Source organism: Panulirus ornatus, chromosome 34, assembly GCF_036320965.1.
Source record: "Panulirus ornatus isolate Po-2019 chromosome 34, ASM3632096v1, whole genome shotgun sequence".
In the NCBI taxonomy this organism is placed as follows: domain Eukaryota; kingdom Metazoa; phylum Arthropoda; class Malacostraca; order Decapoda; family Palinuridae; genus Panulirus; species Panulirus ornatus.
The window spans coordinates 17,701,604-17,833,593 of record NC_092257.1 but is presented as its reverse complement, the minus strand read 5'-3'; the positions used below and the strand labels follow the sequence as shown (position 1 = coordinate 17,833,593).

At 45.3% G+C, this 131,990-nt stretch overlaps 1 protein-coding gene across 1 annotated transcript; it reads right to left on the bottom strand.

The window, feature by feature from the left end:
• Positions 1 to 11,124: 11,124 nt before the first annotated feature.
• LOC139760005 (kinesin-2b-like) lies at positions 11,125 to 69,505 on the bottom strand. Its single transcript, XM_071682748.1, has 6 exons — positions 66,939 to 69,505; positions 34,332 to 34,553; positions 32,586 to 32,708; positions 26,003 to 26,117; positions 18,641 to 18,806; positions 11,125 to 11,247 (listed from the first exon to the last, which is right to left on the bottom strand). Exons 2-6 carry the CDS (start codon positions 34,498 to 34,500, stop codon positions 11,125 to 11,127), a joined length of 696 nt encoding a protein of 231 aa, XP_071538849.1. The 5' UTR covers positions 34,501 to 34,553; positions 66,939 to 69,505.
• Between the last annotated feature and the right edge of the window lie 62,485 nt (positions 69,506 to 131,990).

Here is a 131,990-nt window from a genome sequence, read left to right as displayed (position 1 = left end):
TCCATCTGTCCACCTCCAATTTGGTCTCCCACTTCTCGTTCCCTCCATCTCTGACATATATATCCTCTTGGTCAATCTTTCCTCACTCATTCTCTCCATGTGACCAAACCATTTCAAAACACCCTCTTCTGCTCTCTCAACCACGCTCTTCTTATTTCCACACATCTCTCTTACCCTATTATTACTTACTTGATCAAATCACCTCACAACACATATTGTCCCCAAGCATTTCATTTCCAACACATCCACCCTCCTCTGCACAACCCTATCTATAGCCCACGCCTCACAACCATATAACATTGTTGGAGCCATATTTTTTCAAACATACCCATTTTTGCTTTCCGAGATAATGTTCTCGACATCCAAACGTTCTTCAAAGCACCCACAACTTTCGCCCCCTCCCCCACCCTATGATTCACTTCCGCTTCCATGGTTCCATCCGCTGCCAGATCCACTCCCAGATATCTAAAACACTTTACTTCCTCCAGTTTTTCTCCATTCAAACTTAACTCCCAATTGACTTGACCCTCAACCCTACTGTACCTAATAACCTTGCTCTTATTCACATTTACTCTCACCTTTCTTCTTTCACACACTTTACCAAATTCAGTCACCAGCTTCTGCAGTTTCTCACTTGAATCAGCCACCAGCGCTGTATCATCAGCGAACAACAACTAGTTAGCTTCCCAAGCCCTCTCATCTACAACAGACTGCATACTTGCCCCTGGGGATAGGGGACAGGGGCGAAAGAATACTTCCCACGTATTCCCTGTGTGTTGTAGAAGGCGACTAAGGGGACAGGAGCGGGGGGGCTAGAAATCCTCCCTCCTTATATTTTAACGTTTCTAAACGGGAAACACCCCGGCACACATGAAATAACAATGCCCTCCCCCTGCATGTGCACAAGGTAGCGCTAGAAAAAGACAACAAAGGCCCCATTCGTTTACACTCAGTCTCTAGCTGTCATGTATAATGCACTGAAACCACAGCTCCCTTTCCAAATCCAGGCCCCACAGAACTTTCCATGGTTTACCCCAGATGCTTCACATGCCCTGGTTCAATCCATTGACAGCATGTCGACCCCGGTATACCACATCATTCCAATTCACTCTATTCCTTGCACGCCTTTCACCCTCCTGCATGTTCAGGCCCCGATCACTCAAAATCTTTTTCACTCCATCTTTCCACCTCCAATTTGGTCTCCCACTTCTCGTTCCCTCCACCTCCGACACATATATCCTCTTGGTCAATCTTCCTCACTCATTCTCTCCATGTGACCAAACCATTTCAAAACACCCTCTTCTGCTCTCTCAACCACGCTCTTCTTATTTCCACACATCTCTCTTACCCTATTATTACTTACTTGATCAAACCACCTCACACCACATATTGTCCTCAAACATCTCATTTTCAATAAAGTTTACTGATACCTTGCCTCACCACAACTCTTATTTTCCCTCTTTTCAATACCTGCACCTTCCTCTTGACCTCTCACTGATTTCTCTCATATGTCCTCCAATCATTTGCTTTTCAAAGTATTTCTCACATACATTCTTCAAAGCAAACACCTGATCCACACATCCTCTACAACTTCTGAAACCACACTGCTCTTCCCCAATCTGATGCTCTGTACATGCCTTCACCCTCTCAATCAATACCCTCCCATATAATTTACCAGGAATACTCAACAAACTTATACCTCTGTAATTTGAGCACTCACTCTTATCCCCTTTGCCTTTTTACAATGGCACTATGCACGCATTCCGCCAATCCTCAGGCACCTCACCATGAATCATACATACATTAAATAACCTTACCAACCAGTCAACAAGACAGTCACCCCCTTTTTTAATAAATTCCATTGCAATACCATCCAAACCTGCTGCCTTGCCGCTTTCATCTTCCGCAAAGCTTTTACTACCTCTTCTCTGTTTACCAAATCATTTTCCCTAACCCTCTCACTTTGCACACCACCTCGACCAAAACACCCTATATCTGCCTTCTATGACATAGTATACTTTTTCCCTAATCCATGGGAGAAACACCTACTAAACCTCTGCCTAATAGGGTGAAATTAGTGGATGAAATATACAACTGATTATTTTCTCTGATTATGTAAGGTTAAATACATTTCTTATACTTGAAAAACTTGACTTTTGATGGTTGGGAAATCATAATTAATAGTTATGAGATTTATCATTAAATTTTAGGGAGAATAAAAAGATGTTTTGGAAGGAGGTAAATAAAGTGCGTAAGACAAGGGAACAAATGGGAACTTCAGTGAAGGGGGCAAATGGGGAGGTGATAACAAGTAGTGGTGATGTGAGAAGGAGATGGAGTGAATATTTTGAAGGTTTGTTGAATGTGTTTGATGATAGAGTGGCAGATATAGGGTGTTTTGGTCAAGGTGGTGTGCAAATTGAGAGGGTTAGGGAGAATGATTTGGTAAACAGAGAGGAGGTAGTAAAAGCTTTGCGGAAGATGAAAGCCGGCAAGGCAGCAGGTTTGGATGGTATTGCAGTGGAATTTATTAAAAAAGGGGGTGACTGTATTGTTGACTGGTTGGTGAGGTTATTTAATGTATGTATGACTCATGGTGAGCTGCCTGAGGACTGGCAGAATGCTTGCATAGTGCCATTGTACAAAAACAAAGGGGATAAAAGTGAGTGCTCAAATTACAGAGGTATAAGTTTGTTGAGTATTTCTGGGAAATTATATAGGAGGGTATTGATTGAGAGGGTGAAGGCACGTACAGAGCATCAGATTGGGGAAGAGCAGTGTGGCTTCAGAAGTGGTAGAGGATGTGTGGATCAGGTGTTTGCTTTGAAGAATGTGTGAGAAATACTTTGAAAAGCAAATGGATTTGTATGTACCATTTATTGATCTGGAGAAGACATATGATAGAGTTGATAGAGATGTTCTGTGGAAGGTATTAAGAATATATGGTGTGGGAGGCAAGTTGTTAGAAGCAGTGAAAAGTTTTTATCGAGGATGAAAGGCATGTGTACGTGTAGGAAGAGAGGAAAGGGATTGGTTCTCAGTGAATGTAGGTTTGCGGCAGGGGTGTGTGATGTCTCCATGGTTGTTTAATTTGTTTATGGATGGGGTTGTTAGGGAGGTGAATGCAAGAGTTTTGGAAAGAGGGGCAAGTATGCAGTCTGTTGAGGATGAGAGAGCTTGGGAAGTGAGTCAGTTGTTGTTCACTGATGATACAGCACTGGTGGCTGATTCATGTAAGAAACTGCAGAAGCTGGTGACTGAGTTTGGTAAAGTGTGTGAAAGATGAAAAGTGAGAGTAAATGTGAATAAGAGCAAGGCTATTAGGTACAGTAGGGTTGAGGGACAAGCCAATTGGGAGGTAAGTCTGAATGGAGAAAAACTGGAGGAAGTAAAGTGTTTTAGATATCTGGGAGTGGATTTGGTAGTGGATGGAACAATGGAAATGAAAGTGAATCATAGGGTGGGGGAGGGGGCGAATGGGTATGTTTGAAGGAATTGTGGTTCCAACAATGTTATATGGTTGCAAGGCATGGGCTATGGATAGAGTTGTGCGGATGTGCTGGAAATGACATGTTTGAGGACAATAAGTGGTGTGAGGTGGTTTGATCGAATAAGTAATAACAGGGTAAGAGAGATGTGTGGTAATAAAAAGAGTGTGGTTGAGAGAGCAAAAGAGGGTGTTTTGAAATGGTTTGGTCACATGGAGAGAATAAGTGAGGAAAGATTGACAAAGAGGTGGAGGGAACTAGGAGAAGTGGGAGACCAAATTTGAGGTGGAAAGATGGAGTGAAAAAGATTTTGAGTGATTGGGGCCTGAACATGCAGGAGGGTGAAAGGCGTGCAAGGAATAGAGTGAATTGGAACGATGTGGTATACCGGGGTTGACGTGCTGTCAATGGATTGAACCAGGGCATGTGAAGTGTCTGGGGTAAACCATGGAAAGTTCTGTGCAGCCTGGATGTGGAAAGGGAGCTGTGGTTTCGATGCATTATTTCATGACAGCTAGAGACTGAGTGTGAACAAATGTGGCCTTTGTTCTTTTCCTAGCGCTACCTCGTGCACATGAGAGGGGAGGGGGTTGTAATTTTCATGAGTGGCGGGGTGGCGATAGGAATGAGTAAAGGCAGACAGTATGAATAATGTACATGTATATATATGTATATGTCTGTGTGTGTATATATATGCATACGTTGAGATGTATAGGTATGTAAATTTGCGTGTGTGGACGTGTATGTATATACATGTGTATGTGGGTGGGTTGGGCCATTCTTTCGTCTGTCTCCTTGCGCTACCTCGCTAACGCGGGAGACAGCGACAAAACAAAATATATATAAATGAATAAGTTATGAGGCTAACCTCACTAACTTATGTCTCATGAGGAAGTCTGTTCTAAATGTTTTGGAAATGACTGAGAAGATACCAGATGTAGCTGAAGCAAGCATATATGATGCAGATTTGAAAAATGTGGTAAAGTAAAGATGTGATTCGCCACTGTTACAGTGAACTTTGTTATCTATGAAGAATGAAGGTTGCTGATAAAAAGCTGGCAGAATATTTGAAACTAGACTGATCTGAGGAACACTGATGTTTATGAAGAAGGAGGAAAAGGTTGATCCACCAATAATCACAAAAACAATGATGGATATAAGAGAATAGAGGAGAAAAGAACTGAAAGACAAGAGATTGAAGATATGAGATCTATACAACAGCCTATCAAAAGTTTCTGACAGATCAAAGGCCTTAGAAAGAATCTCACTAAAATCTCTTGACAGGATCATTTATTAATACAAGATGACAAGATATCATTAGTAAATCTCATCTTATGAAAACTGTTTTATCAATCTGAAAGAAAACTGAGATTAAAAAATCTAAGGAAGTGAGAGCTGAGGAGAAATTAAGAAACTCTGGATACACTCAATAGAAAAGCTGTAGAAAGAAAGTTGGAAAGATTATATTGGTGACCCTTCTTTGGGATGGGCTGTACCAATGCATTTTCACAAGGTGAAGGCAAAGTTGAGGCTTCTAGGAAAGTTATGTTCTGTTGTTGTGACTAAAGAGAGGCATATTTTTTTGACAGCATGAAAAAATATCACAAAGGAGTAAAGGATTAAAAAGAAGTCAAAAATGAATTTTTTTAAAATCCTCAAGAATTGAGGTTTATATTACAATCCCATTTGAAATTCACTTACTAAACGTACAATGCTGTGTGCTGCCTCTAAGCGACCTCTGGTTCTGTGGCCTCGCCTAACATGTTCACTGTGCCCTTTCGTATAAAAGTACTCCAACTGGTACAAAGAAAGATACACATAAGCATTATCTTAGGGCTTGCACTTGAAACACTGGGTGCTGAAATAGCATCATTAAGATATCAGTTCTAAAAGAGATATAAATCAAAGTATAGCAGGTAAAAAAAAAAAAAAACTGACTGAAAAGTTAGGTGTACACATATACTTATTACATGAGGATAAACACACATACTTACACAAAACATGAACAGAAAGATTCATCAAACACAACAAAGAAGTTCAATGCAGCAAAAAAGGGCCATTAAATGTAATTTGCTACATGTTTAACACTTCAACAATTCTGATGCCTTGAAGAGATTTAGGCATCACACACTACTACTCTACTGGAAAGTTAATAAGAGGAGTACGTTACTGCCACCAGAGGCATCCACCAAGGCAGGCAATCCAACTCACTTGTAAAAAGAGTGGCAATATCTCATATACTTACATTGTAATACTGAGTATATCAATAAACATTACAAATCAGTATCTTACTTCAGTACAAACATGTGCATAAAACTTAGATATTTAAACAGAAATTCTAGAATTATCTCTACTGTGCCATAGGTGAACTTATATATGGGGTTTGTTTTTTTTTTTTTCTTAACCACTATGAAAATCCACAATATCTTATATTTATTTCATTCATTTTACTTTGTCGCTGTCTCCTGCATTAGCGACGTAGTGCAAGGAAACAGACGAAAGAATGGCCAACCTACCCACATACAATGTATATACATACACGTCCACACACGCAAATATACATACCTATACATCTCAATGTACACATATATCTACACACACAGACATATACATATATACACATGCACACAATTCACACTGTCTGCCTTTATTCATTCCCATCGCCACCTCTCCACACATGGAAATAACATCCCCTCCCCCTCATGTGTGCGAGGTAGCGCTAGGAAAAGACAACAAAGGCCCCATTCGTTTACACTCAGTCTCTAGCTGTCATGCAATAATGCCCGAAACCACAGCTTCCTTTCCACATTCAGGCCCCACAGAACTTTCCATGGTTTACCCCAGATGCTTCACATGCCCTGATTCAATCCATTGACAGCACATCGACCCCAGTATACCACATCGATCCAATTCATTCTATTCCTTGCCCGCCTTTCACCCGCCTGCATGTTCAGGCCCCGATCACTCAAAATCTTTTTCACTCCATCTTTCCACCTTCAATTTGGTCTCCCACTTCTTCTCGTTCCCTCCACCTCCGACACATATATCCTCTTGGTCAATCTTTCCTCACTCATTCTCTCCATGTGCCCAAACCATTTCAAAACACCCTCTTCTGCTCTCTCAACCACGCTCTTCTTATTTCCACACATCTCTCTTACCCTATTATTACTTACTCGATCAAACCACCTCACACCACATATTGTCCTCAAACATCTCATTTCCAGCACATCCATCCTCCTGCGCACGACTCTATCCATAGCCCATGCCTCGCAACCATACAACATTTTTGGAACCACTATTCCTTCAAACATACCCTTTTTTGCTTTCGGAGATATTGTTCTCGACTTCCACACATTCCTCAAGGATCCCAGGATTTTCGCCCCCTCCCCCACCCTATGATTCACTTCCGCTTCCATGGTTCCATCCGCTGCCAGATCCACTCCCAGATATCTAAAACACTTCACTTCCTCCAGTTTTTCTCCATTTAAAATTACCTCCCAATTGACTTGACCCTCAACCCTACTGTACCTAATAACCTTGCTCTTATTCACATTTACTCTCACCTTTCGTCTTTCACACACTTTACCAAACTCAGTCACCAGCTTCTGCAGTTTCTCACTTGAATCAGCCACCAGCGCTGTATCATCAGCGAACAACAACTGACTCACTTCCCAAGCTCTCTCATCCCCAACAGACTGCATTCTTGCCACTCTTTCCAAAACTCTTGCATTCACCTCCCTAACAACCCCATCCATAAACAAATTAAACCACTATGGAGATATCACACACCCCTGCCACAAACCTACATTCACTTAGAACCAATCACTTTCCTCTCTTCCTACATGTACACATGCCTTACATCCTCGATAAAAACTTTTCACTGCTTCTAACAACTTGCCTCCCACACCATATATTTTTAGTACCTTCCACAGAGCATCTCTATCAACTCTACCATATGTCTTCTCCAGATCAATAAATGCTACTTACAAATCCATTTGCTTTTCAAAGTATTTCTCACATACATTCTTCAAAGCAAACACCTGATCCACACATCCTCTACAACTTCTGAAACCACACTGCTCTTCCCCAATCTGATGCTCTGTACATGCCTTCACCCTCTCAATCAATACCCTCCCATATAATTTACCAGGAATACTCAACAAACTTATACCTCTGTAATTTGAGCACTCACTCTTATCCCCTTTGCCATTTTACAATGGCACTATGCACGCATTCCGCCAATCCTCAGGCACCTCACCATGAATCATACATACATTAAATAACCTTACCAACCAGTCAACAAGACAGTCACCCCCTTTTTTAATAAATTCCATTGCAATACCATCCAAACCTGCTGCCTTGCCGGCTTTCATCTTCCGCAAAGCTTTTACTACCTCTTCTCTGTTTACCAAATCATTTTCCCTAACCCTCTCACTTTGCACACCACCTCGACCAAAACACCCTATATCTGCCTTCTATGACATAGTATACTTTTTCCCTAATCCATGGGAGAAACACCTACTAAACCTCTGCCTAATAGGGTGAAATTAGTGGATGAAATATACAACTGATTATTTTCTCTGATTATGTAAGGTTAAATACATTTCTTATACTTGAAAAACTTGACTTTTGATGGTTGGGAAATCATAATTAATAGTTATGAGATTTATCATTAAATTTTAGGGAGAATAAAAAGATGTTTTGGAAGGAGGTAAATAAAGTGCGTAAGACAAGGGAACAAATGGGAACTTCAGTGAAGGGGGCAAATGGGGAGGTGATAACAAGTAGTGGTGATGTGAGAAGGAGATGGAGTGAATATTTTGAAGGTTTGTTGAATGTGTTTGATGATAGAGTGGCAGATATAGGGTGTTTTGGTCAAGGTGGTGTGCAAATTGAGAGGGTTAGGGAGAATGATTTGGTAAACAGAGAGGAGGTAGTAAAAGCTTTGCGGAAGATGAAAGCCGGCAAGGCAGCAGGTTTGGATGGTATTGCAGTGGAATTTATTAAAAAAGGGGGTGACTGTATTGTTGACTGGTTGGTGAGGTTATTTAATGTATGTATGACTCATGGTGAGCTGCCTGAGGACTGGCAGAATGCTTGCATAGTGCCATTGTACAAAAACAAAGGGGATAAAAGTGAGTGCTCAAATTACAGAGGTATAAGTTTGTTGAGTATTTCTGGGAAATTATATAGGAGGGTATTGATTGAGAGGGTGAAGGCACGTACAGAGCATCAGATTGGGGAAGAGCAGTGTGGCTTCAGAAGTGGTAGAGGATGTGTGGATCAGGTGTTTGCTTTGAAGAATGTGTGAGAAATACTTTGAAAAGCAAATGGATTTGTATGTACCATTTATTGATCTGGAGAAGACATATGATAGAGTTGATAGAGATGTTCTGTGGAAGGTATTAAGAATATATGGTGTGGGAGGCAAGTTGTTAGAAGCAGTGAAAAGTTTTTATCGAGGATGAAAGGCATGTGTACGTGTAGGAAGAGAGGAAAGGGATTGGTTCTCAGTGAATGTAGGTTTGCGGCAGGGGTGTGTGATGTCTCCATGGTTGTTTAATTTGTTTATGGATGGGGTTGTTAGGGAGGTGAATGCAAGAGTTTTGGAAAGAGGGGCAAGTATGCAGTCTGTTGAGGATGAGAGAGCTTGGGAAGTGAGTCAGTTGTTGTTCACTGATGATACAGCACTGGTGGCTGATTCATGTAAGAAACTGCAGAAGCTGGTGACTGAGTTTGGTAAAGTGTGTGAAAGATGAAAAGTGAGAGTAAATGTGAATAAGAGCAAGGCTATTAGGTACAGTAGGGTTGAGGGACAAGCCAATTGGGAGGTAAGTCTGAATGGAGAAAAACTGGAGGAAGTAAAGTGTTTTAGATATCTGGGAGTGGATTTGGTAGTGGATGGAACAATGGAAATGAAAGTGAATCATAGGGTGGGGGAGGGGGCGAATGGGTATGTTTGAAGGAATTGTGGTTCCAACAATGTTATATGGTTGCAAGGCATGGGCTATGGATAGAGTTGTGCGGATGTGCTGGAAATGACATGTTTGAGGACAATAAGTGGTGTGAGGTGGTTTGATCGAATAAGTAATAACAGGGTAAGAGAGATGTGTGGTAATAAAAAGAGTGTGGTTGAGAGAGCAAAAGAGGGTGTTTTGAAATGGTTTGGTCACATGGAGAGAATAAGTGAGGAAAGATTGACAAAGAGGTGGAGGGAACTAGGAGAAGTGGGAGACCAAATTTGAGGTGGAAAGATGGAGTGAAAAAGATTTTGAGTGATTGGGGCCTGAACATGCAGGAGGGTGAAAGGCGTGCAAGGAATAGAGTGAATTGGAACGATGTGGTATACCGGGGTTGACGTGCTGTCAATGGATTGAACCAGGGCATGTGAAGTGTCTGGGGTAAACCATGGAAAGTTCTGTGCAGCCTGGATGTGGAAAGGGAGCTGTGGTTTCGATGCATTATTTCATGACAGCTAGAGACTGAGTGTGAACAAATGTGGCCTTTGTTCTTTTCCTAGCGCTACCTCGTGCACATGAGAGGGGAGGGGGTTGTAATTTTCATGAGTGGCGGGGTGGCGATAGGAATGAGTAAAGGCAGACAGTATGAATAATGTACATGTATATATATGTATATGTCTGTGTGTGTATATATATGCATACGTTGAGATGTATAGGTATGTAAATTTGCGTGTGTGGACGTGTATGTATATACATGTGTATGTGGGTGGGTTGGGCCATTCTTTCGTCTGTCTCCTTGCGCTACCTCGCTAACGCGGGAGACAGCGACAAAACAAAATATATATAAATGAATAAGTTATGAGGCTAACCTCACTAACTTATGTCTCATGAGGAAGTCTGTTCTAAATGTTTTGGAAATGACTGAGAAGATACCAGATGTAGCTGAAGCAAGCATATATGATGCAGATTTGAAAAATGTGGTAAAGTAAAGATGTGATTCGCCACTGTTACAGTGAACTTTGTTATCTATGAAGAATGAAGGTTGCTGATAAAAAGCTGGCAGAATATTTGAAACTAGACTGATCTGAGGAACACTGATGTTTATGAAGAAGGAGGAAAAGGTTGATCCACCAATAATCACAAAAACAATGATGGATATAAGAGAATAGAGGAGAAAAGAACTGAAAGACAAGAGATTGAAGATATGAGATCTATACAACAGCCTATCAAAAGTTTCTGACAGATCAAAGGCCTTAGAAAGAATCTCACTAAAATCTCTTGACAGGATCATTTATTAATACAAGATGACAAGATATCATTAGTAAATCTCATCTTATGAAAACTGTTTTATCAATCTGAAAGAAAACTGAGATTAAAAAATCTAAGGAAGTGAGAGCTGAGGAGAAATTAAGAAACTCTGGATACACTCAATAGAAAAGCTGTAGAAAGAAAGTTGGAAAGATTATATTGGTGACCCTTCTTTGGGATGGGCTGTACCAATGCATTTTCACAAGGTGAAGGCAAAGTTGAGGCTTCTAGGAAAGTTATGTTCTGTTGTTGTGACTAAAGAGAGGCATATTTTTTTGACAGCATGAAAAAATATCACAAAGGAGTAAAGGATTAAAAAGAAGTCAAAAATGAATTTTTTTTAAAATCCTCAAGAATTGAGGTTTATATTACAATCCCATTTGAAATTCACTTACTAAACGTACAATGCTGTGTGCTGCCTCTAAGCGACCTCTGGTTCTGTGGCCTCGCCTAACATGTTCACTGTGCCCTTTCGTATAAAAGTACTCCAACTGGTACAAAGAAAGATACACATAAGCATTATCTTAGGGCTGCACTTGAAACACTGGGTGCTGAAATAGCATCATTAAGATATCAGTTCTAAAAGAGATATAAATCAAAGTATAGCAGGTAAAAAAAAAAAAAACTGACTGAAAAGTTAGGTGTACACATATACTTATTACATGAGGATAAACACACATACTTACACAAAACATGAACAGAAAGATTCATCAAACACAACAAAGAAGTTCAATGCAGCAAAAAAGGGCCATTAAATGTAATTTGCTACATGTTTAACACTTCAACAATTCTGATGCCTTGAAGAGATTTAGGCATCACACACTACTACTCTACTGGAAAGTTAATAAGGAGGAGTACGTTACTGCCACTGGCATCCACCAAGGCAGGCAATCCAACTCACTTGTAAAAAGAGTGGCAATATCTCATATACTTACATTGTAATACTGAGTATATCAATAAACATTACAAATCAGTATCTTACTTCAGTACAAACATGTGCATAAAACTTAGATATTTAAACAGAAATTCTAGAATTATCTCTACTGTGCCATAGGTGAACTTATATATGTTGTTTTCTTACCAATATGAAATCCACAATATCTTATATTTATTTCATTCATTTTACTTTGTCGCTGTCTCCTGCATTAGCGACGTAGTGCAAGGAAACAGACGAAAGAATGGCCCAACCTACCCACATACACATGTATATACATACACGTCCACACACACAAATATACATACCTATACATCTCAACATATACATATATATACACACACAGACATATACATATATACACATGTACATAATTCATACTGTCTGCCTTTATTCATTCCCATCGCCACCCCGCCACACATGAAATAACAATGCCCTCCCCCTGCATGTGCACAAGGTAGCGCTAGAAAAAGACAACAAAGGCCACATTCGTTCACACTCAGTCTCTAGCTGTCATGTATAATGCACTGAAACCACAGCTCCCTTTCCACATCCAGGCCCCACACAACTTTCCATGGTTTTACCCCAGACGCTTCACATGCCCTGGTTCAATCCATTGACAGCATGTCGACCCCGGTATACCACATCATTCCAATTCACTCTATTCCTTGCACGCCTTTCACCCTCCTGCATGTTCAGGCCCTAATCACTCAAAATCTTTTTCACTCCATCTTTCCACCTCCAATTTGGTCTCCCACTTCTCGTTCCCTCCATCTCTGACATATATATCCTCTTGGTCAATCTTTCCTCACTCATTCTCTCCATGTGACCAAACCATTTCAAAACACCCTCTTCTGCACTCTCAAACGCACTCTTTTTATTACCACACATCTCACTTACCCTATTATTACTTACTTGATCAAACCACCTCACACCACATATTGTTCTCAAACATCTCATTTCCAAAACGTCCACCCTCCTCCGCAAAACTCTATCTATAGCCCACGCCTCACAACCATATAACATTGTTGGAAACACTATACCTTCAAACATACCCATTTTTGCTTTCCGAGATAATGTTCTCGACATCCAAACGTTCTTCAAAGCACCCACAACTTTCGCCCCCTCCCCCACCCTATGATTCACTTCCGCTTCCATGGTCCCATCTGTTACCAGACATCTAAAACACATCAATTCCTCCAGTTTTTCTCCATTCAAACTTAACTCCCAATTGACTTGACCCTCAACCCTACTGTGCCTAATAACCTTGCTCTTATTCATATTTACTCTCACCTTTCTTCTTTCACATGCTTTACCAAACTCAGTCACCAGCTTCTGCAGTTTCTCACACGAGTCAGCCACCAGCGCTGTATCATCAGCGAACAACAACTGACTCACTTCCCAAGCTCTCTCACCCACAACAGACTGCATACTGGCCCCTCTTTCCAAAACTCCTGCCTTCACCTCCCTAACAACCCCATCCATGAACAAATTAAACAACCATGGAGACATCACACACCCCTGCCACAAACCAACATTCACTGAGAACCAATCACTTTCCTCTCTTCATACACGTACACATGCCTTACATCCTCAATAAAAACTTTTCACTGCTTCTAACAACTTGCCTCCCACACCATATATTCTTAGTACCTTCCACAGAGCATCTCTATCAACTCTATCATATGCCTTCTCCAGATCTATAATGCTACATAAAAATTCATTTGCTTTTCAAAGTATTTCTCACATACATTCTTCAAAGCAAACACCTGACCCACATATCCTCTACCACTTCTGAAACCACAAACCACACTGCTCTTCCCCAATCTGATGCTCTGTACATGCCTTCATCCTCTCAATCAACACCCTCCCATATAATTTACCAGGAATACCCAACAAACTTATACTTCTGTAATTTGAGCACTCACTTTTATCCCCACTGTTTTTGTACAATGGCACTATGCAAGCATTCCGCCAATCCTCAGGCACCTCACCATGAGTCATATATACATTAAATAACCTCACCAACCAGTCAACAATATAGTCACCCCCTTTTTTAATAAATTCCACTGCAATAACATCCAAACCGCTGCCTTGCCAGCTTTTATCTTCCGCAAAGCTTTTACTACCTCCTCTCTGTTTACCAAATCATTCTCCCTAACCCTCTCACTTTGCACACCACCTCGACCAAAACACCCTATATCTGCCATTCTATCATCAAACACATTTAACAAACCTTCAAAATACTCACTCCATATCCTTCTCACATCACCACTACTTGTTATCACCTCCCCATTAGCCCCCTTCACTGATGTTCCCATTTGTTCCCTTGTCTTACGCACTTTATTTACCTCCTTCCAAAACATCTTTTTATTCTCCCTAAAATTTTTCACCTCTTGCACCTTTCTCTTGACCTCCTGCCTCTTTCTTTTATACATCTCCCACTCATTTGCATTATTTCCCTGCAAAAATCGTCCTATTGCCTCTCTCTTCTCTTTCACTAATAAACTTACTTCATCCCACCACTCACTACCATTTCTAATCTGCCTACCTCCCACGCTTCTCATGCCACAAGCATCTCTCGCGCAAGCCATCACTGATTCCCTAAATACATCCCATTCCTCCCCCACTCCCCTTACCTCCTTTGATCTCACCTTTTTCCATTCTGTAGACAGTCTCTCCTGGTATTTCCTCACACAAGTCTCCTTTCCAAGCTCACTTACTCTCACCACTCTTTTCACCACAACATTCTCTCTTCTTTTCAGAAAACCTCTACAAATCTTCACCTTCGCCTCCACAAGATAATGATCAGACATCCCTCCAGTTGCACCTCTCAGCACATTAACATCCAAAAGTCTCTCTTTCACGAGCCTATCAATTAACACATAATCCAATAACGCTCTCTGGCCATCTCTCCTACTTACATACGTATACTTATGTATATCTCTCTTTTTAAACCAGGTATTCCCAATGACCAGTCCTTTTTCAGCACATAAATTTCTAGAAGCTCTTCACCATTTCCATTTACAACACTGAACACCCCATGTACACCAATTATTCCCTCAACTGCCACATTACTCACCTTTGCATTCAAATCACCCATCACTATAACCCGGTCTCGTGCATCAAAACTAATAACACACTCACTCAGCTGCTCCCAAAACACTTGCCTCTCATGATCTTTCTTCTCATGCCCAGGTGCATATGCACCAATAATCACCCATCTCTCTCCATCCACTTTCAGTTTTACCCATATCAGTCTAGAGTTTACTTTCATACAATATCTATAGTTCACAAAAATAATTACCTGTTGTGCAAAATATCAACAGCTCATTTCATGGGTGAAGCTCATGGGAATGGCTGAGCTGGTAGTGGTAGAATATGATATTGAGGGAAAGCATTGGGTTGTGAGAGTAACCACCATCATTCATCCCTTCCTCCCAATCACTCATTACACCGCTACAGGCCCCACAACTGGTTTATTTGATTTGCTGTTTTGTATAAGTCTCTTCCCTTTTTAATTTACACTTAGCATCTGCACAAAACATCCTGTATTATTACTGTCCACCAAAAATATGGAAGGATTGATTTAATCAAAATATGAGGGAGGACCTCGACCAAACAACACGTTATGCCGACACATGACTTTTTTTTCAGTCTTTTTAATATATTTGACCACTGTTTTCCATGTCAGCATAGTAGCACCAGGAACAGACAAAGAAAGGCTGCATTCACTCACATTCATTCATTAGCAGTCATTGCACCACATCAAAACCACAGCCCCCTATCTACAACCAAGCCTCACAGACCTTTCCATGGTTTCCCCTAGCTGCTTCACACATCCTAGTTCAGTCCAGTGACAGCAAGTCAACCCCTGTATACCATTCTGCTTCAATTCACTCTATCTTGTGAATGCCTTTCACTACCCTGCCTATTTAGGCCCTGATCACTCTAAATCTCTTTTCACTCCATACTTTCATCTTTTTTTTCTTTTTTTTTTCCAAAAGAAGAAACAGCGTGGGGCCAGGTGAGGATATTCCAGAAAGGCCCAGTCCTCTGTTCTTAACGCTACCTCACTAATGTGGGAAATGGCAAATAGTTTAAAAGAAGAAAGACTTTCATCTCCAATTTGGTCTCCCCCTTCTTGTCCTCTCCGGTTCTGATAAGTATATCCCCTTTGTCAACGCCTCCTCACTCATTCTCTCCATATGTCCAAACCATTTCAGGAAAACTTCTTCAACTCTCTCAACCCCATTTTTTTATTACCACACCTCTCTCTTACCCTTTTATTACTTTCTAGATCAACCATCTCACACTGCATTTTGTCCTCAAGCATTTCATTTCCACCAATTCCATCCTCTTTCACACATCCTATTCTATAGCCTATACCTCATATCCATATAACATTATTGGAATACTATACCTTTAACCATAACCATTCTTGCACTTCCAGATAACGATCTCTCTTTCTACATATTCTTCAATGCTCCCAGAACCTTCACTCCCTCACCCACCCTATGGCTTACTTCCGCTTCCATGGTTCCACTTGTTGTTATGTCCACTAACAGGTATCTAAAACACTTCACTACATCTATATTTTCACCATTCAAACTCACATCTCAGCTTATCTGTACCCTTACCCTGCTAAACCAAATTAACCTTCCTTTTATTTACATTTACTCTAATTTCCTCATTTCACACACTATCCCATACTCAGTAACTAACTCCTACAGTCTCTCACTTAAATCTGCCACCAGTGCTGTATCATTGGCAAACAAGAACTAACTCAATTCCTAGGCCACCCTCAAGCCCTACAGACTGCATATTTTCCTCTCTCTAAGACTCTTGCATTTAACTTGTTCAATACCCCATCTACAAACAAATTACATAGCCATGGTGACATTGCACATCCCTCCCACAGACCAACCTTCACTTGGAACCACTCACTCTCCTCTTCATACTTGTACATATGCCTTACAAATTTGATACAAACTTCTCATTATTTCTAGCAGTTTTCCTTCCACACCACACATTCTCAAAAAATTTAAAAAATCTAGCAAGTCTAATGGCTCCCTCAGAAAATTTTTGGGGTTGATATTTATGAATTTAAGAGATTTCTAAGACTATCTTACAAATTACTTTGCACTATAACTAGAGTTCACTACCACCCTTCACCACCACATCCACCTATGCCTGCATGTTTGCTTCTACTAGTGAATGCTCTTTCTAGCTTCACTACAATTGTATGTAATGAGGTAAACTGTACATGAATTTGCCTGTTTGTTGTTATAAACAAGTTATAAAAATGGGTCTAAGGGTGCATGTGTTAAGATTCAGGAATGTATCCATATCTCTTGCTGTTATAGTGGCATACAATATAAAATGCTTTCTTTTTTGTACATTAATAATGTACTTGATCCACCTGACTGTTAGGGATTATCTTTTCAATGTAATTGATTACTTTTCTTCTATATTTGTTCGCTGTTTCCTGCAAAAGTGAAGTAGTGCCAAGAAAATATGAACAGGGTGATTTGTTCACATCCAATCTCAAGCTGTCACATGATTACTATTTGTGTGTTATGGGAGGAGAGTTTTCCATTTGTATTGCCCAGTTTCTTAATCCTGCTTCTAGGTAATGCTATGAAATTGTGTTATTCTGTGTATTGTTGAGTTGTATCATATTGTACAGACTCAGCACTGAGGATTAAGTACATGTCCATGGCTTTGATAGTGGACATTGAGAGGTTGGGCACACATGGGGAGTGTTCAGGTGACATCAGCATCTCATTTTCATAATCCTGTTTGTTAACCAATCAGAACTGACCCTGCATAATTAATGCCTCTAATAAATAACCCAAGGGTGTTTTGAGATTCCGATTCTTTCAAGCTGATGGTGCCCATTGAGTAGTGTCATATTCTCTTGTCCATAGTTCATAGCCACTGCACTGTATTGTAATCTGTGTGATATATATATTTTGCCCCTATAAAATGTATTAGAATTACCATTTTCATTATCACTGTGTTTTCGTAGAGGAGGAGATTTCTTGGTTTGAAAGCTTACTTGGAGTGTGATAACTAATTTTGTGCCCTGTAAATAATTATTTTTTTTTGTATTATTTGTTTCTTTAAATGTAAATAGCTTTTATCCCTGTGTTTAATTTCACCCCTTAACTTAGAGGAGCATTTCTCGTGTTGCGTAACAAGAGGCTGGTGATCATGAGTCAGGATTTTCTTACCCTACAGTCTCTTCCTAATTAGTTAATCATGTCATTGATCAGTGACGCTGATGTGGAAAATCTCTGTGGTCTAAGCCTTCTTGAAGTGATATTAAATCTTTAACAGTTTACGAGTTGAAGCTTGGTTCACATAGTTTAGGAATGGAGTATGAGTATGACCAGAATGCTTGTAAAGTTGGAGGCTTTGGTAAGAAACGAGTTAGTTGGTGAGAGGTTATGAGGTCCTGTGCCTGAGGTTGGAGATGAGGAAACTGAACCTGATATGAAAAAAGCGTTGACAATACCTTTCCACCATCAAGGTCGACAGAAGTTTTAGCACAAGCCTAGCTCCCTAATAGTTTTAAGGTTAATCCCGAACACCTGCAGTTCCAACTAGAAACTGCTACAATTAATGCACATGCACAGACTGAACTAGCTAGGATTAATTAAGGAGAGACCAAAGATCCTGGGAGCACTATGGAATATGTGGAAAGAAAGGTCACTATGGGAGTGGGCAGTGTCCCTTGAGCTGCAAATTACATGAATTAGTTTCTAGGAATTTTGATGACATATTACACTGCTGACTGCTAGGAAATAAGAAAATTACGTTTGAGCTGATTAATGAAAAAACTTTCTACGGCACATTTTTTCCAAGGTTTTTCTCATAAGTTTGAAGTACATACCACTCACCTAAATAATACACTGCAACTCCTACAGTGAATGAAAGTGATTTACCTGTTTCTCAGAAGAGATGACAGCTTCTTTAGCCCCTAACCATACCACATACCCAGAGGTATCTTCAGTTAATTGCAGACCTTGTTTTGGTACACTTGTGTCATTGCAAAGGTCTGTGACAAGCAAGTCCTCCACTTTTTCACGGTACACATCAACATATGACATCCTGTAAAGGGGACCCATGTTAGTTCCTGTCTCAAACACATATTCTATCTTTTTCATGTTGTATGCTCAGGCTGGGCCTTAACTGAAATATGGAAAGGATAGGGAAAAATGTGAGGAAAATATTCTGAAAGCTTTGAAGGATAGAGATATCTGCCATAAAATAAGCAAGGTCTAATTATTAGTTCAGACATGAGGAAGGTTAAGGGTTCCAAAGCTTTGCAGTGTTAAAAAAAATCAAACCATCCCATCCTTAACCTGCCACCAGCTCCACAGTGCTCTGTGAAGCACTAGTGTGCCAAGTATTACATGGTTTAGCTATTGGAAGTATCGAAGATAAAAGTTCCTTTTCAACTGCGTAATAGTTCTTCTGGGCTTGAATGAAATTCTTACTAAAATAGCTCACTGGATGACGATCATTTCTTTGTCCTCCTACATTACTCCTACATTACTGGCATCTACAGCTAATTTGAATGGCCCTTGAAAATCAGGAGCCAGCAAAATCAGACTATTACAACTGATGGTAGACTGTCTCACACTGCTCATTCCAAACATATTTTACATCTTTCTTTAATAAAGCTGTGAGAGGAGCTGCAATAGTGGCAAAGTTAACAGTGAACATTCTATAGTGTCCACCCATACCCATAAAACATCTTAGTTTTTTCTAGATTGAGAGGCACCTATCTGGGTTAAAGCCTGGGGGCTAGCTCACATTGGTCGATCACACAGCCAAAATACTGCACCTTAGCTTTTACAAGTTCACATTTGTCTCAGTTGAGAACAAGGTTAGATGACTGTCAGAAAGCTGTCAAGTCTTTTTAAATATTCGTCCTAACTCTAACTATGTATCACAATATCAACTACAAAACCATGCAAACCTATGATGAGAATGTAAGTTGATGAAATGTGGCAGGGGCATTTTTCATTCGTAAAGGAATCACTTTACACTTATGTGTTCATCCCAACAATACAAAAGCACTGATGTTTTGTGCTCTCTGTCAATTTAATTTGCCAGTACTCTTTTTTTGAAGTCGAGTTTTGTCAGATAGTGAGCACTGCCAACCTGATCCATGCAATCTTCCACACGTGGCAGGAGGTAAATGTCAGTCCTCATTATCTTGTTAACTCATCGGTAGTCAATACAAAACCGAGAGGTCCTGTCAGGCATGGGTACAAGGGTCATCAGATAGTGCTCCAGCACGTATTTTAGTTCTTTCTGAAGGATAATCACTCGTTCTGGACTTATTTGGTAAGAAGCTAGTTTAATAGGCCAGGCATCCCCTAAATCTACATCATGGCTTGTAACTGAGGTCTGTCCAGGTGTGCTTTGGAAGCCACTGGGTGTTTTGAGGGAAGAGCAGATATCTCCATCCACTGCTCCCCTGTCAGGTGCCAGAGTTTTGCCTTCCACTCCCTGTTCGTGCTTCCCTCAAGTCCCCATGTTTCCAGGGCACCTATAGCTGGATCATCCTTCTTGTCACACCTGGCTCCTACTGGACGTTCAATGATGCAGAATGGCACTCTGCCTGACAGGGGGAGAATCATGAATGAAATATGGTTTAAGCATGTTGATGTGGTATAATCTCCAGCCTCTACACCAGTAAGGAGTCAAGACAAGGTAATTTTGAGTTCCCTACCTTCCTGATAATGGTGTACAGACCCTGAAAACAGGCTGCCAGTGGTTGTCCTGGTTGAGGTAATAGAAGCAACATTTCATCACCCATCTCAAAACTCCTCAATCGAGACCGTTTGTCATACCAGCTCTTCATTCGTTCCTTGGTCTGTTAAATTTTCCCTAGCTGCTTCCTAACATTTCTATAGTCTCCCCTTTAACTTGCTGATGGAGTCTAGCAGTCCAACACTCTCACTCTTGTTCAGCCATACATCCTTCAATAACTTAAGAGGTCCTTGGACCTCGTGGGCAAACATCAGCTCGAAGGTGTAGAAACCTAGAGACTCATTCAGCACTTCTCTGGTGCCAAAAAAAAAAAGAGAAAGGGCAGTCCCTTATCCCAGTCTCAAGTGCAGCTGGAACAATACTTCTTCAGCATGGACTTAAATATGGAATGGTAGCATTCCAATGAGTCCTGACTCTGAGGGTGGCAAGCAGTAAAAGTAATCCTACCAACACCCAGCTCTTTTAGAGTTTGCTGAAAAGTCCTGGACATAAATTGGACCCCTGATCTGACTGCAACTCTTTGGGAAGCCCAAACTTCGTGAAGAAGCTAAGCAATTCCTTGCGCATCTCTCACCATCCTGTATGTTCAGGCCCCAATCATTAAAAATCTTTATCACTCCATTCTTCCATTTCCAATTTGGTCTCCTAGTTCTCCTCATTCCTTCTACCTCTGACACATATCCTCTTTGTCAATCTTTCCTCACTCATTTTCTCCATGTGACCAAACCATTTCAACACACCCTCTTCTGCTCTCTCAACCACACTCTTTTCATTACCACACATCTCTCTCTTACCCATTCATTACTTACTCGATCAAACCACCTCACACTACATACTGTCCTCAAACATTTCATTTCCAGCACATGCATCCTCCTCCACACAACCCTATCTATAGCCCATGCCTAACAACCATATAACATTGCTGGAACCACTATTCCTTCAAACATCCCGAATTTTGCTCTCCAAGATAACGTTCTTGCCTTCCAAACATTCTTCAATGCTCCCAAAACCTTCGCCCCCTCCCCACACTGTGACGCACTTCCACTTCCATGGTTCCATCCGATGCTAAATCCACTCCCAGATACCTAAAACACTTCACTTCCTCCAGTTTTTCTCCATTCAAACTTACCTCCCAATCAACTTGTCCATCAACCCTACTGAACCTAATAACCTTACTCTTATTCACATAGACTCTCAGCTTTCTTCTTTCACACACTTCCCGAACAGTCACCAACCTCTGCGGTTTCTCACTCAAATCAGCCACCAGCGCTGTACCATCAGCAAACAACAACTGACTCACTTCCCAAGCCCTCTCATCCACAACAGACTGCATACTTGCCCCTCTCCAAAACTCTTGCATTCACCTCCCTAACAACCCCATCCATAAACAAATTAAACAACCATGGAGACATCTTGCATCCCTGCCGCAAACCGACATTCACTAGGAACCAATCACTTTTTTCTCTTCCTACACACACATATGCCTTGCATCCTTGATAAAAACTTTTCACTGCTTCTAGCAACTTACCTCCCACACCATATACTCTTAATACCTTCCACAAAGCATCTCTATCAACTCTATCATAGCCTTCTCCAGATCCACAAATGCTACATACAAATCCATTTGTTTTTCTAAGTATTTCTCACAGACATTCTTCAAAACAAACACCTGATCCACACATCCTCTATCACTTCTGAAACCACACTGCTCTTCCCCAATTTGATGTTCTGTGCATGCCTTTACCCTCTCAATCAATACCCTCCCGTATAATTTCCCAGGAATACTCAGCAAACTTTTTTTTTTTTTTTTGTCGCTGTCTCCCGCGTTTGCGAGGTAGGGCAAGGAAACAGACGAAAGAAATGGCCCAACCCACCCCCATACACATGTATATACATACGTCCACACACGCAAATATACATACCTACACAGCTTTCCATGGTTTACCCCAGACGCTTCATATGCCCTGATTCAATCCACTGACAGCACGTCAACCCCGGTATACCACATCGATCCAATTCACTCTATTCCTTGCCCTCCTTTCACCCTCCTGCATGTTCAGGCCCCGATCACACAAAATCTTTTTCACTCCATCTTTCCACCTCCAATTTGGTCTCCCACTTCTCCTCGTTCCCTCCACCTCCGACACATATATCCTCTTGGTCAATCTTTCCTCCCTCATTCTCTCCATGTGCCCAAACCATTTCAAAACACCCTCTTCTGCTCTCTCAACCACGCTCTTTTTATTTCCACACATCTCTCTTACCCTTACGTTACTTACTCGATCAAACCACCTCACACCACACATTGTCCTCAAACATCTCATTTCCAGCACATCCATCCTCCTGCGCACAACTCTATCCATAGCCCACGCCTCGCAACCATACAACATTGTTGGAACCACTATTCCTTCAAACATACCCATTTTTGCTTTCCGAGATAATGTTCTCAACTTCCACACATTCTTCAAGGCTCCCAGAATTTTCGCCCCCTCCCCCACCCTATGATCCACTTCTGCTTCCATGGTTCCATCCGCTGCCAGATCCACTCCCAGATATCTAAAACACTTTACTTCCTCCAGTTTTTCTCCATTCAAATTTACCTCCCAATTGACTTGACCCTCAACCCTAGTCAATTGGGAGGTAAGTTCTAAGCAAACTTATACCTCTGTAATTTGAGCAGTCACCTTTATTCCCTTTGCATCATGCATGCATTATGCAATGGCATTATGCATGCATTCCGTTATTCCTCAGGCACTTCACCATGAACCATACATACACTGAATATCCTTACCAACCAGTCAACAGCACAGTCATCCCCCTTTTTAATAAATTCCAATGCAATAACATCCAAACCCGCCGCCTTGCTGGCTTTCATCTTCCGCAAAGCTTTCACTACCTCTTCTCTGTTTACCAAACCATTTTCCCTGACCCTCTCACTTTGCACACCATCTCGACCAAAACACCCTATATCTGCCACTCTATCAACAAACACACTTAACAAACCTTCAAAATACTCACTCCATCTCACTTCACCACTACTTGTCGTTACTTCCCCATTAACCCCCTTCACCGATGTTCCCATTTGTTCTCTTGTCTTACGCACTTTATTTACCTCCTCCCAAAACATCTATTTATTCTCCCTAAAATTTAATGATACGCTCTCAGGAGGGTGAAAGGCATGCAAGGAATAGAGTGAATTGGAACGATGTGGTATACCAGGGTTGATGTGCTGTCAATGGATTGAACCAGGGCATGTGAAGTGTCTGGGGTAAACCATGGAAAGTTTTGTGGGGTCTGGATGCGGAAAGGGAGCTGTCATTTTGGTGCATTACACATGACAGCTAGAGACTGAATGTCAACAAATGTGGCCTTTGTTGTCTTTTCCTAGCACTACCTCTCGCGTGCGCGAGGGGGGGTGCCATTTCATGTGTGGAGGGGTGGTGATGGGAATGGATGAAGGCAGCTAGTATGAATATGTACATGTGTATATATGTATAAATCTGTGCATGTATATAAAAGTATATGTTGAAATGTAGAGGTATGTACATGTGTGTGGGTGTGTATATATATACATGTGTATGTGGGTGGGTTGTGCCGTTCTTTCATCTGTTTCCTTGCACTACCTCGCTAACATGGGAGACAGCGACAAAGTATAATGAAAAAAAAAAGGGTCAGGGAGAATGGTTTGGTCAACAGAGAAGAGGTAGTGAAAGCTTTGCGGAAGGTGAAAGCTGGCAAGGCGGTGGATTTGGATGGTACTGCAGTGGAATTTATTAAAAAAGGGGGTGACTGTGTTGTTGACTGGTTGGTGAGAATATTCAATGTATGTATGGTCCATTGTGAAGTGCCTGAGGAATGGTGGAATGCATGTGTAGTGCCATTGTATAAAGGCAAAGGGGATAAAGGTGAGTGTCCAAATTACAGAGGTATAACTTTGTTGAGTATTCCTGGTAAATTCCACGAGAGAGTTTTGATTGAGAGGGTGAAGGCATGTACAGAGCATCAGACTGGGGAAGAGCAGTGTGGTTTCAGAAGTGGGAGAGGATGTGTGGATCAGGTGTTTGCTTTGAAGAATGTATGTGAGAAATACTTGGAAAAACAGATGGATCTGTATGTAGAATTTATGGATCTGGAGAAGACATATGATAGAATTGACAGAGATGCTCTGTAGAAGGTATTAAAAGTATATGGAGTGGGAGGTAAGTTGCTAGAAGCAGTAAAGTTTTTATCAGGGATGTAAGGCATGTGTATAAGCATGAATAGAGGAAAGTGATTGGTTCCCAGTGAATGTTGGTTTGCAGCAGGGGTGTGTGATGTCTCCATGGTTGTTTAATTTGTTTATGGATGTTAGGGAGGTAAATGCAAGAGTCTTGGAGAGAGGGGCATGTATGCAGTCTGTTGTGGATGAGAGGGCTTGGGAAGTGAGTCAGTTGTTGTTCGCTGATGATACAGTGCTGGTGGTTGATTTGGGTGAGAAACTGCATAAGCTGGTGACTGAGTTTGGTAAAGTGTGTGAAAGAAGAAAGCTGAGAGGAAATGAGAATAAGAGCAAGGTTATTAGGTTCAGTACGGTTGAGGGACAAGTCAATTTGGCAGTAAGTCTGAATGGAGAAAATCTGGAGGAAGTGAAGTGTTTTAGATATCTGGGAATGGATTTGGCAGTGGATGGAACCATGGAAGCGGAAGTGAGTCACAGGGTGGGGTAGGGGGTGAAGGTTCTGGGAGCATTGAAGAATGAGAGATGTGTGGTAATAAAAAGAGTGTGGTTGACAGAGCAGAAGAGGGTATACTGAAATGTTTTGGTCACATGGAGAGAATTAGTGAGGAAAGATTGACAAAGAGGATATATGTGTCAAAGGTGGAGGGAACAGGGAAAAGTGGGAGACCAAATTGGAGGTGGAAGGATGGAGTAAAAAAGTTTTGAGCAATCGGGGCCTGAACATACAGGTGGGTGAAAGATGTGCAAGGAATAGAGTGAAATGGAACGATGTGGTATATCGGGGTCAACATGCTGTCAATGGATTGAACTAGGGCATGTGAAGTGTCTTGGGTAAACCATGGAAAGTTTTCTGGGGTCTGGATGTGGAAAGGGAGCTGTGGTGTTGAGGCATTATACATGACTGCTAGAGACTGAGTGCAAATGAATGTGGCCTTCATTGTCTTTTCCTAATGCTACCTCGCACACGCAATGGGGAAGGGGGTGCCATTTCGTGTGGCTGGGTGGCGACAGGAATAGATGAAGGATGCAAGTATAAATATGTACATGTGTATATATGTATATGTCTGTGTATGTTTATGTATGTATACGTTGAAATGTATAGGTATGCATATGTGCGCGTGTGGGCATTTATGTATATACATGTGTATGCGAGTGGGTTGTGCCATTCTTTCGTCCGTTTCCTTGCGCTACCTTGCTAACGCGGGAGACAGCGACAATGTATAAATAAAATATATATGGTTCAAAGATACACTTTTTATAACATGAAAAAATTCATATTTTCAAAATAATTTTAACAGTTTACCTCAAAAGATGATAGGTATCTCCTGCATGTGCCATATAGTTGACAATATCAGTGAAAGCTGACTGAAGAAGGCCAATATCATGTTTCTGAGTATCTAGTAAGCATTCATTCTTACCTATTGAATAGATTTAAAAATGAAAAACAAGCATTGGAGATATCAGTACTTACATATATTCAAACAATATCATGCATATGGAGTTAAACATCATGATGTACAGTATCCAGATATCACTTTATGACCAGTAGCACCAAACATAAGGTCATCCCAGAGGAAATATCCCCATTATCAAATCTTTAACAGGCTTTATCATTTTTGTTGGTGTCCATCTGCATGAGTAAAAAATCTTTAATGAAAGAGTACGAAAAACTACCAGAAAATTATATAAATACCTCTGTGCTGGTCTAGTCCACTGCTAGATGAGGGGCAAAGTGGGATGTAGCTGTCATGTCTGATGAATCCCGATCAGAAAGGACATAAAAATGTTTCTTTCTTTCTATTCAAATTGTGTTTACACTGTCCAGTACTGACTTCATATACATGCAACAGTGGAGGTGGTAAAAATGAATATGTATAGAAATATTACATCAGACACTCTAAAAATATCTATGTATCTATCCATGTCTCTGATGCCTGTTCCTTTCTGAAACTCCCTCAAGGGTGTGGCCATAGCAATAGAGTCTCCCTAACTACTGAACTCCACTGTCACTTTTTAGCCTTTAGCGCCCCACCCTTAACAGGCCATCAGCAGAAGACAAGTTTGACTCAGTGCTCACAAAGGATCCTACCTAAATTCCTCACAACTAATTTTACCTAATGCTCCTACCAACTAATTCTACCTAATATTTCTACTTACTGCTCCTATGTACTACTTCCATCAATTGCTCCAACCATTTTGCTTAAAGGCAGGGCAGGCACATAGCACTCACCACAGGAGAATCTAAAGTTATGAAGAATGAACAGTGTGAGTTAGGTATTGTCAAGTGCTATGTGTGACAAGTAGAGATTGTATGTTTGTGGACAGAGTGCCCGTAGTCCATGTGTGGGTGAGGCAGAAAGAAAAGACAGCTACTTGGGTGAGAGAAGTGCAACTTGACAATCACTGAAGTGCTAGCTCACTACCCAACCGTCACTGACCTTTCTGTTACCCAGGCGGGTAATACTGGTAATATACATCCCTGGTTGTTGGCTGCCTACCAACTACTACCTACCTACTACTAATGTCAAGTACTGTAAAAATATATCCTGTAAAATTTGAAAAACATTTTCTCTCTGAGACAGTGTCCCACATGCATGAGAGAGTCTTTAGGATATTCTCAAGAGAAGGTTAGACCTTCAAAATCTCAATATATCTCGTGGGAGAATATTGGATATGCTCACCCATCCCCATCCTCCAAACTAGGCAGCAGCAGCAGCATGCTCATTTTGGACCTTCCTTTGGTCAGAGACCTTCACAGATATGACAGCACTGACCCATTCACTCCTGGCTGGTCAATGAGAGAGAGAGAGAGAGAGAGAGAGAGAGAGAGAGAGAGAGAGAGAGAGAGAGAGAGAGAGAGAGAGAGAGAGAGAGAGACACACACACACAGAGAGACACAGAGAGACACACACAGAGAGACTGAGAGACAGACGGAGAGGGAGAAGAGAGAGAGAGAGAGAGAGAGAGAGAGAGAGAGAGAGAGAGAGAGAGAGAGAGAGAGAGAGAGAGAGAGAGAGAGAGAGAAACAGACAAACAGAGGGAGGGAGGGAGGGAGGGAGGGAAGGAAGGAAGGAAGGAAGGAAAGGGGGGGGGGGGGGCAGAAGGCAGGCAGGGCAGGGCAAAGAAACCAGGGTAAAAATGGTTGCACAACTATACCTTGGAGAAAAAGGTTTTCCAATTTTCAGACACTACACTTCTCTCCTCTAAAGTCTCACCAAGATCTTTGCAGCACACTAGGAACTCCAAGTACATGTATCGGGGGGTCACCTCGCAAGGTAGAGGATCAAGACAAGAGCCATATCACAGAGGGGATAGACAAGACTCCTATGGCTAAACCTGGACTGAACAGCTAAGAAGTGTTTAACAGCCTGAGTTCCTGTCTCATATTTCCAAGACAAATGGAAAAAAAACCTGATTTGTACTTCAAGAAACACCATAAACAGAGAAACTGCAATCTAAGGTGACTTAGAAAAAATGTCTCTTTAAATCCTTTCTTAAAGAACTTTGGCCTTACAAGGCATTACCTCATATAGATCAAGATAAAAAACTCAAAAGATATCATGCACCAGTGAATCATCCCACCAACCAAGACTTCATCCACAAGTTGCTTCCAAGACCCTGGCTCTTTAGGAAAATATTAACACAAAATGTCATAAAACATGGAGGTATACCTTGTTCCTCACACTTAGATTGTGCACAGTGGAGAGCAGTAAGGTTTTCCTCACACTAACGGTTCTAATAGACTTAGCTCAAGGAACCTTCTGAATTGTCTCGTGGGAAGAAGGGAAGTTACAGCAGGTTAAAGCATGCTACAACCACAAATGCTCTTCATGTGTGTTGCTATCTCCTACTAACCTAGTTCCACTTCCTTGGTAGAGAAGGTGCTCAAGGGAAGTTTAGATCAAAGAACACAGTAAAGCATAAGCTTTATAATAATTCTTAGATAAACTTTTTTACAGCCTTTATGTCAGTTACTTTTTCTCTGTTTGTAAATCATACCCATGTCATACATCATTTGCTGCTATAGCTACTTCCTTAAATGGTACAGGTGGCACATAAAGGAAGACTTTTTCAAAGAAAGTTGTATTACAGAAGCATAAGCTTTATGATAATTCTCAGACAAACTTGTTTACTCTGCGTCAGTTACTCTATTCAGGGCAAAAGAGTCTTCACTTATCCCTGTCTTTACAAGCCTCCCTTGCAAACACCATTCCATGCATTCGTTCTCTTCATCCTCTGTTTCTCTCCTTCTAGTATTCCTCCAACCTATTTGCCCAATTCACAGGTGGTCTCCCACTCACACCAACCCCTTTAATTGTACTGCCTTACATTCTCCTTGTAAACTCCCAATTCTGCATTCTTTCCACATGCACAAACCACCTCAAAGCACTACATCTGACCCATTCTACCACTCCACAATTCATTCCCTCTGCATTCCTTGCCATATCACATCTCTCATACACCCTTTCATTTATTTCTTCATTGCATCTAGTCACACCACATGCTCTTCTCAAATAGCTAATTTCCACAGCCTGGATTTTTTACCTCTGTGGCTCATTCCATGTCCATGTTTTAGCTGCATAGGTCAGGGTTGGGAGGACTATGCGTTCCCTTAATCAGTAACTCTTTTTTTGTTCTGATATCCTGCCAGCAACATAAGTCATTTATCAGTACAAGATGAACTGCAATACATATCAACCAAAACAAGATTTCTGCGCTAATATTTTAAAAATCACGTACCCAGGTTAATAATATACTCACTCACTTCATCTCCTCCCATGCTATGTATCACTTACACCTCCTGCTCCACCCAGCTCCCCTGCTACACAGAGGTACTTGGCTAGATTGCCTCCAGATGCTCACTTCAACACTCCATCACAGGAAAACAAAGGAGGGTAATGGATATATCTTTTCTTTTCTCATACTTCTGGATGCATATCTTTAACTTTATAAAACAAGTCTTTAAGACGTTTTGAGCATTCTTTGAATGAATTGGTGGCCAAGTTTTCTCTGTCATATCCGATAATTACAAGTATTTTCATATATACATAACTTGAAAACCATTCCATGGACTTAGCATGTTTACAATGCTGTAAATATAGATGGACAAAAAGATATGCTGTGAGTAAGAGCCAGCAATATTTCCTATAAATAAACCACAAAATACCACAGGGTACATGCAAATATGCAAAGCAAATATGTAAAAAACCTATAACACTAACCAAAATACACACAATACACCATTCACTTAACAAAATAAGTCAATAAACATTAAAAAAGAGTAAAGATCTCTGAGGCGAAAAAGTTGGTCTCACAGTACATGCCCCATCATTGCATGATACTAAAAAATTCATAGCTGCCAGAGATGATAGGAGAGATTTTAATGGTGTCACTTCTGCAGTAGTTCCTAATTAGGTGAGGAAGAGCTTGAATTAAGTGAACTGCCAATGCCATGGATGAATGAACTGAGAAGAGTTGGGAAGGCCAGTGCTTCATTACTTAAAATGTCAAGGGTTGGAAGGTTCTAATCCTGAGTGCCCCAGAGAATATCCCAAGGAATCTTTCACGCTTGTGGGACAGAACAAAGATGTTTCTCCAAGATCTTCAATTAATGATAAAATGCCAGAGCATGTAAAACAAAGTTAGGGGATAATGAATGCCCTCTGCCATATTCATAAACAGTGATAAGGAACCAATTAAATTCCAAGCAGAGAAATTCCATTAAACCCCAAATTCAGTAAAAAAGAATTTCTTTACATCTGTGAATTTTCTGCCCATCATATAAACTACCAAGTTTAGTGGCTGACAAGTGTTATAACTTCAGGATATAAGGATTATTTATCATAATATCATAATTTGTCGCTGCCTCCTGCATTAGCGAGGTAGCATAACCCATCCACATACACATGTATATACACAACTATTCATATTATTATCATTATCATATTTTGTTGCTGTCTCCCGCGTTAGTGAGGTAACGCAAGGTAACAGACGAAAGAATGGCCCAACCCACCCACATGCACATGTATATCCATACACGTCCACACACGCACATATACATACCTATACATTTCAACATATGCATATAAATATATGCACATGTACTTAATTCATACTTGCTGCCATTATTCATTACCGTCGCCACCCCGCCAAACATGCAATGATACCCCCCTCCCCCCGCACGCGTGCGAGGTAGCACTAGGAAAAGACAACAAAGGCTACATTCGTTCACATTCAGTCTCTAGCTGTTATGTATAATGCACTGAAACCACAACTCCCTTTCCACATCCAGGCCCCACAAAACTTTCCATGGTATACCCCAGACGCTTCACATGCCCTGGTTCAATCCATTGACAGCACGTCAACCCCGGTATACCACATCGTTCCAATTCGCTCTATTCCTTGCACGCCTTTCACCCTCCTGCATGTTCAGGCCCCGATCAATCAGAATCTTTTTCACTCCATCTTTCCACCTCCAATCTGGTCTCCCACTTCCCCTCGTTCCCTCCACCTCTGACACATATATCCTCTTTGTCAATCTTTCCTCACTCCTCCTCTCCATGTGACCATACCATTTCAATACACCCTCTTCTGTTCTCTCAACCAAACTCTTTTTATTACGACACATCTCTCATACCCTTTCATTACTTACCTGATCAAACCACCTCACACCACACATTGTCCTCAAACATCTCATTTCCAACACATCCACCATCCTCCGCACAACCCACGCCTTGCAAGTGTATAACATTGTTGGAACCACTATTCCTTCAAACATACCCATTTTTGCTTTCTGAGATAATGTTCTTACCTTCCACACATTCTTCAACGCTCCTAGAACTTTCGCCCCCTACCCCACCCTGTGACTCACTTCCGCTTTCATGGTTCCATCCGTTGCCAAATCCATTCCCAGATATCTAAAACACTTCACTTCCTCTAGTTCTCCATTCAAACTTATCTCCCAAATGACTTGTCCCTTAGCCCTACTGTACCTAATAACCTTGCTCTTATTCACATTTACTATCAACTTTCTTCTTTCACACACTTTACCAAACTCAGTCACCAGCTTCTGCAGTTCCTCACCCGAATCAGCCACCAACACTGTATCATTAGCAAACAACAACTGACTCACTTCCCAAGCCCTCTCATCCACAACACACTGCATACTTGCCCCTCTCTCCAAAGCTCTTGCATTCACCTTCTTAACAACCCCATCCATAAACAAATCAGACAACCATGGAGACATAATGCACCCCTGTTGCAAACCGACATTCACTGGGAACCAGTTACTTTCCTCTCTTCCTACTCGTACACATGCCTTACATCCCCGATAAAAACTTTTCACTGTTTCTGGCAACTTGCCTCCCACACCATATACTCCTAATACCTTCCACAAAGCATCTCTATCAACTCTATCATATGCCTTCTCCTGGTCCATAAATGCTCCATACAAATCCATTGGTTTTTCAAAGCATTTCTCATATACATTCTTCAAAGCAAACATACACATCCTCTACCACTTCTGAAAGCCCACTGCTCTTCCCCTAACTGATGCTATGTATGTGCCTTCACCTTCTCAATCAATACCCTCCCATATAATTTCCCAGGAATACTCAACAAACTTATACCTCTGTAATCTGAACACTCACCTTTATCCCCTTTGCCTTTGTACAATGGCACTATGCGTGCATTCTGCCAATCCTCAGGCACTTCACTGTGAGTCATACAACTAATTATTCTTAAAAATTCTGCTTGTCATTCTGTTCATTAATTGCTATCTTTTATCAGGTTTGCATGAATAAAATTTTTCTTTCTTTCTTTATCATTGTAAGTTTCAAAAAAAAATTACTACAAACATTCAAAGTACATAGAAAAAATAAAATTACCTGTGTGAGAACAGCCATAAATGATAACTGCAGCACTCCGCTTCTTCTTGCAGAATTCTTTGATTAGTTCCTTCACTAAACAATCATATAAATATTTTGTTGACTCCCTTACAAAGACTTTGTCTGTAGAAAAAATAAAGTGATCATAAACACAGAAATAACATCTTAACCAACCCATCCACTTACATTCAATATGGTCTTCTGCTAACTAGTTAGATGGCACAGACTAGTATCCTTCTTCAACACAGCCCTTGCACAGCTCCAAACATTCCTCTAAGCATACATCCATCTCCACCACACATCCCCTCACTTTACCCATAAACCTCAAGCTTGATCTCCAATTCCTCATACACTCTTTCTTGAAAATCAATCTTATACCTATTCTTTCCTTACACCCACTCCCATTCATAAATCCATTCTTCAGTTTCAGAGGCACTCCTTCCTACATTTATTACTATTATCTACAATCTTTATCTCTCCCTTAACCCATTCTTCTCCATATGCTATTCATATATTATCATTATTGTATTCCCAAGCACTCCCTTCAACATTCCTTAGTATACCAGTATTCAAACTTTCTCATTTCTGCCTACATCATTTGGTCTTACTCAATATGTCAATCTACCTATCAATCTATTATTCAAAATACATTCCCAATTTAATGTGGTAAATCAGGTATACACAGCCACCACAATATCACACACACACACACACACACACCCTCAATTTGTGCCTGGTGTGCTGAGCAAAAACTTGGACTTCCACACTTATAAAAGTGGTTCTTACTTTTTCACTTTACATTAATAAGCAGATGAACAGATTATTCAACTGAGACCAGTCTTCATTCATATCATTTCCATACATAAAATGTTTCCATTGTAACAATACCCAAATTAATATTTCAATATGAATTATTTCTAGTAATAATCACTTCCCTCATTACAGTATATATATCCATCTTTTCAGTGGTGTAATTCCTTTCCCTGTACCTACCTTCAACTATACCACTTCATATCTTTTTGATTACTCTATCAAATGCCATACATTCTACATGATCACACCATCCCAAAACACTTTCAATTATACATCTTACTACCGACGTCTTTAACACCACATAACATTCTCATATTTTCACTCTGTCTATCCTTTGTATTGTAAACGTTTTGCAAATAATTTATCTTTAATGCCTTATTTTTCTGTAACTTAAACAATTTAAAATAAATTTTCCATGACATCCATTGACGTTGATACAAGTACTTCATCACAGCTTCGTGCACACTCTATGCTCCAATTCTTTCCATTCAAGAGAACTTCAGTGCACTCAGCTTTTCTGCCTTGCATGACTAGCTTTTAAATTCAGCCTCCCTACTGTCAACTTATAAAGAATCCACTCAAAGCATAAAAGTGTCAAATTTTGGTCTATGTGTTCATGGAATTATGCAAAAGTAGTAACAAGATTCAAAAGACTACAACAAAAAAAGATAATAGAAATGAGCAGAATCAGTTAAGATGCAAGGTGACAAGGCCTTGAACTGCCAATACTATAATTCTAGAAAGGAGGAGTGGAGAACCATCTGTAACTCCCTTTATGGCAACAAAAATGTTAACATTAAAGTTCTATCTTTTAACAGCATAAACTAATATGAAGCAGACAAGGAGAGCAAAGAAAGGTTAAGAGAAAGGACTCCAAAACTGTAAAGCTCCCTCCCACTGTCCACACACAGGTAATCACACACACATACCTACCAAATATGTATTCATCCCCAATAGGGGTTCCTGATGCAGGATCCAGCTGAGTGATGGCCTGGTCCCTGCTCACCTGCCAATTCTCTAACTTCGGGCCAGCAACCATACGTACACAGACCCTTGATCTGACAGGTGGGTAAAGCCTGCTCACATTAGCAGGTTCGACCATTCTGATATATATGATGCTTTTCTGGTCAGTCTTTTCTCTTGTGATGCTGTGCCCTGCAAAATATATCAAGATATCAAAATGTAAAGGCTAGACTTTTGAAAACTTGATTACAGTAATGTCTATAAAGCCAGCTATGACAACTTATTTTGTGAAGTCAGCTTTTCTATTAATTCTGTTTCCTGAAAAAGTGTTCTCATGGTTAGATTTTGAATATATCAAAGAAACGTATAGGATCAAGATGAGGTATGATAAGAATCTATATTACAATAACACAATCATAACCCTGGGTGTCTTTCTTACCTTCACTGAAGCCTCATTGTTGCCCTTCTTACCTATCCTTTTGCTATAAGCCCTTGCACTTGTATCATCTTCCTTCCATCCTCCATAACCATGCATGCAACAATTGCTGCCTCAACTTCTCCCACATTCAGTTCTTTAAAATACTCTTCCCATCCTTTCACTTCCTCCTTTTGCACAGGGAATGTGCAGTCTACTAATAACTAAATTCTTATTTCGTAAAACATGCACCATTGTTCTTCTATCCTATGGTTGGTGCTAAGCATTAGAAGTTCTAAGAGGAACACACTAAGACAGAGTAGTACCCATGTTCTAAGAGGAGTTGATGTCTCCATTAAATACAAATGGGTAAGTCTTAAATAGTTTCCGACACCTTTATCATTCCAAATTTGTTACTGTAACTCTGTACGGATGAAATATCTTTTTCAAAGGTTTAGAATTTAGAATGTCCATTAGGACTTGGAATATGTTTCCAGGGGAAAAAAGTTTAGATGATCATTTATTTATCAATATGATTTTTAATCATAAACAATTATAAGTATATATCAAATGATTTGGAGCATTTCACCAAGACAGACGTTTCTGAAGATTGCAGTTACACATACATCTGGAGTTGGTTTCCTTCTTTCTTGCACCTCAAGTCCTTGATATGACATTTTAGTGCCTTCACTCTAACAATGAAGTGAATTCAAAACATTAAATCTCCAATGTCACAAAACACGCATGTTCAAACAAGGCTGAAAACAAAGAATAGGGAAAATTACACGATTTTTTGCCCTTCGATACAAGATTCAGTCACCTGCACATCAATCCATAAAACAAATAAAACCCCCTAAAAACCTAAAAAGCAACATGTGGGTGTTGCATTTCAGCCATGTGCAGGAAGGTCATCTGTGAATGTTCTTGTGCAGATAGTAATGCAAAGCACCGTTACAATCCCACCTATTCTAGATGACATATTTTGATGAGAATGGTACTAAGTGATTCCTTATAATCTGAACAGAGAGTACACTGTGGATTTACTCCACAATTTTCACGAACACAAAGCCTTGCCCACTGTGAGGGCTTACCCCTCTTAGGATCTAAAGGTAAAAACCCACACTCTATAATAACTGCAGAGATTATAAGGAATCCACCAAAAAATAAATATTTACTTTCTGTTATACGGTTGCTAGCAAATTATTGTTTAACCCATCACTGCTGCCTATGAGGCAAAATAATTCAATGTGATGAGAAAATCTTGACATGAAGTAATTACAGTGCCCAACACACTGGTCCCAGTTCTTTTCAACAATCACCTGGATTTCATTCATACTCGTTCGAAATACACCAATTCCACTTGCCACCCTGCAGCCACATTAGATCCACGTGGAAGTAAAATCACAGTGAACACCAATATGAACAAACTTCCCACAACTGATAGCAAAGGACAACTATTAAAAAAGGTAAAAACTTATGTTGCTATGAGGTTAAGTGGTTTACATACTTTCTGTTGATTTCTTAGTTTCCCTTATTTTCATCATCACACTCACCCCGATTACTACAGCCCCCTTACTGTCATTACCTATCATCGTTGCAAAACAAAAAGGAATGTTCCAAATAATGTTTCCATTTTTACCAGAACCATGCATCATTTGTGTTGCACCTTAACATTTTTTTTTTCATACTATTCGCCATTTCCCGCGATAGTGAGGTAGCGTTAAGAACAGAGGACTGGGCCTTTGAGGGAATATCCTCACCTGGCCCCATTCTCTGTTCCTTCTTTTGGAGAAAAAAAAACAAAAAACAAAACGAAGGGAGGATTTCCAGCCCCCCCGCTCCCTTTCCTTTTAGTTGCCTTCTACGACATGCAGGGAATACGTGGGAAGTATTCTTTCTCCCCTAACTTATATATATATATATATATATATATATATATATATATATATATATATATATATATATATATATATATATATAACAAAAGTAAAAGTCAACGAAAAAGATATTTACATAAATTACACCACACTTGCTGGCCGACCTATACACCTAAATTGACGTCGGTGACTTGCCGCGACATGCTACCTGAAATGGCAGTGACAGAAAACGTGTACTTATCCTTCAAACTGTTCTTATGAATAACTTCTATAATTTAAGCACTCTTCCTCCCACATTCCCCCTCATTCATATCATCTTTTATTCAAAGTGACCCATATCCTGTGTGCTGTACATTGTAGGATACGAATCGTTGTTCCCGAATCTAGTTCCATAAAGAAAAGACACGCACACATCATGGACCTTTGTCTAGCTAGTCGTCTCATACAACAACTGTTTCTCAGCTACTCAAGGGTTGACGCTTAATGTGCCCGTTTCTCCCTTTCTACAACTAAAATGTTAAATCTAAATCTTAGGCTTTTTTTTTTTTTTTCCCGAACCCAAATGTCTGTCTTCCTTCAAGAAGCACTTCTTTCATTTGATGATGAACATAGGAAAGCTTTGTATATTTTTGAATCAGGTCCAACTGAAACATGGGCAGTGATGATGCTGTTTAATATCACTACTACTACTAACAATAATGATAATAATGAACAAATTATCAACTGCAACCAAATGATATAAAATGTACGAACTATACAGTAAGTATAGGCCAAGAAAAAGGGTGTCTAAACAAGCAATAAGATAGACTCCAATTTTTCTTCTTTAACATATGATTAATAAATTGTTTAGACTTATATAAGGTCACACTTTTCAGATTACTGGCGGCGTAGGTGTTTTGATGCAGTATGTAATAAAGTGACAAGATTTCCTTGAGCTAAAAGTGGGAAATCTCCTCAACAATAAAAGGAAAAAAAAAATGATCTCGCTTACATCTAACATCAGTATAACTCATACAGCATCTAACATCAGTATAACTCATACAGCATCTAACATCAGTATAACTCATACAGCATCTAACATCAGTATAAACTCATACAGGTTGTAAAGGTAACATCGACCAACCTCACACTGTACCCTACTGACCATTTCATTACCGTAGCTTTCACTGGGAATTATCTTCTTCAAGACAGTGGAGTGGCTATCTGAATAACGAAAACTTTCCCACAGGTTTGCTTGACATTATTCTCATTACTAGCAAAAGCCTTGAGGTTTCGCATACTAGGTGGTGATTTTTCACCCCCTAGAGGGCCAAACTTGTTGAATGCGACATGAATTTGAGAGAAAACACGATCAATAGATATAGTTTTGAAGATATATCAACTGAAATATTTCTGACTTGCACTGACTGCCGATATTTTTTTCCCCCTAAAATGGGTGAATGACGATATTTTAGATGCATTACATTCCGACGATACTTTACCATTACTTTTCACATAAAATAATATTTCGATCGTAGGTCACAGACTATAGGTGAAATACAGTTCCTTCAAGACATTTTGTAATCGGGGTGAAAAACGTAAAGAATGTGGGGGAAAAAAAGAAAGTACTCACTTGTGGCGGTAATCCTGGCACATCTTAGCACTGAAGACTCAAAAGCAAAAGGAATATTCTAGAAAGTCAATAATTCAATAGAGAGTTGTCCGTACTGTACTTTTAAAAATATGCAACTAATTTTCACCAAATTATTTGAAATATGTTACCGACAAGATTAAGTTTTAAGATACATAATGTATATCATGATAAGTTTATATCTCGAAAATAGGGAAAAAATATATAAAACAACAACAAAATCGACATTATTCAAAGCATGTTCTAATATAAACCAAATTAATCTTATATTATTGCTTTATGACAGTTTGAAAAGTGCATAACGGTATAGAGAAATGAGCAACAAAATGTACCAAATAAACATCAAAATGGTGACGGTGTGGCTGTTTTTTTTTTTTTTTTTGTCATTGTTAACAAATCATTTTCATAGTTCATATGTACATTCTTCTTAAGAATATCGGAATGAACTTAGGGATTTGAAAATCTATGTAAGAAAATGAAGGGTACTTTATGAGAGAAAAACTTGGACACAATATTCCTATTCTTACCTTAATCAGCAGAGATATATTCATCTCAAAATCATATCGTATCTTTTGACATTAACGACTACTTTCATTAAGGCAGCACATGGTTTATATATACAGCTGTAATTTTATTAAAGGTGTTTATCTTGCGTTCTCTAAAATCTTTAAGAGGACAGCGGGACAAATCAGCTCAAAAAGCAGGTCTGTCTCGCCGAAGAGTCAAGTATATATATATGTTACCTTCCTCCCCCACACATGCAACCACCTTTCAGGTAATCACTTTACAAAATTTCCAGGTAATCACATGATATTCAGGCACTGGATTATATTTTCAAGGAATATACTGCACGTACGACAGTTATCATCACTGCAGAACGATATTTTCACCATATTGTTCACGAAATACAATACACTGCGGTCATTTCCCTTTTTTCTTACCAAAACTGCTCATACCCACAACATTTTTCTGGGGTTCATTCTCACCTCCCAAAAAATTCTGTTTCAGATAATAAATTATTAATCATTTTTGTAGATGAAAGTCATATGAATAAAGCTGTAAGCGACAATATTCAGCGCTGGAAAAGCTAACATTCTCAAGACACAACAGATCCCTGACTTAAAGAGATTTGCATCACCACATCCTGACCCGGTCACGCCAGTCCACCAGCACTGACATCTTTATATACGTATATAATTTTGTATCACCTGAAATGTAACAATGTCAACAAGTTACACGATTTGATTTCCCCTTATCCAGAAAATAAATCACTTGCATTATGTTTTTCCCAATTATTTTTTTCTTTGCAATATTCTCGCTGCGGACCACTCCCTACTGCTTTTATGGCCACAATAACATTAACTTTTGTTTCATTAACATTATCGTCCACCTCCAGTTGGTCGCATCTTCTAGAAAATGTGCTAAGGTTAATCAATTTGATTTCAGTTATTCTGTCATTCATAAAAGTTCTACAGATTAATATGAGCACACATCAATCTACATTTCAGGGAGTACAGTAGGAATTTTTCTTCGCCGGTCAGCAATTAGCCTGAATAGATTAGGTGCCTTGTTTTACACACATACAAAAAAAAAAAAAAAAATCCAACAAATGTTAATAGATTCACTTATTACAATGTATCGTGACCGATAAAGAAACTAATTCAGGCTCCGCCGGATTTGACTCTTAAATGAGACTCAGTTATACGTTGGGAGAAAAAGGAGGTATCATAACAGCCAATCCTCGAGTAACCAGTCTACTGGCAGAAACTATAGGAAGCAGCATACTCGCAGAAAATTCAAAGAACAGTGATCAATGTATTATCTACAGTGAAGGGTGAAAAGAGACGATGCTAGGAGAATTGATGAGGCGGGAAGCTTTTGATTTGAGCTTAGTTAATTAATAGAGAAGGTAAGGATTTACTCACGTATCTTTTTGAGAATTAAAACCCAGTGTTTATTTTGGTTCACATTTCATCACTGATTTCATGCCAAAGACCCATGAAATATACACAACTACGATATCACCCATACCAACCCCTACCATGATTACCCTTATCACTTCCCCTATTGCTTTCCTACACTGCTACCCATGTCCTGATTTGGATTGGAGTTCAAGCCGCCCTGTGCTCTAATCTCCATCCACTGCAATGAGATAATGGATAGACTGTAGCTGCAAGAGTTGCCTGATTCCGTTTTCATGAAAATAACCTCTCTCTGCATCAGCATTTGGTTAACTAGTAGACATGACACCTGCTAGGCGCATTCTGAAAAGATCAGAAATTGGCTTGATCTCTCATTATCTAATTCATAAGATTTAATAACTCTGCAATTTATTATTTTTGCGGCGTGGCACTATGGCAGAGTTCAAATTCTTCCTGCTCGTCATCCGGACGTTGTATGTATCCCTGATATATGCGGGATACACCTTCCACCAATTCCTATATATGTAATGAGAGGATAGCCAGTTTGGGTGACAAAGGACACATCTGGCATATTCAGTACACAACAGATTAATGTTTGCCGATGTTCTGCATGCCTATGGAATCCATCCATAGTCGCTCAAATGACCTCTCTGATATACAGTATAAGATAAACGTTGACATGGAAAATTAAACCAAAAATCTTCTGTGATACCGAATAAGCAATGTGAAGCCGATTTTAAAACTTCTGAATACGACTGTATACTGAAAGCAGGAATTCCAGGTTATATTTCTCGTTTTTTTCATGTTATATTTCGTTTTTTTCACGTTACATTTCTCGTTTTTTTTTTTCTTTGACCACATCATGAATGATATATTCTCATTCCTCTTTGTCGCAAGATTATCGGTTGAGGGGAAATGAACCCACTACCCCTCCGCTGGTGCCTGAGGAAGCAAGCCCTGTTCCTGTGCCGCGGCCTTCACAGCCAGTTGATCTCATGTCAGTATTGTGATCGTGTCACCCACGGCTCCATTCATCATTTACAATCAAGATTATCGACCTTCTGTGTCATCTGGTCCACGCCTTGGATCGTGTGGTGGTAAATAAAGAGATGCAACTGAACCAGCAGTTATGATGGCTTCCCTTGGACACGTCTTAACGGCTAATGTAAAAAAAGAAGAGACTAGTCCCAATGTGGGATGGTGGGTTGCCCTGCGGGACTGAAAGCTGCCTCACTGTCATTAGGGCAGGGGTGGTGTAAGCCACTGAATCATTAGGGCCCCAGGAATAATGCGACTCAGTTAAGCAAGACACGGTCGCAGTGTCGGCCCGGCTTGTGTTACCACAGTGCGTCCCGCCTTAGCCGTGTAACCCCTCGTAACGCTGCTCTCTCTCAAATTTCACGCAACGTTCTCTTGGGGATATAGTTAGTTATTCATTTAATCTATATTCCTTAGACTTTCTATATTCGATCTTATCTATTAATAAGTGCTAATAGCTACTGTTATTAGAAATGAGTAGCGTCATTTTCCAGTGAAACTACACAAATGTACTGGATGGTCTCTGGCGGCGTCCTGAAGTTTATCTTTGGTCAATAGGTAAAGCGTGCGTCAACTACCTCTAACACTGAGCCGAGCAACCTACTGGCATCAGACGACCTCAAGAGCCCCTCAACATGTCTCGGCAATGCGACTCTTTGCTCATCACTCCTGTCTCCAGCAGACGACCCGTGGATGCTTCACCATCGGCCCTTTCCTTCAGCAGCGGTCTCAAATTACTGTGGTTTAAGCCTCCCCGAGAGACATCGCCAACGTCCGTCGTCTGCACAAGTTTCTGTGGGATCTCGGCTGAGCCTCTACCCTTGCAGTGCAAATACCGACCCAGCAACCGATGCGCACCACCTAAACTCCAGAATCACAATAAACTGCGTCCATCTTGGTGGACTGGCAGCAAAAACCACGGGATCTCGACACCTCCTCCTTCCTTCTGCTGCATAACCTCGGGTTCCTAGCGTACCACCTCTCCTGCAGCTGCACCACGAGACTCGGACAACGACGTACGTAGTTCTCCACGAGACACTTGCCTCAAAACACCTGGTTCTGCACCAGTGCCATGGAACTCCCGCCTCGCCTGTCTTTACATCTGCACCGTATCTCACCGCATTTCCTAAATGTGCACCATGAGCAACAGTTCACACTGAACTACATTACATATTTACATAAAGAAGCACTGTCTATCACCCACGTGTCCTGACCCCTCATCTCAGTCTAATTACAATCACGAAAGAGATCATACATTCAAGAATGCCTGCTAAAGTTTGTTATCCGGTTAGAGAAAACTGGCAGGAGTTGCGTCTGCAGATATAAACAGAGGGCCACAGCCACTGTCATAGCTGTCACCAGCTGGTGTGAGTTACGTTGGCAGATGTCAACACAAGAGTACAGATACTGTCACAGTGGGCACCAGCTGGCGTGAGTTACGTCAGCAGAGCGTGACTGGTGTGTACTATGTTCTAATGCAGGAGAAACGGAGGAGGTGCGTATATGTGTCGTGTGGTTCTGGGAGAGAGGGACAAGAACGTCTTAACACAGACGATTCAGATGGAGAGGAGCAGCGCCAACAGTATCTCTTTCTTCTCGAGGGCTTGCGAGGGGAAATGGACCCAGGTGGAGGGAATCATAAGGCGGAGTTTCCCTGTGAATGGCCATGTTGGTTGATAGCGACAATGAATGGTGTCAGGCGATATGCCTGGGTCACTGTCGGCCGAACTGAGGGAGGGACCACTAGGGGACAGGGCGTAGGGAAGTATAGGGAGAGGAAGGTTCTGGGGTGTAGGGATGAGGAGAGAGGATGTCGAGTGCTGGGTGTAAGAAGAGAGTAGGGAGAGCGTGGGACGCAAGGAAGAGGAGATGGAGATGGTAGAGGGACAGATCACAGGAGTCTTGATGGTACACATACATACCTACGAGTACCTACGACGATTCTATGCTAGCGGATAGTAACATTCTTAGTTCCTCATTCCTAAAGATAAAGATATAAAGACACGAGAGAAAAGCAGTAAACACTCCATTCCTTCCGTCACAACAGCCGACGGGAAAGTAGCCACAAGGGAGCACCATCTTGTTCGAAGATTCAACAGGAAATTGTAACTAGAAATAATACACAAGCAGGTGCTTGATCGGACATTCGTGCGAGGAATTTCAAATCCTATGAGAAACAAAATGAAGAATTTTAGGTTGACAAGATTTCAATTATGGTGTTCCATCCGGACCTGACGTAGTTACTGATAATACAAATTACTAAATTAATGGTCCTGTTGTAATTCTGGGGTGCGTCCGGTCCCTGCCCTTACAACATCTGTTGTTAGTATATTCCGATATTCTACAACTCTCCATCTAAAATGAATAAATACCGGTGCTATTATTCTTCCTCCTTCTGATGATGGATTAAAGGACATGCCCAACCCGTAATTCATACTTCTTTCTTCATCCCGGGAGATATGGGGTAAACCACCTCCCCGCGTATCTCCTGCCTGTTGCAGATGGTGACGAAGAGGGGTGGAGCGGGGCGATACGGGTCCTCCCATCTTGTATTATGGTTCACTTGTGTAGTTGCTCACCCGTCCAAAGTACCACATTTCATACTGATTGACCCATCTATGGCTGTACTCCTTGGCAGCATCTTCATTTGGGTGTCTTCAGCGTTTCGTATACACTGTCTTTCAGGGTCCCGAGACTCCAATTCCTCTGTTGTGCTGGTTTCTTCAGCCCCAGGATAAACCCTGGCAGTCACATTTAGTTTACCCATCTTCATTGCTCTCTGGCATTTCTCGTTTCTCCACAGAACGTCCTCTAGGTTCTTCACTTTGTCCTCATAAGCTTAAACTTACTAAACTTTGGGTGCTAGCGAGTGTCAGGCTCTCCAGCTTTTCCCCTAGACAAAAACTCCAAAAATCAATGTCTTTATTTTCCAGCTCATTTTCCCTTTTCTTCCCTCAGTCTGATATCATGATGGTCGTGTGTCCTGGGTGGAACCTGATAAAGGCCTTTGCCTAGCTTGGTGTGATGAACAGTTCTAATATACCCTACGTTGGTTTATGGTCCCCTATTTGCCTGGATTATGTAGGGCTAAAAGTCTTACTTCGTTCTTCTAGCTGCCTAAGAATACCCATTAGATAGCACGTTGTAGGCCACAAGAATTGCAGACTTCTCTCTGCTGACTGTACGCTGAGACACACATACTGCGAATTCAATCTGATTTGTCTCTGTCGTGCGAGTGCAGGTTGACCCATAAACTGCCGGCTGGTCTGTGCCTCAAGCCTGTGTCGACACAAGCCACAGACTGGTGGATCTGTTTACCATTGTCTACGAGTACTTAGCGAGCGATCAGCCTGAGCAAGAGCTTCAAAGTCTTGGTTAGTATGTGTGGTGTGGAGGATGTTTGTGTGGTGCGGAGGATGTTTGTGAATGGTGTCAGGTTCCGTTGGCAGTGTTTGTGGAGTCAACAGGCCAACCTATCACTCTGTCTACGGTGTCTTCCCACTTGCGCTGTGCAACATATACGGCCAGCATTCACAGTTACGCTCTCCTTAGTTTAGATCTCCTGCACATCTCTTGCCTTGTGCACCAAGCCTATCCACTGCACCAAGAGGAACATGTTTCTGCTGCTGCTCACGGCTGCTGCACTGGGTTATGACACCCACTGCTTATGTTACTGCTCATGGCTGCTGTACTAGTGTATGACAACTAGTGTCCTTGTTGCTGGTCATGGCTGCTGTACTGGGCTATAGCAATCAGTGTTCACGACACATGGCTATAGCTACAGTGTCGTTGCTCCCAGCACCAGAGTACGTAAGGTGTAAAGCACTGGCAACAAAGACCCGGGGGCACACGCACCGGACCCTCCTTGGTTAACTGTTACCATCTGATATTACTCAGATGAGAAGTGAGTATCCACCGTCTCATTTTACATGTTATTTCCGTTGCTGAGAGAGAGAGAGAGAGAGAGAGAGAGAGAGAGAGAGAGAGAGAGAGAGAGAGAGAGAGAGAGAGAGAGAGAGAGAGATTAATACAAAGACAGTGAACGTGGAAGTTAGGGAAACTTGAGAGAACTGGTATAGAGGCAGGAAGGGTGGTAGAGGGGTACCTGTCAGATGGTATGGAGAGGCAGAGAGAGGCTGGGGAGTAAGGGCATGTGGGAGAGTGGTATATACAAAGAGGCTGGGAGGATGGGAGTGAGAGGACATGGGAGAGCGGTAAAGAAAGTCAGGGGCAGGGAGTACATGGCAAGGTGAGACAAAAGAAAACCTGGTGAATATAACTGAGGACAGTAATGTTATCCTAAGTTCGTAATCTACACAGATGAAGAAGGGACAGCAATACTGACGGCTCTTCTCACTCACCACTCCCTCCCCTCCGGTATATCAGCCGGCAAGAGTATAACTAAAGACGGAGCAACATACGGTATGGAGAGATTATACTGACCAGAAGATTTTCTTGGAGAGCGTCAATGGAAATGTATTCTAATTCAGAGTCGGATAAGGTGCGAGAGGTTCAAATACGTGCACAGAATACTGCCATTCCTGAACAGGTTTCTCTAGTATCATTAACGTGTTTGTCTAGCCGTGATGTAAGGGTACTGAGAAACTTTACCGATAAACTTTGTTTAATGGTGACTGATAGGTGCAAAAAAAGTCCGTGGTCATCTTGGGTAAAAGAAAAGGAGAAAAAGAATGCAGATATTAATCAGGGCTGTTTACACACCTGACTTAAAACAGAAATTTATATAGGAAGAGGGAAAAAAGAAGAGGAAAATTCTACTACGCAGCCGTTCGAGGGAAGAAGGAGGTATACATAACGGTCAATCCTCGAGTGGCTGCCTGGTCTCCATACAAAAACTGTGGGAAGCAGCAGTCAGATGCGTGCTTCCACCCCAAGCTTAGGTGATAGGGGACATACGTAGTCTTAGGTGGTAGGGACATATTTTCTCTGGTTAACGTACTCTAAGTTTGAATACAAAACAATCTGGCCTCAATGATTTCCTGATAACAGTGACTAGTAAAAGTTTCTGTGGATGTTACTTACGCTGTCACAGTGGTAGGTTGAGCTTTTGTTAGCACGAGGTCGTTCTGTTCTCGTGGATGATATATATATTGCGAGCACATATTTCCCATTCCAGCAATGTAAATGATACCTGAGCTTTAAAGTGAGTACGAACCAAGGGTTTTATAAATTCATCGCTGAGGAAAGTCTCCTAAACCGTTCACATTCGGGCAGCAACAATATGTGCAGTCAAGAATCACCCCGGCGTAACCGTGGCAACACTCCGCTGGTGGGGAAAGCTCTACGCCTGCACATGTTTTCTTTCACACAACTCAGTCACAGACGAGTTCCATGCGGCTGGTCACAACCCAAACACGTACACCATCTCATAACAACAGTTCGTATGCACGTGGCATTTACGCTGTATTTTTAGTATTCGTGAAAGGCCAATTGAAACTGTCTGCCTAGTATAAAGCAGTGATGTCATGCAACGGGCCGAGGAAGAGTTTGCTGGAATGTTATTGGTTCCTTCTCGATGACGTCACAGCAGTACAATGGGCGGGGCTAAGGTGCCGTATGTGTCGTGTCGGGCTCGTGGAAAATGTACGATGATTTGTAGGAGACAAATTATTCACCTTTGACACTACTGGCTCTCTGGGACTAATAATACTAAGCGTTAAAATGTCAAGTCTTCAGGGTCGTTTTTAATGAATGAATGGTAGCCCTGTAGTAAACATGGACTTCAAGAGAGGCTGCTGTCATTTTCCGCTAGTATTGATCATTTGTCAGAGATATACAATTATGAAAAATGGATGAGGGATTTGACATTTCTCATGAAACTGTGAATTTATTAGATTTCATAATTGCTAAAAATTATATAGGAAGTTGTGAATGGTGAACGGTGAACGCCCGGAAACTGCACGCACAAATTTACTATTTGGTATCTCTCAGACTGGGTGTTGTTGCTCCAAGCCCCAGTTCACATGACGGCAGTGTGAGAGGAAGGTTGTGTGTTGGGTGCTGGCTGTATTTTGTGCGTTTACACGTTTCCTCGTCTTGTTTTCTTACAAACGGTGATGTTGAGTACAGTGAAAATTTAGCATATTGTGTGTCTGTGTTACGACACCAGTCCAGCGACAATATGTAAATTTACAGTGTGAAAGTCTGAAACTTGCAAGCCTGATCGAATTTCATTCTGTTAACAGAGATAGTCCATTCCACTAGTATTAAGTTTTATTAATACATGCTCGCTTGAGTGATATGTAGAGTACATGGGCCCATAGTACGCTCAGCGGTGTGGGCAATCGTATTTCAAGTTCAGTGTTCTCATTTATGGTGTGCGGAGAAATGAAAGATGTTATTACTGATGTAAACGAAAGAAGAATTTCCCGAAAGGATCCAGTGTGCAGCATGAACTGACAAGAAGGCAGAAGCATCTCACATCACCATGGATACCGTCAGACACTCGCCACGACGTAAACAGTAAGTCCAACCTCAATCTTATGTGACACTTTCAGCTCTCAAGGATGCATGAATTATATATCATTCGGCATTTGATTGTAACTGCTTGTACTTTTGTATTCTTAGGTGTTTACCTTAAAGGTACGATGGTCATGGAGATGGGCTGGGGTGATTGGTTGTGATGTATGGATAACACGTGTTGGGCGCGCGAGAGGGCGGCCTCGCCCACCCTTGGCACGTGTTGACAACCTGAACCCTTGAGAACCGTCGTGGCGTTTCCAGTTTTCTTGGTGGTCCCCAGTCGTTATTTTCATTACAGTGTTAGAATGATTATTTTAAGCCTATCGTTGAACAAATGTGATTACTTAACTATCACATATTGATGTGGTTAAACCGATTTCCATAGTTTGAACAGGAGCTTTGTGTTATTAGTATTTCTGAACTATTTAAATGTGAAATGAACAAGAAATTGTCAACCCATATTGTAGAATTAATGTTTTTTATATCTGAAATATCTTTTTCACATGGTAGCTGTTATTGTCATTTCAAAATATAGCTGCAGGAGCTTTGTGAATATTCACTTGTCGGTTTACAATCATTCCAGGATCTTTTGGTGTTAACATTCCTGGACTTGGCACACCGCTCAGCCTACGAGGGACATTACGTTCAAACAATATATTACCCGGAGCTGGTTCGATGTTGTTTCCTTGTGCAGTAAAACAATAGTAGAATTACTTTCAGATAGACGGAGTAGCAATTCGTGAGCTCATTTTGTTACAGATGTGTACACTATCTTGCTTGTTTGAATAACGCACGTACAGGATAAACACAAACCACAGTCAAATAACTGCAACTCTGATGAGTTTGCGTAGAAGGAAAAGCACTTGTAGTTTTTTCTTCTTCTTTTTTACACTTTCCGAGGTCAGCACAAGCTGTTACATGATGCTTACATAACTCGAGGATGAGAGTCCCATTTGCGCATTTTGTTGCATTCCAAACAGCTCGTGTTTACTCCTAACCATTATTTTCATGTCTCAATGTATACATTCAATATGTTCAAAACGTTTATTTTTTTTTGTTGTGGGAAAACAAAGAGACGACGACGCTCCTCCAGATGCTAATACCCTTATAAATAGAATTGCTGTGTGATAACATTTCCTTGCGAGTCCGACGAAGCTGCAGCCGGAAGACGTCTAAAGATCCTTTTCAGCCCATGTTGACGCGAAGGCGTTGAACTTTTGGCAAAGACTGTAATCACTGAATTGTATTTACTCTTTGGAACGCAAACGGGAGAGGTATATTATTCATGCTTAGAAAATCATTGAAGCCGTGACCTCAAACCCACACTCAGAAATTATTTACTCTTGGTTCGACATATCATGAATGAAAGACTTAAACATTACTCCGAAGTTCAGAAGGTGCGACAAATATAAAATGGGGAAATCTCTTGAAATATCTGGGACCCAAGACTGTTCAACACACAGCCTACGGATATCAGGAACACTATAGGGTGCACGCTTGAGAAATTAAGGAAGGTTGTGGATAAGTACTTACAAGGTGTACGTACCAGACCAGCCAGGCTACATTGGTCTGATCGCACCGCGGCTTCCACCACCACCCTGGTCGACTAAGGTCTCAGCTCAGTAGGTTGGCTTACACCAGGTATACGCCTGATATACCCAACAAGATTTAGGGTACAACACAATTCTGGAATGACCCTTCCAACCTTTTAGTAGCATCATATGAGAGAGAGAGAGAGAGAGAGAGAGAGAGAGAGAGAGAGAGAGAGAGAGAGAGAGAGAGAGAGAGTGTCTATGTGTTTAATTAATTAACGGAATATTTTAGGAGTACCCTGGGGAGACCACTGCGCTTCTAAAACAACAGAACAGCCTCCTCCAAGGTGTATCTAACCAGCCAGGTTGTTCAAGTAATTATTTTACACGAGCAACGTCACATAGCCTGATGTACCAGGTCCTCACTAAGAAAGCCTGGTGGACCAGGTCCTCACTAAGAAAGCCTGGTGGACTAGGTCCTCAGCAGGGGAGCCTGGTGGACTAGGTCCTCAGCAGAGGAGCCTGGTGGACTAGGTCCTCAGCAGGGGAGCCTGGTGGACTAGGTCCTCAGCAGGGGAGCCTGGTGGACTAGGTCCTCAGCAGGGGAGCCTGGTGGACTAGGTCCTCAGCAGGGGAGCCTGGTGGACTAGGTCCTCAGCAGGGGAGCCTGGTGGGCCAGGACCCCACCAGGTTGGCCCGGTCATGGACCGAGTTGTGGGCATAGAAGGAACGAATCGGTTAACGTTACAATATGTGGAACGTTATCATTCTGCTTCGTTTAGCTTAGGGTTAGGGTAGCAAAAAACACATCTCATTTGAGAACGTTACGATATGGAAACCTGAACGTCATGGGTAGTTTAGATGACGATAGATTAGTCTGGGCACGAGTGGGTTAGATTAGGCAAAAAAAAAAAAAAAAATCAATTAATATGACAATAATCTTAGGTAATCCTCGGCTATAGAAATCCCCTGAACTTAAGTGAGGTGTACATAGGAAGGTAAGACGCTTACACATTTACCCATTGGCTGGCCCGAGGCGAGCTAGAGCCTGGGACGATCTCTAGACCCGAATGTTAACACTAATTTTCTAGTTGCTGTTGTGGCACTCTTATTTTCCAGTATATATATGAAGGTTTTCCATGTAATATGTAAAGCGAGGGCGTAACACCTTGTAGTTCATGAAATATTAATTACCGAGATATGGAGATGAATTTACTTTCAATGATCCCAAGAGTCCATAGGTATATACGAATTTCACTACTTCTGGTCTGATATATCGGAAGACTGATATGCCTGATTTGTCACACTTTGGCAGTGTCAGATGACTGCTCTGATTATCCATATGTGGACTCTTGAGAATAAATAAATATATATATATATATATATATATATATATATATATATATATATATATATATTTTTCTTTCTTCTTTCGTACTATTCGCCATTTCCCGCATTAGCGAGGTAGCGTTAAGAACAGAGGACTGGGCCTTAGAGGGAATATCCTCACCTGGCCCCCTTCTCTGTTCCTTCTTTTGGAAAATTAAAAAAAAAAAAAGAGAGAGAGAGGGGAGATTTCCGGCCACCCGCTCCCTCCCCTTTTAGTCGCCTTCAACGACATGCAGGGAATACGTGGGAAGTATTCTTCCTCCCCTATCCCCTGGGATAATATATATGTGTGTGTGTATATATAGGGGACAAAGAATACTTCCCACGTATTCCCTGCGTGTCGTAAAAGGCGACTAAAAGGGGAGGGAGCGGGGGGGCTGGAAATCCTCCCCTCTCGTTTTTTTTTTTTTTTTTAATTTTCCAAAAGAAGGAACAGAGAATTGGGCCAGGTGAGGGTATTCCCTCAAAGGCCCAGTCCTCTGTTCTTAACGCTACCTCGCTAATGCGGGAAATGGCGAACAGTTTGAAAGAAAAGAATATATATATATATATATATATATATATATATATATATATATATATATATATATATATATATATATACTTTTGATTTATACTTCGTTGTCCATCCACTGGCCCGCGGCAGTGGACACAAGTAGTCTTAAATTCTCTCAGGTAAATATGAGGTATCAGAATGGTTAGCAGCACGGCTCAAATGCAGCCATGTCGGGGGAAGGGGAAGGCTACAGTAGGTACGGTGTATGATGTACGATACTTACCAGGCTGTCTTGAAGGTTTACACCCTTGTAAGATAACCAAACTTTCAGGGTGGTCCAACCACAGGCACCCCCTATGGAGAGAGAGAGAGAGAGAGAGAGAGAGACGGTGGATGTTCGGTGTCTGACTTATATACAAGCTGCCATAAGAGGTTTTACGATAAATAAACTTGAAGATTGTGATCATCAGAAGCGTCGAAATATAATCTAATACTGTACTTATGACTGGTGTGACTAGTGTGTGACTGCGAGGTGTTCTTTGATTTTGTCGAATCCTTTTTGACTTACTGCAGTGATGGTACAAGACTGCACATTCATTATCAAGGACAAAAGCTGAAGAATACTGGGCTTTTACATGGAGACCAATTTCTTTTCGTTACAAAGTAGAGGAACAACTAAGTTGTATTGAAAGTTCTTGTCCGTGTATTACAAGCTTTCGACTTCGGTGCTAAGCGATATTAAAACACACTATAAGCCAAGTATATGACGCACGGATAGAGTAATCCCCGACTGACTTTTCATAGAGAACTTGAAAAGTAAATTCAAGTGCAAATTTAAAAGGTAGTACTCCACTTTTTGGCCTGCTTATTATCATCATTATTATTTGTATTATTCTCAGTGAGACATTTACTCGGGCGAAACATGATCCGATCAAAGGCCATCTTGGGTGAAAAGAATAAAGAAAAACGAATGTAGACACTGTACCTAACGCTTGCTAACATTAATATCCGGAGTTGCTATATTATACTTTAACCACGACCGCTATAAAGCAGGAGAAATGACGCCAAGGAGAATCATCGTAGGCGAAACAAAGTTCGGTAGAATATGAAATGAAGAGAAGAGAATGTGTATGTACATCACTGTGAAATATAAACAAGTGAAGATGGTTGGGACATCTTGAGAGAATGGACGAAGGAAGAATTCCAAAAAAAATTGCACTTCACCATGTGGGGGTATGGACTGGGAGAAGAGCAGCAGGCAGACGGAGAGAATGCAAGAAATATGAACGAAATGAAGAACCGCAAAACTGGGTAGACTCCGAGAATATGGAGTGTTTTTCAAGATTGCGGAAGCCGTGCTGCTCACCGACAGGGTGGAAACTTATCTGAAGGCAGAGGTAAGGTATCTTCATTTACGTCGCCTCTGAGGTCATGTTGAGGCACACCAAAGTAGAAGGGCCTGGAAGGTGTACCCTTCGTTCCGGGGTTGGGTAAGGTTGATGGGGTTTGACTATTTCAACTCGACACTTTTCCAGGACTTGAAGGATGACGAGGATGCGAGTTCTCCAGAGACCTGGCTGGACCTACAGTAATTATAGAGTTGATCTTTTGTGTCATCAGAACTGACATTTGTGTGAATCTCGGATGTATTTTGCTTTTGTATGGGGAAGTCGATAAATCCAACGATAAAATGAATTAAGATGAAATAATTTCAGGCGGAAAAAATAACGATTTTTAATTATAAAGTCTCCATTAGGTTGGTTATTAAAACATGTGTATCAAGTTTTTTTTTCTAAACGTAGTTTGTAAGTGATGCCGAATGTGATATGATAAAAGGTAATCTCAGTATCAAAACAATTATTACGTTTGGTATGATTTCGTTTTTAAACTACAGGCATGAATCATACCGGCATTGTTTTGCACTGTTTCATCTTAATGTTCTTACGTCGACGACTCCAGCACAAGACAAAAGTTCTGGTCCTGGCCAGGCCTTGAATGAAGGATGGAGAGTGGCCAAAGAAACAAGAGAGAAAAAGAATGAAAGAGGGCGAATGATCTAAGAGTTTTTGACATGGAAAACCTGCCTTTTATGTTGGTCCCAACTGGTACTGCACGAGGAGAAACAATGGGATTTAGAGTTCCAAGCTTACGGTGTAAGGAACAGAGATGTGGCAACGGCCCGTCCATGTGCTGCCAGTATTTATAAACACGGTAATCTTGAGAAGCAGTAGCTCGCCGAGAATTCCCTTTCATGTTTACATCAGTCATTTTATCTAACGATGGAATGCCACTGTACAGTACCTTTGGTGTAACCGTGCTATTAATGACCATCTGGATAAATCTAATCCTTCAAAAGTCATATAGGTTTTGTTTTTGATGGCTACTGATAATACTGATACAAAGTTGTAAGTGGTACAGATAGTATTCATACGAAGTATAAGTGCTACATATAGTATTCATACTAAGAAGCAAGTGAAATATATACAAGGAGTCAGTTGTGTTCAAGATTTTGGTTTTTAAAACCGCACACGAGTTGTGTTAGTCTGTACACACTGACCCGGTAATATCGAGGGAGGTAAAATGGAAATGTTCACGAACGTCCCACGGTAGTTTTCGCTGGCTGGCTCGGAAGGTGGAATAAGCTTGTTATCGTTATAATAATATTGATGACTATGTTGCTTCGGTCCATTTCCTTTGCTGGTTTGTTTATGCTTGGTTTGGCCAACTGATGGCTGACTTGTTTTTATTTCTTTCCTTTTGATCTAATGACACATCAGCTCGAGATGCGAGCTCCATTTTACCACTTCCTTCTAACGTAGGTTTTCACCATGTTGGTTATACACTCACGCACCTCACTCTGTCCATCAGATGACAGAAAGCAGTACTCGAGGTGTGGGAGTGGCCGAGGGTGGCCTACCCGGAATATCTGCTCACATTGGTGATGATGACACACAGAGCTACTGTTCTCGTAATCTGCTCCCATGGTTGTGGTGGTCCATAGTCTACAACCATGGTTGGTAGTAAGAACTGTACCCTAAGTGCTACCTCATCGCTAATGCCCGTCTTCAACCGCAGTTTCTGTAGGATATCGGCCATGCCTCTCGCCTCCGCAACAGCCGCCTGTTACCTGCTGCAGAGGTCAGCAAAGAGACTAGACTTGGGTTTGTCATTTTCAGCTGCTGCTGCTTAACTCTGGGACCTTAACATGCCACATCTCTTGTAGCTGCACCGTGGCACCTCTGCATCGTAACACTTCCACCTCCTCCTTCGGCAGGACTCATTTGGTACATCGCCACCGCCCGCCAAGAGAAGCTTGAACCACGAGATGCACGGCCACACCCTTCTGCCGCACAAAACTTAAAGGCAACCGCCCACTAACTCAGGACATCGGCTTGCCTCTTCTCCTGCAGAAGCTTCACGAGACCTGGCAGCCATGCGCCTGCCTTACCTTCTGTACTTACGTTAGCACCACGGAACTCCTGCCAAGCCTTCCTCCAACATATCACTTGAACTTACCTTCGTACCTAAGTTCTGTACCTCATGAAACAACCTCCCGTAGACTGTATGATCAATGTATGTTAACCAATAAATCACTGTGTTGTTATTGTCACTCATGTTTCCATACCCCTCTCATTCCAATACACAGAAAAGACCCCTAAGATAAATAAGGATAATGGAAAGCGTTTAGAGAAGGAGTGGGTGATTGGATGGCTACGTAATGAGAATGGGAGTGTGTGAGGAGGAATTGCCCCGTAGGGGCCTTCAGACCCAGTCCAATTTTTATTCTTATGTTTGTATGTGTCAGAACTGGTGACGCGCTGGAAATGGATCATTACAGGATCATCAGACGCCAATAATTGCCTGAGTGAGTCTTGCTTTATGTAACCCGCCTGAGCAAGTCTTGCTGTGATTGTAACCTGCCTGAGCGAGTGTTGCTGAGCTTGTAACATGCGGCTTGACGCCTCACTGCTGCCACTGCTGCTTCCGGCCGGAAGTTAATTTTGAAGACTTGCAGGAAGCGGCAACAGGTGTGTGTGTGTGTGTGTGTGTGTGAGGAGGGTGCTTTTGGCGGCATCCGTGTGAGGGCAGCCGTGATGGGCGAGGCAGGAGGCTGGTGCCGCCATACCGGTCAACCAATGGCTGCACAAGCTGAGTGGAGGAGCAGGACACGTCTTTGGTGTTCGATTAACAAAAAGATAGTTCTTTAGCAAGATACTGACGGCGAGTTGTCAAGAAAACTTAGAAATAATGCTTAACGCAAGAGCTGGGAGATAAGCTTGGGAAAATGGAAGCATACAGGGAGATGTGGCTTAGAAAAAAATAATGAACGGTCGTACCTGATAAGCTTAGATTAAGAGGAGATTCTGATATAAAAACTCAACTATTTCTGGGTATAGATGAGATGGGTTGAGAAATATATAATTTACAAACAGAAGAGGTAGGGATGAATGAAGATGTGGCTGTAGTTGAGGAAACCGGAATCACTTTTGATAAACCTAGCACAGAGATTCACTATGACCAGGGCTATAGTGAGTATTGTTATATTGGAGATGAAGGATGAGAGGAGACAATGGCTTCACAGTACTGGAGTTCTGCGCTCATGGGTGGCTGTATTGAACGTGCGTGAGTCTGGCAATGTTTTGGCGGTGTCGAGGTATGGAGAGGGAAGGCACGGGCGGTACTGTGCCAACCATCCCCCATCCCTCGCCTAGTCCCTCCATCTCCACTGTGTATGGCTGTGCCTCCTTGTTGGCTGGTCATTCTCAGTGGGTCGGCCCGTTTCATGAGATTTCATGACGTCCCAGAAGACTGCAGGTAGGAACGGAAGGAAGACGTGTAACAAGGTAACCCCTCAGAGTTGTGTAGGTGTGGGATCAATAAGGTTAAGCACGCGAGGCGCTACTGCTGCAGTCTGAGGCCAGCCAGGATCCATCTGGAGGCAGTACCTGCAGTCTGAGGCAAGCCAGGATCCATCTGGAGGCAGTACCTGCAGTCTGAGGCCAGCCATGATCCATCTGGAGGCAGCACTTGCAGTCTGAGGCCAGCCAGGATCCATCTGAAGGCAGCACCTGCAGTCTGAGGCCAGCCAGGATCCATCTGGAGGCAGCACCTGCAGTCTGAGGCAAGCCAGGATCCATCTGGAGGCAGCACCTGCAGTCTGAGGCCAGCCAGGATCCATCTGGAGGCAGCACCTGCAGTCTCAGGTCAGCCAGGATCCATCTAGGGGCAGCACCTACAGTCTGAGGTCAGCTAAAGAAGAGATAAACATGCTGGGGAAGAGGCCAGACTTTAAAGGTACAGATGTAATAAACGAAGTATTCTGCAGTTTAGGGTGGGGGAACACCTGCTGGGTTGATGATGAGGTGATGATGTACGGCCGGGGTGGAGGAAGGCAGGGCAGTAGTGGTCTGCTGATGTGAAGACTGAAAGACAAATCTGAAAGGCATGAGAGTAAACCTAGTCATGGTAAAAGAAGGGGGGGGGGGGGGCTAAATGGCCAGTTTAGAGTGCCAAGGAAGAAATGGAGTGAAGCTGAAAGGAAGATTTAATGGCGAATTCAATGGCTTATGCATATTCATAAAGAAATAAGGATTAAATGACCCGTTTAGTGCAGGAGGGTTAGTGGAATCCTGCATTTAACTTTGTGTTGGGGACTAGCCAAAGTTTGGGCATGAATTAGGAGTTTTTGTTCTAAATTCCTTATTTATAACGATTTTTTTTTGTTTCGACAGCGTCAGGGGGGTGGAAAAGTGAACTTTGCGAAGTTACGATACGCTCTAAAACTGTGCAGGATGTGAAATTCCTAGCATGATAATGACTTGGAAGATGATGATGTTATGGTTCTTAACTTCCGATGCTGAAACTTGCCGATGTTTACAAGAGTATATTGGTTAACTGGTCATCGTCGGCTGTGTGTTCCTATAACACCGTATTTTACCAGTACATGTAAGAAGGGCCATACAGCAATGGTGTCTCTGAGAGGTGTATCACATCCTAGCAATGGAGGGTTAGTTCTGGGACACAGGCGTGCGGCACCACCTGCCTACAATCTCTTGTTTTCTGTCCACTGTAGTGGGTGGCACGGCAGGCAGGCACCGACCAGGTTGGTATATTCACCGGTACTACCCTCCTGGGCATCGGGAGAGTTAGTGGCGGCTGCGCAGTTGTTGTCAGGTTTTACTCCTTTGGCCCAGTTAGCTGTCTTTTCTCTCTGCCCCCCCCCCCCCTTACGTGGACTGCTGGCATTCATTCCACAGGCATATAATCCTCTCCATAAAACTGACAGCACCTAACTCACACAACTCGTTCTTCGTAACTCTAGGTTTTCCTGCAGTGAGGGCTACGCTCCAGCCCTGCCTTCAGGTTTTACCATATCGTCATAAGAACTCGTAAGTCAGGCGTATCGATGCATCACACCCAACACTAGTACTATCAGGGTGACAGAGCAAACGTTCGGTACTATCATCAACATCAGTCGCGTCTCATGTACCTTGTGCTGCCTCCTCCATATGGAACACAATAGTGATCTTACGGAACAGGTTGTGCTAATAAGACGCATTATAACCTTCCTCTTTTATCTGTGGTGTATCGTTGGAAGAAAGAAACGTTGCGCCTGGCTCTGTTTTTTTCCTTTTTCTGGTCTGTCGTGGGAACTCAGGTACAGGTGTACTGACCAGGTGGACGAGTCAGGTCACCGCTGCCTCATCCGTGAAGTCCGTAGTGCGTCCTCGCGTTTGTTGTGGACGCCATGGGAAACGTTTCCAGATGGTTTCGACACATTTAGCGGACATTTCAAGATGATAATGATGTTCAACGAGGAAAAAAAATGTCAAACTTTGGGATGGAGCGAAGACATCATCCTGTGCAGAATACAAGATGGGAACAGGACTGGAGGTCAGAGAGAGGCTTCAGAGTTAGAGGAGTGACGGCGTGGAATGTCCTTACCTGACCTCATCATCTGTGGAGGAAGGAGACAGCCCCTCCAGCCACCATAAATTGTACAGGAGACTGAGGTGTGTGCGACGACATTGGCATATTGGCGAGGCAGGGCAGGGGAGGGTGGGATGCTTGTGAAGGGGAGAGGTGGGCAAGTAGGATGACAGCCATTACACGGGCAGGCAGGCAGTGGATCACCACGTTCATTATCGCAGTAGCTTGCCTCCCTCACCTTCTCCGTCCAGCACCCCAGTGACCCCCACCCATCCTTCCCGGCACTTGCATCAACCACCGTCTATCCCTTCACCAACCCCCAGCGTCACACAAACCTCTATCCTTCTTCCCCAACCCGCCCTCGCTGACCATCTTTCCCCACAACCCATGTTATCCTCATGACCACACACCAGGTGAACTAGCATCACCAGTTCTTGTCACATCCTTAACGTTTTCCCAGCGTCGTCTTAAGAAAGTTCCGAGACTCGGTGCAGATAAATGAGGTTGTTCTTTAGGCTAACACAGCATTTGGGTGGCTGCTCCTCCTGTATTTTCCCCTTCTCTTTTATGTTAAGCGTCTGTGAAGCAGACGGAAGGTGTTATACACGGGAAGGAAAGAGTGTTTGAAGACCTCTTGACCATCGAAGAAGTGTTCAACAACATAACCACTGGTGTGTGGAGGGAGACCCTGAGAAATGGAATATTCTTGTTTTTGATAACATTATCTTGCTTGGGAAGAATATTGGACCGTATAGATTTGTAAGTTATTGTGGGCCGGATAACGAAACTGAGATGACATTTCCCTTTGGCTTTCATGCACGTCTGAAAGCCACTTGTGTAAGCTAAAGCCCAGCTTGAGTGTGGGTAATGCTGAGGAGAAGGATGGCAAGTGATCCTGCTGGAGGTCTGGTCATGGAACTGGATGTACAACTGTAGGGGTTGACCTAAGCATTGCTTATCAAATGCTATGTGTGCTCTTTGTTACTGTTTGAGGATTCAGTATGGGGAGTCCACACGGCCTGTGATGTAAACCCTAGTGGAACACTTTATAGTACTGACGAAGGACCCTTTTAAAAATTCTCCATTGTACAGTCCTCAGTACTGGTTCCTAATGGCTATAGGCAATGTCCCGAACATAATTAGGTCACGAATGTTTAGCATGTTTTTCCTCACTGAGCTTATTACAACTTTTGACCTTAGGGGTAATATTTTGGTCCTCCATGGCCTGTCTTGCCAGCAAAAAACTAATTTTAGATGTAAGTTGAGAACGATGCCTTGTAGGATTTTCCAACAGCAAATTATGATCCACTTCTCCCATCTGCTGTGCAGAGAGTACAACCTCAGTGTTTTCAGTCATTCCCAGGAGTTCAGTTTCTTAACAAACGGGGATATAAATCATCATCGCACATTATCTAGCTCTGCGATTTCGTCCCTCCTGAAAGGTGATGTTAGCACGTAGCGCTATCATGTCTGGGAGAGTGTTGCTAACTTGAAGAGCATCATCAGTTGCTTTCTCTTCCCATGTCTGGAACCCAGTCTAGCGGTGTGTTAGAAGAGGCAACTGTTGCTCTGTTGCGGCCGCTAAAGGTAAGGTCATCAGATATGTTTACTGACGGATCTTTCACACTCTCATTTCGAAATATGATTGGTGGTTTATTCATCTTCCCGTTACTCTGGCGTACCAAATTTTTTGTTTTACAAGCTTAGAGTTATTGATATAACATATAACTGGTTTACTGACCACTGATTGAACATGTGGGGTAAAAACAGTAATGTAGATTGACTGCAGAGATTTGTTGGAGATAATTTCCTGGTGTTTACTGTTAACCCAGGTGCTTTACAATGATTGCAGTGTTGACAGGTGTAAGCTGAGTCTTCCTTAATTCTGCGGTGTTGTTGAAATTGTCACAAGTCATCGTCTCGTACATATTTGTTCAAAGACGATTGATCAGTTATTATTCCAACCAGAGGTATATTTACATTTGTTCCTTGTTAGTTACTAGATAGTCTAGTGCACAGTTGCGTATGTTGTCTAACAGGATCTTATTTTTTTTCAGAAGGGAAAGGGCAGGTTTGAGACACTGGCATAAAAGTTTGCATCTATCCAAAGATCTGTTGCAGCATATAATTTCCTTCCAACTTTCGATGGACTTCAACTGTAAATGAATATGAGAGGTACCATGTCTTCTGTCCGTAATTATACTCACTGGTACTAACCATTGCCTCATTTGTGTCGTGTTAGATCATAACTTGTTATCTTGATGGTCTCCAGGTTCATGGGTAAGCTGTGTGGTAGTTACTCAGTGGAAGCTGGTGTCTCCAGGTTCATGGGTAAGCTGTGTGGCAGTGAGCCAGTGGCGCCTTGTGCCACCCAGTATCACATCACTGGACGTTGTGCCTCTCGTAGGAACACATCTAGCTCCTCCTGCAGCAGATGTTACACCTTACCAGACCTAGACCTTACGATGGCTCTGGTAATCTTGTAACTGATGATCATGTGTGGCAGCAGGTTTTCAGCTTACAAGGGTAGTCGGGTCTCTTACTAGAGACTTAAGGGTCTGGTCTGCCATTGTTCAGGTGGCACGTCATCGCCAGCACCTTATCTGCTGCTGGATCTGACACCACCACACAGACGCAGCTTGTGTCTCCCTGATGCAGTTGAGGTGGGAGGTCGTGTATACACTCGAAGGGTAAATACGGACACTCATGGTGGATACTTTATCACATAATCTCTCGTGTTCCAGGACATGAAGGGCTCCGTGAGGCTTGACACTGAACATGCACGCTAAGACACTCTCTCTCTCTCTCTCTCTCTCTCTCTCTCTCTCTCTCTCTCTCTCTCTCTCTCTCTCTCTCTCTCTCTCTCTCACCGGGTGTTAAGATATCCACCTTGGCTGCAGAGACAGTATGAAGCATTAGGTTGGTCATGCAAGTGTTGCCTCTTGATGAACTCATATAGAGAGAGAGGTCCCCCCCCCCCTCTCCTTCCCTATCACAGCGGGTTGTATCAGACCCAAGGATGGCCTGTGGGGTAGAGGATATTAGTAATCAAGCCTAGCCATGGCTGCTTCTATAGTTACTGCCTTTGTGATCTACACCCCCCCCCCCCTTGCTTCTTACAGCTTTAACAGCGTTAACTTTGAGAGTGAAGGAACGTGTTAGTTGTATAACACAAGACCTGTGTTGCGAGAGACTTACTGGTGCTATACAGAACGTACTTTGAAACTTTTTGCTTCTCCACGACCGACCATAGATTTTTTTTTGTTTCACTGTCAGCCTGGTCACTGTTTGCGTATTATTATTATTATTATTATTATTATTATTATTATTATTATTATTATTAATATAATTGTTATTATTATCATATCATCATCATCATCATCTCCCACATTCTGGTGACAGTAATGCCGAAACTGACTTCTTCACTCACTCGTACTTCATTCAAGAGCTATAAATTCATAGAAAATCCACAGGAAAAAAATAATAATCCCATCTCTGGTTTGACAGACAAAATGATTTTAGTTGTGTCTGGCGGTGGTGTGTGTGTGTGTGTGTGTGTGTGTGTGGGGGGGGGGGGGGGGGGGGTCGTCTTATGTGAACAGAGATGACCAGCTCCGGTCGTCCTGCCCCTCGTGTACATGCTGGGTACTCCAGTAAGCCTTCGTTGCCTTCCGTCAGCTCCATGTATACCAACCATGCACAGGTAACCGCTGACTGTGTGCCAGACTGTAAACGCGAAGTTATTGCATGTTATCCTCACGCAAGTGGGCGATACATCGGGGCGCAACCAATCAAATGTGCTGTTCTGAAACCCGTGAGGTTGGGTACGAAGCGTGGAAAAATGGGGTCGTATAATTGTGGCAACCCAAGATATTATAGAAGTATTGAAATATTTTGTAATGTAAAAAAAAAGTTGAGATATTCTAGAATCGTCCTGAGTGATGATAAGTAAAATATATCCAAGATAAGGTTAGTTCAGGGTCACCCTTCGAAGACCTCAGGGCAAGCGGGAAACCCTGAGAACAATGGCTGGCACAGCTGTGTGTGGCAGGAGCCGGCCATATCTACGGTCCGAGTACCGGCGGCGGGTCGGGGTGGCTGGCACGGTAACATCAGGCAGACAAAAAAAAAACCCTCTGCCTTGCATAACTTGGTCCAGGAATATGTTTTTGTGGAGCGGCAGGCGCCAAGCCCGCCGAAGGTCCAAGCAGTGGGACGCACACGGGAACAGGTGCTGTCCGAAATCCACAACGAGGAGAGTGACATCATTCGGAGGAGGTTGGGCCAAAGCCACCATTGATTACCAATAACAAAGACTCCCTTTTGGAGAAATGGATGCGTCTCGGTGGCAGCTCAGACAAATTTCCAATGTTATGTACGTGTACAGGTGAGCAATATGATAGCTGGAGGAGGGGAGAGGCGGGCCGTGAGTCGCCTGTTCTGTGGGCCACCGGAGAGTGCCTCCTGCTTGTAGAATCGCGCTGCCCCGTGCAGCGTGCAGCAAACGTGCACTCCTACGAGTTTCTCCCCCACCGTCAGGTAATGTTAAACAAGGAAAAAGAAAAGTGGGGAGGGGCTGCCAAAGAACCATGCGACTGCGGCACAGGTGAGGGTGTTGTAAACAGATGAGGAGAGAGATGGTACTAAGTACAGCTGTATTACTGTGGCTCATTGCTCGAGTTGAAGGATTGAGATAGTGGTAAAGAGGTCAGTTCGGGAAGCATTTTTGGCCTCGAGTTAATTGTTTGGTGATACGAGAACTTCCCAGTTGAGTGACAGATGATCATTCAAATGCAGTTGGCGTGTTTGAAAGTGTAACTAAAACCAGTCCACATTCATCTTCACGTGAAGTGACTATGTCAGCAGCAGGCGGGTCCAACCAGTGCGATGGAAGTAGACCATGTTAGACGGGTTATTAGACAGACAGATATAACCTGATAATGATACTCATACAGATAAACGGTGGTCCGACAGTGATGTGCATACTGGGTGCAGCTAGACAGTTTATTACTTACGATGGAAACAATACCTGACTTTATATACATATACATCAGTGTGTGTTACCTTTTTTAGGTAATTATGTAATAGTACTTTTAGGGGGGTCCTATCTATTGATTTTTTCTATCATACAATTCATAAAACTATTGTAAGCCGTCCACATTCACAATCTCATAACTCTGGTCATTCTATTCATCCACTAATTTCATGATGAAAAATATTTCTTTACATATTTTCTTACAAGTTTCTTGCATAGTTTCAAGTTACGGCCCCTGGTTGTTTTATAGTTACATATTTCAGTGAATATCTCATTGTGTGCCTCAAGAAACTGCTTTAAAAACTACGAGATGCAATCAAATCACCCCTCACTTCTCTTGCATGGTGGGCAAATTAATCACTAATAGCTCGGGGTAGCAGGTAGGCTGGCTGGTGAGCAGCAGGTGGGGTAGCAGGCGGGTAGACTGGTGAGCAGGAGATGATGGTAGCAGGCGAGTAGACTGGTGAGCAGCAGGCGAGGTAGCAGGCGTGTAGACAGGTGAGCAGGGAAGCGGTCAGGCATGCTGGTGAGCAGGAGGTGGGGCAGCAGTTAAGAGAAAGCGTGGTACACACGCATGGCTTCTCTCCGGCCAGAGGGGTCACACTCTCCCACTGGTTCACCCTCAGTGATGCCGACCAGGCTCCACCACCCTGCTTTCCAGGCTCCACCACTCTGCTTTCCAGGCTCCACCAACCTGCTGCCCAGGCTCCACACCACTGCCGCCCAAGCTCCACACCACTTTTGCCCAGGCTCCACCATCACTGCTGACCAGGCTTCACCACCACTGCTGCCCAGGCTCCACCACCACTGCTGCCTAGGCAGCACCACCACTGCTGACCAGGCTCCACCATCACTGCTGCCCTGGTTCCACCACCACTGCTGCCCAGGCTCCACCACCACTGCTGCCCAGGCTCCACCATCACTGCTGACCAGGCTGCACCACCAGTGCTGCCTAGGCTCCACACCACTGCTGCCCAGGCTCCGCCACCACTTTTGCCCAGGCTCCACCACCCTGATGTCTAGGCTCCACCATCAGTAACTCCTCATTGTTGATAACAAGAAACCTAAAATTCTCACTGTATCCACTATTTGCATCTAGTCGGTAAAAACTTACTACATAAAAGACTATGGCTTATGCAACGAACCCACTATGTAACACTCTTTATCTCGAATATCAGCCCTCTGGGGGTCTGACTACGACCACTTTGTGACCTTTGTAATCTTTTTGAACTGCCGCTCACAGGATGAGCATGGGGTGCACAACACATTTGCCGGGGATACCGGCAAAATGAAAAATCAATGCTGCCCAAAATTAAGTGGATGTCACTTAGGCTGGAGCTCACTCAGCCTTTCTGCCAGGGACTGTCCCTCAAAGAAAGTGTTTTGCCCGAGGGAGTAGCACAGCAGGTGCTGGAACGTGTGCAGCTGATCCTAACCTGGGTGTTGCTGAGGACAGACAAGCACACCAGTGCAATGCTAACGATCGGAGGTGAGGCAGGTCCAGAAGCATCGTTAAAGTAACCACATCTCTTCAGTAACCAAAAGAAAGAATTGACGTCGGTTCCCTCCAACTCTATTATAATGCGTACATGTTTATAACGTAAAATAATATTGGCCGACAGTACACTATACCCTAATGAACGTTTACTTATTAATCTTCTCGCTGGGATTTTCTTTGTCAACCTTTCCTCACTGATTCTCTCCATATGTCGAAACCAATTTAACACACCCTCTTCTGCTCTCTCAACCACACATTTCTTTTACCCTTTCATTACTTACTCGATCAAACCACCACACCACACATTATCCTCACACATTTCATTTTCAACACATGCACCATCCTCCGTACAACCTTATCTATAGCCTATTGCTCGCAACCATACACATTGCTGGAACCACTATTCCTTCAAACATACCCATTTTTGCTTTCTGAGATAGCATTCTCTCCTTCCACATATCTTCATCGCTCCCAGAACCTTCGCCCCCTCGCCCATCCTGTGACTCACTTCCGCTTTCGTGGTACCATTCGCTGCCAAGTCCTCTTTCAGATATCTAAAACACTTCACTGCCTCCAAACTTTCTACATCCAAACTTACATCCCAATTAACTTGTCCCTCAACCCAGCTGAACCTAATAACCTAGCTCTTATTCCCATTTACTCTGAATTTTCTCCTTTCACACACTTTTCCAAACTCAGTCACCAACTTCTGCAGTTTCTCACTTGAATCAGCCACAAGAGTTGTATCATCGGCAAACAACAACTGACCCACTTCCCAGGCCCTCTTATCCCCAACAGACTGTATACTCGCCCCTCTCTCCAAAACTCTTGCATTTACCTCCCTAACCACCCCATCCATAAACAAATTTAACAACCATGGAGTCATCACACACCCCTGCCGCAAACCGACCTTCACTGGAAACTAGTCACTCTCCTCTCTTCCTACTCGTACACATGCCTTACATCCTTGATAAAAACTTTTCACTGTTTTATCAGCTTACCTCCCACATCATATACTCTTAAGACCTTTCACAAAGCATCTCTATTAACCCTCACGAAGCATCTCTATTAACCCTCACGAAGCATCTCTATCAACCCTACCATATGCCTTCTCCAGATCCATAAATGCCACATACAAGTCCATCTGTTTTTCAAATATTTCTCACACATTCTTGAAAGCAAACACCTGATCCACACATCCTTTACCACTCCTGAAACCACACTGCTCCTTCCCAATCTGATGCTCTGTTCATGACTTTACTCTTTCAATCGATACCCTTCCATACAATTTTCCAGGAATACTCAACAAACTTATGGCTCTGTAGTTTGAACACTTACCTTTATCTCCTTTGCCTTTGTACAATGGCACTATACATGCATTCCGCCAATCCTCAGGCATTTCACCATGATCCATGCATACAATGAATATCCTTACCAACTAATCAGCAAGACTGTCACCCCCTTTCTTAATAAACTCAACTGCAGTACCATCCAAACCCGCCGCCTTGTCGGATTTGATCTTTCACAAGGCTTTCCCTACCTCTTTAATTTTATCCTAGCCATTCTCCCTGACCCTCTAACTTCGCACACCACCCTGAACAAAACATTCTATATCTACCACTCTATCATCAAACACATTCAACAAACCTTCAAAATACTCACTCCAACTCCTCACTTCATACTATCTGTTATCACTTCCCCCAATGCCACCCTTCAGTGATGTTCCCATTTGTTCTCTTGTCTTTCGCACGTTATTTACCTCATTCGAAAACGTCTTTTTATTCTCCCTAAAATTTAATTATACTCTCTCACCCTAACTCATTTGCCCACTTTTTCAACCCTTGCACCTTCCTCTTGACCTCATGCCGCTTTCTCTTATACATCTCCCAGTCATTTGCATTCCTTCCTTGTAAGTATCGTCCATACGCCTTTCTTTTCATAGATTTGAAATAAATTACCTACTCGATTAAGTTCAAGACACATGATGATATAATGTACATTGTAATAAGCATAAATGAAAATATGATGCATTAAATTGAAAAAGTGAAATAGCAATGATAATATTAGTCAACGCACTGTTGGTAATAAGCCAAACTAAAAAACAAATATATTTAGAATTCAAAATCATATCTTACCTTCGATATTTATGAATACTTGCATTGCGGCTGCAACAGTTCCTTACAGTAAAAGGTACTTCAGGAAAAGAGGGAAATTTGAGCTCATTATCTCAAAACCTGACTTTCTCGCGTCCCTTAAAATTTCTAGGTGAAAGCGGGGCATTTAGATAAAAAAGCAAGCAAGTAGTAAATAAGAAAATACGTTCGTTACTTACCTTCAACCGGCCGGCAGTAGTAGTGAAGTGACAGCCACCAGTCATAAATGACCAAACTCTTAAGGCAATTAATCACTTTTTCAAAATTTCCAGGTAATTACACTGTCAGATACTTCCCAAGGGTATAATGCCTACGCAACATTTTCACCAAACTGTTCACCATATACAATACACTACAGTAATTTCATCTTTTCTTCACAAACTGTTTATTCTAAAGTTTTTCCTGGTGTTCATTCTCACTTTTCTCGTATTTTTCAACACTTCAAATCATGTACCGTTATTTAATGTGGTTATTAAGTGACATACGAGCATGGTGCAGCTAACAATCTTAAGGCAAAGATCACTCTGACCAGACCCACACAAGATTGAATGTGGCACTTTTTTGCATCACTCCTAACTCGGTCATGTGGGTTCATAAACACTAATTTGTAAATGCTTGCTTAAACATTTTGTACCGTCTGGAATTGAACAGTATTTCTGTCATTTGTTACACCGTTTCTATTCTTTTTTCTGTTGAAAAATGAATCACTTGCACTATGAATTTCGTTATTTTTTGACAGTTCACGATGATGGCGAAACTAGCACAACCACTGGACTTTCTGATCACTAACGTTATCGTTGTTTTACATTCATCTTCACTTGACTGTATTCACGTATTTAAAATATGTATCACATGTCTTCCCTCCATACTGTACTGTGTTCGTCGTACGTAGTTCCACCAGGGAGGCCAGAGAAGGACTGACAGGGACAGGGTCCTGGAGTATTGGCGGGGCCAGGCAGTAAAGGGTCATGATCAGCAGTTTGACCATTTGGGCTGGGTTGTTATTCACAAATAAAAGTCTTAGTCTCGATTTTCTGTTCTGATTAAGTAAACAGCTTTTAAAGCTCACAGAGAATGTTACTTATTTTTCTATTTATTGATAGCTAAGTTTTAACTGCAGGTCCACATGGACGTAGACGCCAGCGAAAGGATGGGCGGAGCAACGACTTGTGTACAGGTGCTGCGTGCTGGGATGCATGAGGTCATGTTGGCAATGCTGTATTAGTCTCCGTTATGACATGAAGTAACATAAATTGCATCACCATATAGGCAGAATGTTTCTGCATAGGCTTCCACACTCATTAACACAAAAGATCCGAATTAAACAGAGCCGAAAAGGATTTTCAACCTAGTCGTCCCCATTTTAGTTAAACTCGCTTCTATTTTCCATATATGGGGACGGGATGGGATAAAGATATGGGTAAGGTAGGCGGTGTCACTTTAACACTTTTTGTTTCAGTTTTGGTGTCGATTTTTCATGAATTTACGTCAATGTCACGGCCCATCGAGCAATACGAAATGGTTCGCCATATTCCCGAGCTGTCGAAAAAAAAAAAATGTTCGTAGTCAGTGGAAGACATATACTTCTCAATGGAAATTTTCATTTATATAAAATGTATAATACTTTAAAAGTAATAAGAAGTATGACGTAAGTAAACTTCTATAACGTATGTTTTCAATTGAAGAAGTCCAAATTTATTGTAATTATTTTAATAATCGCAAAACATCTCATTTGTTTACCTCTTGCGCGGCAAACACGCCATGGATGTCGTAGCATTCACCCCAGCGTGGAGATGCTTCTCCGAAGAATGCCTTATTTAATATACAAGGTCGTATCGTTGTTTATAGGACATCGGAGATCGTCTGTATGCAACAAAAGTCTACGAATAGGTAAGCGTACAGTAAGATAACGTGTCGCGTAGAGAAGAGTTCTTTGAACACTCCATGTTACTTATGCGATTTAAACTTGGGTTTCTCTCCGTGCTTAGAAAAGCCGTCTCTGAACTTTCCAGTTACGTATATGATTTATACTTACGTTTTCTCTTCGCGCCATCCATTGAACGTACCCAGATACGATTTTTAGCCTGCTTGATCTTTCTGCACAGCCTTACAGGTACAAGAAAGTTTAGTTAACCACAGACTCCTCAACAATCAGCGCCATATTGTAAACTAAGTGACTGGCTCGATGGTTCTTCTCGAGTATGTGACAGAGCTCTTAGAAAAAAAAAGGGGACGAAGAAAGATATTGACGCAAGAAATAGTTGTGTGACGCAGCCGTAAAGCCTAAAGAATCTTTAACATCAGCTGTTCGGGTTAAGTCAGGAGAATCTGAAGGTGTCAAGATATAGTGTGGAGTTGCATGCGCACTCTCCTGCAGAAGACCGAGCAATTATGGATGATGTTTCATTGCTTCATTAGGAATAAACTATAAATTTGGTACCAGGTTAATTGTAACTAGGCATTGTCACCTTACTCCAACTCTATACTTCACTGAACATATGTCCCTGTTACCCATGTTGACGTGCGACCCACCGTTTGTGTTTGTGATCTCGCGAGAAGTCCACGTCTTGACTGCTCCACCTTCTTCCCCATTTGATGCGCTTTGCTAAGTTGATACTGACTCCCCTTGCCGCCTCCTCACATCCTCAATCAGGCCACCACTTAGGTCTTTCCACCTCGACGTAGTAAGCTTATTATTCCATAGTACTACAAGATTGTACGTATACTTGAACCAGCTTGTAACTTAGGGGGCTTTAACGCCAGACAATCGAACCTCGAACAGTGATGTATATGGGGTCACTTATCTTTCGAGAATAAAATTTTGAAACCTGAACTTGACTCTACAAGAAATAAGATAGGTAGAAATGTAATCAGATGGATAGGATACTGTTTTGCTCAACACTTGGGGCCAAACTTTGTCTCTTACATAAGTCACTCAGTGTTGTGAACCCATGACATAATCCTTGGGAATGGTGAAATAATTTCCACATCAGACGGGGTGACCGCACCTTTTAACTGTCACAAATATGTGGTAGATGTCACCCGCACCGGTCCTTTCCCCCTGGGATACTATCACCGTAAACACACACCAGACGGAACCAGATCAAAGAATTCATGCCGTTCCTTCCGTGGTGTCCCTCCCCCCCTCTGCCCCGGCCACCTGCTGCGGCAACCTACTTGGGCGTCTACTTGGGCGTCGAGAGCAGCCTCGCCCCCGCAGACATCCTCACCAGATGGACCATCTGGCTGGTGTGTGGACCAGAAGCAAGGAGAGGTGCTTGCGTAGGCACCAGATTACCATGTGTTGTGTAGCTATTGAGTTCGTCGACTATTCGTTATTGAAGTATTGTTTACAATATTATGGGCGTATTTTCGTCAATTTTGACGGACGCCCCGAATTTTTTAAAAATTTTAATTTTCACGTTTAATTTTGCGGAGTAATATAATGTTCTAAATTGTTTTCTTGACGTTCTTCTATCACTGAAATATAGAGGGATTTATGAAGTTGATAGGTAGATTTGATGACATTCCAACTATACACGATAATGTGATGGCGGAACTCGATCAGTTCACAGTCGAAGCCTTCCAGCGTTGCTTTCAAAAAATGGTTGAAAGGTTGGGTCACGCTTAGGAGTGTGATCGACTGGTGATCGACGCAGGGTTTAAGTAGGTCGAGGGGAGCGACTGGATAAGTCGCCGTTAAGATGAAACTTGTAGGTACGATACATGATTCATGTAAGTCTTGGGAGTTTGTTGTCAAGGAGCAGAGCTGCTTGGGACGAGGACGCTGGCTGAAGGGATGTGTTAGTGAGGTACATAACTGCTAGGGACGAGGCCGCTGGTCGGAAGGATATGTTGGTGAGGTGCAGAGCCGTCGGGGACGGTGGCTGCAGGCCAGCAGACGGCCAGCATTGTATTAATCCCGCCTCTCGTCACGGTAATCCTTAAACTAAACACTGGCGAGGATTACTGCCAGTCGCTCGGCTGACTGCTGACAGGCACTGCCGCCAGGGCACGACCACGGCCCTACTGGTGGTCAAGAACGACTAGGTCGTCGGGCTGAATGGAGTAGTCGTGTTGTGCATGTTTTAGGACGACCAGGCAATCGTTGAACCAGCGGGTAGTTCAGGTGTTAGTCAAGAACGACCGAGTAATTTGGTGGTCTCGACACCAGGAGGCGGTTGATAGAGTTGTTAGATATTCCGGAACGATGGTAGTAGCCTGGTTGTGGTACCAGGATGTTGGTTGTTGTGGTGTCGGTCGAGAACGACAAGGTCGACCGGTTTTCTCAGTACCAGGGGGGTCGATGATCACGGTGTAGGTCGAGAGTGACAAGGTCGGTCGGTTTGTCTGTATCTGGAGGTCGATTGATCGTGGTGGTGGTGGCGTAGGTCGACAGTGACAAGGTCGGTCGGTTTGTCTGTATCTGGAGGTCGATTGACCGTGGTGGTGGTGGTGGTGTAGGTCGAGAGTGACAAGGTCGCCCGGTTGTCACACAATTCCAGGAGGTCGATTATCACGGTGGTGGTGTAGGTCGAGCGCGGCAAGGCCGTCTCGTTGCCACAGTCCCGGGAGGTTAGTGATCGTGGTCGTGGTGTTGGTCGAGATTGGCAAAGGTCGTTTAGTTGTCACAGGACGTACTAGGAAGTCGACGATCGTGGTAATGTAGATCAGGTCGTCCGGTGGTCTCATCACCAGGTCTACACCAAGTAGTTTCGTGGCCAGGTTGCCTTGCGAGGAGGTACTTGCTGGAGAGGTGGTCAAATGAACAGGGAAAAAAGAAAGTGTCATGTGTCAGAACGGGTATTCTGGGTTGGTCTTCCAAGCTGGGTATAATGTATATTGATAAGATTGACAGATTAATGAAGAAATACGTTTACAGGTAAGTAGTACTGCAAGATGGGCGATCGTGCTGGTAACGGACGAGGAAAGGTATAAGATATGTTTAAAGATATATTCATTTATATATTCATATATTCGTTTGATTTTCGAAGTTTTTTTTGTAAAAGAAAGGATTGAGAAAGGAAGGAGTACAGAGACGTGTAACACCATGCCAACCACAGTGTTTTATTAGGTTAGATACAGCGGTGTTGAGCTGGTACATATGGTGCAGGACAGTGCTAAGGAGAGGTAGGATGATATGAGGTTCACAGGTTCCCGTGATGATAGTGTTCTGTTGGAGGGTTGTGTCGGGTCTCGAGGAGCTTCTGCAGGAGGAAGATGCGTACCGCACTCCTGAGTCAGTGGGTGGTTGCCATTTGTATTTGCGTTGTATGACGTTGTGGTCATACATCCCGTAGTTGAAGCATCTTGTCGAAACGGGCAGTGACGATGGTCCCATGCGAGTACTGCCGAAGGTGGACGTTGAAGATGAAATGGTGGGAGTCACGTGGTAGACTTCTGCTGACGCAGTTCCTGATGTGTTATCTTTCAGTTTCGCTGTTCTTGCTGAGACTCATATCCTGAGTCTGGTCCAGCAGTCTTCCTGTGTTGTCAACACTGAAAAGTTTTGCTCCGGCCAGTTGCAGCTAGCAGCGCCGCTACCGTGGGTCAGTACTGTTCGTGACAATCGCATAGTACTTTCAATAGGTTGTTCTGGCGGGGCGCATGAATCACGCTTTTGCCGACGACGTAATGAAAATATTGTGGCCCAGCTGCCAGCGCTCCCCAGATAACGACCCCCCCCCCAACCCCACCGCTGAGGTCACTACGATAAGATAGGCGGAGCATCCCCCCCCCCCCAGCCTCACTAGCCGCCAGTACCCTGGGCCAGTCCCCCTCCACACACACACACACACGCACGCTTTCTAATGAGCCTTCACCACACATTGTCCCCGGCCAGCCCTCATCATGCACCTAGTCCTTGGTCAGCCCTCAACACACACATAGTTCCTCGCCAGCCCTCGTCACAGTCCCTGATCAGCTATCACCACACACACATTCCCTTGCTAGCCCTCACTATACTCACATACCCTGGCCAGCCCTCACTGCACTCAGTCTCTGGCCAGCCCTCACCACACACACTCCCTTACCGGCCCTCAGTACACACAATCCTTGGCCAGCTCTCACACCACACGATCCCTAGCCAACTCACTCTGCGCGCACGCTCCGTAACCACCCATCATCATCACACACACACACGCTCCTTGGCCAGCCAGCCCTTACCACTTTCACACACACACACACACACACACACACACACACACACACTCCCTGGTCATTCTTCAACTCACACACCCTCCTTGGCCAGTCCTTACGACACGCCTCATTTCGGACGGTTGTCAACGAAGCAAAAACACTCGACCGTAATATTCAAGTGATTGGTGGAGTTTTGCACGGCGCGTTACCCTGACGTAAGGACCTTACGATATGTCACGACATAACTAGGTCCTATATATGATTTAACTACGAGCCTTGCTGTGGAGTTAATGTGGTCACTACGACCTTTCTTATGAAGTTAATGTTCCCCACTGCAACCTTTGCTATAGAATACCGTAATGTTCCCAATGAGGCACGTTCTGTGGAATTAATGTACCCACTGCGACCCTTTTGTGGAGTTAGTGTGTCCACTGTAACCCTTCTTGTGGTGTTATTGTTTCCACCGCTCCCTTCTGCGGGCCTGTATGGAGTTAATATGCCGACTGCAACCCCTTCTGTGTAGTTAATGAGGTCACACAGTGTCTCCCAACACAGGCCTCTTTTCCACGCTCATACACTTTCACCACCCTCCTCCCGCCCGTGTCATTTCCTCTTTTCCCAAATTTGGCCTGTGCAATCTCTCATCCTCGCCTCCACCAAGGAGTGACCAGACAATCCACTGGCAGCCCCTAACCAGCACATTAACACCCAACACTATCCCCTCAGCGAGCTTGTCAGTTAGGACATGATGCCCGCTTACCCCGCCACATACCCACTTAAACGTATGGCTCTCCATCTTTGTACATCAGGTATTGCCAGTTACCAGTCCTATCCAACACCCAACCACGCAAGCTTTTACCATTTGTAGTCACAGTACTGGGTGCCCCATGAGTGAGCCCTAGTTACTACAATGGGTCATTTGCATTCAAATCACCCGTGGCTCTGTATATATATATATATATATATATATATATATATATATATATATATATATATATATATATATATATATATTTAGAAAGACGTATCATTAAATACACGTGATAGTTACGTGGGAGCTTAGGCCGTAACCTGCACACAAAGACACATTACCTTGCAGGAGTAACAGGCTGGGTACACTGTGGAAAGTTCGAGTCCAGCGAAGGTCAGCCATGCAGCCTGAAACAAAGGGATCATAGCATCAATGTCCAAGCCTCAGGTATCTTTAAACTGCCACTGGTCATGCAGTGACCCTTATAGTACCACCACTCACCACCATCACCACACCACCATTGCCATCATCACCATACCGCCATCACCACTTCAACATCATCACTATTGTAACACACATCCTCATCACATCTCTTCCGTACACCCCCATTGCCCATCCACCGTACACCACCATCACCACTGTACCTCACACCACTGGAACTCTTCACCATCACCATTGTACCACAACCACCCTAACCCCTCCACCATTCACCAAACCATCACCGCCACCACACACAGTCCTCACCGCACCACTACACACATCACCACCCCTCCTCAACACCACCACACACACACCAGCATTCCACAGTAACACACTATCCCCATCACCAAACTAACCAGGGACACTCAGCTTTAGGTCAGTGACTGAGGAGAACCACATGCACCCCACATCCTCCACCCCTTTACCACCATCACCACCCGTCACCACCACCTCCACCAGTAGTTGTGATGTTGTAACCTCTCATATGATGTTCTTGATACAAAGGATACACCAATCCAACACAGCAGATAAACACAAAATGGTATACAGAACACCAGTACACAAATGGGGCATCCACAGTGATGTCAAAACAATGTAAACTAGTCAGCCTAACGTCGCATATGATTAAGACGAGTGAGATAGTGTCAAGAAACATATTGGAACATATTAGCCATAATTTCATAAATGAAGAACAGGGAAAAAGTACTAAAACCTAACTACTAGTTCATGGTAATGATATGACACTAAACAAGACAAGATAATGGACGGTTTCTCTAGATTTTGCAAAAGTCTCTGGCAGAGTACATACACAATGGAGGTCGTCATAGAAAATGGGTGACGTAAGGAAAAGTCGGAGAGTGGATTACAGAGTGTAGATCTAACCAACAGGAAAGTATCATGCGGTTACAAACATAACCTTGGCTAAGGAGGATGTGTTTTTGGGTGTTCCACAAGGAGCAGTATCAACTTTGATAATAAACTTTGTAATCAAGATAAATGATGATAGAGAGTGTAGTCAGGTGTTATGCAGATGACACGAGAGTGATTGAAACAGAGCCATAGTACGAGTGATATCCGAGAACATACTGAAAAGACCTGTAGACGAAAATACATAAATGTCCGGCATGGACACTTGAACGATGATTCGATATTATATATGAACAGGAGAACTAGTGACGTACTTAGTGTGTCTCTAGAAGCATTCAAAAGATCAGGACTCATGATGGAGGTGGATGAACCTGTGATCGATAACTACGGTTGAAGGTTTGGCCTTCCAGAGAATCGACGTAATTCAGCGAGTAAGACACACAGTGAGAGCTAATCGTCAGCGATATACCGCTGTCATTCCGGCAACATCTCATCATAGGCACCAATCCCTGACGATCACCGCTATCAGCTCTCGTTGCCACCACCTCCACACATTACCAGCTCTCACGACCACCAACGCCACACATCACCAGCCCTGACCAAAACCACCAACAACCTCACCATTAACACCACCTCCACATGTTACCAGCCCTCACTACCACCACCAGCCCTCACTGCTATCACCACATTACCACCACCACCACCACCACATCACCACCACTAGCAGCTAGGGCCACTCAGCTTTAGCCTAGCGGCTCAGGAGGCAGCTGCTCCCACAACCTCGGAGAAAAATGAGAAGTTGCAGACCGGGGATTTGGACGAGTGAGGCACCCACACTCATTGGCCTGGTTCTCCTCTATTTTTATCCTGGTGTTTGACTGGACCCCATACCATTATATGTTTTTATCCTGGTGTCTGGCTGGACCCCCATACCATTATACACATCATTTCCCACTTTTCATAAACAGAGCACTTCCTTTAGGCGTTTTCCTCACATTTCCTTCCCTATATATCTAATCCGGTTTGTGTGAACTATGTTTTTCTTCCAAAAAATGAATTATATTGAATGAATGAAGTGTAGTACTAAAAAGTAGTGCCATTCCCCACACTATCTTCCCCTGGTGTCCGTAATGTAGGATTAACATTTTAGAGGGAAAGTTTCGTCATTAAACATTTGACATACACCAGACGTGAAGTGGAGACAAGGTACATGCTTATTACCAGTCTGGGTCGTGCTTGGTGGCAGGATGGGTGTGTGTGTGGTACAGGTCGGGTCCTGGGCGTGAGTAGGATGATACAGGTCGGGTCCTGGGCGTGGGTTGGATGGTACAGGTCGGGTCCTGGGTGTGTATGGTACGGGCCGGGTCCTGGTTGATAGAAGGACGAGTGTGTATGGTATACAGGTCGGGTCGTGGTAAGAGGGTCGTGCATGGTACTGGCAGAGCCCTGGATGGTAGGACATTTAGGTGAACCAAAGACTGGCAGCATTACGTGGTTATTGCTGGGCTGGATTCTTAGGTCGGGAGGCAGTTCGCTCCTCTGCCTTGTCCTTAGGTCATCGTACCATTAGAGCCTTGTCCTTAGGTCATCGTACCATCAGAGCCTTGTCCTTAGGTCATCGTACCATTAGAGTTTACTCGTCTTACTGAGGGAGTTACACCTTCTTTTGTATAAGCACAGGCGACACAGACTCTGGGGTAAATGATGCGGGCAGTTGGTGTGCTTCGGAGTGGTGTGTGGGGTGTGTGTTGGGGTGTGGCTGCGGTGCGTGCCCGACGGGCCAGAGCTGCGCCGCCAGTGATAACGTCCTTATCAGTCGTCGTCACCACACAACATATGTTATTGACGTCGTCGTCGTGTGCCTGCAGGAGGCTCTGACCTGCCTGGCAACTGTGTGTGTGTGTGTGTGTGTGGTGTGTGTGTGTGTGTGACCGAGAGTAATTACTTATTCCTGCTCATGCGATCGGGTTGATTTTATACCATACTAATGGAGCCCCATATTGTAATCGTACTCATGGGGCCCGATCTCTCAACCTTTTCTTATGAGGGCCCCCCCTCTCTCTTTTTTTTTTCTCTACTCATACTCATAAGGGCCTCTCAACCATCTCTTAACCTCCCTCACACGTCCTTCTTGACTTCCCTCATGGCTCGTCTCGTGGTGGTGCCTCACGTCACCTGGTTCATTGGTTCTTCAGTACGTCCAATGTTCGGTGTAAGTGTCCAGGTGACGGATAGGTTGTATCCGCGTCTTCCTTGTGCCCATAACTTGTAATGACTAGTGGTAGTTCATATGAACCTTTCTGATCCTAGCCTTCCGTTGGACCTTCTCTATGCAGTGTCCATGTTATCTTCCGTGGACATCAGCAGACTGGGAATGCAAACTCTTAATTCCAAGTATTGACAATGAATGTCGTCCTTGAAGCCCACAAATCTCCTTTTGGAAGAAAATGGTGCGTCAGTCAACCGTGTTATGAATTGCCAACGAAACATCAGAAACGTCTTGCCCGGGGGCCATACCAGGAAGAGATCTTACGAAGCGTAGACCGAGGCTTAGCAGAAGACATTGTCAGCACCAGCGAAGGCAAAAGTTAACGGCTCGGTTTTATGAGAGGTGCTGAAGTGAAAGATGAGATGTGAGTCTTGTACGAGGCAGCTCAGATGATTGACACAGTGCTATCCAAAAATGAAGAACTTTGATTTTACTGGAACACGCAGTGACTTCAGTTCACCTAGGAACCTACAGCCATTGATGAAAGGGGAGACTAGGTGACCCATACACTGATCTCAGCGCAACACGAGACAAACTGAAACATTTAGTAATACAACTCAAAATGTCATTTCATGGATCTTGACCTCCCGTGCTAGGTTGTGGTCTGAATCTCTCTCTCTCTCTCTCTCTCTCTCTCTCTCTCTCTCTCTCTCTCTCTCTCTCTCTCTCTCTCTCTCTCTCTCTCTCTCTCTCTCTCTCTCTCTCTCTCTCTCTCTCTTTTGGCATCCAGGCGCATGCTGACGGACACCCTAGGCTGAGCCCTCGAGGGTAATTCGTTGGTTGGCACTCTGTACCTGTTTTTTTGGAGAGTGATAATACAGGAAGGGGAAGGTTTCCAGCCTCCCGCGTTGCCTCCCCTTAGTCGCCACTTACGACACGCAGATGTGTGGGATTTCTTACTCCCTTACCCCCAGGTATAATGATGATAACGATGATAATAACAGCATTAATGATAATGATCATGGTAGATGTAAAAGTAGTAATAATACTGATAATGATTAAATGATAAATGATTCATTAAGTGCGGTAAACGATGAAAATTCACGGAGAAAGTACCCACAATGTGGATTATGAAAATGGAAGTGGTTGTTGAATAGCCAGTGGTGGGTCACGTATATACAGATGATGTTCCCAGTGGCTGGCCACAGAGCCGTTCTTTTAGCGGTATGGACGAGGTGGGAACGCGTTCGGATGCGGATGTGATGCTTTTTAAAGTTGCCGCCGGACACACACAGTGATAATGTGACGCAGTGGGTCGTCCAGCACTGCGTAGTGTATGTAGGTGATAGCGAGAGCAAACAAGTAGTCAGTTCGCGGCAGCAGAAACTGATGCAATATCTACAGAAGAGGGGGAAGGAGAGCCAGCACCGAGGCGTAGGGTTGGGTGTCTCGGATTTTCCATTGAAAGTTCCAAGAGTGTGTGGCGTGGGAGCAGAGTGCATAAGCTTGTTATTTACGGCTTTCTGGAAGTTCAGTCAGGGTTGGTCCACATGTGTGACGTGGTCCTCTTGCGTTGTCGTGGATGTGCTAAGGTAGACATGATTCACACCGGGACGAACCTAGTGGGTATGGTTCCTCTCGTCTGTACCGTAAGATCGGTCAAACCTGGTGGGTATGGTTCCTCTCGTCTGTACCGTAAGATCGGTCTAACCTGGTGGGTATGGTTCCTCTCGTCTGTACCGTAAGATCGGTCAAACCTGGTGGGTATGGTTCCTCTCGTATGTACCGTGAGATGTGAGTGCGAGGAATCATTGGGCATTATACGCAGCCCGCGCCCCCGAGACTGTTCCACTCAGTGCTTGCAAGGTGGGGTAGGAGGAGGCAAGGAAGGGGAGGGAAGTAGAGCTGATAGTGTGACAGTTAAAGTTAATGTGGTGAGAGGGAAAGCTAACCGTTGTCAGACGGCAGAAACTGTACAGTGAGAGGAATGCTCCTGTTGTTAGTTAGTAAGAGGCCGGGGCTACTGTTGCTTGAAGCAGAGATATTATAATGAAAGCACAGTTACTGTTGTCAGAGACAGTATGTTTTAGGAGAGCTACTGTTGTCAGAGATGATCTAGTGAGAGGCGGACGGGGCTAGTGTTGTTAGGAGCAGATGCAGCGTTGTAAGAGGTGAGGATAATGCTGTTGGAAGCAGAGGTAGTGTTGTGAGAGTCAGGGAGGGAGCAAGGCTGGGTCATGAGACCATAATATGCGACACTTGCCTCCCGGTGTGGACTGTGGTAGTAGGAATTGCCCTCCACCACATGTCCATGCCCTCACTCTCTAGTTGGGCTTCCCTCTCCACACACCCTCCTCCACATACCCTCCCTCCCTCTCAAGCCCACTGATCCCGTCCTCGTTAAACTTTAATCTGTTTACAGTCACTCGATGGTCGGATCCTCTTTTCAAGTAACCTCTGTACCAATGGTAAGTCTGTGGTCGTCAAGTTCACGTTCCCGTGAGTCTGTCCCCTTACAGACTGTGCCTTTCTCTCCCCTCATGGACACTCATTGACTCCATGACGTTTCGTTCTACCCTCGATGTCTCTGCCACAGTCATTGTTGCGTCACAGAGGGCCATTGTGGTCCTGCACTGGACAGTGACCATATTCCTGCGTGATGAGTCATCGTGGTAGCTCATGAACTGTCGTTCCCTCGCCCCCAGAGACAGTCTGTAGCCTCACATGGACAGTCATTCTCCTTCTGTTCAGGGACGGACAGTCACTCTGTTTCCGCTCATGAGCAGTCATGCCACGCCTCATGGACCGCCAGTGACTTCCTCTCCCCTCCTCCATCACGGTTAGTCACAGTTTTTATGGGGAATCATTATTTCCCCAGACGGTGCGGCAGTCTACCCGCCGTGGACAAGCAGCCCTCGTCTCGCCGCACGCACCCATTTCTCTCTCTCTCTTTCTCCACGTGGGTATTCACTGTCTTCCCCCCATCATGGATAATCCTTCTGTTCCCCCATCATGGTTAGTCACCCCTCTTCCCTCCGTCACATTCGTAGATTCCCGTTGTGGACAGCGTTTTTCTGTGGAGAACCACTTTCTTGTGTCTTAGACGGTTGGTCCTCCCATTCGCACACAGTCAGTGTCTCTTGTCCCTGGACACTCAGTGTCTTCGATCCTAAACAGTCAGTGTCTCCTGTCCTTGACAGTAAGTGTCCCCTGTCCTCAGCAGTCTATGTTTCCTGTCCTGGACAGTAAGTGTCCCCTGTCCTGGACCGTCTGTGTGTCCTCAACAGTCTGTGTTTCCTGTCCTGGACAGTAAGTGTCCCCTGTCATGGACAGTCAGTGTCCCCTGTCCTGGACCGTCTGTGCGTCCTCAACAGTCTGTGTTTCCTGTCCTGGACAGTAAGTGTCCCCTGTCCTGGACCGTCACTACGTCCCCTCGGACAGTTAACTCTGCCTTGCCTCACGGACATTCCCGGAGTCCCGTAATGGAGGTTTGGTGTTTCTCCTTACAGAGAGTCATTGTGTTCTGCTGGACGATCATTTCCTCTCGACCTTGACACTCACGTACCGTCACTGTCTATCTTTAATGACAGTCACTGTCTCTCCTGACAGACTATCCCTGCTTACGTACAGATATCACCCCCCGCCTCTGTGGATGGTGTACGTATATCTCCACCACGAGAGACGGATTTGCAACTTTCCTATAGGGTGGGTTAGTCGACTGGTAGGGGAGGAGAGGGTGGGCCATATACTGGCGAGGGACCGATATTACAGGATCGTTACGATAAAGTTGTAAGGAAGTTGCGACGTGAGTTATGGGTTAACGGTGTAAATATGGAACACAAATTGTGGCATATATATCATTTCCCCGCAAGAAGCTGCCAGAATGAGTTAGTTACGATAGACTAACAAAGTAACTACCGCCTCGACTGCTGATGTAACTGATACTAAGGTTGGGGGTTGGGGAGGAGGGAGATGGGTCCAAGGGGGATATTTACCTCCCAACCAATCAAAACAATGATGTAATCAGCAGCCAGTCATAATTAAGATAAAGGAGACAGAAGGGCAACACCTCATAGATTAGAGCCAGCGAGAGAAACCAGAAATGATGACACATCCTACAACATTTACACATTCGTCGGGGGCTGACCCCCTCTCTTTAGAGGGGCCCCTCAACCTAACCTTACGGATAGGGAAGGAGGGAGGTACATAGCACCCCTAGTTTCCCCCCCCAGCATCCGCCCGTGGTACCCCCTGGTGGACGGACCCCCCCCTCACCACTACCAACACACACACATGCTACGGACGTCAACACGACCTGTGTGCCGAGGGTGGTCGGTACTCACCAGAGGATGGCGGAGTTGTGTGGTTGTTGTCGAGTCTGATGCGACGGTTGACTGATGGCTGAGGGCGGCCGTGGTGTGTGGAACAGCCATACTTGTCCAATTGATGGCTTATGGCTGAGAGCAGCCTTGCTTTGTGGACTGTCCGTACTTGTCCAGTTGATGGCTCACGGCTGAGAGCAGCCGTGGTGTGTGGACCAGCCATACTTGTCCTGTTGATGGCTCATGGCTGAGGGGAGAAGTGGAGGCCTGATGTTTGCTGACCAGCCACACTAGAGTGTGGAGAACGCCGCTATATGAGGAGCATATTACCTCCCCTGCCCGATATGCTCCGGTCGTCCCTTCTCGTGGAAAATGCTCATGCTCGGGGTCTTTTTTCAGTATACTCCACCATGAAAAGTTTATATTGATGTTACGACATTACGTAGTGGAATGAAGATATTGCTTATTGATCACAAGACAGTAGATTACTTCGTTGTTACTGGAGGTGCAATGATGACGAGTCAGGGTCTGGCCAGAACTCATCCTGGTGTATCTGGGTGATCTGTCTGGGTAGAGAGGATACCAGACTCTGGCGGCGGTGGTATGAGGCAGCCGAGCCTCCGGGGGCGCCTGACATTCCTGAACCTGCCGCTCCAGGAATACACGCCTTTAACCGGGAGCCAATGTGCCCATTGTGCCTGTATGACGAGGGGGAACCACGCCAGCCAGTGTCGTGCAGCCATCAGCTGCTCCAGGATTTATTTACACTGTAAAACTACATATGAAAACCCATTCCTGCAGTGTGTATATGTATGGTGATGTGTACAGTTTGTCGTAGTGTGCGAGTATAGTGCAGACACTCATATTTGTTGTATGTGTATGTATATGTATACTGTGTAGTCATTTGTTCTCATTATTTCATGAATGTTGTGGCTGTGGTGGAGTGTGGTGGTAATGGAGTGTGGCAGTGTTGGCATGTAGCAGTGTTGCAATGTGGTAGTGTTGGAATTTGGCAGTGTTGGATTGTTCTTCAGTGGGGAGGTCAAGGCAGCCTCAGTTTCACGTGCTGCACGTGTTGCCACAGGGAATGACATCCTGAGTTTCACGTGCTGCACGTGTTGCCAGAGGGCATAACAACCCCAGCTTCACGTGCTGCACGTGTTACCAGAGGGCATGACATCCCCAGCTTCACGTGTTGCACGTGTTACCAGAGGGCATGACATCCCCAGCTTCACGTGTTGCACGTGTTACCAGAGGGCATGACATCTCAAGCTTCACGTGTTACAGGTGTTAGCGATGTCATCCCATGAAACCGATCTCTCTTGGAGTAACTGTAACGGGAAAAAGATCAAATAAAAATAATACATAAATCAAGTCCCTCAGTGGTGCAGTGGAGAGCACAGGGTTCGTAACGTCTGGAGACAAGTTTCAGGTGTGTCCTCCATGGGGGATATGGGGGACGAGGGAAAGACTTGTACAAAATGCCCGATTCAAACACCCTCGTATATTTCTGGCAAGAACTTCTAAAAGACCTTGGAGTGATTACGTCTGATGACCCTTACCATCAGCGAAGGCTACACGAGAGTTTTGCCCCTGAGGAAGAAGAAGAAAAAAAAAGAGAAGGCGGTTTAGATTTGGTTGACCTTCAAGGTTAGCGAGGCAAAACTGATGGTCACACTCGATAATGGACCTTACCCTCCATACCAGAATACTGGTGCGTGTTAACAACGCCACCAGTTTTCTGACCGGACAATACTGATAAGTCAGACTGTGTGTAGAGACCTCTCATAACCTATGATAATGGGTAGTAAGCACCTGTGGTGGGGTGGGGGTGCAGATCGAAGAAGTGGATCGTGATCTACTTTCGTAGACTCCTGAAAAGCGAGGGGGTTCCAAACTGTACGGGAAAAATACATTCTCTTAGTACTGCAGACGTGGAGGATTCTGTCGAACATGACCACCGTTGCTGAAGGATGGCGAAAGTCCAGCAAGAGAAAGAAGTGTAAACATCCGGAGCTCTGAAGTTTAGTTCATTGAATCCAGCTGGTCAGTGACTTACAGGGTTTATCCTTGCCAGCCAGGTGGTGCAGGACACTTAAAGCAGCTTCAAGACAACTTGATGGATCAGGGGGACACTAGGGCAGCATGGTACTAGGACACGCTGTAGGGTAGAAGACCCTCCGAAAATAGCAGACCCTACACGTCTGGCACACACAGCCCATACATACGACCTTCAGTAACCCTCAGCGTATCTCTTCGTGGTCCGGTTGTTTCTGGTGTACATTGATCGATGTTTACAGCATCACCCCCGGTGTCCCAGGCACTGATGACCATATCACCTAGGGGCACGCTGGGAGGGAAAGAAAACAGTTTCCCGCCCTCCAGGTGACCATGGACTTGTCTCATAAAGGAAAACAAGTCATATCGGCCAACCCTTGAGCTGTCGACGTTCATCACAGTTCGTGTGGCCTGTCGGGTGTACGAGGAAGAAAAAAAGAGGAATATTGTGGCGAAGACAAAAGGATTCAGAGTGTGGTGTAAGAGAGGGGGAGGCGATAAGTACAACGAACGGAATTCGATTCAGACGCAGGATGGAAGTGCGTCCTCGTGCGAGCACGCACGGCTTCGAACAAAGCAGACCCTCAGACAGCTTCAGCAGCTGTTCTGGAAAGAATTTCCTGATAACGTTTTTTTTTTCTTCCAGGGTTTGATATTCCAGTGGGAGGGAGTTGCAAAGGAACATCCACAGGTTACTTCGGTGCCAAGGACGGTCGTGCCGCGCTAGGGTCGTCGTCACAGAGTGGAAGAATCTTCACAGGAGGCAACGGTATCAAGGAGAATTTCAGGGAGAGAAATAGGAAAAACTTTAAGAGATTATGTCTGCCCTACCGAGAGGAGGGTGATCCGGATTGGAAGCCTAGGGGAGTGGGTGGTGAAAGCTGAGCCCTGTACAGGATGAACCCATACATCATAACTTTAGGATCTATTTCCCCGTGGAAGATTTTAGCCCTGGGTATTTACATTGCTCTGATCACGGTGTCCGGGGGTACTGTGTTGCTCTGGCTTTGTTTACAGTTCACACAGTATGTAGAATGTATTGTTGTATTTTGACTGTATCGAGAGATGCAAGGTGTAGTGTGAGGGGCTGGCCCTGTGGTGCCTGGTGGGTTCATCTCGATGACCTGATCCTCCCTGGGTCACCGTCCTCAGGTCACCCGCTGGCCTATTGTTTCGGGGTCTCTCTTCCTCGTGACTCCCTTTTTTTTTTTTAGTCTCCCGGTCACGTCCTGCGTCGCGTTGTGTGGGGTATTAACGTGGATCATGTGGCGTTCACTCGTAGTGGCGGGTGGCATGCCTTGAGGACATGTTCTGACGCGGGTCCTGGGGTTACGACCCGTGTCACGCCCTCAGGGATGAAGAAAGCAGTGTACAATACGCGAGTCACGGGTCATGATTCCTCAGCGTCCGCTGACACGTACGATACCAGTTATGGTTCCGTGTTCTCGGAAGGGTCATGTCTTGAGACAAGGCCTCAGGGAAGCTACTAGCAAGTGGTGATGCTTGCTTCCAGTGGTGGGTGGGGTCAGGGCTGAAAGCAAGGTGCTGGGGGTCAGGTTCTGATGCCAGGGGATGGGTCTGAAGTTCAGTTAGGTGATGGGGGGGGGGGGGTCTAGTGACAGGTGATGGGTCAAGGCTGCTGGCCAAGGGTTGGGGGGTCACGTCTGGTGTCAGGTGATGGGTTCTGGGAGGTGAGGCCAGGTGCTGTGGGGGGGGGGGGATCACGTCTGGTGTCAGAAAACTTTGAGAGAGAGAGAGAGAGAGAGAGAGAGAGAGAGAGAGAGAGAGAGAGAGAGAGAGAGAGAGAGAGAGAGAGTATGTATGTGTGTGTGTGTGTGTGTGTGTGTGTGTGTGTGTGCAGTAAACTGTTTAAGCAACTTCTCTTCGCCAGGCAGGCAGATGTACACGTCAGCCGTGCAGACTGACCTGTGCCTGGTGTCCGTGTTGTCACACTTTCCCTGCAATTTTTTTTTCCCTTTTCCACTTCCGTTCCTCTGGGCTCTCCCCTCAAGCCACTCGTCCTTGTCTCTCACAATCACACTCGCCCTCATTTCACTCATGACGTGTGACGCTCCCTCATCACTCTGGCTCATGTTTTTAACCGTCCTTTGTATCCTATACTTCATATAGTACGTCCTGGTTAACTCATTAATGGTGAGTCATTATTGGTCCGGTAGATTTACATTTCGGTGTTGAATATTTGACTTGGTGGTGGCAAGTAGGTGTGGGGTGTCACCTGTGTTGCGCCGCTGTCCGTCCCTGTTACAACCCCTCACACGGTGCTTCCCTCATGCACCTCATTATTTCACCCCTAACTCACTATTTTTTTTCGATGCATCTCATTATCACCCCTTCATACGCTCCGACTCCTGGACCTCATCATGTGCATCATATCTCTTGTACTTTCGTGTTCCTCATCACACCCTCATACACTCCGTCTCATGGACCTCACTATTTACATCTTGACGTACAGCTTCTCTCATATACCTCATTATCACATTTTTAGTCATTTCTTCTCTAAAATGAATTCATCACTTCGCACGTTGCAGTTCTCGTATACCTCATTGTCACACCCTCATATGCTGCTGTTTTCATATACCTCTACGCACTTGCCTGCTACTCTGGTACACCTTTACTCACAATCTCATGAATCTCATTATCATACTCCACTCTCACATACTGCTGCTCTCATTCACCATATCACACTCGCACTTACTGACAACATTCACACCAAGCTTACCCGAGTTTAACCCAAGTCGTAGAACTTTCTTCAGAGCCTACACAAATTAGAACCCGTCAGATGTAAGGCAAGAGGAACGTGCCCATCGCTGGTATGAGGCAGTGCCTCTGACGTAGCTCCTATCCTATTTCCTCGCAGTCTAGAAACCCAGACTTTTCTCTCTTGGAAGCATGCCTTGGTTCAGCCCATCCCCAAGAAAGGAGACTGTTCTAACCTGGTGAATATCTGCTAGTGAAGTCTTCAGAGGTCTTCTGCGCCACAGCCCAGGCGCTGTGGGGTTGGGTCATTGGTCGACCAGAACTATTGGAAGCCGCAGCTCAAACAAGCCCACATAACCCTTTCAACCTAGCTGGTCTGGTACACTTTGTAGGTGCTCGCCCAAGGCACTCGTAAACTTCTGCGCTGTGCATCCCGTAGTGTATCTGATGATCGCAAGCAAGTTGTTGACGATTCTTAGGCCCCTGATGTTTGAGATGTTCTCTCTCTCTTCGTGCATATCGCACCATTGAATATCTGTGGTTGTATTTTACAAAGTCTTCCTCGCCCGTCGTGCCAGTTGGATCTGATTTCCGAATATAAGTTGGGAGCCATAACCTTCCAACTATAGCCACGTCGGTTTCTCTTCTTTCTACAGGCTTTGAAACTATCATGAACTCTCACTTTCTCCAATACGTCGAATCCCATTCCCTTCTTTATTATCACCAGTGTGTCTTTCGCGGTGCAGAATCTATTAGTAATCTCTCCGATGCTACTCACCACTGGTCCTCCTCTCTCAGGGATCTAAGGGATATAGACTAATCATATGTCGTGGTTCTTAATATCTCCATGACAGTTGATACGGTGGGGTGTAAGTCTTTGCTTTCTAGACTTCCTCCCTTTGGCTTTTCTGCTTTTTATCTGTCCCCTAGTGGTTACCCTTCTCTTTGATAGATCCATCGCAGTAGCTTTTGATGGAGCGACTTCGCCCTCTTATCCTATCAACAGCGGGGCCCCACAGGGTTCTATCTTATCGTCTGCTATTTCGCTCTTTTTTTTTCTTCTTTAATCCTACCATAAGTTTTTCTTTTCAGCCTCAGACATTTTTTGCTCTTATGCTGACGATTCCATTTTAAACACCAACTTACGTCCTCTCCCCTCCTCACTCTAAAACTTGTTCTTTCCCTTGCAGTGAACATAACTTTTCTCCTAATTCAAAGCTGTGCAGCATATCGGATTGGGGAAGCAGTAACCTAGTCATATTTCTTTTGTGCTCGTACGCAAATTCTATCTATATCTCTAATATGTCATTTGCTTCCCCTCCGTTCAATTAGGAAACATCACATTCAGCCCTACAGTAACATAAACATTGGGAATAACCATACCTTCCTCCCCTATCCCGGAAAGCCATGTAAATAATGTCACAAAATCTGGGTCTCAAAAGTTGTGAGTGTTGTGTAGGTACCGTTCCGTTAGCGAGAGTGGAATTAAAAGCCTTTTGTCTCATTCATTTTCCTGGCATCACTTCCTTCCAACCATCTCTTTCTTTTCGCTGTGACGTTGCTGGTCTTTCCCTGTTGTATAGGCGTATTATTTCAGCTTCCGTGAGCTGTTTGCGTGCGTCCTTGCCAACAAGGCTTGGACTCGCGACACTCGTCTGGTTGCTGCTTCCCATAATTTCCTTGTGGAGACCCGCCACACGAGGATTGAACGTTATGATCTCAAATTTTGTTCCCCTAGATCAGTGAAGTCATGTGGATGTCTTCCCTTTCTTCATTTTCCCCTCTTTCTATATTATTTCTTCCTTTAAGAGTCAGGTTTGTAAACACCTGAACGAAGGAAAGACCCAAATGAGGATCTTCTATCGTCTAAGGTCTGCCATCTGTTTTTGGACGCTCCCTCGCATGCACGGGAAATAACGAACATCTGATATATATATATATATATATATATATATATATATATATATATATATATATATATATATATATATATAAGAGCAAGGTTATTAGGTACAGTAGGGTTGAGGGTCAAGTCAATTGGGAGGTGAGTTTGAATGGAGAAAAACTGGAGGAAGTGAAGTGTTTTAGATATCTGGGAGTGGATCTGTCAGCGGATGGAACCATGGAAGCGGAAGTGGATCATAGGGTGGGGGAGGGGGCGAAAATTTTGGGAGCCTTGAAAAATGTGTGGAAGTCGAGAACATTATCTCGGAAAGCAAAAATGGGTATGTTTGAAGGAATAGTGGTTCCAACAATGTTGTATGGTTGCGAGGCGTGGGCTATGGATAGAGTTGTGCGCAGGAGGATGGATGTGCTGGAAATGAGATGTTTGAGGACAATGTGTGGTGTGAGGTGGTTTGACCGAGTAAGAAACGTAAGGGTAAGAGAGATGTGTGGAAATAAAAAGAGCGTGGTTGAGAGAGCAGAAGAGGGTGTTTTGAAATGGTTTGGGCACATGGAGAGAATGAGTGAGGAAAGATTGACCAAGAGGATATATGTGTCGGAGGTGGAGGGAACGAGGAGAAGAGGGAGACCAAATTGGAGGTGGAAAGATGGAGTGAAAAAGATTTTGTGTGATCGGGGCCTGAACATGCAGGAGGGTGAAAGGAGGGCAAGGAATAGAGTGAATTGGAGCGATGTGGTATACAGGGGTTGACGTGCTGTCAGTGGATTGAATCAAGGCATGTGAAGCGTCTGGGGTAAACCATGGAAAGCTGTGTAGGTATGTATATTTGCGTGTGTGGACGTGTGTATGTACGTGTGTATGGGGGTTGGGCCATTTCTTTCGTCTGTTTCCTCGCGCTTCCTCGCAAACGCGGGAGACAGCGACAAAGTATAAAAAAAAAAAAAATATATATATATATATATATATATATATATATATATATATATGATGATAAAACTTGCTGATAACATATTACTTTATGTATAAAGGTACTGGTGATCCATCACTTTGGAAGGAAGATGATGGATTGATAAAGCTGGTGCAGAAGAAAGTTGGTATTCAGTGTGAAGTCGTACCCAGGCGGTGTAGGCTGGTGAGGTGGGTGTGGTGTAGTGCGGTGGGCGGGGCGAGGAGCGCAGCTGATCCAAGCCTCACGTGACACACATAATCTGCCTGTGATGGTGGGCCCCTGGGGGAATGGGTTGGGGGAAGGAGGTATGTGTCTGGGAAGCATAGATAACAAGTGAGACCTGGTGATGATCCTTGACAAGGGTGTCTGCTGGCTAGTCCGAAAATTATGGTAGAGACAGGATAGTAGAGCAGAATGCACCCCCACCTTAAAACACAGGGTAGTAAAGCAGAATGCACTTTCCCTCCCACCTCTCCCTCCGGCACAATCACCGATTGCTTAGAAAAAAGAAAGAGAAGGTACATTAAATCAGGAAGGGCTTGCCCCTCTCTGGTGCTTGACCCAGCCTTGATAAGATTACAGAGGCACTGAAGGACACAAACAGACTGCTGACGTGATGTACACAGACCTTGCGAAAACCTTTGGTAAAAATCTGGCCATGTTGTCATAGCACGTAGAACATGAGAAAATAGTAAGAATCGTCCACATTGTAAGAGGGATGGATATACAACCTCGTCCACATTGTAAGAAGGATGGATGTACAACCTCGTCCTTATTGTAAGATGGGTGGATATACAGCTTCGTCCACATTGTAAGAGGGGTGGATATACAGCCTCGTCCACATTGTAAGAGGGATGGATATGCAACCTCGTCCACATTGTAAGAGGGGTGGATATACAGCCTCGTCCACATTGTAAGAGGGATGGATATACAGCCTCGTCCACATTGTAAGAGGGATGGATGTATAGCCTCTTAAGTAACTGATCACATGTACATCAGACCATATCTAGTGTCTCTACGTTGAAAAGGTCATTCTCCCCAAAGGAACTGTACGTGGCCCCATCCCGTTGCTCATCACCTGACACTGACATAAACATGAATCACATCTCTTGCAGATGATACTATCTAGATAAAGTGTGAAGATAACGGCAGCAGAAGAGACCGAGAAACGACAGTTTGACTCACAAAGTCTTCTACTGTGCCCTGGAAAACAACTTGCTTTTCAGTGGAGATAAGTTCCAACTCGGCGTGTTGCACACGAAGAAATCAAGAGCTTCACGGAGTACCGGACGGACGCAGACACCATCATATCACAAGTGAGCAAAGCGTGAAAGACTCCGGAGTGATAACGTCCGACGACCTCAACTTCAGCCAACATAACAAGGCAACAGTTGCTTCCTCCAAAAAGATGATAGGGTGGATCTTGCGGACCTTCAAGAGTAAATATAAAGGGAAGCCAGTTATGAAGCTCTTTAAGGCTCTGATACTCTTCCAAATAGAATATTTCTGTTTGCTGACATCACATTACAAGGCTGGCGGAATTACAGTGTTAGAAAGCGTTCACTCTTAGTGATCCTTCAAGGCCCATATTGGTGCCATACAGGGTCTGAAATGTTAGGAACGACTGATATCAATGAGACTGTACTCTCTGAATGCAGACGGGAAACGTATATCACCATTTATACTTGGAAAGTCCTAGAAGGCGTGGTTCCGAACTTAGTCCAAAATTTATACTCAGCTGTGAAGATATTGGTGGTGGTAGAATTGATGGCTGGTATGGATGATGATGGTGAGGGCAGTGTTAGGTTGGTGTGGATCTTAGTGAGGGCAGTGTTAGGTTGGTGGGGATCTGTATGTTAGTGGTCGGGGGAGTATAGCAAGGTGGTGGTTGGTGTAGGGAACACTTCTCGTTCCTACCTTTACCTTACCTTACCTGACGTCAGTGTCGGAGGCCCTGTTACCCTTACAGCTAGATCTTCTAAGCTGCTCTGTTGTGTTGGTGATCACCCAGGCTCTTTGATACAATGCGTGCCCTTCACGGTCATATTGAAGTGAACTTTATGGTGATTTTTCCAGGGAGAACTTTAATATCTCCACTAGGCAATCCCTCTCTTTCTCGTGGCCATGCTTAATGAACTAAGGTGTGGAGCCCAGATTATTTACACTGTGATATCTTGTGTTTGTGGTATTCCTGGATTTCACTGGTGGCATTATTATACAGTCGCTCAGACATGACGCTCCAGTAGGGACTTGTTTACGAGTTCATATTAGGAGTCCTGCCTCAAGGGGGTAATACACTTGTAAATTGTGGTATGTCTGTGATGTCTGCGCTCCACAGAGTACAGCCTCGCCAACCGTCAGTGCGGACTGCAAAGGATTTATGTATAATTTCTCAATGAGCAAGTTTGTCAGGTGTGGAGGATAAGAATAGCACACACCAGTTATCTACTGTGGAGAGTGGCTCTTCCAGTGTGTCATCATTGCCTTTGTTAAGTAGCTGATGGTGGCAGAATCCAGCTTTAACGTATTGCTTTCCCGAGGCTAGGCAACAGTTTGGTGCGGCGCGTCAGGTGAAGCCTAGGCAGGTCATAACACACATAATTACTCCCGAGGACTTCATTATTTTTTTTTACAAGTCTGCCCGAGCATATTGCTGGTTGTAGGGCAGGAAGCATTCCACTCGTGGCTGGGAATGTTGCAGTTCTTATGCAGTAACCCATCTCTAGCCGGAGTATCTCAGTTTAGGGGCTGGAATATTCCTGCAACGTGAGCCGTATGTAAGCCGCAGCTCGAGGGGAGGATCTCTTGCCTCCTGCTGCTTCACGTTTAAGAATTAAAAAAATTCCCTGGATTTCCTGTAATTTGCCGACTTAGGAGTGCGTCTTGTTATTTAAGCCGTGGTTTTATTTTACTGTATTATAGACTGTTATTTTGGCCTGTTTGAAGTTATCGGACGTTATCCGTCATTTAAGTTCGCCAATTTTAGTTCAGTTATTCCATGAATGTCATAATTTCATTATTGGCTGCGGCGTCGGCCTCTGCGGCCCAAGTGATCAACACAGCTTCAAGTGCCACTCAACACATCTGACACTCTGGTTGTGCTCCCACCCCACCTCCCTCACACCCCGTAGGAGAAGTTTCCTTTCCCAAGTTTATTATATATATATATATATATATATATATATATATATATATATATATATATATATATATATATATATATATATATATATATATTTCTTTTCTTCTTTCACACTATTCGCCATTTCCCGCATTAGCGAGGTAGCGTTGAGAACAGAGGACTGGGCCTTTGAGGGAATATCCTCACCTGGCCCCCTTCTCTGTTCCCTCTTTTGGAAAAAAAAAAAAAAAAAAAAATATATATATATATATATATATATATATATATATATATATATATATATATATATATATATATATATATATATATATAATGACCTTGCACTAAAAATACGTTAGAGTCAGGTAAAACTCAGATTTTTTGCAGAAAGATTTCAGAATTGTTGACACTGGTGTGATTTACCATTCAGAGTGATTGAAAGCAGCGCCTCAGATAACTCAAAGAATAGAAATGATAAATATTTTGCTTCAGAATCCTCGACTGACGTTATTTGTGATTCCTTAGGTATATAGAAAGTTAACAAGTTTTTACTCTTTTGAAACATCTGTATGTCTTTCCACCTCTGCCACTCTGGTGATCTCTTCCACCATCACAGACAGCTTTGTTGGCACCCAGTGGTCTGCTTGTACGTAAATTTCTCCGTCATCCTCTACCATGAGTCTATATGTATATATATATATATATATATATATATATATATATATATATATATATATATATATATATATATATATATTGTTCAAACCGTGAGTCATGGCTACCTTGTTATATAACTCCACCATCTGTGTGTAATAACAGTTATGGTGGTGCATGCCCCAGCGGCTGCAAGGTGCGCACGTTATCCTGTAACTTGAGACACGTACATACACGTAAAGCGGCATCGAATAAACGCGAGTATCAAAATTTGTTTCGTTAGTGGTGGAGACGCCTTTACGTAAATGGGATCTGGTCGAACCGGGCCAGAATCTGGGACAGTATTGAGGATTTTCCGCAAAGTTTTGTCGTTATCTGAATTATGATTTGTCGTGCCATCGAGGCTCGTCTGTCTGGCCCCCACCTACCTTATGTATACCTCAAGACGATGGTGTTGTCCCGCCTCCAGTGCTTTGGTCTGTGGCCAAGTTGTGTCGCTCCTCCTCCGCTCAATGTGGCTGCTGGAGGCAGAGGACCTGCCCCCAGGCCCGTGTGAACCACCACATCCTGGTGGGTTTGGTGCAGCACACCTTGTAGATACCTGTCCAGGCCATCATTACATGTCTCCACTGGACATTCCATGATGTTTCCCGTGGTTGTGGTTGATATGTTAGATGACTTTACGTCCCGTTGTTTACATTTCTCTCTTATCATGCTACCCTTCTTGATTTCTTTAAAAACTTGTCTACATTTTCCCGCGTTCGCGAGGTAGCGTCATGAACAGATGACTGGGCCATAGAGGAAGAATTCTCACTTGGTTCCTTCCTCTGCACCATCTGCAAAGTAATAATACAGGAGGGAAGGCTTTTCAGCACCCCCCCCCCCCCCTGCAGCTTCCACCCGTCTTAGTGGCCTTCTACGATCCGCGGGGAGATACGTGGGTCGTATTCGATCTCCCTTCTCCCCAGGGTGATTCACTGGCAATATTTCACTGTCTTCTGTGCCTGTCGGGCTCCGTTCGTCCGATTCTAAGATGGGAATCATGCGGGCCTTCCAAGATTTTCCAAGTGTACCCTATTATCTTTCCCGTCTGCTCTGTAGTGTACGCACAGCTTCATCGTTTTCAATCGTTCCTGACAACAGTCCCGGTTCTTGTGACCGTCAGTACGGCCTGGTAATGATCGTTGTAGAGTTGCTAATGCTGCAGTATCGCTCGCGCGCGCCGCGGGATGTAATGGTTTTAGTACACACTAGTATTCTGATCATGTGAGGATGAGTCCCTCAACGAACATCACATCGTTGATTTTACGTCTCATGGTCAACTGTTCAGTCCAGCCCGTCCTCGTACTGGTTGTGAGGGAACTGTTGCTTTGTTATGTCTCCTGCGGGTAAAGGTCTCTGAGTGTCATTAGTACGAAGTTTTTTACATTTATGCAGATATTATGGTGTTCGTTTGTGTGGTATTCTGTATATATATATATATATATATATATATATATATATATATATATATATATATATATATATATATATATATATATATATATATATATAAAACTGGCTGTTATATTTCCCTCTTGTGTCTTCCCTGATGATGTGATTATTACGCGAAAGTGCACTTGGGAACTTATCGTGTTTCATTTTCGCCGTGGACTCTTAGAATATATATATTCTGAATGGAAGTTATGAATATTACTCGTAATAGAGAAGAATGTAACATATATTTGATTATCATCTACAAGTGAGGAACTTTAGATACCTGTGAATAACAATTAATCATGAGAAGCTGCAACAGGTGGAAATAAACAGGTGAATTATTGATTACAAGATAAACCTCAAGTTTTCCATACCCTATACTGAAAGATGATGATATATATACCACTGAAATGCAAAACATAATATATACGTTTATTCTAAGACCTGTTTTGATATACGAATCACTCCACCCAAACAAGATCACAGACCCAGAGGGCCAAGATGAGAGCCCTGAGGCTAATCAGAGCAGGTACAAGATTGGGCAAGATGAGAAACGCCAAGATAAGGGAGGATTTTAGATGTTGCCTCAGTATTATGGGCGACTGAAAGGAACAAGCTGGGTTGGTGTGGCCTTGTGCAAAGAATGAGGGACACGAGCCATGCCAAGAAGGATTTGTGCTGGACTCTTGGTAGAAGACATCCAGCTGGACGTCCTAGAATGAGATGGATTGAGGACATCAAGAGCTCGCTTGAAGGATGAGGGAAGACACGAGAAGATTACCACGGACAACCAGGACAGGTATGAGTTGAGGAGAGTGACTGGGAGGCTGGTGAAGGTGACAGACTTTTAAAATCGACTTGGCGTCTAGCGAGAGACGTTCTTCATCATGAAAATGAGACCGTCCACCATTAAAAGGCATAATGATATCAATGGCCCACCGAAAACGTGTTTTTTTTATGTCATTTTGTCAGCCTTTTTAAATGCCTTGCAATGATGAGATTTCCCCACGTACTGTGATGTTATCTGCCGAGGATATGAAGGTGTGGTTTGTGTGATCGTCTACGTAAGATAAAAGAATGACAAAGAGCAGACATTGAAGGTACTGTTCCTTTGTGGCCGTGAAGTACCCTGGATTACCAGAAGATCTTGCCATGTGTCACCTGTATACCCATCTTCCCAAATTATTCTGTCATTCCCGTCTGACGCATTCTGTGTGTGTGTGTGTGTGTGTGTGTGTGTGTGTGTGTGTGTGTGTGTGTGTGTGTCTGTGTGTCTGTGTGTCTGTGTCTTTTTGTGAAGTCTCTGTGTGTGTCACATGAGCGTGTAATTTGTTCGCCAGATCCTCTACATGTATAGCGATCAAGCGACTGAGAGAGAGAGAGAGAGAGAGAGAGAGAGAGAGAGAGAGAGAGAGAGAGAGAGAGAGAGAGAGAGAGAGAGAGAGAGAGAGAGAGGCAGGATTATCCTGCCCTGAGAGCCTATTGCCCCAGGGTTGTGTGGCTTATCTAATTCCATTAAAGCTTTGTAGTCAGTTGACTTATATCTCCCTCAGAAATGGCAAAGCGATGCCTTACGTTACTGCGTTTGGTCGCTACTGCAAAGCAACTGCGCTACTCCCTCTGTGTTTTGTTATGCCTATTATTGTTATTAGGTATTGTGCTTTGTCCTGTGGTTTGTAGTGCGGGTATCGTACTTTGTCCTGTGGTTTGTAGTGTGGGTATCGTACTTTGTCCTGTGGTTTGTAGTGTGGGTATCGTACTTTGTCCTGTGGTTTGTAGTGTGGGTATCGTACTTTGTCCTGTGGTTTGTAGTGTGGGTATCGTACTTTGTCCTGTGGTTTGTAGTGTGGGTATCGTACTTTGTCCTGTGGTTTGTAGTGTGGGTACCGTACTTTGTCCTGTGGTTTGTAGTGTGGGTATCGTGCTTTGTCCTGTGTTTTGTAGTGTGAAAGTCAGAATGTTTTCGCGGGTTTGATGTCAGTGGTAAAGCGTTCCATCGTGTGTGGTACGTTTGTTATGTAGACTGTGGGTTGGAAGGTAGTGTTTCATCGTTTGTGGTGTGTGTGTGTGTGTGTGTGTGTGTGTGTGTGTGTGTGTGTGTGTGTGTGGCTTTGTCATGTGGTGGTGCTCCCTCTCAGGAAGCTTCTCTGTTATTTGTTTGTTCGTGGTATTGTTTGTTGTTGTTTGTTTGTGTTCCTGATGATGTTTGTAAGAGTCTGCGTGTTCATGGAGACGTTTGTTATTGTTTGTGTGTTTATGGAGATGCTACTTATTGTTTGCGTGATAGATTACATAGCGGGGGTTACAGCTGCTTGGCGTGGTGGTTTACCTGACGGAGGAGTACAGCTGCCTGATGTGGTAGGGCACAGCTGCGTCATGCGGTACCGCTGCACTAGGTACCGCTGCACCGCCCACTAGACCTGCCAGCTTGGGGAATACCTAATTAGTCTTTGCATAATATTATTTATGCTGAGGCTTAGTGGGTATTAATCATAGAGCTGTATGGAATTTGGAAGCGAGTTAATTACGAGAGCAGTTTGGAGGGTGATTAAGTATCGGATATTGAATTAGGTAATAAATATATCAGGACTGAAATGTTGTACTTCATGATGCAACGCACATGTACGTCCAGTGTATGGCTGGCGCCGTGGGAAGGACGCTGTAAGGGGGAGAGGGACGTGGTAAAGGGGGGACGGAGGTACGTATTTAGGGTGCGAGGTACTTGGTAAGGGGTACCGAGGTGCGCTGGACCGAGGTGCGTGATCAGGGAGCCGTGGTACGCTGTAAAAGGACGAGGCACGTGACACGGGGGAGGGTTATTCTGGAAGGGGACGAGCACGTGGACTGAGGTATGTTATAAAGGGGAGCGGTACGGGGTTAGGGGGACGGCAGTATGTGATAAAGGGGGGTGAGGTACGTGGTAAAGGGGAGAGTTACGTGTTGGTGTGTTAGTTTGTGTGGCCAGTATTCGTCAATTGGTATATATAGTTTGTGGATAGGCAGAGTGGTAGTTATCTGGTGTGTGGCCGTTGATTGTGTAGTATTTTAGGGGAGCTGTGTCGTTAGTTCAGTGATTTGTGATAGCCGGGTGTGTGTGTGTGGTGGCATCTGTGGTCTTTCACTGTGACGGTTTGTGTGTACCTGGGAAGCAGCGAACCGACCGTCTACTGACGAAGGGGACAATTGGCAGGCCTCCTCCCGTGACCCCAGCTCCACCGCACACCACAGCTCCATTTCCACACCCTAGCTTCCCTCCAACGCCCCAGCTCCCCTTTAACACCTCAGCCCCCCCTTCAACACCCCAACTCCGCTCCAACACCTCGTCTCCCCCAGTGGATGCAAAAGCAAGATGGAGAAATCGAAACTATTGAACGACTTTTTTTTTCCCCAAGCCTTTTTATACGAATCACCAGATGCGTGAGGAGCAACGAGTCGCTGGAGAACTGAAGGCAATCATTTTTCCTGTTGGAGGGAGGAAGTGTCTGTAGCAACAGTGTGGTGCTCTAGGTCTCCCGGGAAGGATGCGTCATCTCGCTTGAAAAGGAGACAAGGCTGCATGGAGGGAGTATACAGCGGCGGCGAGATACCAAAGATATGATTCCCGCACTGAGGAACCACTCTTATGAGAGCCGGACTGAACGATGAATTTACATAGCTCAGAAAAGAGAAGGTTATGAGATGGACCACAGTTATCAATGGCTTTGATGGTATCAATCACACTAGCTGGTTAAGGCTAAGTTTGTCTGATCCCACTCGTAGTTACGGATGCATAATGTGGGGACACAGTTTTACTTCGAATGAGGCAAAGTACCTTTTCATCTATAGGTTGTTAACATAAGGAATGATTTGTTAATTAAAGTAGTTGAACACCCTAGATGCGTCTAAGAATAGACTTGACAAACACTTCGTGTCCAAACTGATGATTCTGCGCGTCCTTAGTTCCATATGAATTAAGTCATCAGATTGCTTTTCTACTCTTACTCCGCTAATCTCTCATGTTTCTGGTCTCTTCTACTGTCCAAACAGCCTGGAAAGGACTGGCTTTTCTGATGTGTATTTTGCTTATTTGTAATTTTCAGTGAAAACATGTTTGTAACTTCACCTCCCTCTCACATGAAAATGAGAGCCATAGCTTAGTTTCGTTGCACTTTGCTCTATATTTACAACTTTGCGTCTGGTTAGGTGGTTAGGTCACATTTCATGAATCATGTATAATACATGTAGTCTTTTAGAATGATCATGATTTCTCTCGTGATTATATTGTCATCTGGAAACGTGTTCAGAATGATTCGGGTCCCTCTGATAAGTCATTTATGAAGGCGAGGAACAGCAGCGGCCCCAAGACATCCCTGTGGTACACCAATCCTTCCATTCACCCATTTTGAACAGCCGCCTGTCACGGTCGTGTTCGAGCGTGCATGTGTACGTACTCCAGTGTTTCTGTGTGTGTGTGTGTGTGTGTGTGTGTGTGTTAATGTCCAAGATTGATGGTGATGTTAATCATATGATGGTGATGATAATGACAGAGTTTATACTTTACTTGTCAGGATAAAATTCACAAAAAAACTTTGTGAGCTTATGTTTCTCTTGTGTGTGTGTGTGTGTGTGTGTGAGAGAGAGAGAGAGAGAGAGAGAGAGAGAGAGAGAGAGAGAGAGAGAGAGAGAGAGAGAGAGAGAGAGAGAGAGGCGGGGGGGGGGGGGGGGCGTACAAAGTTGAATTATTATTTTTTTGATACCCTGCCATGAACGCTGCTCTCTTCCCTGCATGCTGCCCCCGTCCCTCCATGCTACTCCTTTCCCTGCACGCTGGACCCTTCCCTGCACGCTGGCCCCTTCTCTGCACTCTGCTCTATGCCCTGCACGTTGCTCTATGTCCTGCATACAGCTCCCTGCCCTGCACGTTGCTCCTGCTCTGCATATTGCTCTCTGCTCTGCACGCGAAATCGTTTTTGTGTCGTGTGTCAGGAAGGTGGTGGTACAAGTGATCGTGCTGTTGCAATACCAACGTGAAGGTCACCGAGGATCGTATGTGCTGTACATGGCGACACTGTGGCGTGTAGTATATCACGGGGCCACGCTGGTGCCCCATGGTGGCCCAGGGACATGTGGGAGGCCATGGGCCAATCTGGTGTCCACGGTGGTCCTTGAACGTGTGGGAGGTCATGGGACACGCGTGACCATCATGACCCTAGGACATGTGGGAAGTCATGGGCTACACTGGGGGTCTATGGTGGCTCTGGGAGGGGCCACACTGGTGTTCGTGAGACAGTATGTTGCGTGTGTGTGTGGCGGGGCTGACATCTAAGGTTTTGTTCTCAAGCCCCGCACTACCCATGCCCTACATAGCACTCCTCTGACCCCAGCCATCACTAAGGTCTGATATAGGATACTCTCCCGTCCATCTGGAGGGCAGATTTTTTTTTTTTTTCTTTCCGAGGACACTCCCTGTCTCCCTAACACATTCCCCTTCCTCTGGGTAGCTTCACCCTATTCTAGGATAACTGGCCTCTTCTCTAGTGTGGCTCTCCCCTCGGTCAGGGCATACGTTCTTTCCCCAGTCTCTCTACCTTCCCATCTCTCTCCCTATAGAGTCTCTTTCTCACCCTCTTCTCTCACGATACTACCCACATCTCTCTGGGTACTTTTTAGCTTCTTCACGTCGCTTACCTTTCTCTTCTGTGCCTTTTTCTTTTGGCTGTCGTCCGCTTCCTTTTGGATGATTTCCTCCTCCAGTGTATCATCCCTCCTCTTCAGTGTACCATCCGTCTTCAGTGTACCATCCCTCTTACTGTGTTGTGTACACTGAGGTGTGCACTGGGAAAGTACAAAGTACTCTCCCTCTGCTTTAGCGTACCATCCCTCTTCTGTCCACAGTCCTCCTTCTGAATACCATCCCTCTCCTGCAGTGTACCATCCCTTTCCTCACTTAACAATTCCTCTCTATGTACCTTCCCTATCTTGGTGCTTCCCCTCTCCTTCAGACTTTCCTTCCTTATCTCTCAAGGAGCCTTCCCTTTCCTTTAGTGTACCTTTGCTTTTCTTTATTGTACCTTCTCTCTCTCCCATACGGTGTCTTCCCTTCCATCACGTACTATCCTTCTCCCACAGGGTACCTCCCTTCTCCCACAGAGTACGTTCCCTCTGGGCAGTGAGCAGGTGCTGCTCGTGAGTGGAAAAAAACAGGAAATTGTTTCCGTGTGTGTGAAGTGAATGTTAGATGTCATGCTGTGTGGTGTACTAGTGGCCATGTTGGCGTAGTTTCTAACACCGTGGGTGAGGGTTCGACAGACTCGCTTCCCCGTCTGGGGTGAGGGTTTACAGATGCGTTTCTTCGTCTGGGATGAGAGTTCGACAGACGCGCTTCCCCGTCTGGGATAAGGGTTCGACAGGCGCGCTTCCCCGTCTGGGGTGAGGGTTCGACCGGCGCGCTTCCCCGTCTGGGTTGAGGGTTCGACAGACCCGCTATCCTGTCTAGGGTGAGGGTTGACAGACGTGCTTCCCCATCTGAGTTAAGGGTTCGACAGACGTGCTTCCCCATCTGGGTTAAAGGTTCGACAGACGTGCTTCCCCATCTGGGTTAAGGGTTCGACAGACGTGCTTCCCCATCTGGGTTAAGGGTTCGACAGACGCACTTCTCCATCTGGGATCAGCAGACGCACCTCCCCGTCTGGGGTGAGGGTTCGACAGACGTGCTTTCCCGTCTGGGGTAAGGGTTCGACTGACGCGCTTCCCCGTCTGGGGTGAAGGATCGACAGACGCGCTTCTCCGTTCTACTCTATATAGATCTCGTTCTAGCTTCAGTGCCACACACTGCTTTAAACTGTCGTTATCTGCAGGTAATTAGTTTCTCTGCCTCGTGTGTGTGTGTGTGTGTGTGTGTGTGTGTGTGTGTGTGTGTGTGTGTGTGTGTTTGTGTGTGTGAGGGACCCATGTTGAGGTTATGACAGCCGTGAGGCATGGCTGGCTGGGGCAGGAGCGGCACACTGGCTGTCCTTGAGAAAAATTGAAAAATTGTTGTAAGTTGACAGTGAGCGTTGTGCATTACCCCTGCGTTCATTATATCTGGGTATGTTATCAGTCTGGCTTAACGTACGTATTTACGATCATGATGATCATCCGCCTCACTAATTACCCCTCCCGTCCTCTCACACACACACACACACACACACACACACACACACACTCACACACACACACACACACACACACACACACACACACACACACACACACACACACACGCCACTGTGGAACCCCTTAATCCAGTCACTGCCTTGGTGGAGGGTCCTCAGCCGCTGCCTGTGGTGTCTGACCCCTGGCAGGAGACTCAGGGTATTTACGTTACTGTGAGTGAGACGTCTGCCACTAGTGCCATCGTGGCGCATCACGAGCCGTCACTCTCACACCTTGTTGCACCGGGTGGGTCAGCAAGAGGCGGTGATGGTATTTTACTGTACTGCCAGGCACGGCAAGGCTGGGCTCGTATCCCTGGAATGACTCCACCAGTGGCACCAACATTGCCGTCCACGTCACCAGTGCAAAACCAGACGTCTTTCACTCCTGTCTCTCGCTCTACAGTTGTAACCCTCGTGTATGATTTTTTTTTTTCGTAGCAGGGTCGAAGATATTCTGCCTGAATAGCAAAGAGGCCAGCCCTCTGACTCCATCCTGGGATATCCAGCCTTGGGGTAATGGTAGGCTTCCTCAACTGTCATTGGAGAGGTATAGATTTGTAAAGAGTTTCCCCGGATGTGACCCATATCAACATATGGAACTATAAGGTCGGTATTATGTGCTGGTCTTGTGCGCGTGTCGGTCTCTGCCGACCAGACGAGAGTTTCTTGTAAGAGACTCGACTGCTATGATCATATGTTAAGTTTACAGATGTGTGTAAAGATGGGAAGGCCATTACGTGTTTCACTCCACCTTCTTACCCCTATCACACATCATCATCATCACATAATAGCCTTGATATTTATGCATGATCCCAAAATATACTAAGATTTTGATGTAAATATCGGAACACCATCTCAATGAGACCAGACAGCAGTCAAAATTAGTGTTACTCGAGCCAGGTGTGTGGGTGTATATGAATTTTTGTAAGACTATCTTTTAAGTTGAATGTCTTGGCATAACACGTGTGTGTAGGTGGATAGATAGGTCAAGATAAGCAACGTGGACGACCTCAGGGTACCAAAGGAGACTGGTGGAGGATGGTTTGCCGCAGCTCAACAGAAGACTGCAGACAATGGACATATGGTCGCTTCGTACCGAGGCAGATATAGAGTTGACGTCACTGTTGGAAAGAAGCATATCATTTCGGTAATTGATGATTTCGTCGGCGGGTGACACACGAGATGGTATGTGACAGACAGAGGATTCTGTTGCCTGCTCGGCTGACGAGGACTCGCTCAACACTCGTTCCCTCCCCTTGGGCAGGGCGGTGCACGACCCTTGAGCACGAACGGTACGACCCCTCCTGGGTATGACGACCTGGCTTTCAGATTGTCCCATATTCATGAGGTCAAAGGCTAGACAGTCATACTAAAGAGTCGAACTTTTTCTTTTGTTTGCTCAAAGCTGGCTCCGTCGTGCCCATGGATCGCACCGTCGTGCTTAAGGATTAGAAGGGATCGGAAGGTAAGCAGTTATGCTCGAGGACGAAGCCAAGGGTCCCTGTTGGCGGCAGTGGCCCGGCGTCCGCCGTCCGACCTCCTGCCGCTCACACCAAGATGTTAGATCTTGTCTCCTGCAGCAGGCGAGGTGCACGCGAGCGTTGTCGGCCGCCCTTCAGTGTGATCACTTGGGGGGATGTGTGCTGTGTCCGCCATACCTGGTGGGGTATGCTGATCATCCAACATATCCCGGGCGCCATGCGCACCATGCCATGCTCAACATATGTAGCGTGGTCCACATTCCCAGGGCCAAAGGCATTTCCCGCTCATCTCACCAGACACGCCGCCACTTATTAGTCTGGGGGGGAGGTACTGCCACGCCAAGCCACAAGCACCAGTTCCTCCAGCACTGTGAGCCTCGCTGCACCAGTACCCCCAGCACTGTGAGCCTCGCTGCACCAGTACCCCTAGCACTGTGAGCCTCGTTGCACCAATACCCCCAGTACTGTGAGCCTCGCTGCACCAGTACCCCCAGCACTGTCAGCCTCGCTGCACCAGTACCCCCAGCACTATGAGCCTCGCTGCACCAGTACCCCCAGCACTGTGAGCTCCGCTGCACTAGTACCCTCAGCACTGAGCCTCGCTGCTCCAGTACCCCCAGTACTGTGAGCCTCGCTGCACCAGCACCCCCAGCAGTGTGAGCCTCGCTGCACCAGCACCATCAGTATTGCTGCTGGTGAACCAGTTGGTCAACATTCCCCCACACTTCATGTATAACCATGACTTGTGGCAGCAATTTACCCCATGCTCGTCCAGTCTACATTCCCACACGTCATGTAAAACCTGGCGCCGTGTCGGGGGCTCTTCCCGGTTCAGGTGTTGCTTGACTCCGTTGTTTAGTGACTGTGTGTGTGCAGAGAGAGAGAGAGAGAGAGAGAGAGAGAGAGAGAGAGAGAGAGAGAGAGAGAGAGAGAGAGAGAGAGAGAGAGAGAGACGGTGATTATCCACAGACAGGCTGTGTACAGCGTGTGGGAGGAGGACGAGGGTGGTTGAGGCCACGTATTGCAGATCGTCTCGCTGGTGTACAGTACTAATGTCCTTGTGCATGGCAGGGAAGTCCTTGTTCTCCCCAGGAAGCAAGTCAGGTGTGCGACATTGGCCACAGCCCGCAGCGGGGCAGGTAGACTCGCGGGGCTCTACCGCTGCAGCTACTGGCCCACCCCACCACTGCACTCCTGCCATACCGCCACACTCCTACCACACCACTGCGGCCCGCTCGACCACGTACTGGTGGCAGGAATATCCTCAAATTATTCGGCATCGTTGTAAATTCCTAGAGGTTTTTATTTTCATATTTAACAGTTTCACTGGGAGTGTGCCAGTACTGCAGCACCTCCTAGTGCAAGTTTTTATATTTTTTTTTTCTTCCGCGCAAGAAACGCGCTGCTTACGTGAGCCATGTGCGTCTTACAAAGCTCTGGCACCCGTGTTGTGGACCAGGCTATGTACAGAGACGTGCCTGTTGACACTGGGGTGCGCGGGGCCCGGCGAGTGTCGTGCGTACACTTTAGGCATCTTTACCAAGGGCCGCCCGTCTCAGGAGGTGTTTTAAGATGTAGGATACGTTGTGGCACGCTTGGCAGTGTGGTTGTTTGCCTGCTGGATCGTCGGCCGAGAGCAGTCGCCGCACGTCTGGCGAACAGTTATGCTTACCGGCAGAAAAGGACGGACGTGGAAGCTTGAGTTGATGTTATTATTGTTCACAAATGCTGAACCATACACGTTGTGTCTCCGGTCCGTCGTGTTGGTTGTGGCAGACGAGACCTACAGACGCCATACACTGAGGGACAGACACTAGACAGTGGAAGACAGACACTTGACACTGGAGGACAGATGCCAGACACTGGAACACAGACACCAGACACCGGAGGGCAGGCGCCAGAAGGATTAACAGACTCCAGAACGAAAGACTGCAGCACGATTCATTATTATGGTTAACTTGGTGTATAGTGTCATCCAGATCGGTTGATGGTGGTGGTCATAGTGTCTGCCTGCACCGTACAGGGCCCTCCCTGCACGTACCATGCACGCCTTTCCCAGCATAGTACGCGCCGGGCCTTCCTTGTACGTATCATGCAGGACCTTGGCTGCAGGTGGAGGCACGAGGCGCCGCCAGATTCCTCCCACATATCTCAGCTTCCTCCTCAGTGTTGGTGCCCACGTGCAGACATTTCTGGACATCAGTCCTTGATGTTGGTTTGTGCTACAGAACATTGTTGGCTTACGAAACGAGCTGCCTCGGGAGAGTCGTATACGTAGGGCACTTTTCCCCCCTCCCCTTGTAGGCCGGCCACATAAACAGCTAGGTGTGCGGGTGTCCTCAGGTCAGTGCTGCCCCGGGTTGTGGTAGGCTGGAATTTCAGGTGTGTGTGTGTGTCCTCCCACTACAGGTGCACCTCAGATCAGTATTGTTCAGGGTTGTGGCAGTCTAGGAGGCCAGTTGTCCCTCTCCCAGTGCAAGTGTACCTCAGATCAGGGCTGCCACGCGCTCTGGTAAGCTGAGAAGCCAGTTGTTCCCTCCCAGCGCCGATGTACCTCAGGTCAGGGCTGCCACGCGCTCTGGTGAGCTGAGAAGTCAGGTTTCCCCTCCCAGCGCAGGTGTACCTCAGGTAACTGCTGCCCTGAGCTCTGGCAAGCACAAGTTCCGGGAAAAGGAAGAAGGTCAGGTGAAAGGCACTGAGAGTTTTCACGTAATGGAAAGTTGTTCATCAGTTCACCAAGCCGTCCCGACCGAGTGACTAAGTATATCTGTCACCTTCAGGAATGGTTGGCAAGTTTTTAGGGCTCTGATGACCTGCAGACCTAACCTTACTCCCATCATCCACTTCCCCTGTGGTCAATTTACCTGCACCACAGCCGTCCATGAGTGGAGTGTGTACCACCGAACGAGGCCGTCTCGTCGTGGTGCATTTATTGACAAACTGGCACGCGTAGCTCTCCTGATGAGATGAAATTGTTGATTGTCTGGTTTCGTTATCCCCAAACGAGAAAATTGCTGATGAATTAGCCGTCCTGAAACATTGAAATTGCTGATGATTTTGCTTGATTATCCCAGGAAGCGACGTAATAGTTATTGAATCGGGCCAGCCATTGTGTGGCTCTGAAAATGTTAACCAGTTTACATAGCTCTCACAGCTTCTCCTGGTAGTGTCGGTATGGATGTCTGGTGGCTGGGCGTGGTAGCCTTGTTAGGACATTATCCTGGCTCACCCTGGGACCTTGGTGCCACCCAGGGTGCCAGGGTCAGCCTGTGTCCTTGGTGCCACCCAGGGTACCAGGGTCAGCCTGGGACCTTGGTGTCACCCAGAGTACCAGGGTCAGCCTGGGACCTTGGTGCCACCCAGGGTACCAGGGTCAGCCTGTGACCTTGGTGCCACCCAGGATGCTAGCTAGGGTCAGCCAGGGACCTTGGTGTCGATGAGGGTGGGGTCGACCTGGTCACCCAGGATGCTTCCAAACGACCTTACAATCGTGTGTTTATGAAATTATTTTTCACAGATATGGTCCAGCACAACCACTAGGAGCCCCTTACGTCTCACCAACCTAACTGTTCACAAGAACTCGCTCCGTCTCCACTCGTGTAAAACAAATGATGACTTGTCTCTCTCCCTCCTACCAATGCTGCTGTGGGAGAATATAATTTCAAAATACTTGATGGTTTTTAATACAGCTTTGTGCAACTGTGTGACTTGACGTTAAACCTTTACAGTGAAGGATTCCCTCGGTGACCGTCCGACAACAATCACATTTGCATAACACAGAACTTGAGATGTTTAACTTAGGACAAACAAAAGTAAAACTTTCGTACGAACGAAATAAAACTTACCATTACTGGGAGTAAAACTGTCCACTCGGGGAAATTATCTCACGAAACTTCATTGGCTCGTGTTGCCACACTAGCCATCTCGACTCCTCTCCGTCACTCGTGGCTACGAGAAAACGGAGGGATGTTGAGAACACCCCGTGACTCTATAGCCTGGATACCTGACCCGTTGCCCTGAGGTTCCGCAGTGAGTCTGCCTCCGGGAGTCAGCCCACCTCAGCGCCTCACCAGACCTGCTCGTGTCCAGCTCATCAGCCAGAATCACTTTCGAACCCAAGTAATGCGTGAGGCAATCAGCTCTCCACCCGAGTCGCCAGTGTGTCTCGGGCGTCGCCGTCGCCAGACTTTGAAAAACGTCCTCATGTTAGCTCTTCACAGTCAACATGACCTCTCCGTTGCCTCTCGACTCCGGCGCACGACAGACAACATGACCTCTCCGTCGGCTCTCGACGCCGGCGTACTTCCACATTCCCTGAATGTGTGGGTCATTACTACGGTAATCAAGACGTTCTAAACAATAGCGTACAGCCTGTAAGGTGGTGATTACATGGTGATATTTCAGTAAACTCGTTGCATTACGTTACCATCGACCTGTTCGTAAATCGTCGCTATTATCCATTCCTGAAGGAATAACATGACGAATGGAAGGAAAAGTGCCTTTTAACGTGGCATGTTCGTCCCCTCACCTGGGGCCGGGGTTGGAGTGCCATAGATGTGTACCTTCCCTCAGTAAGTGTGGGGCAGTAGAGGAGAGGACCAGGACCTGGGGCTGGCTCAGTGCAGGTTGGCACCCAGCCTCGTGCTAGGATAGTGCAGGTCGGCACCCAGCCTCGTGCTAGGATAGTGCAGGTCGGCACCCAGCCTCGTGCTAGGATGGTGCAGGGTGGCACCCAGCCTCGTGCTGGGGTAGTGCAGGTCGGCACCCAGCCTCGTGCTAGGATAGTGCAGGTCGGCACCCAGCCTCGTGCTAGGATGGTGCAGGTTGGTTTCCCAGCCTCGTGCTGGGGTAGTGCAGGTTGGCACCCAGCCTCGTGCTGGGGTAGTGCAGGTTGGCACCCAGCCTCGTGTTAGGATAGTGCAGGTTGGCACCCAGCCTCGTGCTGGGGGTAGTGCGGGCTGGTGCCTCGCCTCACCTTTAATGTTTATATTCTCTGGGAATCTAATTTCCTCCACATGACGCCACAGAGTTATTGCTCACTCTGCTGGTTATTGTAGCATCCTTACCTGACTGGCCTGGTGCTGCTTTGTTGAGTGGGTCTCCACCAGTCTGGTGCTGAGGACCATGTACGCATTACTTCTTTATGTGTGTCTTGCTAAATGGATTTGTGTCTCTGTGCGTCTTTAATCTGTCTTTTTGTATTAGTGGCAGGGGAGAGAGGACGTCTTTATGTGTACTTAGGGCGAGCGCGTAGCGGTCACCGCGGGAAAATGTGTAGAGTGACGAAGAACGAACTTGATGTGAGCTACGTGTTATCAAGTGTTATGGATGAGAAGGAGAGATGTTGCACGTTGGCGGACTGATTGGCAGCAGTCCACGCGTGTCTAAGGAGAGAGAGAGAGAGAGAGAGAGAGAGAGAGAGAGAGAGAGAGAGAGAGAGAGAGAGAGAGAGAGAGAGAGAGAGCAACCTTGGCGAAGGAGGGGACTTGACAGCCATTATAGTAATGGCTTACTGAGCTGCCGACTCAAACCCTCCTGATACCAAGGCGAGTAGCACCTCCCTAGTAATTGGCTGCCGACCACCTTCTTCTACCCAGAGAGAGAGAGAGAGAGAGAGAGAGAGAGAGAGAGAGAGAGAGAGAGAGAGAGAGAGAGAGAGAGAGAGAGAGCTTGTGTATCTCTGTGTGCTTGAATTCCTCAGTCCTTTTGGTGGTGAGTGTATTTGTTATTGTATTTGTTGAACTTTACGCCTGTATTTGTCGTAAGTGTATGTTGATAAAACAGTGATAGCATGGATGAAGGGCACATGGCTTAGGGTGGATGTAGCCAGGTACAGGGCGTACAGTGGGTACAATACATCGATGTAGGAGGGTGACAAATGGACCCAAGTCCGGAGGGTGACGGCTGAGCCCTTGGGGGCCCAGGGACCATAGGGTGGTCCTCTTCCCTTCAGATAAGGTGGGAGGGAGGTTTAGGGTATAGTAAAGGGTATATAATATACAGGACATGAAGTGATAATGACCGTGCCATTGATAACATATGGAGACGTACGCGATTTTGGCCATTGAAATATTTACACAAATATACACAAACGAACGACAGATATGGATAAGGATAGAACGTACGGTGGGTACAATACATCGACATAGGAGGGTGACGGGCGGGCCCAAGGAGCGAGAGTGTATGTGGTAGAGAGTGTAGTGTTGAGAGGAGTGTAGGAGTGTGGTGGGTGGCTGTGTCCCCTGACTGTGGCCGCCGCTATCATATGTCACCTGCCACGCCGCCTCACCTCCTACCACTACATCAGCCTCCGTCATTATTCTCTCGTCCCCCTCTCCTTCACTTCATCCTTCCATTACTGTCATCACCCCGTGTTCACCACCGACATCCTCTTCTTCATCATGTTTCACTGCTTATGTACTCTCTCTCCCTCCACCTCCACACACAACTTTATTCATTACTTTCACCGTCTGAATTTGTTCCAGGTCATCCTCCAGAGCTTCGCCACCATACCTGGTTCCAGAGCAACCTCCAGAACCCCACCACCTCCCCTTGTTCCAGTCCATCCTCCAGAACCTCCCCTTGTCCCAGTCCATCTACTTCTACCTTGCCCTGTTCCAGTCTGTCCTCCAGGACCTCACCGCCTCTCCTTGTTCTAGTCCATCTTCCAGAACCCCACCACTGTACGTTGTTGCAGTCTGTCCTCCAGAACCCCACCACCGCACGTTGTTCCAGTCTGTCCTCCAGAACCCCACCACCGCACGTTGTTCCAGTCTGTCCTCCAGAACCCCACCACCGTAGCCCCATGTCTAGAACAGTTCACCTATTTGTTCCCCATCCTTGGCCTCCACTGATTCACTCCACCGCTCTCACATTTTCCTCCATCAAGCTCTCGTGCTTTGACATTTCGAATGATGACCATGTGTTATTAATCTTGCTGTCGATAATGTCAAGTGTGGAGACCCTCATACCCGGTAGGTCTGGGGATGGCTGACGGAGACGGTGTGCCAGTGTGCATGGGCACTAGGTGCTATGTACAGTTACCGATGTGTACCTTGATACCGTGGTACTGGAATCCATTGTTTTGGTACTGGAATCCTTTTTTTCTTTTTTTTCTGGAAGGAGAGAGGCATGTGAGGCAGTGACTTTTATACATACATTGGTATTACTTGTTCTGGTGATATCCAATTTATGATTAGGTAACGTACTTGTGAGTCATCCAGGAGGTATTAGACATTAATTGTGACAGTGTTATCCAATTTATCAGTAGATGATATACGTGGGGGTTTCCCAGGGAGGTGCTTAGACGTTCTTGTTGGTGTATGAATTCGTTGTCCGCAGTTTCTACCTTGTGGTGGAGGCCAGAATATCTTGTATTCAAAGGGGCAACATTTCAACTGAGTATTCCTATGTCGTTACACTTGTTGGAGAATATTCCTGTCATCTGTTGGTTTTATTGATTGTTCTAAACCTCGTACGATGAGTTCATATTTTTCTCACTATTGTTTTTGGTCACCTAAAATCCGAAGATGGAAATAATCTGACCTAACTTATGCTAAGCAAGCAACACGATGAATCTGATTTCCCATTTACTGAGTAGGAGCGTGATGCGGCCTTAGCCAGGGGCAAGGGCGGTGCCCCTAGGGAGCACTGGTGTCGCTTACGACATTGCTAGTAGACTTCTTAGACTTGTACCCGATGATCCATTGTCAAAGGTGTATAATATCTGTTATACTATGGGTCAGCTGCCTTCCTCATGAGCCACCAGTATACAGATCGTATTATTACTAAGACACTATCAACTTGAGGTTTGGTCTCGCCTCCCCTACAAGTTACCTGTATAAGAATCTTGAGAGTGAGATGCTGCACAACACACACAGCAGATTCAAAGAACACATATGTCGCCTGATGGTACGGGGTAAAAATGTACACAGTTGTATCACAACTTTCCTAACTGCTTATGGGGGCAGAGGGCGCAACTAACGACCAATAAAACCTTTTAGAATTGATATCAAACAAAAATATTTTATTGACTCGAGAGGTGCAGTTGATGAGGTAAGTCACGTCGTACAAACTAGTTGAAATGTTTGTAATTGGTCGATTATTTTTGCTGTAGATATTCAGTTAGTTTATCTCTGCTGCCGAAACTCAGCTGTGTCATGATATAATGGAGCAAGGACATGGCCGTCTATCTATCATGGTATGTGAGCGAAATTGATAACTCCTAAAACTGCATTGAGGATTTCCTTTGATCAGAAATGTTGGGTGTGATGAGAGAGCACGGTCGCAAGACTCTTCCGGTGGAGGACTACCCAGACAACGGTACTTTTAGAGTCTATTTATAATGGACTATGTCCAGTGGAGGCCACCACGATTAACTATTGTGGTCCGTGCCGCACTTAAAGACCACACAGGCCACCACGGCCACAGCGACCGGACAGGCCGCCACTGAATGCGGGTCTTTGAAGGGAAGGGGTGTGTAGGGGAATGAGGGGAGGGCCGTTCAGTGGTGGAGGGCTCGTGGGAGAGGAAGGCACTTACAGGGATAGGGGTCGGGGGAGAGAAGATGGGGATCGGATCAGGGTAGAACCGTGCAGATGGCTGGGTCGTATAATGGAGGAAGTGCTTCTGTGGGCTATGTCCGGTCACTTAAGCACCGAGATGAATCGAAGCCTCGAAGCAAAGTTCAAGGCCGGCCGGCCGATGAAGCTAGTGATTTCACCGCTACAAGAAAAAGTACAGTCAGGGATAAAAGCAACTTGACGCTCCTCAAGGTGGAGTATTAAGTCCCACGCTAAGTTCCATAAAGTCCTAGAGATATCACTTGTAGTTATGTTGATGATATTCTCGTACACAACAAAATATATTGTGAAATGCAGACTGTTATTTACACACACACGGGTTATGCGGTCTTATTAGTTCTGCGGGGACTAAAACAAGGTGTTCAGTATCCCTTTAAGAGATGAGCTCAAACTAACTCAGCCAGAAATGGCACAAAACCATGCAGTCAACAATGAAATACACGAAAGTCTAAAATTGTATCCAGTTTTTGTATCGAATTGATGAATCTACCACAAGAAAAACTGTAAGCTTGTGTAATGAAGCAATTTTGTAACAATTTACGTTATAATTAACTGCCCACTGGGGTTTAACAAAGCCCTTTTGTGACCTCTTCAATCCGTTTGGATAAACGCTCACAGGATGAGCATGGTGTGGCCCTACTGCTCACGGGATGAGCATGGGGTGGCACCGCCACTCACAGGATGAGCATGGGGTGGCCCTACTGCTCACAGGATGTGCATAGGGTGGCACGGCTGCTCACAGGATTGCATGGGGTGGTACTACTGCTCACAGGATGAGCATGGGGTGGCACCGCCGCTCACAGGATGAGCATGGGGTGGCCCCACTGCTCACAGGATGTGCATAGGGTGGCACGGCTGCTCACAAGATGTGCATGAGGTAGCACGGCTGCTCACAGGATGTGCATGGGGTGGCACGGCTGCTCACAGGATGAGCATGGTGTGGCCCTACTGTTCACAGGATGAGCATCGGGTGGCTCGGCTGCTTACAGGATGAACATGGGACGCACAGTAAACCAGCGGCTGGCTGACAGCAGCTAAAATCAAAATCACACCGTGTGGCATCACTGACCCGGGGATGCGAGGATCTCGTACGATGATTCGCTGGATGGTAGACCATTTCTGATACACATGTATGGTTGTATGGCACTCAGGATTGTGGTCTACCTCGAGATGAGGTAGATTATGTCAATAGTTTCGTCTACCGTTCATGGTCCACGAACACTGGTGGGTCTCTCTCTCTCTCTCTCTCTCTCTCTCTCTCTCTCTCTCTCTCTCTCTCTCTCTCTCTCTCTCTCTCTCTCTCTCTCTCTCTCGACGTGAGGCAGGCACCGACTCTATACCGTGGTGCCGGTTGGAAGACGTGGGCCGTGTTGGAAGAGGCAATTGGCCTGACACTAGCGTGAGGTGATCTGAAAGCGCTGCCACGCTCCTGTTGTGGTGCTGTGTGGAAATGTCATTGGTGTGACGTGCTCTGAGAAACATTCAGGCCACCGTGGGTCGAGCAGGGGGAGGTTCACTTGCCAACTTTCCTCATACCATAAGGGCGGGCCCGGGGTAAGGCAAAGCAATAGGACGGCGAATGCGGACACGTCTCGACAGTTAGTCTAGAGTTAGGCCGTTTTCAGTAGCCACTGTCTACGAGTGTTTTGGTCGTGAACTGCAGGATCCCAGGGACAACTAACCACAACACACCCAACACTGGATCTGGAGGAAGTGCTTCGGGCGTGCGGCTGGTGTCGCTCCCCGGGCACTCGTAGTGACCTCATCCTTAATGTAATGTCCACTCCCTCCCTCCAGACGACACTCCACAGTCCAATGATCTCATTCTCGTGTAAAGATATCACCTTTTTTAAGTTGTAAAATCTTTCTGTATCTCGGTATACACAGACAGAACATGTTAGTGATGGTATGGGTGAAGGGTACGGGTCTACGGGTAGGTGGAGGCTGGTATAGGGCGTCTAGTGGGTACCGTATGTGGACTTAGGAGGGTGACAGTGGACCCGAGTGGGGCCCAGGGACCCTCTCTCCCGTTAGAAAATGAGAAACAGCATTGATAACATTGGTACAATACAAAGGCATCAGGGATCTTTTATGTACCGGATATTATTAACCTTGGTGACAGTACAGACAATACAGTGGAGAGGGGAAACACATTACAAAGTGGGTGCACAGTGTACGACGTCAAGTTGAAGTGGTGGCGATACAGTGGAAGTTGAGGGGATGTTGGGGGGGGTGGGGGTGGATGTGGATACGAAAGATACATGGTGTGTTATTTACATATGAAAAGTTACATGATTTCAGCAGTTGTAGGACATACACAGACGCCTGACGAACATGGTAGTGTGGGTGGCTGACACGTCCGTGGAGGCAGAGCGTACAGTGGGTGTGTATAATAACATAGGTGGGTGACAGGAGGGGGTCATGCGTGGCCTGGGACACACACGGTTCACGTCTCAGTGGAAGAGGTGCAGCCATCGTCGATGTTAGGCACACACACACACACACACACACACACACACACACACACACACACACACACACACACACACACACACACATTATTTTTTTCTCTTTATACTTGATCACCATTTCCTACGGTAGTGATGTATATAATCACATGGTATACTATTTTGATGTACACTTTTTCCCGCCAACTCAGTTCAGCATTGGACTGGGTAGGTGGCCATGTGCGCCGTGGGTACACATCGTCATGTATGTCAGTAGGTCACTGGTGACGGGGAGGAGGAGCTCCTGACATGACCTCTGCTTCCCCTGGCTGAGGCTCTGGTTGGTGGAGTAGTGACGACCTTGACCAGCGGCGGCGTGAGGAGTCGTTGTCCCCGTGGGCTGGGGGGAGGAGGAGGAGGAGGAGGAGGAGGAGGGTGGGGGGTTGAGGTGGCGGTAGGGTAGGGTGAGGGAGTCCAGGGCACGGGTGTGGTGGTGGTGAGGAGGGAGGAGGAGGGCCACCAGGGTTATGATGGTCCCAGGATGGCCATATAAGGAGAGCCAGTGACGCGGCCACAGGTACCCCCTCACCACACTGACTGGTCCCCACTACCACCACCACCAGTTTTTGCCGTCGTGGCCAGACAGTCTGCCCGTTGCTAGCCACCCATCCCCTCCCCCCCTTTTGCCTAGTTGCTGAGCCACTTGCCTTATCACAGTGTGTCAGAGTGGTGTCCGGCCCCGTCCGTCAACCAGCATGTCTCACAGTAACCTGACCACAAGCAGGCAGAGATAACCGTCCCCAGCAGGCAGGCTAGTGTGCACGCTGAGCAGCCAGCCAGCCAGGCCTCCTCCTGTAGGCCGGGTCCTGCTCTCCATTGTTACCCAGTAAGGCTGTATTCGCCTCCTTTAGGCCTCCCCTCTGTGCTGGGTCCTTGGGTTCGGTACTACCTGGATCATCCTCAATTTTCGTTCTCTAGTTCGGTATTGTCTAGACTCTAGAGGGTCGGTAGATGAGATCATAATCTAGAGAGATCGTATCGTCCACTGACTGCTATGCCCCTGCCCGTATTCCGACGCAGGCCTGCGGGACGCGGTGTCAAATAACCTGAGTGATCTGCAGAGCACGAGGGTCGTGCTGCTGGATCCCAGAGCGAGCTGTTCGGGCCGAGAAGAGCCTCTCATTATCGTATTATTGTTATTATTATTATTATTATTATTATTATTATTATTATTATTATTATTATTATTATTATTATTGTCATTATTATTATTATTATTATTGTTATTATTATTATTATTATTATTATTATTATTATTATTATTATTATTATTATTATTACTGTATTATTATTATTATTATTATTATTATTATTATTATTATTATTGATATTATTATCATTATTATTATCCAGTAACGTGTAGCGTGTGTTGGATGACATATTCTCGTAGTTTGACTCCGGACCTGTTTAACTTTAAGAACAGTTCAGTGGGTCGTGAAGATTTCATCAGGGAAGGAGACTCACAAAGTTTGAAGGTAATGAAAGTATAATTAAAACTGGCCTTTGAATTATGATACTGATTATAGTATAATTTGTAGAGGAAGAACAACTTGGTGTGTCTCATATGAATATTGAATTCAGGAAAGCTTTTTGATCTGTGCTCTGTAATTCTCAGCTTAAGCCTAACGATCGTCCAAGAAATTTATGATTTTGAAAGTTGATAACTATTAGATGGTCGGTAGAGTCGTCCTTACGGCTGTCTGGTCGCTAGTGTCGTTTCCTACGGCTGTCTGGTCGATAGTGTCGTCTCCTAGGGCTGTCTGGTCGCTAGTGTCGTCTCCTAGGGCTGTCTGGTCGCTAGGGTCGTCTTCTAGGGCTCTCTGGTCGCTAGTGTCGTCTCCTAGGGCTGTCTGGTCGCTAGTGTCGTCCCCTAGGGCTCTCTGGTCGTTAGGGTCGTTCCCTAGGGCTCTCTGGTCGCTAGGGTCGTCCTTTAGGGCTGTCTGATCGGTATTGTCTTTTCCTAGTGCTTTCTGGTCGGTAGTGTTGGTCCCTAGGGCTGTCTGGTTGGCAGTGTCAGTTCCTAGGGCTGTCTGGTTGGCAGTGTCGGTTCCTAGGGCTGTTTAGAGGAGAGTGTCGTCTGCTCAGGTGTTGATAGCCAGCGTCTCCCATGTTGGAATGCAAATGGTCGTTTGGAGTGTCAGTTTGGCTGATAACGTCGTTATGTAGAATCCCACAGTAGGTATGGTCGTCTGCTGGGGTGTGTTTTCTGATAGGGAGCTCAGGTGACGTTCTTTTAGAAGGGTCCTCTGATGGATAGGGTCTACTGGCATAGTTCTCTGATAGATGGGATCTTTTGGCACGGCCGTCTGATAGAGGGGGGTCTTATGGCATGTTCTTCTGGTGGGACGTGTCTTGAGACATGGTCTTCAGATAGAAAGGGTCTTGGGACATGGTCTTCAGCTAGAAAGGGTCTTTGAGACATGGTCTTCAGCTAGAAAGGGTCTTGGGACATGGTCTTCTGGTGGATATGCGTCTTGTGGCATACTCCTTTGTTAGATGAGGTCTTTTGGCGTGGTCTTTCGGTAGATAGGGTCCTCTGGCGTGGTCGAATCTTCGGTAGGGAGGGTCCTCTGATTGTGGCATCCGGTAGGTCGTGTCTCCCAAGTAAGATGACATGGTGGATAGGGTATTTTGGTATGGTCCTGTGTCGACCCCTGAGGTTCCTACAGTTGTTAACCGGGTTGAATGTGTCCTGGCCTCTGTAGTTTCTTTTTTGCGTCACCGCCCAAGACGAGTGAGGGGTGCACGGTAAACTTGCTGGTGAAACAGACACAGAATCACAAATCAGTAGTCCCTGATAGAGAGTGTCGTTCTGCAGGTACATGTGGTAGGAATGGTCCTCAGACACAGCTTTCTGACCATATTTTGACAAGGTTGGCAGATGATATACGGGATTTTCGTTGATTATTTCAACAAAATGCACCGTAGCGACAAAAAGGAAAAGAGGAGAGAAGGGAGGTACAGTGGTACAGTTTCCTGCGTGCGACGGAGCATCTTGCAGTGTTGTATTTTCAAGGTCAGTGCACTTGTGTGTGATCAGCCATATGAACAGGATCACTGACGGCATCACGGCCGTCAGGGCAGGGATGTCAGCGCCAAACCTGGAGGGGTGGATCGAATTTACCCCCTCGAGGTTCGTCATGCATAGATATGGCGCTCAAACAAGTGTGGTGACCTCTACGGTTAAGCATTGGAATGTGTTCTTTCTAGTCACATATTACTTAATACAGTTCCTGTGTGGGGATTGTGGAATTCTCTTCAGTCGTGTTTCTTTCTCCTGTAGCCTCTCCGCCTTTAAGAGCCAGTTGTGCAAGCATCCAAGGAGCTGAAAGTAATTTCTTCTTTCGTATATGCACTTCAGTTCTCGTGTGGCCATGACTGGGGCACGTTCTGCTCGTGCCTTGTCGGCTCGTATAAAGAAAAGGAGAAAAAAAAGAAAGACATTCATACATACATTTGTGAATGGAAAGAGAAAGACTTGATATTTACAAAACTGTCTGCTTCAACAGACCTCTACTGTGTATACACTGGCTAGTGTTATGGATGGTGGTGGTTGGGGAGGTAGCGGTAGTGATTGTGGTGGTTGGTGTGGCAGCGGTCGTGATGGTGGTTAGTGGTGGTGGCGTACAGAGGATGGCCGGTAAGCCCACACCCGGATAATGGTGGCTGGGGAGCCTGGCGGTGCCTGGCGGTGCGCTCTGTGATCTGCGCCCGCTAGACGGACGTTCTCACGCTGTACGGCCTGGCCTGCAGGAGAGCTGTGTTAGTGTCGTTGTATTATCATCATGAATACCTGTTGATGCCGTGCGCTGTTCGTAGAATGGCGTCGAAAGTGCATTCGAATGCGTATTGGACGCTGTAACTCGCTGAAGAAACAACCCCCCCTTGACGTCCTCCTGAGTTAGTCATGTGGAAGGGACGCGAGTGCTCGACACACGGAGGACAGTTGTGGTGAAGAATGGAGCTGGGAGCTGTGGTAGATGGTCCAGATATGGAGGCAGTGGCAGGGACAATAGCGGTGGTAACTGTGGTAGAAACAGCCAGCGTCGAGGTAGCAAAAGAGGTGGCTGTGGCGGCGGTAGAGGGAGGTAGTGGAGGTAGGGAGGAGCAGCAGGTTGAGGTCGGTAATAAGTGCACTTGTGAGCGACACTGTACACCCGCCCCGCCGGTTGGGTGACGCAGCGCCCGGTCTCACCTGCTGATTGCACGTGTCGCCGCTGACACTGGTGTCACGTGTCACATGCTGCTGTTCTTGTGTCTTGTGGTCAGGGTGTGGGTTTATTTATGGCCACATCTCATTAGGACAGTGGCCAGGATGTGTGTTTATTTATGGCCACATCTCATTAGGACTGTGGCCGGGATGTAGGTTTATTTATGGCCACATCTTATCAGGACTGTGGCTAGGGTGTGCGTGTATGTATGGCCACACCTCATTAGGACTGTGGCCAGGGTGTGGGTGTATGTATGGCCACATATCACTAGGGCTTTAGCCAGGGTGTAAGGCTTTCGCAATAGCCTCTCACATTTTCTCTCTCGTATTGCGCTAAGCCCCTCGCAACTATGACAACAACCCGATTGTATGATAGTTCTACGTCACATTTTCAGACACCTGGGAATGAGAAGATTGTGAGGTTGCTTGCCGCCCCCCTGCCTCACAGCTCATGAGTCAGGAGGAACAGCTTACAGGACAAGGTTTCAGCAGACAGAATGTCCGCAAGACAATACCACTATTACCCGCCGGGGAGCCGCGTAACCTGTGTGTGATGTGAAGACAGAAGGCACCGGCCCTCGTGTGGTGGAACTTTACCTTGGAATGTTTGGAGTACCTTGTGGCAGGCATCAGGGAAGGCACTGTGGAAGTTGTCATGATGATATGCCGAAGTGGGAGACTTATGGTAGGGCCGGGGGGAAGGTGTTTATCAGCTTGCGGAGAAAGAAACAGGAAGTGATGAATGAGGTGGCGGGGGAAATGGCTGGGTCAGGTGTAGCTCTAGACGACCGCTCGGGTCCGCCAAGACATGGAAAGGATCTTAGGGGTGATGAACGATCGTCTGGATATTAATAACTTACCTAAGTCAGATGATGAATGACACCCGGGTAATTAGGCGATGGGGGGCGGGCGGGCTGGTGGCAACACTGGAGAGATCCCTATGAGCAGGAAAAATGGAATCAAGTCCACTTGGACTTGATCATCTGTCTGCCCTCCGCTAGATGGACAGGCTTGAGGATCTAAAGCGAGTCGGGAAGAACCAGCGCGGGAATTCATCTTCCCTCCGCTAACTTTTACTATGTAGATTATATAACAAGATCTAGACCACCTGTTAGTGAAGGTAATACTTCCACCTTCAGGTGTGGCGAGTGTCCTTCTGCAGCGCTAGTCGACCGTGTAAGTGTCTGAGTGGACGACGATACGCTGTGTGTTGTCTTTCGCAACAGGGAACGTCAGGGGTTGACACCTTGGGTGTATATAACAAGGACTGTAGACACTAGTATTTGCCTATTGATGCCGGGGTCACGGGCGCTTCCCTTATCAGAGAACACGATAATGTCAACTTACATAACGCAGTAATGTTGATATGATAGTGATAACATGTTTACCTCTGCTGGGAACTGTAGATAAGGAGTTGCTGCTGCAAAGGCTTGTGCACGTCTGGTTCCAGGGGGAAACAAAACACACACACGACTCTGTCGACTAAAGCCCAGTCATCTGTGACTGTAGAATGTTGGCTGTGATCTGAGAGGCACGACTGACATGAACCCATTGGTGATGTTGATTATGCCATATGTGTCATTGTAATTGCCTGAGTTTTGTAGCGATCTCTGATTATTGGTAAGTCTGGGAGTCGGTCCGTGAACAGCGGTTAGTCTGTGGGAGTTGAACCATGAATGTTTGTAAGTCTTTGGGAGTTAGACTCTGAATATTGGTAGGTCGTGGACCCTGAATATAGAGGTAAGGCTGGGAGTTGAACCGTGAATATTGGAGGCTGATCACGAGGGTAGAAGCGAGTGGCCCTAGTAACTACCCATTTAATTTTTGCCCCCTATCACCAGACACTTTTTGTACATCCCATGCTCACCATGAGAGCGGTAGCGCCACCCCACGCTCATCCTCTGAGCGGTAGGGCCACCCCATGCTCATCCTCTGAGCGGTAGGGCCACCCCATGCTCATCCTCTGAGCTGTAGCGCCACCCCATGCTCATCTTCTGAGCTGTAGCGCCACCCCATGCTCATCCTCTGAGCGGTAGGGCCACCCCATACCCATCCTGTGAGTGATAGCGGTAAATGATTAAAGGGGTACATGGCATGGGGTTAGTAAAGGCAAGTATAGGGGGTTACACTGGGCACCATACCTCGACATAATAGGGTGGCAGGTGGGCCCGAGTGGACTCAGGGGCAGTGAGGATCCTTGTCCCGTCGGTGGAGTGGCAGTGATGTAACCTCCCAGTAGCTCAGACGCTCTACCGTGTCGGTGATGGCCGTATAGGATCTTTGTATAGAATCTTCAACTGCAGCTTTCCGCTGCCCTTTAAGGTGATGATGTTGACACACGACAGTACTCTGCTGAAGAGGGTGTTAGTGCCTTAATGAGGGTCATTATTGGGTTTACCTGTCTTGTCCTCGAAGGTCCGTAAACTCCCGTCTCCCGTCTCTCTGGAAGAGGCAATTGTTGCAGGTATCCTCCCTGAAATTGAAGTCTTCAGATGTTATGACTCCGAGGTCTTTTACGTTGGTCGTCCGAGGTGCGATGGTGTTCAGTTCCCTCTGGTCCTCTGTACTGATTTTCATGTCTTCACTTTATCCCCGGCGATACAGTGACTGCCTCACCGCCCGGGGTGCTTCCTGTGTTCTAGACTGCAGCCGAGAGCCTTGTGCCTCACCAGTACGTAGGGTGGCCGCCTCAGAGCGAGGTGGTCCGGCCTCGCGGCTCCCCAACACCCAGGATGGCCACCCGAGAGCGAGGTGGCCCGGCCTCGTTGCCTCCCCAGTACCGAGGGTGGCCACCTGAGAGCGAGGTGGCCCGGCTTCCCACATTAACGAGATTTACTTCCCGTGTGGATAAGAGGCGGCCGCTGCTCTACTTCCTTCCAGATGTTGCTGCCGCTGCTACTGCTGCTGCTGCTGCTGCTGCTGCTGCTACTGCTGCTGCTACTGCTGCTACCGGTGTTGTTGTTCCTGGACGGGCGGTATTATGTAGTGCTCCTGTTCTAGCTACTGTTGCTTTTGCTGTTGATAGTGTTACTTAAGTTGTTGCTGTTCCTGCTGCTGTTGGTGGTCTTTGCTACGTCTTGTGTTGCTGTTTATGGTACTGTTCCTCAAGTGTTGGTGTTCACTGGGCTGTTCCTCAAGTGTTGCTGTTCACTGGGCTGTTCCTCAAGTGTTGCTGTTCACTGGGCTGTTCCTCAAGTGTTGCTGCTTATGGCACTGTTCCTCTGGTGTTGCTGTACATGGTGGTGTTTCTTTTGTGTTCTATACTTGGTACTGTTCCTGTTCTTCATGTTATTTTCCCTCAAATCATGATGTTCTTCGTGGCAGCTATTGTGCTTCAGTTCATGTTGCTGTCGTTATGGCCACAATAGGGTGCACTGTGGGTGAAATATTTCCAGACGAACTTCGCAATATATTCCAAGTTATCTTTTGCAAGGCAGCCGTATTGTTGGGCGGTGGAGGGCAGCAGGTCCCGCCCTACGGAGAGGTAAGTGGTGGAGGCTGGGAGTCAAGACTTGCACTTGGTAAAATAAAATGTTGAAGACATATTAGGTCGTCAGTTAGAAGTCGAACATTGCCATGAAGAAGGACCTAAAATGTGTTTGAAGCAGGTATACGTGTGCAGGTAGGCACTAGTAAGATCCGTTTTACGTGATAATGAAATGTGCCAAATACAACATGTGTCTGGTGAAAGTAACAGGACTGTAGTACAAGATGTTGTCACTGGTGGATTAAGGCTGGGCTATAGGTACTACCGGCGCTCTGGCCTGTCTGTCCGGAGGTGGTATTCACGTCACCTGTAAAGTTTGTGGCCAGAGACGTGGACACACACGAGACCACTACGTCTTAGACTGGAAAAAAAAAAATGGAACCTTTAGTGATAGGTCCAATCCAACTGCAGGAATGGCACAACGCCTATATATCAATAGGTGTTGTGCCCTGAGATGCCTGAAATTCTCAAAGTTGTGTCCAGTTTTCGAATGTCGCTGTTAGATTAACGACATGAAAGATTGTGGGCTTATGTAACGAACCAACTTTGTGACAGTGTGTGTAATGATCACCCACTGGGGTCTGATAAGTACCCCCATTGTGACCCTCTCTAATCCTTCTCAACTCCCGCTCACAGGATGAGCATGGCCGACACAGTAAACCAGCTCCTGATAACGTGAAAAACATAATCTGAAAAAAAGACACAAGGGAAGATGGTGCCACCTGGTGAGCAGCAGACTTTGTATTTGTTTACCTTCACTAACCGCGGCTCCTGTCTCGCTCTTTTGTACCTCAAATCTTCCTCCACCACCACGTCCACCTCACCTCATACCTTCCTCCACTACTTCCACCTCACCTAATGTCCTCCTCCACGTCCACGCCACCTCATATCCTCTACGTCCACCTCACCTCATTTTCTACTCTACGTTCACCTCACCTCATATCCTCCTCCTCCACGTCCACCTCACCTCATATCCTCCACGTCACCTCAACTCATATCTTCTACGTCCACCTCACCTCATGTCCTACTCCACGTCCACCTCACCTCATACCCTCCTCCACGTCCACCTCACCTCATACCCTCCTCCACGTCCACCTAACTTCATATCCTTCTCCACGTCACCTCACCTCATATCCTCTACGTCCACCTCACCTCATGTCCTGCTCCACGTCCACCTCACCTCATACCCTCCTCCACGTCCACCTCACTTCATATCCTTCTCCACGTCCTGCTCATCGCGTTCGTCATGATCCAGAGCATCACGTAGTCCGCCTCTCCCACCGTCCCTTCCTTCCTTCCTCCCTCTCCCCACGTGGCCCTCTCAGCAGTCCTCCCCATCCCAGTGTCCACTAATCCTAGAGTTTTATTTTCAGATTTACTGATTATCTTCATATTCCCCATGCTTCCTGTTGAGCCCTCAGTCGCTTCCCTCTCTCTCCCTGCCCCGCCGCCTCCCTCCAGCCCTCTCCTTCCATGGTCCTTCCCATCTTCTCACTCACTCTTCTTCCTCAACTCTTCTCCTGCCTTCTTTCCTTTCCCATTCTATGTCCTTCCCTTCCAGTACTGCAGGTGCTGGAGCCGCCCCTCTCTAACCTCCCAGTACTGCAGGTCGAGGGGCAGGTACTGGGGCCGCCCCTTCCCTGCCTCCCAGTACGACAGGTTGTGGGGGCAGGCACTGGGGGTCGTCCCTCTCCCGGCGGCTTATAAATATGGTTAATGTGGTTGGCTTGAGGCGAGGTTCCTTGAGCCGTCCAGAACACAGCACGGTAGGGCTCTGCCTCCTCCAAATTATATTTCTGGTGGCTGTAGTGGATAGAGGAGGCGGACGGGCTGAACACCACTCTTGCTCGCAGTGAATATATATTTTGTTGGCTTCTTCTTTCCCTCCTAAAAGACCGAGGACACTAGCTGAGAGGTCACGCATGTGTAGGACGTGCGAGGGAAAACTGTTGAAGATGTTGATATCGTTCATTCTGCACTGACGTGCTGGCGAATTACGGTGACTAGTCCTATGTCCGTTATCATGCACCGGGCTAACGTACACTTGTGTATGACGTAGAAAATGATAACTGACGTTTTTGGTGAACCTGCGCCGGAACATCTGTCTAGTGTCTGCCGCCACCTGGACACTGGACCTCCATCGTATATCAGCAGTGATGACAAACATTTTAGGCTGCTGCCCACTTCTGGCTGGGGAGACTGGACACCACCACCACGTACAGAGGAACAGTTCGCTGGGGTGTGTGGAGGAACCTGTAGGGCGAGGATAGCAACACTGTCAGGCAGTCTGGTGTGGTGAGGAGGGTGAGTGTACACCTCCTGGGGATATGCCGCCTGCATTGGCTCTACTATGCCGGCGGGGCTGTTCATATGAGGTTAATTGTTGGTGGACCAGTGGCGTCCACACGTTGTTCAGGTGAGGCGACGCGACTGCCATTTAGAGAGGATGCCAGGACCATTGTGAGGAGTCACTGTGAAGAGTCCAATCAGGAATTACATATAGGGAAGACTGAGGATGATTGTAGCAGCATGTTTAGTACTACCGTTTTGAACGAGGAGTATTGAGGTGGTGGCCAGGAACCATCTACCTCGTTGGCACTCAGGAGCGATGAATGTAATGTCTCATATTTGAAGCAAGGCACAGCATAACTCTCTCTCTCTCTCTCTCTCTCTCTCTCTCTCTCTCTATATATATATATATATATATATATATATATATATATATATATATATATATATATATATAAGGTCGGGTCACATCACTGCTCTTGTTGTCATAGTTTAGCCTACAGAAGGTTCACAAGTTGATGTACAGATACCTGAGGGTGGAGTATATGACAGAGGTTCCTCTTCCCTCGTGTAGTGGGTGTTCAGCGAGGTGTATTCGACGGAGTATCTGCAGTGGATTGACCTACGTTCCATGTTACGCCGGGCCAGGCGATAACGGAAGACCTGGAGGACTCGAGAACCACCTTATATGTCGGGTCGGCCTCGTCTGTTGGACAGGTCCGAGTAAAGTGTCAGATCCTGTGAAGATATGCCAGATACGGAGAGCTGGCCTGTGTGGCCTCGTGGCATATAGCGTCGGAATGAACCAGTTGAGGAGAGTGGGGAGAGGGAAAGTCTCACGCTGAGGGAGTTAAACAAAGGTTTAGTAGAGGAAGGAGGAGATTATTACACTGTATTGACGAGGGTCATCTGCCAAGATGGCCAAGGTCAGGCGAGTGTAAGTGAGCAGGTAGCCTCGGTACGAATGGTTGGTGGTGGGTCCAGATGCCACCTGACACATGCACACAAACGTAATTTTGGAGATTATATGCAGGTATATGAGGGTTACGTGTGTGGGAAGTGTATGTACTTTGCATACCACATACACCTTCAGAGGTGCGTCAGTTGGTGCATGATGAAGGTGGCTCCTAGACACGAGAGTCTACAGTTCGGAGCCCGTGTTATGTGTGTGTGTGTGTGTGTGTGTGTGTGTGTGTGTGCTACGCTAATGCCAGACCCCTTCTCTTGCGTTTCCGAAGCCCGCTACTGGCCGAGGGGTGGCTGGGACTCGAGAACCCGCTGCCTGCCAGCCCATACACCAGTGGACTTCAGGAGAGAGAGAGAGAAAGAGAGAGAGAGAGAGAGAGAGAGAGAGAGAGAGAGAGAGAGAGAGAGAGAGAGAGAGAGAGAGAGAGAGAGAGAGGATTCACTAAGTAGCAATAAAGTTTCCCCAGCAACAGTGTGGCACCAGAGGCTCGTAAGAATGATTGGAGTCTTTGGGAATGTCGAGATTAGAGTCTTGCGAGTGATCATGCTATCATGACGCCACGATGTGATCACTCGTAGGGTTGGATCTCTGGGGTGTGATCAGTGGGTGTCAGGGGTTGGTATTAAGGGGTACTCTGGGGTGTGATCAGTGGGTGTCAGGGGTTGGTAGTAGGTGGTACTTTGGGGTGTGATCAGTGGGTGTCAGGGGTTGGTAGTAGGGGGTACTCTGGGGTGTGATCAGTGGGTGTCAGGGGTTGGTAGTAGGTGGTACTCTGGGATGTGATCAGTGGGTGTCAGGGATTGGTAGTAGGGGGTACTCTGGGGTGTGATCAGTAGGTGTCAGGGGTTGGTAGTAGGTGGTACTCTGGGGTGTGATCAGTGGGTGTCAGGGGTTGGTAGTAGGGGGTACTCGGGTAGGGGGTACTCTGGGGTGTGATCAGTGGGTGTCAGGGGTTGGTAGTAGGTGGTACTCTGGGATGTGATCAGTGGGTGTCAGGGATTGGTAGTAGGGGGTACTCTGGGGTGTGATCAGTAGGTGTCAGGGGTTGGTAGTAGGTGGTACTCTGGGGTGTGATCAGTGGGTGTCAGGGGTTGGTAGTAGGGGGTACTCTGGGGTGTGATCAATTGGTTTCAGGGTTGGTGGGAGGGGCTGATCGTGGTTTAACTATGGGGTGTGGTGATTGAGGATGTCAGAGGGGATGAGGGTGGTGACCAGCAGGGTCACAAGGGTTAGGGTTAAGGGATGAGTGTCAGGGTCGGGGATCGTGTTGTCCGGGGTCAGAGGTGAGATGGTTGAGCTGGCTTTGTACGTCACGGGCCATACAGTGCTAAACATCCAGTGTCCTCTAGATCGACCAAGCTGCACACTGCAGTTGAGTTACCGACCATCAGTGCGACGTGTGGTGATGGCCTCGGTGTCCTGGTGTAGGGGCCAGCTGTTCCAGGGGCGGCGGCTTCTGGCGTAACCTGATAACTGCATTAATTACGGCCACGTGGAGCCTGGGAGGACCATCCCATCACGTGCTCCCTGGCCCATCCACGTGGAGCTTGGGAGGATCATCCCATCACGTGCTCCCTGGCCCATCCACGTGGAGCCTGGGAGGACCATCCCATCACGTGCTCCCTGGCCCATCCACGTGGAGCCTGGGAGGACCGTACCATCACGTGCTCCTTGGCCCATCCACGTGGAGCCTGGGAGGACCATCCCATCACGTGCTCCCTGGCCCATCCACGTGGAGCCTGGGAGGACCGTCCCATCACGTGCTCCCTGGCCAATTCACGTGGAGCCTGGGAGGACCGTCCCATCACGTGCTCCCTGGCCAATTCACGTGGAGCCTGGGAGGACCGTCCCATCACGTGCTCCCTGGCCCATCCACGTGGAGCCTGGGAGGACCGTCCCATCACGTGCTTCTTACGGGGGAATGTGAGTGAGAGAGAGAGATAACGTCATCACAGACAACCTCCCGTGATTGGCTACTCCCTCCCATGCTACCATGAATGTCGTTGCTCTGATTGGTCAAGCGCATGGCGGAGGAGGCAGTGGATGTGGTGTCATTCGAGATGTGGGTATGGTGGGGCTGTGGACTGGGGGGCAAGACGACACCGGAGTCGAGACCGTACGTAGGATTATATAGTGGTCCAAGCTTCGTCTCTTCGATGTATATCAACTGACTGTTATACTTCTCTCTTGTGTCTCCCCTGATGATGTGATTATGACACGAAAGTGCACTTGGGAACTTATAGTGTTTCCTTTCCCCCCCGTGGACTCATAGGAATATCTTGATCACACGGAAAATTTGTGATCCTTTCCAACATGGTGGTCTCTGCCAACATGTGGTCTCTGGAAGCGATCTGTTGAATTAGGTCCGTATTCGTGGTTGGGTAGTCTGCTGTTGGCAATCGGAACGTCGTCCAGATGTTGTGTGGTTGGAAATGTTAGATTTTGATATTTGAAGCTTTGAAAATGTGGGGACAGAGGTAGCTAGGCACGTGCATCTGTGTGCTGCTCTTTCGTACATTTCGATACTCGTCCTCTTATCTACCTGGTAACTGAGTGATTTGTGAAACTACCACTTCAGTCGTTATGTGGTAGTCTGTGGTGAGGCATCATATACTGGGGCTAACTAGTATAAGTGATGGGCAGTTATGAGTGCATGTGTACACGTCTCCATTACCATTGGTAAACCATATGCCCATGTGTGTGTGTGTGTGTGTGTGTGTGTGTGTTGATAGTGTTTATGTTACCGATCTCCATACAGCATCTGGGTATGGTGAGCGCCATGTTACATAACTGCAGCAGGAATGAGGTTTGAGAACATCACAGTTGCCCCGGCCATATGTGTACTGTTCCTCTCCTTCCCATCTGGCAGTGTACTGTGAACCTGTTGGTCTCATATCCCGTTTTTTGTTGTTGTTGTTTCAGTCCCAAATGACGTCTTTTCGGCCTGAATTTCGGCCAGTCGATGGGTTTCGTCTTTTTCCCCACATATGCTGTAGACATTACCACCACCTGATATGAAATTTTAGGCTTGGAATCGACATAGGAAAAAAAAAAGAGAAAAAGTCGACATTGAGCCATATTTCCACTTTCAAACATCTGTTGTTAATAAGAGGTTTAACTTTGTCATGTCACGCGGGAAGTGTTCGAGTCAAATGTGCGTCGATTCGAAAAGCCCATATATCAACTTGCCGAAATACAGGTCGGAAAAAAAAGTGATTTCGTACTGGAAAAAAAAGAATTGAATTGGTGTTAGGCAAACTTAGTTAGTGAGGTGGGTAGAGCGAGAGGCCAAGTAAGGTGTGTGATGACGACTGTTGCCTGGAAGGGGGAAAGTGTCAGCCTTACAGTAGTGGTAGAGAGGTGGTGGTGGGGGAAGTGTCAGCTGTGCAGTAGTGTTGGTAGGGTGGCGGGGGAAGTGTCAGCCTTACAGTAGTGTTGGTAGGGTGGTGGGGGAAGTGTCAGCCGTACAGTAGCGTTGGTAAAGTGGTGGGGGAAGTGTCAGCCTTACAGTAGTGGTAGTGTGATGGTGGTGGGCGTGTCAGGGGCTCCATCAGTACCCCCCCACCCACCCACCCACACAAGGGACCCGGCCGCCTCCACTACACAGACCCAGATCAAAGGCTGGCCAGAGATGCTCGGCACGTCTGCCTCTGTCCGGCTCTCTCCTGCCCGACCCTCATAGTCTCCCGAATTCAAAGGGGTCCTGGTCCTCTGGCGGGGCCGAATTTTAATTTTCTTTTCAGGTCGTCTGTCTCCGGCGAGTGTTAAGGGTTCCCGGGCTCCTGCAGTGCCGAATTTAAAGGGAGTGTGGGCTTCAGGTGGGTAGGTAGTAAATGTTAAATGTGGTTCGGGCTGGTCCATTGCTCCAGCCTCGTCTCTGTAGAACTGTTAAAGCATAAATAACATAGAACAGGTGAACAGTTTATTTTCCAAATAACGACCACTCACAACTGTCAAAGCATAAATGACACAGAACAATTCAGTAACCGTATTCCAAATAACGACCACTCACATGGTAATGTTTGGAGTGCATCAGTTGTACAACATTAGGAAGCGACAGCATATCCCGCCTCCTCTTGCGTCGCCCATACCTACCTATCCCTCCTCACCAACTCGTTACTTACAATCTTCACCCTCAACACTTATCTAGAACCAGTGCTCCTGAACACAGGCAGCAGGAACTCCAGACTGACTGTAACATAGCCTAGTGCGTCTTAGACTGACGTGTTCTTGCGACTCTGCCACTGGGAGGGGAGGCAAGTGCTGCCACTGGGAGGGGAGGAGGCAAGTGCTGCCACTGGGAGGGGAGGAGGCAAGTGCTGCCCCTGGGAGGGGAGGAGGCAAGTGCTGCCCCTGGGAGGGGAGGAGGCAAGTGCTGCCCCTGGGAGGGGAGGAGGCAAGTGCTGCCACAGTGATCCAGGCTGATGATGGTAATAGACTAAATTGGTAGAATAAATCACATGGCATCTAGAAAAAACAGATGCTTTGGCAATTCATTGCAGGGATTACATTGTAATGAAGCAGACCTCCATTACAGTGTATTACAGTTATATGATGATACACCTAATTCATGAAATAAATGAGATTGTCCCCTCCACCCCAGAATTAGAATATTAATTAATAAAGGATATGGAGTTTTGATGCATGATTCTATGTTCAATTTGTTCATTTGTTCATCACTGCACCAGGACCTCTGTCGAGGATAGGGTCCTGGTATTACCCAGCACGTCTCCCTAGGAGCTCCTGGAGCTGCAAGGCTGCGCTGCTTTCGGTAGCACGGAAATAATGGACTCTAAGAGTTAGAATTTCTTAGACGCGACTGCTACCGCTCCTAGCGATACAGCCTGACCGCCTGTGTGAAAAACCTTAGATATTTCATCTGTAAAGTACCGTTATAGAGATAGATTAAGCTTGGTAATGAAGCTTCTATATCAGAATAACTCTTTGACTGTCAGACGTTATGGTCTTACAATACTGATCCATCCTACATATATGGTCTCACATGATTGTATATACCGTCTTACATACAGGGGTCGTGTGTGTGTGTGTGTGTGTGTGTGTGTGTGTGTGTGTGTGTGTGTGTTGATTGTATATACCGTCTTACATACAGGGGTCGTGTGTGTGTGTGTGTGTGTGTGTGTGTGTGTGTGTGTGTGTGTGTGCATCAACAGCAGACTTGGCCCAGCCTGGACTATGAGGGTAGAAGACCCGCTGAAGACTGTCGGTGTATTTACCTGTCATCTGACCAATCAAGATGCTTGTCTGTTACAACACCCAGGTGACTTACTGAAGGGTATCCCCACGTTTGAGCCACATCCCCCAGCGACCGTCAGGTGGCCGGCTTCAAAACACATACGTTGGTTGCCGTCACCACGTACAGTGGTGTACAGCTGGGAGGGAGGCCCCAACCTTACGGAGACGCGCGGGCTGAAGCCGAAAGAGAGAGAGAGAGAGAGAGAGAGAGAGAGAGAGAGAGAGAGAGAGAGAGAGAGAGAGAGAGAGAGAGAGAGTGGTGGCCTGGGGCTGTCATGCCCCCGACACCCGGGCCAGACACCCCCACCTCCTATCCTCTCTCTCTCTCTCTCTCTCTCTCTCTCTCTCTCTCTCTCTCTCTCTCTCTCTCTCTCTCTCTCTCTCTCTCTCTCTCTCACCCGCACCCCCTCCCACACTCCCTCCTACCATTTCCAATACCGAAGATGGAATCGCGGGTCATGCTTGAGAGTTCTCTTTCTGAATTGAAATTTATTGATTTTTTTTTGTCTAAGGAAAAGATTCTGTTTATTACAGTGTATTACAGTTATGATACACCTAATTTATTAAATAAATGAGACTGTGCCTCCCCGAATTAGAATATTAATTGATAAAGGATATGGAGTTTTGATGCATGATTCTATGTTTATTTGTTCATTTGTTCATCACTGCACCAATAATTACGGTGTCGTCAGCCTGTGTTAAAATTCTGCCTACAGTGAACATCAGTGATAGATGACTGCGTATTCCCAGCTCAAACTTATTTTATCCTTTGGGAGAAAAAAAGTCTACAGTAACGTACTAAATTGCTAAAGGTTAATTAATCACTTTGCCAGAGACTGTGGCGGATTTGATTATATCAAATGCTGAGCTGAAATCAGTAAGGATTGCACGAACACGAATGCCACAACGTTATAAGTTCTCAGATGTGGAATCCAGTACAGTTAACAAGTCTGAGGTGGGCCTCATGCATAGTGAGAGTCTGTAACATGAACCTTTCCTCTGTTGTAACAGTCACAGTGCGTTACATAAACTTCCCGTCACAGTAGCAATTACAGTGGTGTGTCGTATACCACCAGCCGCTCAACACTGGCTCAGGGTGTTCCAGTCCTCACCACTATCGGTCCTGGTACCAGGGTTCGACGCCAGTTATCTCACGACACATGCTAAGAAACCTCAGCGCTAGCTTGTGAGGCTCCATCTCTGGTATCAAGTATCTGACACCAGTGTCACGTGTTTCTGTGTCCAGGACCAGTGTCATATATTCCTCGTGTGTTCGACGCTAGTGTCACATATTCTTTCCTTTTGTGTTCGACACTAGTGTCACACGTTCCCCTGTGTTCGACACTGGTGTCACACATTTCTCTGTGTTCGACACCAGTGTCACATGTCCCTCAGTATTCAACACCAGTGTCACATGTCCCTCTATATTCGACACCAGTGTCACATGTCCCTCTATATTCGACACCAGTGTCACATTACTGTCTAGGTTCAGTGCCAGACGCTGTCGTGTGTGACACCAGGTGTTGGCCCGAACCTGGCATCTGTGATCCAAGTTGTTAACAGGGACTGAAGGTTAGTAGGTCATGCAGAGAAGGTCATGCAGGTGGCTCGTGTAAACACACGGAAAGACC

Coding starts and splice junctions, on each gene's coding strand:
- LOC139760005 (XM_071682748.1), bottom strand. CDS start 34,500: ATGGTCGAACCTGCTAATGTGAGCAGGCTTTACCCACCTGTCAGATCA. Junction 26,118..32,585: donor TTATGGCTGTTCTCACACAG/GTAATTTTATTT, acceptor TCTATTCAATAG/GTAAGAATGAATGCTTACTA. Junction 11,248..18,640: donor TCATCTCTTCTGAGAAACAG/GTAAATCACTTT, acceptor TCTTTGTACCAG/TTGGAGTACTTTTATACGAA.